Source organism: Oncorhynchus nerka, linkage group LG25, assembly GCF_034236695.1.
Source record: "Oncorhynchus nerka isolate Pitt River linkage group LG25, Oner_Uvic_2.0, whole genome shotgun sequence".
Classification (NCBI taxonomy): Eukaryota; Metazoa; Chordata; class Actinopteri; order Salmoniformes; family Salmonidae; genus Oncorhynchus; species Oncorhynchus nerka.
The window spans coordinates 25,813,148-25,957,326 of NC_088420.1; the positions used below are offsets into that span (position 1 = coordinate 25,813,148).

The 144,179-nt window shown below is 42.3% G+C and overlaps 1 protein-coding gene and 1 long non-coding RNA gene across 8 annotated transcripts; both read right to left on the minus strand.

Annotated features, from left to right (window-relative positions):
• Positions 1 to 21,746: 21,746 nt before the first annotated feature.
• LOC115109278 (kelch-like protein 25) lies at positions 21,747 to 66,687 on the minus strand. Of its 7 annotated transcripts, XR_003860493.2 has the most exons (5): positions 66,417 to 66,687; positions 60,099 to 61,953; positions 28,870 to 28,948; positions 28,430 to 28,528; positions 21,747 to 23,219 (listed from the first exon to the last, which is right to left on the minus strand). XR_003860493.2 is itself a non-coding variant. In XM_029634020.2 (3 exons), the coding sequence occupies exon 2, from the start codon at positions 61,904 to 61,906 to the stop codon at positions 60,137 to 60,139; it is 1,770 nt and encodes a 589-aa protein (XP_029489880.2). In that variant the 5' UTR covers positions 61,907 to 61,953; positions 66,417 to 66,687; the 3' UTR covers positions 21,747 to 23,219; positions 60,099 to 60,136. The 7 variants fall into 7 exon arrangements, 3 of the variants coding, with proteins under 3 accessions (XP_029489880.2, XP_029489879.2, XP_029489881.2); XR_010461100.1 differs by having other exon boundaries at positions 21,747 to 28,528; positions 66,421 to 66,687; XR_003860494.2 differs by having other exon boundaries at positions 21,747 to 28,528; positions 60,099 to 61,950.
• LOC135564515 (uncharacterized) lies at positions 37,196 to 46,038 on the minus strand. The gene is made up of 2 exons (XR_010461099.1): positions 38,088 to 46,038; positions 37,196 to 37,980 (listed from the first exon to the last, which is right to left on the minus strand). It is a non-coding gene; the product is annotated as an uncharacterized LOC135564515 (long non-coding RNA).
• Positions 66,688 to 144,179: the final 77,492 nt, after the last annotated feature.

The following is a 144,179-nucleotide window of genomic DNA, read 5'->3' on the forward strand; positions in this document are numbered from 1 at the left end:
CAAATACACAGCTACTAGGACTGGACAGACTGACGCCCTGAGCCCATCCCCCCCCCCCCCGGCCCCAGCAGTTGGCTCGGTCTGGCCATATAACCTACTGCTGGAGGGAGAGGGATGGAGAGGAGGAGGGAGGGAGCAGCAGCTGTATTTACCCTGAACACCGCAGTAGACAATGTGACAGGGTGGTTACATGAGCCACAGTAATGTGTTCCACTGAATTACAGTCAGGGGAAACCAGGGAGAGAGGAGAGGTCACTCAGAGAAGAAGGGGAGAGGAGACTAAAGAATAACAGCAGTATGGCTGCTCTGATGCCCGTGTTTTCAGGATACTGTTCTCCGGCTATTATGGCAAATAGATTACTGTGCACCAACAGTGACCTCTTGACGATTATTGTCACAACACCTGTACACCATACTTTATACATTACTTTATTAATGACCCTATAATTTGCTAGTGTCCTTTGCACTGTGTCCTTTGCAGTGACATGCTATATATGACACATTTACCGTAAAGAGCTTATATTATGCTATGATGTATTATGACAGCATTCCTACAGTATTCTTGAAAGGCACCGTGCCCTTTAATCATCTGTATAGCGTAGTGATTCAGCATATAGCAGGGTTGGGTTCTAAAATGCAGAGTAATCTGATAAAGGACAGGAATGCCAGGTAAGGTCCATTAGGGTGGATGTGTTATGCTGCATATCCTGTCTTTGACACACTGGCTCTGCTCTACTCTACTCTGGCACCAAGGCTGGCTGCTGTTGGTTTCCAGAGGTAGAACAACTCCTCTCAGAGAGTGAGAGAGAGCCAGCAGCTTCTCAACTCTTCTCCTCTTTCCTTTCCTCTCGTCTCCTCTTCACTGCTCCGTACCCCAGAGATCTCCCTCCAACAGGCCCGGGTATCCCACCTCTTCAAAGGCTGTTAATTGCATTGTTAAAAATGTGTGGGATGACTCATCTGTCCAGGGGACCACACCTCTCTTGTCTCCTGTCATGTCCTGACCAGGCCTGTCCATCGGGCCCCTGGGAGCCGCGGTGCTCTGGCTGGTGCATGGCCCTTTCCATGGCCGAGCAGCAATGCCAAGCGCAATGCCAAGAGGCTGGAGTGGTGTAAAGCTTCCCGCCGTTGGACTCTGGAGCAGTGGAAATGCGTTCTCTGGAGTGATGAATCACACTTAACCATCTGGTAGAATCTGGGTTTGGTGGATGCCAGGAGAACGCTACCTGCCCCAATGAATGGTGCCAACTGTCAAGTTTGGTGGAGGAGGAATAATGGTCTGGGGCAATTTTTTATGGTTCGGGCTAGGCCACTTAGTTCCAGTGAAGGGAAATCTTAACATTACAGCATACAATGACATTATCAACGATTCTTTGTGGCAACAAAGTTTGGGGAAGGCCCTTTCCTGTTTCAGCATGACAATGCCCCCATGCACAAAGCGAGGTCCATACAGAAATGGTTTGTCGAGATCGGTGTGGTAGAACTTGACTGGCCTGCACAGAGCCCTGACCTCAGCCCCATCGAACCTTTGGGATGAATTGGAACTCCGACTGCGAGCCAGGCCTAATCTCTCAACATCAGTGCCTGACCTCAATATAAACTATTGTGGCTTAATGGAAGCAAGTCCCCGCACCAATGTTCTAACATCTAGTGTAATGTCTTCCCAGAAGAGTGGAGGCTGTTATAGCAGCAAAGGGGGGACCAACTCCATATTAATGCCCATGATTTTGGAATGAAATGTTTTGGTCAAGTGGTGCATTTGGTTGAGACTTTGATCAATAAGACTACAACCTATATTCACCCACTCAAAAATACAGCCAAAAGTTAGTTGAATTTCCAATGTGGTATCACTATGCTTCCAACCATCTAAAAGTACAACCAAAATTAAATGGAAAAACAATTTTTTTGACAGATTGCTTGTTTAGTTTTCACACAAATGTCTATCACTGCACTTTCAACCCTTTAAAAGCACAGCTAAATTCAAATGGGAATACAACATCAGATATTGTGTTTATTCATCTAATAGAAGAACCAAATGACTTGGATGGATTGCAGTTGAGATTACATTGTAAGTGCAATGTGCAGGTGATTAATGCTGTTGGAGATTCTGCACAGATTATTACAGGAATTGTGAAGATCTCCACAGACATGTAACCACCTAGGCATGCTCTCTTGAACATGCACACTTTATATGGTGGCCATGGATGTGTTACTAATTTTAAAATAGAATGTTACATTAGTTTGTAAAATAGCCTTAACTTTAGGATTTTTACTGTATTTCAAAAGTGATATTGAATTATGTTTGTTTTCAATGCAACCAAATATCATCATTTGAAGGAGATGTATCTTCTGCTTGGATACTTCCATCCGTGTCTTAAATTCCAGTTTTTATATAAATGAATAATTGATGTTGGATTCAGGTCTCCATCTCAACCAAAAAAAATAGAATTGAATGAACAGGGCTAAATCAAATCAAAGTTTAAATGCACTTGAAATAAAGTTTGATTTCATTAAGTGCTATTCTTCAACTTTGATTTTTGGTTAAAATGACGATGTGAATCCAACACATCAATTATTAAGTTGAAGATAAGCTGTAATTAAAGCCAGTAGCATAGATGGAACTATCCAAGCAGAAGATTCATCTCCTTCAAATGTTGATATTTGGTTGCGTTGACAACCAAACACAATTCAATATTACTAAATATCATTACATTGGAAATCAACCAGAGCTTAAAACCCAAGGCCTACACTCTTAAAAACAAAAAAAGTTGCTATCTAGAACCTTAAAGGGTTCTTCGGCTGTCCCCATAGGAGAACCCTTTAATGAACCATTTTTGGTTCCAGGTAGAACCCTTTTGGTTTCCACAAAGAAGCCTTTCCACAGAGGGTTCTACATGGAACAAAAAAGGGTTCAAGCTGGAACCAAAAAGGGTTTTCCTATAGGGACAGCCAAAGAACCCTTTTGCTAAGTGTTTTTTTGTATTGTCTATTGTTAGTTGATTTCTGAGTTAAATTGAAACTATAGCTGTTGATGACTTTGCAAATTATATATGAGTGATAAAGTATGGCCACATTTCATTCGCTCTGATAAACCTACCCTTAGGAATGACTTCACTAGAAACAGGGAATCTATTTAGTTTTTAAGTGGAGATCTCTCAATAATCATTCTCACTGTAGCACATTGGTAATAGTCGGTGACAAATATCATATCTAAGCTGGGCTTGGTTAAATCCCTGGATGGAAGACCAAATGGATAGCTGTAGATAGATCAATTCTCCAGTAGGAGGTGCTGCCCGGTCTATCATTTTTGTCTGGTAATGGATATAACGTTGAAAATCTGACATTGTTCTAAAGGTACAAATTTGACTTATTTTATTCAAGATTTGTCTATGTTGAAATTTGGTTACCATGATGACATAATCCTGTGGTTGAAATTTCACCCTCAAAAAAACTATTTTCAAATCCAATGTTTTTTCCACGTAGATTCCATAATACATTTACAAATTACATTGGTGATAACTGATGACTTCCATGCTCTTTGTACAGTATTCCTCTCGGGGTAGAACATCAGGCTACACTTCTTCAGGTTGTGCTTTCTATAAGAGGACGCATCAAACCCCCACTGGGCCCTGTTCACACGCTGAGTCTGTGGCTGACATGACTGCCTCCAAAATATCTTTCTTCCATGTGGTGTGAGGCTTGAAACAACTCCTCCCTCCTCCCTTCTGCCCACTTCACATCTCCCCTCTCCCGCTCTTTCACCAGTGAACATGGTTTACATAACATGATTCTCACTCACGAGAAAATGGAAACAGCAATGCAAACAATGACAACAAACAAAGTGTCCTACTTTGAAACGCAGTGCAGTAAAGAGTGACTAAACCCTGTGCTCAGATTCATTCTTCTGTGTGCTGTTGACGTGTGAACACTGTTCTCCCCTGGCATGCTGTTCCTCTACTCAGCTGCAGGAGATGTGTACTTGAAGATAATCTCTCAAGGATTAGCAAAAATGAAAGAGTTTTATATTGTTCTTTGTTGTGTGTGAGTGTGCGTGCATGGGATTGTGAGCATGCGAGTGTGTGCATGCATGTGTGTGAGAGAGAGCGTGTATATGCATGTTTGTGAGAGAGAGCGTGTGTAAGACAGAGTGTGAACTTTGTTGTTTCAGCACTGCTCTGGGAGGTCACCTCTGATTTTACAGCTTCATTTCTCGCATAGTTCCTTCCCACACTTGGCACATTTACTGCCAGACAGACAGACAGATGACATTACCCCAGAGTAATGCACAGACAGAGATCCTGGGCTGTCGAGCCCTGGGCTTACCTATACCCGGCAGCTCCAGACTCCTGTTATGTAAATTTGACAATCTTAAGGAGCCAGGCTTCCCATTGAACCTGGGTGGAGCGTGTCACAGCATGTTTCTGTGGAAATGCTATGTTCGCTCCTACATTCCCCTCTCTCAAGCTGTCATTACACAGTAGGCTATACAGTAAGTAATGCTGAGAATTTTCTCAGCAGGTTTACATAAAATGATTCACTTAACCATAACAAATTATGAAAGAAAATATAAAATATGAAATGATCCACTGAACATGTAGCAATGTAACTATACTGTTATATGGGATTAGATTAGGAGAGAGCAAAGAAATACATCACTTTTTGAAGATCACAGTAGTATCGGAGATAAGTAAAGTTCAGGCAAGGGAGACGCTGATGGCTCTCCAGTTTCTCTTTAACTCATTTGGATATGACCACTGACTTAGGTAAGTTCCAACAGAAACCCTCCCATGTAAACAGTCCTGGTGTGTCCTGAGGTCAGGTTGCCTGTATTGTAGTGGGGTAGAGGGGGAGGGTCCTGTAGAAAGGAGTGAGCTCAGTCCCAGCAGCAGCAGCGATCAGGTCTTATTTATTACACTGGCCTCTGAGTTATAGTGGAACAATTGCTGAATAAGGAAGTGCTGCCACCATCAATCTGTGTATTTGTGTAAACACAGAGACTCCGTGTACAGCTTCTGCTTCTGCAACTAGAGCACTGTCTATGAATTTGAAGGGGTTCTATTTCAAGTCTTTAGGTGACAAGACACATTCTTCAGTCTCCTGAGGTTGAAGAGGCGCTGTTGCGCCTTTTTCACCACACTGTTTGTGTGAGGTGAACCATTTCAGTTTGTCCGAGATGTGCCGAGGAACTTATAACTTTCCACCTTCTTCACTGCTGTCCAGTCAATGTGGATAGGAGAGTGCTGTTTTCTGAAGTCCACAATCATCTCCTTTGATTTGTTGATGTTAAGTGAGAGATTGTTTTCCTGACACCACATTCCGAGAACCCTCACCTCCTCCCTGTAGGCTGTCTTGTCGTTGTTGGTACTCACGTCAGCCATGGAGAAGGAGAGGGAGGAAACACAGCCCTTAGTAGCGGGCCATGTTGGTGGCACTGTATTATCCTCAAAGCGGGCAAAGAAGATGTTTTTGTTTATCTGGAAGTAAGATGTCAGTGTCTGTGACGTGGCTGGTTTTCCCTTTGTAATCCGTGATTGCATGTAGACCCTGCTACATACGTCTTGTGTCTGAGTCGTTGAATTGCGACTCCACTTTCCCTATACCGACATTTCGCCCTGTTTGATTGCCTTGTGGACTGAAAAACTACACTTTTTGTATTCAGCCATATTCTCAGTCATCTTTCCATGGTTAAATGCGATGGTTCGCGCTTTCAGTTTTGCGCGAATGCTGCCATCTATCCTGTCACGTCCTGACCTTAGTTCCTTTTTTATGTCTCTATTTTAGTTTGGTCAGGGCGTGAGTTGGGGTGGGCATTCTATGTTTTTGTTCTATGTGTTATAGTTCTATGTGTTTGGCCTGGTATGGTTCCCAATCAGAGGCAGCTGTCAATCGTTGTCTCTGATTGAGAACCATACTTAGGCAGCCTGTTTTCCCACTATGGTTTGTGGGTAGTTGTTTTCTGTATCTGTGTTTTCACCATACAGAACTGTTTAGATTTTCGTTGTTTCACGTTTGTTATTTTGTGTTCAGTTGTAATACATTTAACATTGACACGTACCACAATGCATATTGGTCTGATCCTTCCTATTCCTGTTCCTCAGATGAAGAAGATTGTTACAGAACTACCCACCAAAAAAGGACCAAGCAGCGTGGTAACAAGGAGCAGAGGGTTCTGGACTCCTGGACTTGGGAGGAGATACTAGACGGTAAGGGACCCTGGGCACAGGCTGGGGAATATCACCGCCCTAAGGAAGAACTGGAGGCAGCGAAAGCTGAGCAGCAGCGATATGAGGTAAGACAGCGCAACAGGCACGAGAGGCAGCCCCCCAATTTTTTGAGGGAAGGGACACGGGGAGATTGGCGGAGTCAGGCAATAGACCTGAGCCAACTCCCGTGCTTACCAGGAGAGGCGTAGTACTGGTCAGGCACCGTGTTATGCGGTAAAGTGCACAATGTCGCCAGTGCGTGCTCATAGCCCGGAGCGCTATAGGCCAGCCCCCCGCAAGTGGGAGTGGGCATCCAGCCAGGGCGTTTTGTGCCAGCTCAGCATGTTTGGTGTCCGGTACGCCGTTTCGGCCCAGGGTATCATGCACCGGCGCTGCGTGCTGTGTCTCCGGGGCGCTGGGAGGGTGCCGTTCACCCTATGCCTGCGCTCCGCCCGAGCCGGGCGAATGTGGACATTGAGAGGTGCGAGTGGTATGCACCAGATCTCCAGTGCTCCCTCACAGCCCGGTTCAACCTGTACCTGCACTCTGGAGGGTCCGGGCTAAAGTGGTCATCCAGCATGGAGGAGTGGTGCCAAGGCTGCGCACCAGAGCTCCAGTGCTCCCCCACAGCCCGGTCCATCCGGTGCCTCCTCCACGCACCAGGCCTCCTGTAGGTCTCCCCAGCCTGGTGGGTCCTGTGGCAGCCCCACGCACCAGGCTGTCTCCCCATCTCCTCCCTCCAGGTTCTCCCGCCTGTCCGGCGCTTCCAGAGTCTCCCTCCTGTCCAGAGCCGCCCGTCAGTCAGGAGCCGCCCGTCAGTCAGGAGCCGCCCGTCAGTCAGGAGCCGCCCGTCAGTCAGGAGCTGCCAGAGCCGCCCGTCAGTCAGGAGCTGCCAGAGCCGCCCGCCTATTCGGGGCCCGATGTAAGAGTCTCCAGTCCGGGGTCGCCGGCGGGGATCGCCGCTCTAAGTAGGCCAAGACTAAGGTGGAGTGGGGTCCACGTCCCGTGCCGGAGCCACCACCGCGGACAGATGCCCACCCAGACCCTCCCCTATGAGTTTAGGTTTGGCGGCCGGAGTCCGCACATTTGGGGAGGGTACTGTCACGTCCTGACCTTAGTTCCTTTTTTTAAGTCTCTATTTTAGTTTGGTCAGGGAGTGAGTTGGGGTGGGCATTCTATGTTTTTGTTCTATATGTTATAGTTCTATGTGTTTGGCCTGGTATGGTTCCCAATCAGAGGCAGCTGTCAATCGTTGTCTCTGATTGAGAACAATACTTAGGCAGCCTGTTTTCCCACTATGGTTTGTGGGTAGTTGTTTTCTGTGTCTGTGTTTTCACCATACAGAACTGTTTTGATTTTCGTTGTTTCACGTTTGTTATTTTGTGTTCAGTTGTAATACATTTAACATGGACACGTACCACGTTGCATATTGGTCTGATCCTTCCTATTCCTGTTCCTCAGATGAAGAAGATAGTTACATATACACGGTTTCTGGTTAGGGTAGGTCACTAAGGGTAGGCACATTTTGGAGTGGCCTTTTACTGTTCCCAGCACAAGGTGCATCTGTCTAATGATCATGCTGTTTAATCAGATTCCTGATATGCCACACCTGTCAGGTGATTAATTATCGTGGCAAAGGAGAAATTCTCACTAACATTTGAGAGAAATCAGCTTTTTGTGTGTTTGGAACATTTCTGGGATCTTTTATTTCAGCTCATGAAACATGGGACCAACACTTTACATTTGTTGTTCAGTAAATATATAGATTGTAAACATTAGTGGGGCATACTGGGCCGAGTATCAAACATTGGGGAACCCCTTTATGTAACTAAAGGAACTCAGATTTGACCCCATCTACCTTGATGGCCTGAGTTCTGTCATTGAGATAATTATGAAACCATTGGCAAGCATCAGTACCCAACCCTATTGAGGATAGCTTATTCAACAGAAAAACATGGACTACAGTATCAAAAGATTTTAACAAGCTACAAATTTGGCAGCACAATTCTTTCTATCATCTAAGGCATTTGCAATTTAATTTGCAACAACAATGGTAGCCATAGTTGTGCTTAACTGGCTGGCCAAGACCGGTATGACTACCATTTCTTTCCAATAGGAAACCAGGAATAGGAAATATGAAGCCAAACAGGAAGCCAGAGATAAAATTCTGATTAAAAGCATCACAGATCTGAACTTTTTCAGTAATGATGGAGTCTAAAACTACTTGCTTAGGCAGGGAAGTAGAGGAATTACCAAGCTTCAGTGAATTAACAGTTTTCTGAACCTCGGCAAGACGGAGCTGCTCTTCCTCCCGGGGAAGGACTGCCCGTTCCATGATCTCGCCATCACGGTTGACAACTCCATTGTGTCCTCGTCCCAGAGCGCTAAGAACCTTGGCGTGATCCTGGACAACACCCTGTCGTTCTCAAATAACATCAAGGCGGTGGCCCGTTCCTGTAGGTTCATGCTCTACAACATCCGCAGAGTACGACCCTGCCTCACACAGGAAGCGGCGCAGGTCCTAATCCAGGCACTTGTCATCTCCCGTCTGGATTACTGCAACTCGCTGTTGGCTGGGCTCCCTGCCTGTGCCATTAAACCCTACAACTCATCCAGAACGCCGCAGCCCGTCTGGTGTTCAACCTTCCCAAGTTCTCTCACGTCACCCCGCTCCTCCGCTCTCTCCACTGGCTTCCAGTTGAAGCTCGCATCCGCTACAAGACCATGGTGCTTGCCTACGGAGCTGTGAGGGGAGGGAACGGCACCTCAGTACCTCCAGGCTCTGATCAGGCCCTACACCCAAACAAGGGCACTGCGTTCATCCACCTCTGGCCTGCTCGCCTCCCTACCACTGAGGAAGTACAGTTCCCGCTCAGCCCAGTCAAAACTGTTCGCTGCTCTGGCCCCCCAATGGTGGAACAAACTCCCTCACGACGCCAGGACAGCGGAGTCAATCACCACCTTCCGGAGACACCTGAAACCCCACCTCTTTAAGGAATACCTAGGATAGGATAAAGTAATCCTTCTCACCCCCTCCCTTAAAAGACCTAGATGCACTATTGTAAAGTGGCTGTTCCACTGGATGTCATAAGGTGAAAGCACCAATTTGTAAGTCGCTCTGGATAAGAGCGTCTGCTAAATGACTTAAATGTAAATGTTTTCCAGAATTTAGAGGGATCACTAACAGAGTATTTTTTGGGGGGGTTCTGTGGTTCGTATTGACCAGCAGGGATGTTCCTGTCCCACCGCGCACTAGTGACTTCTGTGGCGGGCCTGGCACAATACACGCTGACATGGTTGCCAGGTGTACAGTGTTTCCTTCGACCCATTGGTGCGGCTGGCTTCCAAGTTAAGAGGGCATTGTGTCAAGAAGCAGCGCAGCTTGGCTGGGTTGTGTTTCGGAGGATGCATAGCTCTTGACCTGTAACTACCAATTGGATAACACGAAATTGGGGAGAAAAAGGGATAACAAAAATAATAAAACCTCTCGAGCCAGCTAAGGCATCCCTGGTTTCTTCGGCAGTGGCACACGGACCCGACTTCACCAACCAAAACAAAAAACAACAAAAAACTCCCTGATGCTTCCAATATTGGTGTCAGCATTCTGTGAGGACAGACACTGGGAGAGGGGAAGCAAGTACAGGGACTGAATATTTTATAAATAACAGACATGAAACAAAACACGGGCGCCTGGACAAGGGAAACATAACGACATTAATGCTGACATGGGGATCAAATTGAGAAATAGGCAGATATAAAGGAGGCAATCAACAAAGTGATGGAGTCCAGGTGAGTTCAATGAAGTGCTGATGTGCGTAACGATGGTGACAGGTGACAGGTGTGCGTAATGATGGGCAGCCTGGCACCCTCGAGTGCCAGAGAGGGGGAGCGGGAACAGGCGTGACAGATACGGCATTTCTACCCTATTTGCAGCTCAAATGGTCAGGATTTGCCCAGGATTGTTCAGGTTTTGGTCACTAGATGCTTTTTTGACCCTTTTGTTTTTCCCTTGTTCTAGTTATTAGTTGCACCCGTGCCTCATTTCCCTTGAATGTATTTAAACCCTTAGTGTTCCTCAGTTCTTTGCTCTGTGTTTGTATGTTAGCACCCAGCCATGCTGTGAACTTTTGTTTCTCTAGTTGGATTTTCTTGAGGTACTCTGGTTTTGTTCTTGTTTATTTTTGATTATTCTTTTGAGGTTTGTTTTTTCCCTGCTGTTCTTACCACTTTGTGGATTTTCCTTGTGTCTTGGAGGATATACATTTTTTCTCTTGGAATTACTTTTGACGTTGTGGATTTATGTTTTTGCCTGAAGATTTTCTCTTTATTAAATCACCGTCTCTAGGACTGCTGTGTCTGCCTCATCTTCTGGGTTCTGCTGACTATTAGTGGCTCAGTTTACTAAGTGACTGTTTCTCACATCGGAGGCCTGAGTTCGTAACCAGGTCCCGACACAAATCAATAATAAAATGTAAATCCTCAAACGGTATTGATGTGGGATCTAAAAGTGTGATAGACAACAAACTGAGGGGTGTTGCTTATGGGGAAAAAAACGTTTTCCGCCTTATACAAGCTGGTTGGCATCTCCTCCTCAAACAACAACATCCCTGCTCAGTTATGTTGGGAACAGGACTTGGGTGTATCTCTCACTGCAGTACAATGGGATGCAACATGGAAAAGCACAGAATCGAGGTTGGTACACTAATGCATCTGTTATGGAAATGTCCAGCCGTCTAAAGACTTTGGACTGAGGTAGGTGATATGTTGAATTTTGAATGTACAGTATGTTAGTATGTAGGGTGGACAATATCTAACCTAGAACCACGCAACATACAGTATCATTGCATTGGCTTTCCATTCAGTCAAAACAACAAATGGAAAAACGTAAGCCTGTAACAAATAGGAACATCCATTAAGTCATCCAGAAGCATCCTACTAATTCAATTTCCCAGGGAAGGGGGAGACCCTTTCGTGGAGGGATCCCTGCAGAACACTGGCCAGTCGTTTATGGAGAGACGACATGGCGGCAACACACCCATCAGGTCAGAGCGGTGTCCAGCTACTGGAGTAGAAGAGAAAGTAGGTGGATGTGGATGTTTTATTTTGTTATATTTAACTTTTATTTACCTAGGCAAGTCAGGTGATGTGGATTCCCCAGTTTGCTAAGAGTAGCCACTTCACCTCTGTAGTCCTCTGCGAGCAAACAGTCGCTACATTGAAAGTCCAGGGGGACAACGTTATCTGGGAATAAAACAAAATATCACAGCTCCTGCAGAATTGTTAGCGACCTCCATTTCAAACTTTAGGCTAACTGTGCTTCTGAGTCTCTCTTCTTGGCAGGAATTTACAAAAAAACAACAACATGCATGTCAATCTCTCATGACTCAAAGTGGAGGAGAGATTGACTGCATCACTACTTGTCTTTGTCAGAGGTATTGATGTATTGAAAGTACCAAACTGTCTGTTTCAATCAGTTAAAACACAGCACAGACACCCATACATACCCCACTGAAACAAGACATGCTACCAGTGGTCTCTTCACAGTCCCCAAGTCCAGAACAGAGGCTAAGAAACGCACCATACTATATATAGCAATGACTACATGGAACTCTCTCCCACCTCAGGTAACTCAAGCTAGCAATACAATCGGATTAAAAAAAACCAGATAAATCAACAACTCACAGCACAATGTGAAAGGGAGAGAGAGAGAGACACATACACATTATTCTTAGTAATGTAATAATGGAGCAATGTACATATGATGCACAATGTTTTGTGTGATGTAATGTTTTTATTTCTGACCCTGGGAAGAGTAGCTGCTGCCTTGGCAACAGCTAATGGGGATCTTAATAAAATACTAAATGTTATTATATTTATAAAATGTATTACATGAATTAACCAGTGTTACTACATACACCATTATTACAGGGACTAATTAATACATTCAGCTTAAATTGAATAAATTCAACTAGAGACCTGGCTCAGCTCACATGTTGTTCATTCTCATGGCTGCTATACATGATTTATAATAGGGGAGGGCAACATGCAACAGTTGTGTCCTGGATGGAATATTTGATTGTCTTTATGATGTTTGGTTCTGAATTCCAGCTCAAGCTTAAAGTCCATGGATTGTTGAAAGAGATTCAGTGTTGGGGAAGCTATTCTGAAAATATAGTTTTCCAAGGTACCAATTACTTCACACTGGAAGAATTAAGCTACACTAGAGCTACCCTTCAGAAAAATATAGTTGATTAACTAAAGATACATTGAAAAAGTAGTTATCTACATCCAAACTACTTTGTGAAAAATGATCATATGCAAATCTAAGATGTCATATAATACAAATAGCAAAAGCAGATCGCTCTTGAGTCCCTTGTTAACAGGATGTGTTGTTGAGTCTATTAAATACAAACCTATGTTTCAAGTGAAAATGAGGCAGTTATTATGCTAACAAAGAAAGGAAATTCTTGCCTACAATTTTAGAAGAAAAACAAAAAACCTAAAAGGGTTCTTTGGCTGTCCCCATAGGAGAACCGTGAAGAACCCTTTCGGAACCCTTTTTTCGAAGAATGTAGACCCATCTTTACTTTTTGCAAAAAAGTCATTTATTAGTAATTCCAGTTGTTTTCTACACCGCTACATGGCAAAATAGTAATTAACTACTGAAAACACTAACTATATTTGAATTTAGTTCAACTACCACCAAGCTACTGTAAAATGGAGTATAGTTACTAGTGGAGCTAAATGTACAGTAGCTCACTACTCCCGATCACTAGAAAGACTACACAATGGTATTTCCAAGTGGCTTTACAGCCTTACACAGCTTGCTTCTCTCTCTCAACCCCCCTTAATTTTACTTCTTATACTTGCCCCAGAATTTGTGAGTCATTGTGAATGCGGTAGCTAGCAAATTTACAACACAACACTATCCATGTTGTAGCCTACTGTTCAGTGTAGGGTTTGTTGTAATTGTAGTTTTGTCCTCAACTGTTCCTGTTTGTATGCTCTATCCCAGTGGTGCAGTCAGGCCAGTCCTAGTCTGCAGCTCTCTGCTCCACAATGACAACACCAACCACCCCTTACACACAATATTGCTGCAGCCAATCCTCAGCTTGACGTTTAACCTCTCAACTCCCAGGAGTCTGTGTATCCAAGGCACTCACTGAGAGAAGGTCAATAGACTTTCTGCAGAACATGTCTGCATACTAAGCAGTGAGTGCAGCAGACCACTATCAATCCCATCGCTGGGGAGTGAGATTCGCTGTTCAAAGTGTTTATTTAGTTTTACACAGACTTATAGGGCTAATGGAATTCATTGATTTCACATGTCTCTCTTAATCAGTGGTAAATCAAATATGAGATTGTGGAGTATCTGACAAGCCCTGATCTATGTTTGGCATTAGAGGGAGGAGTGAGTGTGTGAAAGGCTCTCGGTCTTAATGTACACTGACCAAAAATATAAACGCAACATGGAACAAAGATTTTACTGAGTTACATTTCATCTAAGGAAATCAGTTAATTGAAATAAATAAATAAAACCCTAATCTATAGATTTCGCATGCCTGGGAATACAGATACGCATCTGTTGGTCACAGATACCTTAAAAAATAAAGTTTGCATCATGCAGTGCATCTTTCGCATAGAGTTGATCAGGCTGTTGATTGTGGAATGTTGTCCAATTCCTCTTCAATGACTGTTCGAAGTTGCTGAATATTGACGGAAACTGTGAAATGCTGTCGTACACGTTGATCCAGAGCATCCCAAACGTGCTCAATGGGTGACATTTCTGGTGAGTACGCAGACCATGAAGGAACTCTGACATTTTCCGCTTCCAGGAATTGTGTATATATTTGTATTCAGCTTAAATTATTATCTCACCGGCATGCATTGTTTCTCCACTCAATTGTGTATGTTCATGACATTTCTGGGAAGCTGCCAAACTAGGTTATTAGCCTGACTGTACGTACAGTATAGCCCACAGTATGGTGGTCATCAACAGTGTGGCTCACAGTATATGTCAGATCCTTGTACTTGTACATTTACAGTAGGGCAATTGAGAGATACTGCCTGAAAAATCGTGTAAACGTTCTTTACGAGCCATAATGTTGAACAAAATGTCAACTTTCTCTAACGGTTGCCTGTGCGGTTTGTCTTTCAGTTGCTCTAAATTTTGGACAAAATATCCACAGGAAAGTATTGCTTAACCAACTTTTTAGGGAGCTGGTAGGTATGGTTTGTTTTATATTGGTTTTCTCTCATCTATAGCTATTGAACCAAGCATTCCATGAACAATGGGTTGGCAGGTAGCCTAGTGGTTAGAGCGTTGGACTTGTAACTGAAAGGTTACAAGATCAAATCCCCAAGCTGACAAAGTAAAAAATATGTTGTTCTGAAGAAGGCAGTTTACCCATTGTTCCTAGGCTGTCATTTAAAAAAAATAACTGTTCTAAACTGACTTGCCCAGTTAAATAAAGGTAAAAATCAGGAGAGGATGGAGAACAACACAAAAAAAAGTGAATTTTTTTATTTGTTGGTATATTTAAATCCTAATAAACATTTAAAAAAGGTGTTGCTTGTTCTCAATCCTACTCTGATATGCCTACCAGCTCTCTAAAAAGTCAGGTAAACAATACTTACCTGTGGATATTTTGTAAAAAATGTAGAGCAGCTGAAGGACAAACCGCACAGACAAAAGGTATGTGCGGTTTGTAATTTTATTCAACATTCTGGCTTGTAAGGAACATTTACATAATTTTGCAGGCAGTATATACAGTTGAACTCAGAAGTTTACATAAACCTAAGCCAACTACATTTAAACTCAGTTTTTCACAATTCCTGACATTTAATCCTAGTAGAAATTCCCTGTTTTAGGTCAGTTATGATCACCACTTTATTTTTAGAATGTGAAATGTTAGAATAATAGTAGAGAATTATTTATTTCAGCTTTTATTTATTTCATCACATTCCCAGTGGGTCAGAAGATTACATACACTCAGTTAGTATTTGGTAGCATTGCCTTGAAAATGGTTTAACTTGGGTCAAACGTTTTAGGTAGCCTTCCACAAGCTTCCCACAATAAGTTGGGTGAATTTTGGCCCATTCCTCTTGACAGAGCTGGTGGAACGGAGTCAGGTTTGTAGGCCTCCTTGCTCGCAAACGCTTTTTCAGTTCTGCCCACACATTTTCTATTGGATTGAGGTCAGGGCTATGTGATGGCCACTCCAATACCTTGACTTTGTTGTCCTTAAGCCATTTTGCCACAACTTTGGAAGTATGCTTGGGGTCATTGTTCATTTGGAAGACCCATTTGCGACCAAGCTTTAACTTCCCTGACTGATGTCTTGATGTTGCTTCAATATATCCACATAAATTTCCATCCTCATGATGCCATCTATTTTGTGAAGTGCACCAGCCCCTCCTGCAGCAAAGCACCCCCACAACATGATGCTGCCACCCCATTGCTGGATGGATGGTGTTCTTCTACTTGCAAGACTTTCCCCCTTTCCTCCAAACATAACGATGGTCCTTATTGCCAAACAGTTCTATTTTTTGTTTCATCAGACCAGAGGACATTTCTCCAAAAAGTACGATCTTTGTCTCCATGTGCAGTTGCGAACTGTAGTCTGGCTTTTGATGGCAGTTTTGGAGCAGTGGCTTCTTCCTTGCTGAGTGGCCTTTCAGGTTATGTTGACATATGACTCGTTTTACTGTAGATATAGATACTTCTGTACCTGTTTCCTCCAGCATCTTCACAAGGTCCTTTGCTGTTGTTCTGGGATTGATTTGCACTTTTCGCATCAAAGTACGTTCATCTCTAGGAGACAGAACGCATCTCCTTCCTGAGCGGTATGACGGCTGCGTGGTCCCATGGTGTTTAAACCTGCGTACTATTGTTTGTACAGATGAACGTTGTACCTTCAGGCGTTTGGAAACTGCTCCCAAGGATGAACCAGACCTGTGGAGGTCTACAATTTCTTCTCTGAGGTCTTGGCTGATTTATTTTTATTTTCCCATGATGTCAAGCAAAGAGGGACTGTGTTTGAAGGTAGGCCTTGAAATACATCCACAGGTACACCTCCAATTGACTCAAATGATGTCAATTAGCCTATCAGAAGCTTCTAAAACCATGACATTGTTTTCTGGAATTTTCCAAGCTGTTTAAAGGCACAGTCAACTTAGTGTATGTAATCTTCTGACCCACTGGAATTGTGATACAGTGAATTATAAGTGAAATAATCTGTCTGTAAACAATTGTTGGAGAAATGACTTGTGTCGTGTACAAAGTACATGTCCTAACCGACCTGCCAAAACCATAGTTTGTTAACAAGAAATTTGTGGAGTGGTTGAAAAACGAATTTTGATGACTCCAACCTAAGTGTATGTATACTTCCGACTTCAACTGTACCAATGAATTGGTATTACAGGCTGATTAATCAGACTAGGTGACACCCAGAGTTCTAAAGCTGGGATTGTTCATGTTCAAGTCTTATGAACAGAATCATTTCAGAAGAGATTTACTAGCTGTCAAACAAAGTTCTCCTATGCCAATTATCTAAAATGGATTCATGGTAACACTAAAGGACAGGATTGACATGAATGAATGTACCCAGATAATTGCACCTTGAGGGATAATACATATTTATTGTTAGCAGTAGCTCAACTCAAATCAAAGTGTATTGGTCAAATACACATGGTTAGTGGATGTTAATGTGAGTGTAGCGAAATGTTTGTGCTTCTAGTTCCGACAGTGCAATAATATCTAACAAGTAATCTAACAATTCCCCAACAACTACCTAATACACACAAATCTAAAGAGATGAGTATGTACATATAAATATATGGATGAGTGATGGCCGAGTGGCATGGAAAAGGTGCAATAGATGGTATAATGGTATACTGTATGTACAGTAGATGTTATACATTATGTACATATGATATGAGCAATGTAAGAAAGGCAAACATTATGAAAGTGGCATTATTTAAAGAGGCATTAGTTAAAGTGACAAGTGATCCATTCATTAAAGTGGCCAGTGGTTGGGTCTCAATGTAGGCAGCAGCCTCTGAGTTAGTGATGGCTGTTTAGCAGTCTGATGGCCTTGAGATAGAAGCTGTTTTTCAGTCTCTCGGTCCCAGCTTTGATGCACCTGTACTGACCTCGCCTTCTGGATGGTAGAGGTGTGAACAGGCAGTGGCTCGTGTGGTAGTTGTCCTTTTTGGCCTTCCTGTGACATCGGGTGCTGTAGGTGTCATGGAGGGCAGGTAGTGTGCAGTCTGCACCACCCTCTAGAGAGCCTTGCGGTTGAGGGCGGTGCAGTTTCCGTACCAGGCTGTGATACGACAGGATGCTCTTGATTGTGCATCTGTAAAAGTTTGTCAGGGTTTTGGGTGACAAGCCAAATTTCTTCAGCCTCCTGAGGTTGAAGAGGCACTGTTGCGCCTTCTTCACCACACTGTCTGTGTGTGTGGACCATTTCAGTTTGTCTGTGATGTGTACGCCGAGGAATTTAAAACTTTTGTCCTTCTCCACTGCTGTCTCTTCGATGTGGATAGGGGAGTGCTCCCTCTCTACTATTTCCTGAAGTTCACAAGCATCCCTTTTATTTTGTTGACATTGACTGAGAGGTTGTTTTCCTGACACCAAACACAGAGTGCCCTCACCTCCTCCCTGTAGGCTGTTTCTTGTTGTTGGTAATCAAGCCCACTGCTGTTGTGTTGTGTTGTCTGCAAACTTGATGATTGACTTAGAGGCGTGCATAGCCACGCAGTCGTGAGTGAACAGGGAGTACAGGAGGGGGCTAAGCACGCACCCTTGTAGGGCCCCAGTGTTGAGGGTCAGTGAAGTGGAGATGTTGTTTCCTACCTTCACCACCTGGGGGCGGCCCATCAAAGTCCAGGCCCCATTTGCACAAGGCGGGTTGAGAGGATACTATGGTCTTGAACGCTGAGCTGTAGTCAATGAACAGCAGTCTTACATAGGTTGTCCAGATGGGATAGGGCAGTGTGATGGCGATTGCTTTGTCTGTGGACCTGTTGGGGCAGTAATGAAACTGAAGTGGGTCTAGGGTGGCTGATAAGGTGGAGGTGATATGATCCTTGACTAGTCTCTCAAAGCACTTCTTGATGACAGAAGTGAGTGCTACGGGGCAGTAGACATTTAGTTCAGTTATCTTTGCCTTCTTGGGTACAGGAACAATGGTGGCCATCTTGAAGCATGTGGGGACAGTAGACTGGGATAGGGAGAGATTGAATATGTCCGTAAACATACCAGCCACCAGGACGCGGTAAGGGATGCTGTCTGGGCTGGCAGCCTTGTGAGGGTTAACACGTTTAAATGTCTTACTCGCGTTGGCCACGGAGAAGGAGAGCCCACAGTCCTTGATAGCCAGTTGGTCTGCGCATGCTCTGAGGACGTGGCTAGGGATGCCGTCTGGGCCAGCAATCTTGCGAGGGTTAACACGTTTAAATGTTTTACTCACATCGGCCACGTAGAAGGGGGGTGAAGTCCTTGTTAGCGGTCTGCGACAATGGCACTGTATTATCCTCAAAGCGGGCAAAGAGGGTGTTTAGTTTGTCTGGAAGTGTGTCATCGGTGTCCGTGACGTGGCTGGTTTTATTTTTGTAGTGATTTCCTGTAGACCCTGCCATATACCTCTGGCTGTATTATCGGTGGGGATGTACTGTAGCATGTAGTCATTGAGCAAATGCAATGCCAAAGCATAAGTATTCTGTTAGAAAACATGAAAGGACACTGAAACAAGGCATTTGTGTTCCCTTCTCTGAACAGTGAGAAAGGTTGTTGATATTTATTTATTCAAAACAGTAGGCATTCATTGCATTTTGAAATCCTGTGAAGTTTGGCAAGACTTAAGTGTTGCTTGAGGGTTTTCTGAACTGGGAAGAGAGGGGTGGATATGCTAAAATATACATAAGTGAAGATCCAGGATTGCTCAATTATGAAGCAGCTTATGAAAACACCTGTAACAACTCTGATGCTGCATTTCAATTAGAGAGCAACCTCCTTGTGAATGCTAACATGCTATTAGGGCCATACACAGACCATTTCATGTAGCAGTTTGGAAGTACGCAGCCTGAAAGTAGTTAGGTATAGTACTTTATTATATGGTAACACCTGTAGTCAGGAGTAAATTTGTGTGGGGGTTACAAGGGATGTCCTGGTGCAGAGTGCCACCATCTCAGGATGGAAAACAGCATATAGTGGGAATTGATTACATGGAAAATCAACTAGTTTTATGAACAGTGCCATCCCAATCTAACATGCAGGACAAGCCCACATCCTTGTAGACATACATTAATAAATGAAAAAGGAATGTGATATTTGCAGTCTCTTGTAAAACCCTAAGGAAATTAAAGTATGTGTTGGAGGGAGGGTGATCTTGGATGATATTGGATATCAGCGATGATGAAGGGCAGCAGGTGGTCTGTCCAGACGGCTGAGAGGCAGGTGGGATCGTCTCCTGGCAGAAGACTCACCTTCCACCTGCCCAGAGGACTTGCTACGCTGCCTGGCGATGCCTGCCTGTGCCCTTCATTGGCTGCCTTTTGGAACTCCTCCTAAAGCTTTCTGGGCTGACAGCCACACAGGCAGATTAGAGGTGAGGGTAAATGTGTCTGTAATGAGCTAAAAACAGAGTTGCAACAACCTTGTGGACATACTGTCACTCTGAGTGTCAGGTTGAGAGATTAGTGAGTGGATTGGTGTTATTATTTGGACGGGTATAAGGATGAGTGGACATCGAGATCAAATATTCCCATTTCCACTACTTAAAAAGTGGCCGGGGACAATACTTCTGTTTTTAAACTTTCCTTTCACCTATAAAAAAAATAATCTGTGAAATCTACAGTTTGCATTTATTTTCCCTAAGGGGCCAGGACTGAGCTGGAAATAGCTCTGTTGTGGTCCGCTTCCACACCTGTCACTCCCAGCCTAATGGGTCATGCTAATAGCTTCTCGCTGTAGCAGAGCAAACGTTACAGGATAAGACCCTTGTATCCCGGGAAAGAGAGGGTTGCAAAGGCAAACAGTTATAAATAGAACTCTAAATAATTGATTTAGGCAGACAACATATTCAGCAGAGCGAGGTTTATTGTTACTGTTGCCTTCACTGGGCTAGCTTTAGGGTCTTTATATTGGTGCTCATGAAGGAGGGATTCTTATATACAAGTGAAAATACAGAATGGGTCATTTGATGCAGCATACTGCAAGAGTAAGTGTTTTGAATCTTATGAAAAATATCGACCGAACTTGTGCTTCCAAAAAACCTTGCATTAAATAATGAATCTTAGCTTTCAAGAGAACATACAGTGCCTTGCGAAAGTATTCGGCCCGCTTGAACTTTGCGACCTTTTGCCACATCTCAGGCTTCAAACATAAAGATATAAAACTGTATTTTTTTGTGAAGAATCAACAACAAGTGGGACACAATCACAATAATCATATGGATATCTTTAAGAAATGGCTTTCTTCTTGCCACTCTTCCATAAAGGCCAGATTTGTGCAATATACGACTGATTGTTGTCCTATAGACAGAGTGTCCCACCTCAGCTGTAGATCTCTGCAGTTCATCCAGAGTGATCATGGGCCTCTTGGCTGCATCTCTGATCAGTCTTCTCCTTGTATGAGCTGAACGTTTAGAGGGATGGCCAGGTCTTGGTAGATTTGCAGTGGTCTGAAACTCCTTCCATTTCAATATTATCGCTTGCACAGTGCTCCTTGGGATGTTTAAAGCTTGGGAAATCTTTTTGTATCCAAATCCGGCTTTAAACTTCTTCACAACAGTATCTCGGACCTGCCTGGTGTGTTCCTTGTTCTTCATGATGCTCTCTGCGCTTTTAATGGACCTCTGAGACTATCACAGTGCAGGTGCATTTATACGGAGACTTGATTACACACAGGTGGATTGTATTTATCATCATTAGTCATTTAGGTCAACATTGGATCATTCAGAGATCCTCACTGAACTTCTGGAGAGAGTTTGCTGCACTGAAAGTAAAGGGGCTGAATAATTTTGCACGCCCAATTTTTCAGTTTTTGATTTGTTAAAAAAGTTAGAAATATCCAATAAATGTCGTTCCACTTCATGATTGTGTCCCACTTGTTGTTGATTCCTCACAAGAAAATACAGTTTTATATCTTTATGTTTGAAGCCTGAAATGTGGCAAAAGGTCGCAAAGTTCAAGGGGGCCGAATACTTTCGCAAGGCACTGTATTTCTTGCATTGTTGTTGCTACAGCCAGTGAAGTGGACACCTCCTTCGACTACTTCTACTACTTGGCTGACTTAGCTGTGCCTATTACCTCTTCTATTAACGTTCTCATCACACTAACCACATCAGGAAAAGGATGAAATTCCGGAATAAATCCCCACTGCTCTTAATCTAACTCTAATTACGATCATAAGATGATTTTGTCTACTTCAAAGCCCTCTGGAATGTCTGCATTAGAGGTGTGACAAATCAGGACGGCAGACTGAGGCCCTCAATTAATCCCCGTCCCTGTACTTATGGAACCAACCAGTAGTCAATGTAAATTAAAAAGTAATTTATTCAAACACTTTAACAGAGTGAATTTATGACAAACCTTTCTACCAGTATTAGGCACAAGGAATTCAGTTCACAAGGAGGCATTATTACAGTCCTTGAAGGCACCCCCCACATGGAAAAGTAACTGTAGTTCAAAAGTGAGTCTTTATCATTTAAAAAAAAATCCCCCCTCCTACGGGGCTTCTGAAGAAAAAGGTTGTAGCTTCTGGGCGGCTATCATTCCACAAATAAACTCCAGATATAAACCAAATTCACCCCTGGAAAAATCCCAATATCAAAGCTTAGTACCCTCATTGACATATTATCAAATGTATAGTGCCAAGGTTGTATAACTAAAACACACATCAACCACAATGTACCCAGTGGGTACAGATGCAATTTCAACATCTAGTTTTGATTTTAAATTTGGTTGAGTTGTCAACAAATGTGAATTCAACTTGAAATCAACAAGAAATGTCACCATGTCCATTGGATTTAGGTTAAAAGGTTGGTGAAAAAAAGACAATTCCCCTACGTTGATTACTTTTTACTAATCCAAATCAGTTTTCACAGTTTTTAAATGTAATCACATTTAATTTGGGGGTTGAAATGACACGGAAACAATCTTGATTAAACCAGTGAGTAATGGGTATCGTTTCATACCTTCAAGAAATGCTTCAATGATAAGAGGTCAACAATAGCAAATTGTGCTGTGGTGTTGACAGGAGTCCCAGGCTGAATTGTTTCATAGATACAAAGTAAATACAGTACAACTGCTTATACTTTAACATGTACTTCCCCTGAAAGTTAGATGATACGTGTTGTGTTTCTTTGATATACAGTATCTCATTGTTTTAAAGAGTTGACTTGCAGTGTAGTGTAGGGCTGCTTGTTGGATCTGAGTGTCTGCTGAGGCTCATTAACAGTGTGTGCTGAGAGCCTACAGCAAAGAGCTAACAAACAGCCCCACATGTTATGATGGAAGGGATAGTGTTCCTGCTTACTGTAGTTAATTAATTGTCATTTACAAAAAACAATCACCCCTTAAGACTACATCGCCTGGGTTCAAAGCTGGAATGATCTAATAGGGGATCCCTCAAATAATAAGACATTTAAAAATGGCCTCAGTTAGAAATACTGAGCAATAATACCCAAATCGGTTGTCTGTCTATAAAGGGTCTGTTTCTCTCCATGGTCATGAATAAGACTGTTAGGAATGGTATGGATGTCTCCTTGTGATGTGAGGGAGAAGATCCAGCAAATGGCATCCCTCTTGGAGGACCTTGTGTTCTGCCGTTGGACCCCTCAGATAATCTGGAACAGTCTTTACCTCCGATGGGGTGTTTGGCGTAACAGCTATAGCTGGGCGACCCTGGCGGAACCAAACCCTTCACTCGCTTGACACATCTCGTTGGTCTACAGGCAGGCAAGCCCCAGCAAGCCTCTGCTAGTCACTATGGCCGGAAATATGTGACATCTGTGAACAGAGAGGCGGATGGATACACAGTGAAACCAAAGTCTCATGTCTCAGAGGCAAAACACTGAAATAGACAAAACAGCGCCAATGAGGAATACAGACTCAAGACATCAACACAACTTATTGGTTTATTCAGATCCCCATTAGAAGCAGCAGCTATTCTTCCACAGATACACTGATAGACAAGAACGGTCACACAAATGTAAAATACAACGATATACAAACAATACAACTAAATACAACTAAATAATGTGTAGAGTGTTAGTGTGTGCATAATTTCAGTCCCTATTGTGCCATGAGATGTTTTATACATTTTTAATGGTCATTTTGCTTGAGTAATTGGAGATGGAAGGGAGTTCCATGCGATCATGGCTCTGTATAGTAAATACTGTGTGTTGGCATGAATTCGTTTTGGACTTGGACTGTGAAGAGACCCCTGGTGGCATTTTTTGTGTCTATATGGGTGTCTGAGCTGTATGTTATTTGATTATGCAGACAATCTGGAATTTTCATCACAGTAATATTTCTCATAAAAACTAGGAGAAGCAGTTCATCTCTCGTCAACCCTCAGGGCTCCTGAGTGGCGCAGCGGTCTAAGGCACTGCATCTCAGTGAAAGCGATGTCATTACAGTCCCTGGTTTGAATTCAGACTGAATCACATCTGGCCGTGATAGGGAGTCCCATAGGGCGGGGCACAATTGACCCAGCGTCGTCCAGGTTTGGCCAGGGTACGCCGTGATTGTAAATAAGATACATGTAAATAAGAATTTGTTCTTAACTGACTTGCCTAGTTAAATAAAGGTCAAATAAAGCAGGAATGTCTGGCATGCATATTGTTAATGTTAGTTCTGTATGTGCAATTAAACCCCCTGTAGGTTTAAGTCCTTAGATCACAATATCTACTAAGCTAACGTATGGAATTGTTATAAGTTGTTCATAAAATGTATCATTTAGCTTATTTGATTTAGAATTTTTTAGGACCTATGTAGGTATCAAAAAAACATTTAACATTGAATATAGCCTTAAAAAAAACTGTAATATCCTATGCTTCACGGAATTGTGGCTGAATGACGACATGGATATTCAGTTAGAAGGATACACTCTGCACCGGCAGGATAGAACAGCACACTCCGGTAAGACGAGGGGGGGGCGGTCTGTGCATATTTGTAAACAGCTGGTGCATGAAATCTAAGGAAGTCTCTAGATTTTGCTCGCCAGAAGTTGAGTATATTGTGATAAACTGCAGGCCACACTACTTGCCTAGAGAGTTCTCCGCTATACTTTTCGTGGCTGTTTATTTACCACCACAGACAGATGCTGGCACTAAGACCGCACTCAGTCAGCTGTATAAGGAAATAAGCAAACAGGAAACCACTCACCCAGAGGCGGCGCTCCTAGTGGCCGCAGACTTTAATGCAGGGAAACTTAAATCAGTTCTACCAAATCTCTATCAACATGTTAAATGTGCAACCAGAGGGAAAAAATTCTAGATCACCTGTACTCCACACACAGAGACGCGTACAAAGCTCTCCCTCGCCCTCCAGTTGGTAAATCCGACCACAACTTTATCCTCCTGATTCCCGCTTACAAGCAAAAATGAAAGCAGGATGCATCAGTAACTCGGTCTATAAAAAATGGTCAGATGAAGCAGATGCTAAACTACAGGACTGCTTTGCTATCACAGACTAGAACATGTTCCGGGATTCTTCCAATGACATTGAGGAATACACCACATCAGTCACTGGCTTTATCAAAAAGTGCATTGAGAACATTGTCCCCACAGTGACTGTACGTACATACCCCAAACAGAAGCCATGGATAACAGGCAACATTCGCACTGAGCTAAAGGGTAGAGCTGCCGCTTTCAAGGTGCGGGACTCTAATCCGGAAGCTTACAAGAAATCCCGCTATGCCCTGCGACGAACCATCAAACAGGCAAAGCGTCAATACAGGGCTAAGATTGAATTATACTTCACCGGCTCTGACGCACGTCGGATGTGGCAGGGCTTGCAAACTATTACAGACTACAAAGGGAAGCACAGCCGCGAGCTGCCCAGTGACACGAGCCTACCAGACGAGCTAAATCACTTCTATGCTTGCTTCGAGGCAAGCAACGTTGAGGCATGCATGAGAGCATCAGCTGTTCAGGACGACTGTGCGATCACGCTCTCCGTAGCCGATGTGAGTAAGACCTTTAAACAGGTCAACATACACAAGGCTGCGGGGCATGACGGATTACCAGGACGTGTGCTCCGGGCATGTGCTGACCAACTAGCAGGTTTCTTCACTGACATTTTCAACATGTCCCTGATTGAGTCTGTAACATGCTTCAAGCAGACCACCATAGTCCCTATGCCCAAGAACACAAAGGCAACCTGCCTAAATGACTACAGACCCATAGCACTCACCTCCGTAGCCATGAAGTGCTTTGAAATGCTGGTAATGGCTCACATCAACACCATTATCCTAGCTCAGCGTTCAACACCATAGTACCCTCAAAGCTCATCACTAAGCTAAGGATCCTGGGACTAAACACCTCCCTCTGCAACTGGATCCTGAACTTCATGACAGGCCGCCCCCAGGTGGTGAGGGTAGGTAGCAACACATCTGCCACGCTGATCCTCAACACTGGAGCTCCCCAGGGGTGCGTACTCAGTCGCCTCCTGTACTCCCTGTTCACCCACGACTGCATGGCCAGGCACGATTCCAACACCATCATTAAGTTTGCTGACGACACAACAGTGGTAGGCCTGATCACCGACAACGACGAGACTATAGGGAGGAGGTCCGAGACCTGGCCGGGTGGTGCCAGAATAACAACCTATCCCTCAATGTAACCAAGACTAAGGAGATGATTGTGGACTACAGGAAAACGAGCACAGAGCACATCCCCATTCTAATCGACGGGGCTGTAGTGGAGCAGGTTGAGAGATTCAAATTCCTTGGTGTCCACATCAACAACAAACTAGATTGGTCCAAACACACCAAGACAGTCGTGAAGAGGGCACGACAAAGCCTATTCCCCCTCAGGAAACTAAAAAGATTTGTCATGGGTCCTGAGATCCTCAAAAGGTTCTACAGCTGCAACATCGAGAGCATCACTGCCTGGTACGGCAATTGCTCGGCCTGCGAGCGCAAGGCACTTCAGAGGGTAGTGCGTACTGCCCAGTACATCACTGGGGCAAAGCTGCCTGCCATCCAGGACCTCTACACCAGGCGGTGTCAGAGGAAGGCCCTAAAAAGCGACAGACTGTTCTCTCTACTACCGCATGGCAAGCGGTACCGGAGTGACAAATCTAGGACAAAAAGGCTTCTCAACAGTTTTTAACCCAAGCCATAAGACTCCTGAACAGGTAACCAATGGTTACCCGGACTATTTGCATTGTGTGTGTGTCCCCAACCCCTCTTTTCCTCTGCTACTACTCTCTGTTAATCTTATATGCATAGTCACTTTAACTATACATTCATGTACATACTACCTCAATTGGCCCGACCAATCATTGCTCTAACTGGGCTATCTACATTGTGTCCCACCACCCGCCAACCCCTTTTTATGCTTCTGCTACTCTGTGTTCATCATATATGCAGTCACTTTAACAATACCTACATGTACATTCTACCTCAATAAGCCGGACTAACAGGTGTCTGTATTTAGCCTTGCTACTCTTTTTTCAAATGTCTTTCTACTGTTGTTTTATTTCTTTACTTACCCACACACACACACAAACACACACCTTTTTTTGGCACCATTGGTTAGAGCCTGTAAGTAAGCATTTCACTGTAAGGTTTACACCTGTTGTAAACGTGACAAATAAACTTTGATTTGATTTAATAATTCATAAATAGCAAAACACAGTAAAATAAATAAATAATACGGAACAAGATTTTGAAGTGTCTGTCCTATATCCGAGAGATATAATAAAACTCAGGTTTGGTCACATTATTTTTGGCTCATTTTACCCCATATGCACTTTTCGCAATTTTTACAGCCAGGTCCTGGGTTACCTTCAGATGAATCCCCTGAAGCTTGTGTGCGTCGTAGAGCAGATCAACCAACATCTTCATGCATCTTTTGCCTGCTTACCTCGGTTTATTTAAATAAAATAAATAAAAAACCTTGCCAATGACAAGCATACCCATAACATGATGAAGCCACCACCATGCTTGGAAATATGAAAAGTTGTACTGTGATTTTACCCAAACATAAGGTTTTGTATTCAGAACATAAAATGAATTTCTTTGCCACATGTTTTGCATTTTTACTTTAGTGCCCTATTGCAAACAAGATGCATGCAGGCTTCCTTTTCACGCTGTAATTTTGGTTAGTATAGTTTAGAAATTACAATGTTGTTAATCCTTTCTCCATTTTGTCATATCCCAGCCAATTTTACTCTAACTGTTTCCTTCCTCTTGGTTTCCTTCCTCTTCGGTAACTGAGTTAGGAAGGACAACTGCATCTTTGTAGTGACTGGGTGTATTGATGCACCGTCCAAAGTGTAATTCATAACTTCATGCTCAAAAGGGATATTCAATGTCTGCATTAATTTTTAGCTGCCCTTTGTGAGGCATTGGAAGACCTCCCTGGTCTTTGTGTTTGATACTCACTGCTCGACTGAGGAACCCTACAGATAATTGTATGTGTGGGGTACATACAGTTGAAGTCGGAAGTTTACATACACTTAGGTTGGAGTCATTAAAACTCGTTTTTCAACAACTCCACAAATTTATTGTTAACAAACTAGAGTTTTGGCAAGTCGGTTCAGACATCTACTTCGTGCATGACACAAGTAATTTTACCAACAATTGTTAACAGACTATTATTTCACTTACAATTCACTGTATCACAATTCCAGTGGGTCAGACGTTTACATGCACTAGGTTGACTGTGCCTTTAAATAGCTTGGAGTTTACAGGTTTTTGTTCCAGCCCTTTACCAACACCTCATTCAACTAATTGTGGTCTAAATGTAAGACTTTCACACAGTGCAATCCCCCAGAAGTCACATCTGTATTTTAGAATGAGTGTCATAAATTACAATGACCTGAACAATCTGCATGACAAACAATAACCTGGATGAATCTATTTCTATATCAAATAAAAGTTTATTGGTCACGTCACAGATTAGCAGATGTTATAGCTGGTGCAGCGAAATGCTTATGCTTCTAGCTCCAGCAGTGCAGTAAGTATCTAACATTGTGATGTTGCACACCCCTGAAACAAATCCTGGGATATGGTGATTGTCCTGGTGGCTGGGGGGTTCTCAAGTTCTTTACATCTGCCCAGGTGTCAGGGTGGGATATCCTTCAACCTGGAACAAGCACAGATAAGAGGGGAGATATTAACCTCACTGCTCAAATTCCAGTGCTGGTTCAAGTTTCTGAAGCCACAACAACCTCTTAAATGTGCAATTGTTTTGTTAAGTTTTGCATATTTATAGACTTAATCAAGTTGTTTACATTAAGAGTAGTAAAATAACTTATCCTCTAATTTTAACTAGTAAAGACAAACCCAACGGTACAACACAATATCGTAAGAGAAGGTCAGCAAACGTTAGGTAAACGGACTCAACAGAATGCACAAATAACTTAGATTTGTTTGAACACAATTGGCTGCATTTACATTTTTCCATCAGATGTTGAAATGTCTTACCTCCAAATGAGTTAAGCATAACTGTTTCCTCCTGCTAAGCCAATTGCGTGAAATGCCAATCAGGTGCCCTCTTTAGTCCCTGAAAACAAATGGGAAAACTAATTTGCCACATGTCTTTAGCTGGCTAGCAAATTAGCCAATTCATGATAAAAAAAAAAAATCTGTCTGGGTCTTAACAATTAACACTACTGAATCTACGATTAGTGTTTAATTTCCGGTCACAACTTGTAGAGTTGTTTACGTGCTGCTGTGCGGTTTGTTGCTCACGTTACTTTGCTACCTGCCAACTTCACTGTTTCAATTTTTTAATTACCGTTTATATTTGAATTTTTGCTCCTTGCTCGACTTTTTTCATTCAATTTTTTTACACCCCGGACTCTTTATCTGGACGTGGTTCATCAGGACCTTCACCAGCCGAAGCGAAGTAATAACATTAACATGATGCTTTCTAATTGCAGTCGCTGTACTCATAATATACAGGAGAACGATCACCTTATGGCGAAGATAGCTGTGCTGCAAGCCCAGCTTCAGACGCAATCGTTAGGCAAGGGCAATTTCAGTGTAGGAAAGGATGAAACAGCGTCTGTGCCACCAGTAAGTACAGATAGTAGTATAAATCCCCTCACACAGTCCCCACAGCCGGACAATGTTCTCATGGCTTCTGGAAGGAAATGCTGTAGGAACGCTCAACCGGTGTCGCTCATTCAGCCAACAGAAACTTTCAACAGGTTCTCCCCATTAAGCAGCGGGTCGGAGTCAGAGGCCAAGCCTTCTCTTGTCTCTATTTCTCCCATTACGGGGTCTGAGACGCCGAAGCCACCCACCATTAGCTCTGACAAATTGTAAACCCTAGTCATTGGCGACTCCATTACCCGCAGTATTAGACATAAAATGAATCATCCAGCGATCATAAACTGTTTACCAGGGGGCAGGGCTGCCGACATTAAGGCTAATCTGAAGATGGTGCTGGCTAAAGCTAAAACTGGCGAGTGTAGAGTGTATAGGGTTTAGAGGTTGACCGATTAACCGGAATGGCTGATTAATTAGGGCCGATTTCAAGTTTTCATAACAATCGGAAATTATATTTTTGGGCGATGATTTGACTTTTTGAAAAAAAAATTACACCTTTATTTAATCTATTTAACTAGGCAAGTCAGTTAAGAACACATTCTTACTTTCAATGACGGCCTAGGAACAGTGGGTTAACTGCCTCGTTCAGGGGCAGAAAGACAGATTTTCACCTCGTTTTTCATTTTTATTTTACCTTTATTTAACTAGGCAAGTCAGTTAAGAACAAATTCTTATTTTCAATGACGGCCTAGGAACAGTGGGTTAACTGCCTGTTCAGGGGCAGAACGACAGACCTTGTCAGCTCGGGGATTTGAACTTGCAACCTTTTGGTTACTAGTCCAACTCCCTAACCACTAGGCTACCCTGCCGCCCCAGGGGAGCTAGGGGAACCAATCTTGCAACCTTATAGTTAACTAGTCCAACGCAATAACGACCTGCCTCTCTCTCGTTGCACTCCACAAGGAGACTGCCTGTTACGCAAATGCAGTAAGCCAAGGTAAGTTGCTAGCTAGCATTAAACATATCTTATAAAAAACCATCAATCATAATCACTATTTAACTACACATGGTTGATGATATTACTAGATATTATCTAGCGTGTCCTGTGTTGCATATAATCTTACTGAGCATACAAGCATACAAGTATCTAAGTGACTAAGCGGTGCTAGGCAGAAGCAGGCGCGTAAACATTCATTCAAACAGCACTTCCATGCGTTTTGCCAGCAGCTCTTCGTTGTGCGTCAAGCATTGCGCTGTTTATGACTTCAAACCTATCAAATCCCGAGATGTGGCTGGGGTGACCGAAGTGAAATGGCTGGCTAGTTAGCGCGCGCTAATAGCGTTTCAAACTTCACTAGCTCTGAGCGGGTGGTTGTTTCCCTTGCTCTGCATGGGTAACGCTGCTTCGAAGTGGTGGCTGTTGTCGTTGTGTTGCTGGTTCGAGCCCATGGAGGAGCGAGGAGAGGGACGGAAGCTATACTGTTACACTGGCAATACTAAAGTGCCTATAAGAACAGAATAGTCAAAGGTTAATGAAATACAAATGGTATAGAGGGAAATAGTCCTAAAATAACTACAACCTAAAACTTCTTACCTGGGAATATTGAAGACTCATGTTAAAAGGAACCACCAGCTTTCATATATATGTTCTCATGTTCTGAGCAAGGAACTGAAACGTTAGCTTTCTTACATAGCACATATTGCACTTTTACGTTCTTCTCCAACACTTTGTTTTTGCATTATTTTAACCAAATTGAACATGTTTCATTATCTACTTGAGGCTAAATAGATTTTATTGATGTATTATATTAAGTTAAAATAAGTGTTAATTCAGTATTGTTGTAATTGTCATTATTACAAATACTTTCCACCCCCTCCAATAATCGGTATCGGTGTTGAAAAATCGCAATCGGTCGACCTCTAACAGGGTTATTGTTATCCAAGTCGGCACCAACGATGTTAGGATGAAACCGTCAGGTCATCAAGCGCAACATAGCTTCAGCATGTAAATCAGCTAGAAAGATGTGTCGGCATCGAGTAATTGTCTCTGGCCCCCTCCCAGTTAGGGGGAGTGATAAGCTCTACAGCAGAGTTTCACAACTCAATCGCTGGTTGAGAACTGTTTTCTGCCCCTCCCAAAAGATGGAATTTGTAGATAATTGGTCCTCTTTCTGGGACTCACCCACAAACAGGACCAAGCCTGGCCTGTTGAGGAGTGAAGGACTCCATCATAGCTGGAGGGGTGTTTTCATCTTATCTACGAACATAGACAGGGCTCTAACTCCCCTAGCTCTACAATGATATAGGGTGCAGGCCAGGCAGCAGGCTGTTAGCCAGCCTGCCAGCTTAGTGGAGTCTGCCACTAGCACACTCAGCGTAGTCAGCTCAGCTATCCCCATTGAGACTGTCTGTGCCTCGACCTAGGTTGGGCAAAACTAAACACGGCGGTGTTCGCCTTAGCAATCTTTACTGGAATAAAGACCTTCTCCATTCCTGCCATAATTGAAAGAGATTGTGATACCTCACATCTCAAAATAGGGCTACTTAATGTTAGATCCCTCACTTCCAAGGCAGTTATAGTCAATGAACTAATGGCTGATCATAATCTTGATGTGATTGGCCTGACTGAAACATGGCTTAAGCCTGATGAATATACTGTGTTAAATGAGGCCTCACCTCCTGGTTACAGTAGTGACCATATCCCCCACACATCCCGCAAAGGCAGAGGTGTTGCTAACATTTACAAAAAAAACTGAAATGTTCATCTTTTGTGCTTCTAGTCATGAAATCTATGCAGCCTACTCAATCACTTTTTATAGCTACTGTTTACACGCCTCCTGGGCCATATACAGCGTTCCTCACTGAGTTCCCTGAATTCCTATCGGACCTTGTAGTCATAACAGATAATATTCTAATCTTTGGTGACTTTAATATTCACATGGAAAAGTCCACAGACCCACTCCAAAAGGCTTTCGGAGCCATCATCGACTCAGTGGGTTTTGTCCAACATGTCTCCGGACCTACTCACTGCCACAGTCATACTTTGGACCTAGTTTTGTTAACTGGAATAAATGTTATGGATCTGAATGTTTTTCCTCATAATCCTGGACTATCGGACCACCATTTTATTACGTTTGCAATCGCAACAAATAATCTGCTCAGATCCCAACCAAGGATCATCAAAATTCGTACTATAAATTCTCGGACAACCCAAAGATTCCTAGATGCCCTTCCAGACTCCCTCCACCTACTCAAGGACGTCAAAGTACAAAAATCAGTTAACCACCTGAGGAACTCAATTGAACCTTGCACAATACCCTAGATGCAGTCGCACCCATAAAAACATGTGTCATAAGAAACTAGCTTCCTGATATACAGAAAATACCCGAGCTCTGAAGAAAGCTTCCAGAAAATTGGAACGGAAATGGCTCTACACCAAATTGGAAGTCTTCCAACAAGTTTGGAAAGACAGGACCGTGCAGTACCAACTTAATCGAGGAAAATAAGAACAATCCAAAATGTATTTTTGATACTGTCGCAAAGCTAACTAAAAAGCAGCATTCCCCAAGAGAGGATGGCTTTCACTTCAACAGTGATTAATTCATGAACTTCTTTGATGAAAAGATCATGATCATTAGAATGCAAATTACGGACTCCTCTTTAAATCTGGATATACCTCCAAAGCTCAGTTGTCCTGAGTCTGCACAACTCTGCCAGGATCTAGGATCAAGGGAGACACTCAATTTTTTAGTATTATATATCTTGACACATTGATGAAAATAATCATGGCCTCTAAACCTTCAAGCTGCATACTGGACCCTATTTCAACTAAACTACTGAAAGAGCTGCTTCCTGTGCTTGGCCCTCCTATGATGAACATAATAAACGGCTCTCAATCCACCGGATGTGTACCAAACTCACTAAAAGTGGCAGTAATAAACCCTCTCTTGAAAAAGCCAAACCTTGACTCAGAAAATATTTTAAAAACTATCGGCCTATATCGAATCTTCCATTCCTCTCAAAACATTTTGAAAAAGCTGTTGCGCAGCAACTCATTTCCTTCCTGAAGACTAACAATGTATTCTTAATGCTTCAGTCTTGTTTTAGACCCCATTATAGCACTGAGACTGCACTTCTGAAGGTGGTAAATGACATTTTAATGGCGTCAGACTGAGGCTCTGCATCTGTCCTCGTGCTCCTAGACCTTAGTGCTGCTTTTGATACCATCGATCACCACATTCTTTTGGAAAGATTGGAAACGGAAAATGGTCTACACAGACAAGTTCTGGCCTGGTTTAAATCTTATCTGTTGGAAAGGTATCAGTTTGTCTCTGTGGATGGTTTGTCTTCTGACAAATCAACTGTCAATTTCGGTGTTCCTCAAGGCTCCGTTTTAGGACTACTATTGTTTTCACTATATATTTTACCTCTTGGTGATGTAATTTGAAAACATAAAGTTAATTTTCACTGCTATTCGGATGTCACACAGCTGTACATTTTGATGAAACATGGTGAAGCCCCAAAATTGCCCTCCCTGGAAGCCTCTGTTTCAGACATAAGGAAGTGGATGGCGGCAAATGTTCTACTTTTAAACTCAGACAAAACATATATGCTTGTTCTAGGTCCCAAGAAACAAAGATCTTCTGTTGAATCTGACAATTAATCTTGATGGTTGTACAGTCGTCTCAAATAAAACTGTGAAGGACCTCTGCATTACACTGAACCCTGAACTTTCTTTTGAAGAACATATCAAGACTGTTTCAAGGACAGCTTTTGTCCAACTACGTAACATTGCAAAAATCTGAAACTTTCTGTCCAGAAATGACGCAGAAAAACGTATCCATGCTTTTGTCACTTCTAGGTTAGACTACTGAAATGCTCTACTCTCCGGCTACCCGGAAAAAGCACAAAATAAACTCCAGTTAGTGCTTAACACGGCTGCTAGAATCTTGACTAGAACCCACAAATTTGATCATATTACTCCAGTGCTAGGCTCTCTACACTGGCTTCCTGTTAAGGCAAGGGCTGATTTCAAGATTTTACTGCTAACCTACAAAGCATTACATGGGCTTGCTCCTACCTATCTTTCCGATTTGGTCCTGCCGTACATACCTACCCGTGCACTACGCTACGGTCACAAGACACAGGCCTCCTTACTGTCCCTAGAATTTCTAAGCAAACAGCTGAAGGCAGGGCTACCCATGTGAGAGACGCAGACTCGTTCTCAACCTTTAAGTCTTTATTGAAGACTCATCTCTTCAGTAGGTCCTGTGATTGAGTGTAGTCTTGCCCAGAAGTGTGAAGGTGAACGGAAAGGCACTGGAGCAAGGAACCACCCTTGCTGTCCCACCTGGCCGGTCCCCCTTTCTCCACCCCTATTACAGGGCCTGAGTCACTGGCTTACTGGTGATCTTCCTGTCCGGGTTGGTGCCCCCCCTTTGGGTTGTGCCGTGGCGGAGATCTTTGTGGGCTATACTCGGCCTTGTCTCAGGATGGTAAGTTGGTGGTTGAAGATATCCCTCTAGTGGTGTGGGGGCTGTGCTTTGGCAAAGTGGGTGGGGTTATATCCTTCCTGTTTGGCCCTGTCCGGTGGTATCATCGGATGGGGCCACAGTGTCTCCTGACCCCTCCTGTCTCAGCCTCCAGTATTTATGCTGCAGTAGTTTATGTGTTGGGGGGCTAGGGTCATTCTGTTATATCTGGAGTATTTCTCCTGTATTATCCAGTGTCCTGTGTGAATTTAAGTATGTTCACTCTTTTTCTCTCTTTCTTTCTCTCTCGGAGGAACTGAGCCCTAGGACAATGCCTCAGACCGACCTGGCCTGATGACTCCTTGCTGTCCCCAGTCCACCTGGCAGTGCTGCTGCTCCAGTTTAAACTGTTCTGCCTGCGGCTATGGAACCCTGACCGGACGTGCTACCTGTCCCAGACCTGCTGTTTTCAAATCTCTACAGACAGCAGGAACGGTAGAGATACTCTGAATGATCGGCTATGAAAAGCCAACTGACATTTACTCCTGAGGTGCTGATCTGTTGCACCCTCGACAGCCACTGTGATTATTATTATTTGACCCTGCTGGTCATTTATGAACATTTGAACATCTTGGCCATGTTCTGTTATAATCTCCACCCGGCACAGCCAGAAGAGGACTGGCCACCCCTCATAGCCTGGTTCCTCTCTAGGTTTCTTCCTAGCTACTGTGCTTCTACACCTGCATTGCTTCTACATTGCTTGCTGTTTGGGGTTTTAGGCTGGGTTTCTGTACAGCACTTTGTGACATCAGCTGATGTAAGAAGGGCTATATAAATAAATTGGATTCAATTTGATTGATTAGTTAGTTTAGTTGTTCATCATAGCTTTCACGTCTGACATGTCCGAGATTCTTTTTAACGCGTAAATTCAGATGGCGACACTTGCTTCGCCCTCATGTTGGTGCTAGCAAGCAGGCTAGGTATAAGCCAATCCAGTAGGATCTGGAAATTATATTGAGCTTCGATTGGTTAATAGCAAAAGGATGTCGGAGTATTTGCATAAATTTCAGCTTTCCCCCAACTATGGCCCCGCCCTGTTTATGTCCCTCTCCCACTTCGCTTCAGTCATTAAAAATGGGCTTCTGTTATTTCATCGTCCCCAACGCGGATCTTGTGTTAGCTAGCTTGACAACAGGCTGATAAACATCAGTGACTCAACATTGGAAATAATATGAAATAATTTTAACATTAACATCATTTGGTGAATAAATGTTTTACAGTTGGAAGTGTTATTACTTATCCTTTTGGAATTCTCTCCAACGAGGAGACTTATGTCCGCCAGCAAGCAGGAGGATGAATACAAACTCGACAACCCAACCTTCATCAAATATACAAGCCCTTAAGATAAGGGGTGAGGGTAGTCACTAGTTACAGCCACAAAGTATGAGTTTCAGCTGAACCCCACCTCGTTCTACAATATATTTACATGTTCAATGCACTCACTGTTCCAAAATGTGACTGACCAGTTCAAATCAGTCTTATGTAGCAACATTTGAAATTGAATAAAAGTAGACTCAGAGATACAAAATAGTACAGCATACACTGCAATTAGGAACAATGGGCAAGTAATTCTGCTTTGAAAGTTGATCAACTTGTAAACTCACTTTTGAGAAAAGGACCAACTGGGAGTTCTCGCTTGTCTACACCCATTCAGCATTGTTCACACCCTCTTAAACCAGCCACACCCATCTCTTTAAGGATTCGCATGAGGTCATGTGTTAAAACAGTGAGTAGTGCAGTAAAGACTAAGACTAAAAAGGTAATAGTAGCCTACAATAAGGAACAAATCCAGGTAAACAGTGTCCAGATAAATATTATAGACACTTACCCAGACACAATTGTATAAATTGATGGGTTATGTGAAATAAATGCTATAACCCCCAGCCACATTCAGTGGTAAAAAAAAAACAACTGTCAGAGTAAAATCATAAATCACTTCAAATTCCTCATATTAAACCAGACGGCACAATTCCATTTATTGGAGTGTGCCCCTGGCTCTCGTCAACACTCAAGACAATTTACAAAAAAAAGCATGTGTTTAGTGAGTTGGCCAGATCAGAGGCAGTAGGGATGTTCTCTTGATAAGTGTGAATTGGACAATTTCTATCAAAATGTAACAAGTAGTTTGGGTGTCAAGGAAAATGTATTGAGTAAAAATAATTTTCTTTATGAATGTAGTGAAGTAAAAGTAGCCCCAAAAAATATAGAAAAAAAGTAAAGTAGTGTACAGGTACCACAAAAAAGTACTTTAATAAAAATACTTCACACCACTGCCCAAATTCTTTCACACCAGTACATTTACATACTTTATAAACTGTTGCACATGCACTTTTCACAGTATTCCATACATAAGTTAAGGCCATGCAACCTGAGTGAGTTACTCATGTACAGTACATAAAGATGCATGCGCCAAATATTTCTGTAAATGACACTTGATACGGTCACACAATATTGTTGTGGTATGTTACGACCACACATACCAATATTTTGCTAAGTGGGTGGTCTCTACAGACGGTGTAAACTGTGCAGCCAAATGGTTACTTGCATAGTAGCAATATCAGAAATAGACATTTATATTAACACTATCTATCAGTGATTGATGAGGTAGTTATATGTATACAATCAGGGGTAAAGTGGGTGAGCAGCAGGATAAAAACATTTAATATTAGCAGCAACGTATGTGTTAGGAGAGAGTCATGTGAATAGAGGCACTGCAGATAGTGCTGATGACTGGTCCGTCCAAACCATGCATGAACAAGAGAATGTATATTTTGGAGAGCCTGTTTCGGTCTTGCCCTTGACTTTGGTGCAGGGCATGTGATGTCCATGGCTTCTTCGTCGCAAAACTCCCTGATCTTGTTAAAAATATACATTTGTCTAGCTGTGTCCAGTCCAGGTGGTGATTTTATAGGCAGACTATCTATGTGAGGAAGGATGCGCAGAAGCTGAACCATGTTCCCGACCTCCCGAAAACTCCTTGGTGACAACACCAGGCACCAGAGCATCGAAGCTGTAAAACAGGGAATAACAAAAATCAGAAGACATTACAACCCTGCACAAGATCAATTCACCTCCCAAGTATTGATAAGAATAACCTTAATGAAAATATTTTTTTACCTGATGTGCTGGAACTGCTTGCTCTGTGGCAGCAGCCTGAAGTACGGAGCCAGGTGTTGTTGCCAGCCATAGCTTTCCACCAGCACCGTACCATCCTCCAGTCCAACCAGCTGTGAGATGTTGACCCGTCACAGTGCTGTCCTTCACAACACTAGAAATATCAGACAGTGTTCACTCTGGTCTTTCTGAAGCGCCGCTTGATAAGGCCGAAGCACCAGTCGGGGGGAAAACTTGGTGAGTTTTGGTAACTGTATGACTGGTGGATTAGAGTCAGGCGTATTCTACTGATTGATGATGAAAGACAAATTCCAGATAAATATTTTAGCCTTATTATATAGATGTGAAATGGCATTCTGAGATATCACTACACAGTTCATACAGGGAATGTTAGCTACTGTAACTAGCCAGACATCTAACATCAGCTGGCTAGCTAACGGCAAGCAATAAACAGATTGTCATAGCTAGCTAAAGTTAACCCAATAGGTTCAATGTTAGCTAGCTAACATTAGGCTATAACTAGCAATGCGGAATGGCATTCTGAGAACTACACTAACGTTACACACACACGTTAATGTTAGCTAGCCACTTAACCTCAGCTGACATTAGCTAGCTAACAGCAAGCTTTAACTCTTTTGTTTAGTCACATTAACTAGCTAAAATATGAAATATAATCCCAATCCAATGAGTAACGTTACTAGCAATACAAACAAATTGTCATAGCAAGCTAAAGTTAACAATGAAACTAACGTTATTTGGTTAGCAAGCCAGCCATCGAACTCCAGCTGGCTAGCTAACAGCAAGCTGAAGCCTGCAATGAAAATGTTAACAAAATTAGAAACATATAATGTCTGAATCTGTAGCTAGATTCTTACCTGTATACATGGATGAAATCTTCATGGCAGACTACAACCCCTGTGTTTCTGTTTAGTTTACACAGCTTGTTTGGCCGGTTGTGTTCCACCGATTTCAAAATGTGTTATTTTTAGAGACAGCATTGCATGGCACGATCGTCATCCAGACATTTTTCCACACTGGCCTTTGTCGATAGCATCTGATAAATTCAGGGCAGCAATGTTGAGAGCAGCAGCAAAATATTTGCAATTCTCCGTGGTTAAAGTTATATCTTTCGAAAACTGCATTACGAGCAGCTCATTATATAGACAAGATGCAACACTGCAGACCAATCCACACTCATCACTCAGCATGTCCAGCCCACTTGTTATCTCAGCTAATGATGGTGCATATCAAAGTGCATGCCTTATTTTCTGTATATCGTGTTGTTTCTACTGTAGCATAACCAAATGTATGCATATATGGAGCATAATATATTTAGTTTTAAGTACTGGTGAAAAATGATGCGTTCCAATTCTTGCATAGATTGTAATGGATGTGTGTAAAATACTTTGACAGTTGTACTAACCCAAAGCTGTTCGCCAGCTACGTGTGGCACCTTGTTTGTTGACATTATACCATGCATTCTGGGTGTCACGTAAACATCTCAGACCAAAGATATTATAACAAATTCATGTGAAGGGACGGTTCACTCATCTTTGAATGAAGGGAAAGGAATGATCGTAGACACACCCTCTTCAACATGAATACTGCAAACAGACAAAACTCATGTCTTATCTTAAGTTGACACGGGGAAGGAAAAAAAAAGTGACATTTTAGATTTTTTAAATGATTTTGATCAATGTTGAGCTCACCCGTGATGTGATTCATTGTAAATAGTCATTGCCATTAGCCAATTCATATTATGGTTTGTCAGCCGAAAGTTACCCAAATATGACCGTTGTGTTAAGTAAATCTTTCCTCAGATAACGCTAAGAATAATGTAGCATACATTTTCCGGTTTGGATGATTGTGTTATGCGGACACCGCTTCTGAGGATGTCTGAACATTGCATGCATCCAAAAATAAACTGGTCACATTTAGGACATTACGTTTCAAAACAATGTTCTAAATAAGCGTTCTAATCACACAAGTTTGAGAGTATGCTGCAGGGACCACTGTATAATGAACACACCCGTGTTAACGACATTGCTAACCTTAAATTAAGCCCAAAAAGCAAATTGTTTTATGAATGTTTACGATATAGCCAATTCTGACTGTGGCAACCAGGGGAGAGAGAGCTGAATGTTGCGAGGCTTTCTGGTAAATGTAGGAAACTGCAAAGGCAGAGGAAGCTTGGGGAGAGGATTGCACAATCTTGGAGGGTAAAGGAAAATGCTGTTTTATAAAATAAACGGTAAGATATTAAGTGATTTAGCGGGTGTATTTTCACTACAGTACATGTAACGATGCTTGTAATGTATTAAATAAAATAAAAATATTTTCCTATAAATATCAGCAATCAAACAATTTCAGCGCACACCGGTGTACTGGCTATCCAGATATCTAGGAGAAGGATAAATCTACAGAAAGTATGGAGGGCTGTTATTTTCATGTCATTCAAATCTGTTCGCACACAAGAATAAAGCCATAAGGTTTCCCTCACATTGGCATATTTATTGGAAAACAGCAGCATGTTACGGATCTGACTTTTCTGCTGCAATTCTAATGACCGCAACGCGTCCAGCTCTGTCCGAATGTATGTTGTTATGTTGTAATTTAAAACAGAGTAAAATTAAAATATCCTGAAAAAAATAAATGGATGTTATAATAGATGTTTTCAAATGATAAATTATTAACCGAATATTCATGTATAAAAATTAAAAAATGGTGGAAAAAGTGTCCATGACTGATGTTCTCATCCTACGCAACATTTGGACTGTTTACACAGAGAATTTTAAATAACGTTTGATTTTGAATGAAGCAACAAATCTGCCAGTACCTTCAAGATGGCTACCAGGTAAGCAGATCTTTATATTTCTCCAGTTAAAAGTTAAACAAGCTCGTCAGACTGCATACACGACAGTATTGATTGTCATTACCGATACAGGTAGTTTCCCACATTTAGAAAAACGTTACGTTTTTAAATCTATGAAAATATAATTCATTAATGTCTAATTATGTACATTGAGTGATAAAAATGTGCTTAGTCATCATGTCTTCTCCATTGTTAGCAAAACATGCTACGGTTCCTTATCCTTCGCAACACCATTCTCACTTACCACTACAATTTAAGGCTAGTTGTGGTAGAGAGAACTTCTGTTTCGGTAATGAGAATTGAATCATACTGACTATTTAATATATATAATGAACTATTAATTTAAATATTATTTACTAACTGTTGAGATTTTTCTTTATGTCCTGTTTAATTGGAGACAATCAGCAAGTGACAAAAAGAAAGCTTTACTGTAGGCTGACAAAATTCAGAGAAAGCTTACACCAACCCAGAACTGCTGGAAGAGTACAGAAAGAAGACAAGAGAGGTTAGGGGTTGGAGAAGTTACAGCAAGAGTAATTAGCATATAGGTCTACAGGAAGCCTATGCCCTCACAGTGTCTATAAGAAGTCAATACCCTACAGTGTTTAGAAGTCTACACATGCACGCGCACACATCCACCACACACAGAATTAGTAAGCCATTTAGATACTATGGATGTCCACACAGTCTGTAAGCCATTCAGTCACTACTATAGGATGTACACACACGTCAGTAAGCCATTCAGTCTTTACTATAAGATGACGTGTCCATAACAGTACGATTTCCCCCATGTTTTGAGACATGCTCCTTTCATGCTTCCTTTCCATTTCTAGATAGCAAAAACAAAAGCAAAATTGTAAAATCAAGAAAACTCCAGATCTGACAAAGCAGCAACAAACGAAGCACAGTGGCGGGAAAACTCAAGAGGTATTACAGAAAAAATAAACATCTAAAAGCTGTGATGGACATAATACCATGAAGCGAAGAAGACAATACACTTCAACATGTTCAAGAGGCAAAATTAAGTTATTCAAAGTCTTCAAGAAGACAGCCTCCTCAAGAGAACTGCCATTCTCACCTCAGCAGGTAAATGTCCCTGCCATCAACTCAACTCCTAAAAGAAGAGACACAAGCACCAAGAAACTCACCCAGAAAGAAGAACCGAAGAAAGAAAACATTCCAAATTGAGGTCAAAGTTGCGCTACACAGAAAAGCTGCTGGAGAAGACCAAAGAGATTGTCAACCTAAAGAAAATAATTGAGATGATGGCCAAGAGGAAGCAGGTCATTGACAACATGGAAGGCAGATAGGTCCAGAAGAAAACTACAAAGAGAGGTCATCAGAGAACATTATTCAATAACAGCCAGAGAAGACTAATGCGCAAACTCATTAGCCATTTCCTTCATCAAGATGAAGTCTCCACTGTAATAAACGGGAATCCGGAGAAATTCGGAAAAGAGCCAGATATTCCGTAAGAGAGCCCTGACAGACACTATGGCAAATCTTCATAGAAGTCTGAGAATCCAAGGCACAACCTTTCCAAGGCTCTACTTGCACATCATCATCTGCACATCTATCACTCCAGTGTAAATGGTAAATTGTAATTATTTCACCTCTATGGCCTATTTATTGCCTTACCTCCCTAATCTTCTACATTTGCACACACTGTACATAGATTTTTCTATTGTGTTATTGACTGTACGTTTGTTTGTGTAACTCTTGTTTTTGTCGCATTGCGTTGCTTTATCTTGGCCAGGTTGCAGTTGTAAATGAGAACTTGTTAACTTAAGCCACTTTGGATTGGCCAGCAAAGAGTCAGACAGAAACATGTGCTTGCAAAACGCATGAAAATTTTGGCTTAAAGATAAAGAAGCTGCACCAGAGCTTGGGGTCATAGAAACGTCATCCCAAGGGACACTGTACAGGCCAGTGTGTGTAGTGATATGTGCTCTAATGTTTTTGTATGTGTTTATGTGTTTTGTTTTTAGCCTGTTATGTACTTTTGAAGCACTGCAAAATGAAATTGATTGAACTTAAATCCATGGTTGTGCCAATATGATCTAATTTTCTAAAAATGTCATGTTTTTAACTATACCACAGTCTTAGTATCATTACCAAAATCAACCTCATTTCCGAACCTGTGTCCATTTAATGTTAATTTAATGAATGGAAAAGTTTGCTTTTAAATGCATATGCAGAATCTATACGTTACGTTCTTTCAGGCTTGCCACATTTTAAAAATATGTCAGGTGTCAATGAAATGTCAAAAATTTTAGGTTGAAGATTGAGGAAGGTGTTGCGGTAATGAGAGAAGTCAGTTAAAATCAAATAAACATTTTAATTAAAAAATATATATTATTTCAGAGTTTCAAGTAACAAATCTGTTTTTATTTTTATGTGAAAATGTATTAGCTTTCCTAATGGTCTTGACGTTTTCAGACCATTCATGTAATGAGATTAAGGACTTGTTTTGGAAAATATGTTCAAAAAAGGTGTTAAATTGTCAGTAAATGTTTTAAAAATGTATGCTCAAACACTTCAGACCTTGATATTAATGCCTAAAAAGGACATTTGTTGATGCATGTCTTTAAAGATTTCATGTTTGAAATCTTTGAAACTAAGATTGTGAGAATCACCCTAGCATACTCATTTTTGCCAACTTAATTCTGTAATTATAATAAAATGTTGCATTGCTTACAAATCTCCCACGTCGCATGCTCAAAATGGAGCCTCTGACAGAGCTGCTTTGACCAAGTGACAATTAGATGTCGACCGATTTAAATCGGCTTGGCAGATTAATTAGGGCTGATTTCAAGTTCTCTTAAATCGGAAATCAGCATTTTTGGACGCCGATTACGAGGAGACTGCGTGGCAGGCTGACCACCTGTTATGAGAGTGCAGCAAGGAGCAAAGGTAAGTTGCTAGCTAGCATTATACTTATAAAAAACAATCTTAACATAATCACTAGTTAACTAAAGATGGTTGATTATATTACTAGTTTAACTAGCTTGTCCTGTGTTGCAAATAATCAATGTGGTGCCTGTTAATTTTATCATCGAATCACAGCCTACTTCCATCTTCACCAAACAGATGATGATTTAACAAAAGCGCATTCGTGAAAAAAGTGCAATCATTGCACCAATGTACCTAAGCATAAATGCCTTTCTTAAAATCAATACACAAGTATATATTTTTAAACCTGCATATTTGTAAAAGACTCATGTTAGCAGGCAATATTAACTAGGGAAATTGTGTCACTTCTCTTGTGTTCAGTGTAAGCAGAGTCAGGGTATATGCAGCAGTTTGGGCTGCCTGGCTCGTTGAACTGTCTGAAGACCATTTCTTCCTAACAAAAGACCATAACTAATTTACCAGAATTTTACATAATTATGACATAACATTGAAGGTTGTGCAATGTAACAGCAATATTTAGACTTCTGGATGCCACCCGGTCGATAAAATACAGAACGTATCCGTATTTCACTGAAAAAAATAAACGTTTTGTTTTCTAGATGAGTTTCCGGATTTGACCATATTAATGACCTAAGGCTCGTATGTGTGTTTATTATATTATAATTAAGTCTATGATTTGATATAGCAGTCTGAGCGGTGGTAGGCAGCAGCAGGCTCGTAAGCATTCATTCAAACAGCACTTTCCTGCGTTTCCCAGCATCTATTCGCAATGCTTGAAGTGCAACTCTGATTATGACTTCAAGCCTATCAACTCCCGAGATTAGGCTGGCAATACTATAGTGCCTATAAGAATATCCAGTAGTCAAAGGTATATGAAATACAAAATGGTATATATAAATAGTCCTATAATAACTACAACCTAAAACTTAACTGGAAATATTGAAGACTCATGTTAAAAAGGAACCATCAGCTTTCATATGTTCTCATGTTCTGAGCAAGGAACTTAAACGTTTGCTGGCACATTGTACATTTACTTTCTTCTCCAACATTGTTTTTGCCTTATTTAAACCAAATTGAACATGATTTATTATTTGAGACTAAGTTGATTTTATTAATGTATTAAAATAAGTGTTCATTCAGTATTGTTGTAATTGTCATGAAAAGAAGGGAAAAAAATAAAGTTATATTTATAAAACGGCCGATTAATCGGAACCGGCTTTTTTTGGTTCCTCCAATAATTCGGTATCGACGTTGAAAAATCATAATCGGTCGACCTCTAGTGACAATAACAAGCTATTTAGAAATGCATAGTCTTTCATTGTATGTAGCAATGTCACAGAATTTAATACAATTTTAGACAAAGCCTTTTAATTAAAATAGGCATTTATGTACTCAAATTAGTCTCGCAAGTAAATCAAATACTAACGTCCGTTTGGGTATGCGAATAACTGCCCATCCCTACTTAAACAGCGTCGAACAAGAGACTACGATGAGTTTAGCTTTTTCTGTTGATGAAATAGGTTAAAGCACTTTAGAGGATAATATTTATGAATACTCCTGCAGATTTAACATTCAAAGTTAGTAGATTCAGACGCTGGACTGCATTCCTTTACATTCAAAATGAGTAAAAGGCGGAGGACAGGCAATTACCTTTTAACTTGTTCTGTATCAGCCTACTATTGTGTAAGGCTCTCAGACAATATGGAACATGCCCTGGAAGTTGGTACCAATAAGGTTTGCTTAACAAGTCTCAATGCTTTGTATTTTTAACATCTCTGCACATCCTGCTTTCACACCCCACAGTGTGGAAGATAGGCAATTTTCTTTAAAGAAGAAACAATAGCGGATTTGGCATATCACCGGTTCATGGTAATTGTATGATGAAGGATCTCAGCCTCCTATTACAGTGTAATGGCTCATGATATCCTTATCTGGACACCGGTCTAGACTGGAGCAGAATGAACATAGCTCTGCTGCATAATGCGATAAGGTTTGAAATTTCAGGGCGGGTAGGGATAGCAAAGAACCAGTGGATTTCAGGAAAGGGAAGTTCAGTGCAATGCCATGTCAGCCTGTTCAGACTACTGCCAATATACACTGCTCAAAAAAATAAAGGGAACACTAAAATAACACATCCTAGATCTGAATGAAAGAAATATTCTTATTAAATACTTTTTTCTTTACATAGTTGAATGTGCTGACAACAAAATCACACAAAAATCAAATTTATCAACCCATGGAAGTCTCGATTTGGAGTCACACTCAAAATTAAAGTGGAAAACCACACTACAGGCTGATCCAACTTTGATGTAATGTCCTTAAAACAAGTCAAAATGAGGCTCAGTAGTGTGTGTGGCCTCCACTTGCCTGTATGACCTCCCTACAACGCCTGGGCATGCTCCTGATGAGGTGGCGGATGGTCTCCTGAGGGATCTCCTCCCAGACCTGGACTAAAGCATCCGCCAACTCCTGGACAGTCTGTGGTGCAACGTGGCGTTGGTGGATGGAGCGAGACATGATGTCCCAGGTGTGCTCAATTGGATTCAGGTTTGGGGAACGGGCGGGCCAGTCCATAGCATCAATGCCTTCCTCTTGCAGGAACTGCTGACACACTCCAGACACATGAGATCTAGCATTGTCTTGCATTAGGAGGAACCCAGGGCCAACCGCACCAGAATATGGTCTCAAAAGGGGTCCGAGGATCTCATCTCGGTACCTAATGGCAGCCAGGCTACCTCTGGCGAGCACATGGAGGGCTGTGCGGCCCCCAAAGAAATGCACCCCATACCATGACTGACCCACCGCCAAACCGGTCATGCTGGAGGATGTTGCAAGCAGCAGAACGTTCTCCACAGCGTCTCCAGACTCTGTCACGTGCTCAGTATGAACCTGCTTTCATCTGTGAAGAGCACAGGGCTGTAAGCACAACCCACCTGTGGACGTCGGGCCCTCATACCACTCTCATGGAGTCTGTTTCTGACCGTTTGAGCAGACACATGCACATTTGTGGCCTGCTGGAGGTCATTTTGCAGGGCTCTGGCAGTGCTCCTCCTGCTTCTCCTTGCACAAAGGCGGAGGTAGCGGTCCTGCTGCTGGGTTGTTGCCCTCCTACGGCCTCCTCCACGTCTCCTGATGTATTGGCCTGTCTCCTGGTAGCGCCTCCATGCTCTTGACACTACGCTGACAGACACAGCAAACCTTGCCACAGCTCGCATTGATGGTCCATCCTGGATGAGCTGCACTACCTGAGCCACTTGTGTGGGTTGTAGACTCCGTCTCATGCTACCACTAGAGTGAAAGCACCGCCACCATTCAAAAGTGCCCAAAACATCAGCCAGGAAGCATAGGAACTGAGAAGTGGTCTGTGGTCACCACCTGCAGAACCACTCCTTTATTGGGGGTGTCTTGCTAATTGCCTATAATTTCCACCAGCATGTGAAATGTATTGTCAATCAGTGTTCCTAAGTGGACAGTTTGATTTCACAGAAGTGTGATTGACTTAGAGTTACATTGTGTTGTTTAAGTGTTCCCTTTATTTTTTTGAGCAGTGTACTTAGGGCAGGCTGAACAAGCAAAGCCCCCCCCCCCTATTCTGGGGAGAGGAAGCTGTGTTTAATGTATGTAGATTTGTGAGGGAGAGTCTAGTACTCTCTATGTTCCCTGTGTCTAGCTACCAGCTGCATGGCGTTACAGTTGGAGCACCAGTACATTGGGCCAAAACACCATGTTTCCTGCGACAGTAACATGTGCCACAGAGAGATAAGATTAATATCCACAAAATCTGATGTAGTGCCTCTGCAACAGCCACACAATTAGCTGGTTTAGTCTTTCTGGAAGCAGGGGGTACTGGTTGGCATGGTGTCACGACTGCTTGTTCTGGCAAATTAACTGGATTACTGATCTAGGCACAGTCACAATGCAGCTACCCAATACAATCCCTCTGGACTGGAGGTAAGAGAAGCAGTAACATAAGTGTACCATGCTTTCAGACACAATGTCACATGGTGGGACTGGGACACACATGGAGCTGCAATTTTGCTTTAAAAGCAGCAATATGCTAATTTTTGGGCATCCCGACCAAATTCACATAGAATTGTTATAGATCTTTAATTCTCATTGAAAGCAACATAAGCACAATATCTATTGCCATTTCTATGCTTCCCGTTAAGTCTAGTTTGAGTCTTAATCTGGTTTAAAAAACAAAGTAAAAACAGCTGGAAAATATATTTCACAGCGGTTTACATGGTGCATATCAAATGTCACATACACATGGTTAGCAGATGATAATGCGAGTGTAGCGAAATGCTTGTGCTTCTAGTTCCGACAATGCAGTGATAACCAACGAGTAATCTAACCTAACAATTTCACAACAACTACCTTATACACACACACACACACACACACACACAAGTGTAAGGGATGAAGAATATGTACATAAAAATACATGAATGAGTGATGGTACAGAACGGCATAGGCAAGATGCAGTAGATGGTATCGAGTACATTATATACATATGAGTAATGTAGGGTATGTAAACATATTAAGTGGCATTGTTTAAAGTGGCTAGTGATACATTTTTTACATCAATTTCTCCATTATTAAAGTGGCTGGAGTTTAGTCTGAGTGGCTGCTGCCAACATACTATGTTAGTGGTGGCTGTTTAACAGTCTGATGGCCTTGTACCTATGTTGGGCATAAAAATGTCTAAATGAATTATTCTGTCATGGTTAAGAACAAATTGTCATCCAACCCGGTTCCTGGAGAACTACCTTCCTGTTGGTTTTTGGTCCAACCACAGTAACTAACCAGGTTCAGCTTATCAACCAGCTAATTATTAGAATCAGGTGTGCTAGAGTCGGGTTGGAGTGAAAACCTACAGGAACGCAGCTCTCCAGGAACCGGGCTGGAGAGCCCTGCTCTACACGATGCTTGCTTTTTTAATCAAACTGAAATTAGGTGAACTATTAGAATTTTAGCAACCAGGAAATGGCAGAGCAATTTCTACATAGTGCATCTAACTAGCAAAGCTCCGCCAGTGCCATGTAAAGTTTTGGTCCCATGTTTCTTGAACTGAAATAAACGATCCCAGAAATGTTCCATATGCCCCGAAATCTTACTCTTCTCAAATTTTGTGCACAAATTTGTCAAGATAATCCATCCCCCTGGCAGGTGTGGCATATCAAGAAGTTGATTAAAACAGCATGATCATTACACAGGTGCCCCTTGTGCTGGGGACAAGAGGCCACTTAAAAAATGTGCAGTTGTAACATAATGCCACAGATGTCAAGATTTGAGGGAGCATGCAATTGGCATGCTGACAGCAGCGAAGTCCACCAGAGCTGTTGACAGAATTTCTCTACCAGAAGCCTCCAATGTCATTTTAGAAAATTAGGCAGTACGTCCAACCAGCCTCACAACCACAGACCATGTGTAACCACACCAGCCCATGACCTCCACATCCAGCTTCTTGATCTGCGGGATTTCTGAGACCAGCCACCTGGACAGCTGATGAAACTGAAGAAGGTTTGTCTGTAATAAAGCCCTTGTGTGGGCAAAGAAAAATAATAATTGATTGGCTGGGCCTTGCTCCCCAGTGCGTAAGCCAGTCTCCCAATTTCAATTGACTGATATCCTTGCGATCAGCCATAACACAGCAAAGCTGAAAGTAATACCTTTCGAAAAAAGGCAGAGACACTATTACATTTTTATTCAAATGGAATGGAGTAGAACAGCAAACACACACATGGCCACTGCGCCTGCTACTCCTCCCCATTTCCATATGAAATAGCCATTGGGTGCTGTTCAGGGGAGGGCAGGCCCACAACAATGGCCGGAGTTGAATGGAACAGCACTTCACCTTAGTGACTGTTCCCTCTGCTCTATACAATACATATCTGTTTATTTTATGTGATGATAAAAGGCTCATACAAATATTTGTTTTAATGTTTTCTTTCAGTGATAGCGACTCCGACTGGGAGCCCCCGGTGCCAAGCTGCCCGCTCTACCTCTGCCCCCAGTGGTGTTCATATGCCACAGTTCATTACTGCAGGCATGACTGTGCCTCAGGGCACAGCATTGAGGCGTTGTTGTGTTCTGTGTCGCATGAACTGCACCACTTGTTCAGTTTGCCCCTGCTTTACATCAGAAAGAGACTGCTCTGGGATATGGCACAGGCAGCAAAATATTGTGTCGAGGACTTCCAAAGAGTGTACGGTTTAAAAAAAAAAAAAAAAAAAAAAAAATTTAAACATTTTTTTGTGTGTGTGTGTGTGTGTTAGAATTGCTTTTTGATATGTTGTATATAGTTATTTGCACTGTTGTATATAGTTATGTAATTTCACCAATTCGGCCACTTGGGTACATTTGGGCAACTTGTGTGGGACACCTGGGTGACTTCATGCTAAATGTCATGTAGCTCACCCATTCCTGAAGTTATCAGTCTGAAACTTTGCACACCTACAGTTGCCCTCTTGTGTTATCCATCAAAATGATCTCCAGCATCCTGACTGTGTGGCTATTCTAGTACATGTGAAAGATGCTACAACAATAAAAAACAGAAAACGTATGCTCTTTCTTTCTCTTTTCTTCCACCAGATCTACTGTGTTATATTCTCCTACATTCAATTAATATTTCCACAAACTTCAGAATGTTTCCATTCAAATTATACCAACAATATGCATATCCTTGCCTCTGGGGCTGAGCTACAGGCAGTTAGATTAGGGTATGTCTTCAGGCGGAAATTGAGAACAAAAGGGATGCAGCCATAACAGGTTAAACACTGTTTCCCATGCTTGTTCAATGAACCATAAACAATTAATGAACATGCACCTATGGAACGTTCGTTAAGACACTAACCGCTTAAAGACAATAGGCAATTAAGGTCACAGTTATGAAAACCTAGGATACTAAGAGGCCTTTTTTGCAGACTGAAAAAGAAAGATGCCCAGGGTCCCTGCTCATCTGCGTGAATGTGCCTTAGGCATGCTGCAAGGAAGCATGAGGATTCCCGATTATCGTCTAAGGAATGAGCGTTACACCGGGGCCTGTACTCTGGAGTGGGATCGATTTGGAGGTGGAGAGTCCGTCATGGTGTGGGGCGGTGTGTCACAGCATCATCGGACTGAGCTTGTCATTGCAGGCAATCTCAACACTGTGCGTAACAGGGAAGACATCCTTTTCCCGCATGTGGTACCCTTCCTGCAGGCTCATCCTGACATGACCCTCCAGCATGACAATGCCACCAGCCATACTGCTCGTTCTGTGTGTGATTTCCTGCAAGACAGGAACGTCAGTGTTCAGCCATGGCCATGGCCAGCGCCGAGCCCAGATCTCAATCCCATTGAGCACGTTTGGGACCTGTTGGATCGAAGGGTGAGGGCTAAGGCCACATTCCATTTCTGTTAGTCACGTCTGTGGAACTTGTTCAGTTTACGTCTCAGTTGTTGAATCTTATGTTCATACAAATATTTACACGTTAAGTTTGCTGATAGATCTCAGCTCTGTAGACTTTGCTCAGAAGAGACGAGCACTAGATATTTTATTCTGATATTGCCCCTACGTAGCATGTTCCTGGTCACAGGTTCAGGACTGGTAAAATAAAACCGCAGGCCTACTCAGATGTGGCGGTAATTAATGCCCATGCAGCGTTCAAGGTAGAATTGTTCATCAATTTAGAAAATTCCAAGGAATGGGCATAAACTAAACTGAATGTATGTATATCGAAAAGAGATTTGTTTGTAACCCTCAACTTGCCAAATTAAGCCCAGTTTCAAATTATCACCGAAAATAACTGCTTGAGACATGAGATGTCGACGCACTATTCTGTTATGTTTTTTTTACTATAAAATAGGAGTCTTGACCATAGGAGTCCAGGAAACAAGTGTTTTGTCTGCCAAATTAAAAGGGACACACTGCTGAGGATATTACCTTTTTGAAGATTGTGTGCCACGACATACCCAGTTGATATTACGGTTTCAATAATTTAATCATAAAAAAATGGCATGCAGAAACGTGTTTCTTTTTCTTCACCCTTCCCAGAGTACTTGCACTCGAACAGTCAAAAGGTCAAAAGCCTATCCCGATCAGACAGGAAATCTAGAGATGAGATGAAATAATGAAGTCATGAAACAAATCTAATATAGACACGGAGGCATTTTGGTAAAGTAATGTGAATTAATTATGGTTAATAAGTGATAAGCGGTCACTACCATCATGGGACTATTAATTGTTTTATTCTGCGTTACACTATTCAGCCCACATAAGAGCGCATGTAACGTTTTAAATTTATCTTTGAAACCAAAGTGTTATAAAATATAGAACAGAAACCGAACCAATCTCAAAAAGCATTAACAGTAAAACTAAAGCAGAGGAAATGGCCATGTGTTTAACGTTGCCCATTTAGTACAGCCATTAAGTATTCTCTACAGTGTGGCTGCTTGCGGTGGAAAATTCTGGTGAAAGAACAGGCAGACTGTAGCCTGAGGTGTGTCGCAGCCTGGCAGGCTCCCCCCGAGGATCATTTACTGTAGTGGAGCTCAGATGTCTGATATGACTGACTGGGTGCTGGGCATCTGTCCTACATTTCTGCAACTTTGTCAAATTGCCCAGGGTATCAGTGGTAAACTCAGATTGGTTCATTAAAGAAAGACACCATTACTGTATATCTGTTCAGAATTATGGTCAACCATCATTATATAGTTGCCTCTGGGTCTGAGGTTCATAAAAACATACTTTAAAATATAATAGCAGAAGACCTACAGTACCTACAGTATTATTTTTATAATTTAACCAAGCAAGTCAGTTAATGACAAATTCTTATTTACAATGACGGCCTAAACCGGCCAAACCCAGATGACGCTGGGCCAATTGTGCGCCGCCCTATGGGACTCACCGCCGGTTGTGATACAACCTGGATTCGAACCAGGATGTCTGTAGCGACACCTCTAGCACTGAGATGCAGTGCCTTAGACTGCTGAAGCCACTCGGGAGTACTGTAAATAGGTTACTTTAGTTTGCTGAGAGTGAAAGCGATCACGATGTTATAGTATCCCCTTATTTTCTGCTCGGGCGTAATTAAATTAAATCTGAACTCACTGTGGAGCCTAACCACTGAGCTGGAAAACCCCCATCTCCAAGCCAAGCAAGACAGAGACACCTCTTCATAGCTTTAACACCATTTTTTTCCTCTTCCTCCCACAACCAACCACTATCACGCTATACAGGAAGGAGTCAGCTGTAAGCCACACTCAGGCCAATAAAAACCATAAGCTCAAGGCCCTGTGGGTGACTTTCACAAACAAATGTCAGGAATGAGAAGAGGATACAGGCCTTTGTACAGTCACCATGTTGAACTGAGGAGAATCCACCCCTAGGACACAGCAAAGCCAAGAGAGGTATCATCCCTGTGCCAAGAGAGTATTCTAACAGGTCTACACCTCCCTATGGACATTCATTAGATTCAAAACGACGATGCGCTTTGGGAGGGCAAAGCCTGTGAGACCAACATGGGAGAAACACTATGTAAAATGTATCTTGCGTACTGATTTGCTTCATTTGTCCAGCTAGCGTGAATGCGTCGGTGTGGAGAGCAATTTACAGAACTCTTCACAGTAGAGGTCGACCGATTATGATTTTAACACCGATACAGATTATTGGAGGACCAAAAAAGCCGTTTCCGATTTAAATCGGCCGATTTTAAAAATATATTGATGACAATTACAACAATACTGAATGAACACTTATTTTAACTTAATATAATACATCAATAAAAATCTATTTAGCCTCAAATAAATAATGAAACATGTTCAATTTGGTTTAAATAATGCAAAAACAAAGTGTTGGAGAAGAAAGTGCAATATGTACCATGATAAAAAGCTAACGTTTAAGTTCCTTGCTCAGAACATGAAAGTTTGTGGTTCCCTTTAACATGAGACTTCAATATTCCAAGGTAAGAGGTTTTAGGTTGTAGTTAATATAGTATTTATAGGACTATTTCTCTATACCATTTGTATTTCATATACCTTTGACTATTGGATGTTCTTATAGGCACTATAGTATTGCCAGTGTAACAGTATAGCTTCCGTCCCTCTCCCCGCCCCTACCTGGGCTCGAACCAGGAACACATCGACAACAGCCACACTCGTGGAGCGATGGGTAACGCTGCTTCAAAAGCCGCGGCCCTTGCAGAGCAAGGGGAATAACTACTCCAAGTCTCAGAGCGAGTGACGTTTGAAACGCTATTAGCGCACACCCAGCTAACTAGCTAGCCATTTCACATCGGTTACACCAGCCATTAGGCTGATAGGCTTGAAGTCATAAACAGCGCTGTGCTTGCGAAGAGCTGCTGGCAAGACACACGAAAGTGCTGTTTGAATGAATGCTTACGAGCCTGCTGCTGCCCACCATCGCTCAGTCGGACTGCTCAAATCATAGACTTAATTATAACACACAGAAATACGAGCCGTTGGTCATTAATATGGTCGAATCCGGAAACTATCATTTCGAAAACAAAACGTTTATTATTTCAGTGAAATATGGAACCATTCCGTATTTTATCTAACGGGCGGCATCCCCAAGTCTAAATATTGTTTTTACATTGCACAACCTTCAATCTATGTCATAATTACGTAAAATTCTGGCAAATTAGTTCGCACTGAGCCAGGCTGTTGCATATACCCTGACTCTGCGTGCAATGAACGCAAGAGAAATGACAATTTCCCCTGGTTAATATTGCCTGCTAACCTGGATTTCTTTTAGCTAAATATGCAGGTTCACAAATATATACCTGTGTATTGATTTAAAAGGCATTGTTGTTTATGGTTAGGAACAGTCGTCCAACGATTGTGCTTTTTCCCCCGCAAATGTGCTTTTGTTTAATCATCCCCCAGCGTTGCATCGATTATATGCAAAGCAGGACAAGCTAGATAGTTGTGTAGTTATAACTAGTGATTTTGATCGATTGTTTTTTTTATAAGTTAAGTTTAATGCTAGCTAGCAACTTACCTTGGCTTCTACTGCATTCTCGTAACAGGCAGGCTCCTCGTGGAGTGCAATGAGAGGCAGGTGGTTAGAGCGTTGGACGAGTTAACTGTAAGGTTACAAGATTGGAACCCCTGAGCTGACAAGGTGAAAATCTGTCATTCTGCCCCTGAACAAGGCAGTTAACCCACCGTTCCTAGGCCGTTATTGAAAATAAGAATGTGTTAACTGACTTGCCTAGTTCTTTTATTTTTTTAAAGGGTAAAAATTTCTGATTGTTATGAAAACGGCCCTAATTAAAATCGGCCATTCCGATCAATCTCTACTTCAGACACACAGGCAGGGCAAATTAAACACATCAGTACTCCAGATACATTTTCCATACAGTGTTTCTACCATGTTGGTATTGAAAAGGGTTCACCTAGGGGTCATGATACGGGCTATACCAAATGTTTGATATATTATAATAATTGATTATGCTTATGTTGTATTAATAGAAGAGGGGTTATAAGACCCCACCCTCCTTACATTTATAGGGTCCTAGACTACAGATTAACAATATATATTCATTATAGAGGTTTAGTATTGTTCCACATGTGTTTTCTAGGCTCTCTGCCTCTTACGAAACTTTCTGAGAAATGTGTGAATGAAGACAGAACTCTGCAGGGGAGTGTAAGAGATTAGTCAAACATTCCACTATAAAATCAACTTGGACATTTACTGCTAAGCTTTTATATAGCTATATTAAAACAAGAGTGTGTTGAGTAGGCATGGTTTTGGTCTCAGGAGTAGAAGATAATGACGTATGCAGTGACATCACTAGGGCTGGACTACGGGTTTAATAAAATAACTTGGGACCTTTTACATTTTGCAGAACTTACTCAGAAACATGCGCTGTGTTCCTGTTGTCAACTTGTCTGCAATTGCATTAAAGGTTTTAATGATTTAATTAAAGATAGTCATGATGCTAATTTCACTAATGATTGACAAGGAAACGAACCAACAGTATCAAAGGCTTAATATTATGGACCAATGATTCAAATTTCCTAAATTATATTTCATAGAATCATTCCTCATATTGGATTGGATTAATAATCATGCCTATTCGACCACCCAAAACCATCCAGTGTAACCCTAGTCCTCACAGGCTGGCTTCTAAAATAAAAAGTCCTCATTAAAATGTGAGCGCTTCAAGCCCTGACATCTGATTAAGTGTAAGAGGGTACCAAAATGTCTGACAAGAGGCTCCAGTCGAATCGAAAATGTTTAGGATACGCACTTCTGGCATAAAAGGTGCCTACTGAGTAATGACATACTTTTTTGTTCACTGGTTTGGTCCAACACTATGGCTCAACCATATTGCTGGGGAGTCGAGACTGTAAAGTTCAGGGGCAGTACCAGAGAGATACTTGAATAGCAGGTGGAGTGTGGCTAGATGCGGGCAGGTAGTCTACTCTCCCCTTTAACCTGCTGTAGTTGTAAATATAAATATTTTAAAAATAAAGTAAATAACTGAAACAGGATTCACAGGCCTGCTCACAGACCAAAGCATGTGGGTGTCTGTACTGTGACCACCTCACCTGACTCCTTTACAGGGGAAGTTGGTTGCAGTCATTCAACAAATTGTGTTTAGGGAGAAATGGATGTGTGGAGAGGGTGAGGATGTAACAGCAGCTGTAAGTTCAAATCAAAATCAAATTTTATTTGTCACATACACATGGTTAGCAGATGTTAATGCGAGTGTAGCAAAACGCTTGTGCTTCTAGTTCCGACCATGCAGTAATATCTAACCTAACAATTTCACAACAACCAGAGAGTCACCCAGCTACAGTCTCCCAGGCAGCCCAGCCGCCACATTCATCAGTCAGGGAGAGAGGAAGGGCAGCCACCCTGGGGATCCAGCCTCTCTAGCCTGGCCCCCAGGGGCTAATTATGAAGCTGGGCCATCTGCTCCTTTGAAATGGAGCCCTGTGATGTTTGCTGTAAGGTGAGTGTTAATGATTACACACAGGAGACTAAACCTCAGCTCACAGCACAGGGGTAATGTGAACTAAGTTAGTTGCTTCTGTTCTCACTAGCCTGGTAGATGACTGGACCGACTTGAGCCTCCCTGTCCCCTGTAGCAACATCATCCATTAAGACTACAGGGGTTATTGGGTTTGAAGGTCTTTTCAGCAATACTCCAATCCCACTACAGTAGCTCAGCATCAGCAAACATACTCACCTACCTTTCAGATAAGGCACAATTCAGGCATATGCATAACTGTAAATAACTGCGATGGTCTCATTTATTCATGATAAAAACAGGACATCATGTCAGTTTAGGAAACTACAGGGCTGTACTTTAGACTATATTTAATGAGGTTAAGGTACATTTGGGATCTACTGGCTTTCACAACTGAACAGCACCCACCCCCATTAGAGTATCTCTTGGTTGCTCTCTGGTCATGCCATGTAAAACCGATTGAGCCCCAGCATGTTCTCCAATAGGCTAATAGCCAATTGACTGGAAAACCTCTAATGCAGCTCACAAATAAATGTCTGAGTGGCTTACTGCTCTGCTGATCCTGACAGAGGCACAGCGATTTCCCCCTGATAAACCTTCCAGCCTTTACTGCTACTATAGTACTAGCTACCACTCCCAAAAGCCATCATCATCCAGGTACTGCAGAGTTTGTACTTTTCCAAATCATTGCTAAGAATAATGAGAATGACTGCAGGTTGTACTCGTCATTGTTTTCAGTCTGGTTGTATTGGTGCTATCTAGGTACCAAGCTAATGCTAGCTACCCCAGAAGTTGCGGTCGAACAAAATGCTTTATTACCAACGCGGTATTGTAAACACATCGTTGGTGGCCGGTGTTTGCAGTCTGTACAGCTTTGACAGTGCTACTGTATCTTTTTTGACACGCAAAGACAAACGGTGTTCTATAGTATGTATGTCGTGAAGCTAATAGCAGTGACATCATTACTGTGTAACTCCGGATGTGCAACATCTGAAAAATACCGCACCTGGTAGTGTGTACCAGTGCTCAACAAGTCGGTGAAAGCCAACATCACCCACGACAGAGAACGGTTGGTTGTCAAGAGCAATGAATTCCATCATCTTGGCTTAGGATTTTGCCCGAGTGGTCTCGCTGAAATTATTACTCTTTCAAATGACTGCTCAATTCACACAGCAGACATTGTTGGCTAGTTTAGGACTACTGTGTTGCACTTAGAGCAAACTTTTACGTGGAATCATTAAATCATGTACCTATGTTATATAGGTATGCACAGCAGCTTTGACATTGGTTTTGCACATTCCAATACGTTCACCGATATATTGTGCATCCCTACCCCTTTCATTGAGTAGCCACACCTCTCCTCAGCACACAAAATAACTAGAGGTCGACCGATTAATCGGAATGGCCGATTTCAAGTTTTCATAACAATCGGAATTTTCAGGAGCCGATTTGCCGATTATACCTTTATTTAACTAGGCAAGTCAGTTAAGAACACATTCTTATTTTCAATGACTGCCTTGTTCAGGCGCAGAACGAAAGATTTTCACCTTGTCAGCTCGGGTGATCCAATCTTGCAAACTTACAGTTAACTAGTCCAACACAATAACAACTTGCCTCTCGTTGCACAACAGGAGACTGCCTGTTACGCGAATGCAGTAAGCCAAAGTAAGTTGCTAGCTAGCATTAAACTTATCTTATAAAAAACAATCAATCATAATCACTAGTTAACTACACATGGTTGATGATATTACCTAGCGTGTTCTGTGTTGCATATAATCTGACTGAGCATACAAGCATCTGACTGAGCGGTGGTAGGCAGAAGCAGGCGCGTAAACATTCATTCAAACAGCACTTCCGTGTGTTTTGCGAGCAGCTCTTTGTTGTGCGTCAAGCATTGCGTTGTTTATGACTTCAAGCCTATCAACTCCCGAGATGAGGCTGGTGTAACCGAAGTGAAATGGCTAGCTAGTTAGCGCGCGCTAACTAGAGGGACGGAAGCTATACTGTTACACTGGCAATACTAAAGTGCCTATAAGAACATCCAATAGTCAAAGGTTAATGAAATACAAATGGTATCGAGGGAAATAGTCCTATAAATCCTACAACCTTAAAACTTGTTACCTGGGAATATTGAAGACTCATGTTAAAGGAACCATCAGCTTTCATATGTTCTCATGTTCTGAGCAAGGAACTGAAAAGTTAGTACATATTGCACTTTTACTTTCTTCTCCAACACTTGGTTTTGCATTATTTAAACCAAATATAACACGTTTCATTATTTACTTGAGGCTACATTGATTTTATTGATGTATTATATTAAGTTAAGTGTTCATTCAGTATTGTTGTAATTGTCATTATTTATATATATATTTTAATCGACCGATTAAATCGGTATCGGCCTTTTTGGTCCTCCAATAATCGGTATCGGCGTTGAAAAATTATAAATCGGTCGACCTCTACTTTAAAAAGCAGAACTTAGACAAGCTTAGCAGTCTGGCGTTCACTTATCCTGAGATCAGTCTGCCAAGTGTACATATCAACAGCTAGCAGACTTGAGTCGCTTTCACTTGAAAGCCTTTAAAATCAGAATTTGGGGAAATATAGTACACATCTTATGGAAAGTGCTCCATGAATATGTTCAAAGGATTACAACGTATACATTTATCTAGAACTACTTGAATTCTACCCTGTTTTATTATATCTGATTAATAATGTTAGTTCATAAGAAAAAAGGTTGTTTGGCATGGACAAGGGGTAATTGGAAATGATAACCATTGTGGAAGAAGGAATGCATGTGTCTAAAGTAAGCAAAGAGAATCCTTAACCTGTTTGAACCGACCCGGCTATAACCCTGTGGAGATAAAATAAGACAGCGAGAGTTTTCCATATCTGAGGGGGGACTGGAACTGTCAAGTGGTAATATACTGTGGTGAGACTTCAGGAGATAATCCAGATATAGTGTGTAATGTATGTGCGCTAGTGGGTTGGAATGGACTTTAGAAGCAGCTTTGTCCTTGTCGGAGAGAAGGAGGGGCATTCAAGACGCTATGACAAAATGTGAGGTATTTAAACCAATGTACATGGTATTATGACCAGTGCTCTCGAGAATAAACGCTATTGGCCAATTTCGGTTGACGGGCCTCTGTCCATTTTATGCAAATAAGGATCTTACAAATTCTTAGAAACGGACAGATTATTTTAAATTGGTTAATGAACACATAAGAAATAAATTCATCTAACACTTACCCAGTTCTGGAGACCACTCCTTGTTCATGTCAAGGTTGCTAGGCAGGTAGATGTTTCCAGGTGCTTACAAACGCAGTGGGAATTAGTGAGTAAGGCACTGTGGTTATACTGTTCCAGCTATCAGACGTAGGGTCATAACAGTCTAGCGTCTTGCAGCGCTGCGTCCCAAAGTAGCCCCCCACCACGTACAGTTTGTTCCCAGAGGCCACCGCATGGCAGCTCATTCTTTTAGAAGTCATGTCCCCAACACGAGACCACTGGTTGGTCTCACAGTCAAAGCGATAGGCGGAGGCGGCAGTGAACTCAGTGTCTCCGCCCATTATGAAGATCTGGCTGCCCAGAACAGCAGCGGCTGTGTATCTCCACGGTTGCGGACATTCTGCTGCGATGGCCCAGCGGTTCTCTAGAGGGTCGTAGCACTGCACCTTTGAGGCCTTGTCTCGGTGTATGGTGGTACCACCAAACACAAACAGCTTTAGCTTGGCGCTGACCACAGCTGCATTGCTAACACCATCTCTGAGCGGCGCCTTCATGGTCCATTTGTTGGTGAGTGGGTGATACCGCTCTACCTGTTTGAGGGAGACTGAGGGGGAGGCTGGGAAGATGCCTGCTATGGCAGTGTGGCCACCCACCACATACAGCCAGTTCTCCAGTTCAGCTGAACCATGGCCAAACCGTGCTATCAACATGGGAGCTCCTTTAGACCACTCCTCATGGACCGTGTCATAGATCCAAACATCCTTGGACACCCCGTTCTCAGAACCCCTCCCCCCAGTCACGTAGACCTTACAGCCAATTGCACAGGCGCTGAACTCTTTCCTGGGACTGGGCAAGACCGACTTGGGAATGATCTCCTTGGCTTTGTGGTCCACTTGGTAGATCTTATCACACATGAAGGTATGTCCTCCCAAGATGAGCAACGTGTGGCCTGCCTTGCGGGGCCGGGCACATGGGCTGGTGACCACCCCATCGTTTTGCAGGATCTTCTTCTTGCACTGCATGGCCTCCTCCACTATCTGCCGGCTCCTCTTGTCTGACATCACCAGCTCCTCGCAGGCCACCGCCTCAATCAGACACTCCGAGGGCAGCAGGGCCAGGCGGATTCCACCCAGCAGCTCAGGGAGGTAGTCTCTGCGGCCGTCCAGGTCGTAGCGCACCCAGCGCATCACAGCATTGAACACGATATGCTCGTCCTCGATCTCCAGCTCATCGCTGAGGATCAGGTTCAGCAGCTTGTCTTTGTTGAGGCCGTAGAAGTCCTCTGTGTCCCGCAACGCCTCAAAGTGCACCAGGCACATCCTCCAGGAGAGCTCATACAGCTGTTTGCATTGGTGGGCATCAGACAGTAGCATCATACCCAGGCAGTTGGACAAGTGCAGGTTCTTCTCCAGGAACTCCGCAGCAGCGTCTCTGATGTCGTGGAACTGCAGCATGTCTCCCGCCTCCAGCAACGACTCCGCGTTCTCCTCGTTGATGATGACACGTGACGAGTAGGCAAAGTCCAGCAGCAGCTCCAACACCTCTGGATGCACACTGTCTCTGAAGTTCACCTCGTTGTCCAGGCTCTCACGGAGCCCGCCGCTGAACATCGCCTCAAAGTAGCGGCTGCATGCGGCCAGTACCGCCCGATGGCAGGGGAAGGAGCGGTCCCCCGCCCACAGCATCACGTCAGTGAACATGCACTGCTTGCGGAGGGTGTTGAGGTGGGTGAGCACGCTGTCTGGATGCGAGGGCTTATGGAACAGTGAGATGTTCATGGAGCCCGTGCTGGTCCGGGACTTACGGTTTTCATGGACGCTGACTGACATGGTTTCAGAGAACTCCAGGGAGTCGCTTGTCCTAATTTCTCCAACTACTGAAAAACAAAAACAGAAAATGAGATGCAAAACAAACTGGTGGATATTTTTCCCAACATACAATTTTCTTCTAAAGTTGAGCTCAAATGGGGATTTATTGTTAAATCAAATAAACTTAACAGATTCTTTACATCTACTCATTGGCCCAAAGTTAAGGGCAGACTTAAAATATAATTTGAAAAAAAGTATTATTTATCCAACTGATCATAGACAACCAAATGGGGGAAATGTATTCAATTACTAGGCAACATCTAGATCATGTGATAACGTGCTGCTTATTTGAATGCCATTCCTACATTGGAATAATGCCTATTACAACACCTCTAAGCCTAATTGCAGAGAATTGATCATCCTAAGGTGGATATGCCTATTTAATCAAACAAGTTAGGCCTATGATTTTGGTTAGGCTATTTAAAGTGCTTTTTTTTATTTTTTATTCTTCAAAGTCACTCATGTAAATGAACCGTGCTTAGTAGGTACAACATTATGACATCAGTTGATGTCTGAAATTATTCAGCAGTCTCAACATTTTTTATTAATAGAGCTCACACACACACACACAGCAGAGAAGGCCCACAGAGTAATGCGGCCAGAATGCGCCCCTCAGCTAAATTGCACATTCAAGCCACTTAATGAATCTCCTGAGTAAAGCATAGCCTAATTGTTAAGAGTTTGTGGGAAAGCCTTTCAAAATCAACCTTTCAAAGTAACCAAATCCTATTTATTAAAATTGTAGTAGATACAGTTCCTAGCCTATGTTATGTCTTATCGATGGCCTATATGCATATTAAATCATTAAGCAGACTTCCTGGCACGTTTCATAGCATATCAGCAGATCTACAGTTGAGCCGGTTTATTAAATAATGGTCAGTCAACACAGGGCATCCCTTTTTAAAACGGTCTCTCCCACTTGTCATCAAAGTCCACAAAACACTAACAGTAATTAATAAACCAATTCAGAGCTTTCAAACCATTATATACCACAGAGCATTCGATTAGTGAAGTCATTCCAATCTCAGACAAGGAGACATTGCACTCAATATTCATTAGAATGCTTTTCTTTTTCAACAGAGGGGAAATATCATGGGGTGCACACTGCTGCTCAATCACTGTTAGTACTTCTACCGCATAGCAACACTCCAATCCCAAAAGGATCAAGTCTTCTTTTAACTATATGGCATGGAAACAGACGAGTATACAAAAGCCCTGTTTCAGGAACTTAATTTTAATAGTACCAGCCCAAGTACGTGTGTGCTGACATGCAGTTTGAGTCCATAGCAGACAGGTTTGGGTTCAGTTGTGGCAGGTTGGAGGGCACAGACAGGCATACACACATCAGCAGGGCATTTAAAAATGTCAATGTCAGGTTGACAGGGAACACAATGCAGCAGGTCAGTCACAAAAAAGATGGGGCACACAGCAAACCATGAAATTTAGTAAATGCAAAGCAGTGCGATTGTCCTGTACCAATTACACCAGCAAATACCGCTGATCCAGGCACAGACTGTAGAGGGTTTTTGGGGGGCAGCATCAGATCCCCCAAAAAATGCTTCCTCAAGAGGCCGGTCTGATTAGGGCTGGGTGATATTTCATGTAGTCAGGAAAAATGCTATGCAGCTTGTGAGCTGGTACATTACTTAGGCCGGGGAACCACAAAATGGCCAAAGGAGTTCTGATGGTGGTTTATGTTACTCAAATAAAAGTTTATTGGTCGGGCTAACAGTTTTGAAGATGTGATCACAGGTGCAGAAAAACGCTTGGGTTTCTAGGTCCTATAGTGCAGTAATGAAGAAATACAATAAACAAAAGTTCAACTTTAAAAATTAAGACATATCAGAACGAGCAATATCAGAGGCCGCAATATAAATGTGTGTGTGTGTGTGTATATAGACAGTATGACTAGAAAAGGTGTGTACAGCAGTAGTCATATAGAATGAGCAGTAAGAATACAGTAAATAAATAAAGTAGGTAAAACAGTACGTAAACATTTAAGTGAGCAGTGTTGACTATGTACATAGGACAGCAGTCCAAGGTGCAGGATAGAGTACCGAGTGGTAGCCGGTTAGTGACAGTGTAAGGTTCAGGCCAAGGTACTGGACGGAGGCCAGCTAATGATGACTGTTTAGCAGTCCGATGGCCTGGAGATAGAACCTGTTAATCAGCTATTACTGCCAATAATAACTGCCAGTCATGCCCAGCATGATCAGGACGATGCTGAATCATTCTCTGTGAGACTAAATACCAAACTTCCAGGACATTCACACATGAATGGGGCCTCTTAGATTGCCAATAGGAAACTTAGAAAAAAAAAATACCCCATTTTCCCCATCTTGTTTCTTCCCTCCGTAAACATCTCAGCCCTTCTGACTAAAAGCCTTTCCAGGATCTTTTCACATGGTGTTTGTATTCCAGTGCTACTCCTTTTTATTAGACACAGGGAGGATGGAGGAGAACCGGGGGTTCAGGAGTCTGAAGCAGGGAACTTCTCTGCATTTGTGATGCTGAATGGATCACCAGCTGGTTTGCAGTCCTAATAACCAAGAGCTTCTATCAATCCGTAGGGACTCTACATGGCCCATTGGGAAATGGCTGGTGTCTGTGCAACTGAGGGCATGTGGGTTCAAACCCTCACGCTACTTTGACAAGCCAGTGAGTGAGTCTAATGAAAAAGTGTTTGAAAGAACAGCTCCAGGGAGTCAGGGACCTTCAAGCCAGAAGCTTTCAAAGATGAAAATTCTTCTCTTAGTAGAAGAGTTAATCCTTTATGGCTGAGAAACAATTGTTTTGGAGGCCACTTTGCCATCCTGTTCCAGATGGACCAGAGAGAAAAGCCAAAGAGTTACATTTTGGACTGAATCTGCCATCTAACGTGGGATGAATTTATTAATGTGTCTGGTCTGGTGTGACTTGGAAAACGAAGATTTTAATTGTAAAAGTTGTCATTGTAAATGAACTTGTTTTCCACAACTAAGTCTAATAAAGCCATTTTGTTTTACTGCCTAACTTTTAAATTATTTTAGTCACCAAGGTCCCAGTTTACTCCTAGCCTATTAATGTTATAGCCCTGGAATTATGCATTTTGCTTTCAACGTCTCAGTAGGGTGCCAAATAACATGTATTTTTTCTAACGTATTTATGAATGGAAATCAACCCTGTTTAGTGTGTTATGATTATTATTAAACAGAGACATCAAAATACACCCCTATGTGCCAGCCAGCAAGATATAACTACGCTGATAAATCATTCTGAAATCCTGGGTGGTGGGCGGCTGGCTACTTTCAAACAAATAACTTAAATAATTATCACGTTAACGAAGTATCACCTAGGCTACAACAGCTGTTGAGTGAATCAATTTAAAAATGGTAAAACTCCTATAAAAGTACAAAAAGTTGACATTCAAGACATCAAAAGGTGGCGTGGTAAGATAGCTTCGATTTCCTTCAGACAATTGAACACAAGCCACATGTGGAATCAATTCAATTCAAGGGCTTTATTGGCATGGGAAACATGTGTTAACATTGCCAAAGCAAGTGAGGTAGACAACATACAAAGTGAATATATAAGGTGAAAAACAACAAAAATGAACAGTAAACATTACACATACAGAAGTTTCAAAACAGTAAAGACATTACAAATGTCATATTATATATATATATATATATACATACAACGTACAAATAGTTAAAGGACACAAGATAAAATAAATAAGCATAAATATGGGTTGTATTTACAATGGTGTTTGTTCTTCACTGGTTGCCCTTTTCTCGTGGCAACAGGTCACAAATCTTGCTGCTGTGATGGCACACTGTGGAATTTCACCCAGTAGATATGAGAGTTTTTCCAAATTGGATTTGTTTTCGAATTCTTTGTGGACCTGTGTGATCTGGGGGAAATATGTATCTCTAGCTAATGAAGTCCGATTATGACGATAACGAAATTAATTGAAACGCTCACATTGTTAAGGCAAGCTAACCTGACAGTCTTAGCCCCCCAAAATATCTTCAGAATGATCTGGTCAGGCCTTGCACGTTAACGCTAGCTAGCTAATTATCGATGGTTTCGCCAAAGGACTAGATAACCAGTTAGCAAACTAGCTAACCAGTTAGCAAACTAGCTAACCAGTTAGCAAACTAGCTAACCAGTTAGCAAACTAGCTAACTCGTTAACGTTACGTTGTTTTTTTTCTTCTATTTCTAGAGTACCACCAATTTGTATCAAAGAAACCTGTTTAACCCTATGTTCTGTCAAGCTAACTAGCTAGTTATATATATATATATATATATATATGTGAAAAGTTTAACAGCTAATTTACCTAGCCAGCCAACTAACTAGCAAACAAACTTTATCTGAAGTAACGACGTCCACCTAGTTACTCCTTCTGTCAAGACTTCAGATGACAAGCTAGCCAACATCCAGATAAACACTTGCAAAGTAGCCTAATAACAATTGACTGCATACTCACATACATATGGTTGTTAAACGGGAATCCAAGAAGTATATAGTTTCTGGTTGATTGATTAAACCATGATTTTACTCTAAGTAGTTGAGGTCCTTTCACGCCACTTTGTCTGCAACTGGGTTCGGTCTGAGGTGGGAAATCAGGAAAAAATGCATATCCAGTGGTGTGTTTCTTTACCCAATTCCGGCAACCTATTTTATGCAATTCAGCACAACAACCAATAAAAGTAGATCTTTGGGTGCGATTTTGACAACTAATAGACCAATCGGATTAAACGACAGAATGGGATCCGCCCTCTTCCTCTTGGTGGTAACAGCAAAACAATAGCATGCCCACTGACAATTAATGAATTAGAGTACATAGATAATTTGTATGGGAAAGTGGATATCTAGTCAGTTGCACAATGAATGTGTCTAATGCATTTAACCCAATCCCTCTTGCCTCAACCTCTTTCAAGTCTCCCACAAAGATGAGGACACTCCCTCTCTCCCTAGCAATGATATTACTCTAAAGACAAGTCTTGTAAAATTTTCCAGAAAAACTCAACAATGAAAATGAACATGAAGTTCAACTATTGAACAAGAAAAAATACATGTTACTCATTCGGTTCATGTTTTGCACTACATTGACTTAAAAAAAAAAAACTTGGTGTGGCTTCGTGTCTATAATTTTGCCTTTGTCTAGTGTAGAGTTCCCTCTAGTGGAAGTAGGCCTACAACTGTACACCACTGCAGATACTGTGGCATATAGTGTAGAGTAAATACAACTTATCTGTTCACAGAAAAGCCATCTCCAAGGGAATGAATAAGGCACTTCAGAAGGAGGTAAGCAAGCAAGGTGCATTATGCAGTCCAATACTCCAATATAGAGTATAGAACTGCAATGATATCCCTTAAATGAGAGAACGCAGCAAAGAAACATCTCTAATACTGGTACTTGCTAATTAGGGACACTTGAGATCAAGTAGTCAATGTAAGCTGTTGTTTTGAAGGTAACATGTTTTCAACACAAACAAACTTTGTATAAAATATGTTTCATTTTGACCTTTGAAACAAGGTCAGATCTTCAATGTTATATCCACTATCAGAAAAAAAGAGAATAAGATGAGCAGCACCTCCTACTGGATAGTTAATCTATCTGCAGCTATCCATTTGGTGTCCCATCCAGGGTTTTAACTAAGGCCAGCTCTGCTTAGCTTTGATATTTGTCACTGACTACTACCTATGTGCTATCGTGAGAATGATTACTGAGAGATCCCTTAATAAATAAATAGATTTACTGCTATCAAAGTCATTTCAAAGGGTAGGTTTAACAGAGCAAATTAAATGTAACTTAAACTGGATTGTTTGAGCTCTGAATGCTGATTGGCTGAAAACTGTTATAGGGGACCGTATACCACGGGTATAACAAAACACTTATTTTACATTGGTAACCACTTTATAAAACAATAAGGCACCTCGGGAGTTTGTGGTATATGGCCACTATACCACGGCTAAGGTCTGTTTCCAGGCACTCTGAGTTGTGCATAAGAACAGCCCTTAGCCGTGGTAAATTGGCCATATACCCGCCCTTGTGCCTTATATTTTAGTGATACAAGGTCTATATATATATCTTTTGCGAAGTAATTAACAGCTATTGTTTCAATTAAATCCAAACTTCAACTAAAAATAGACAATTCATATAGGCCTAGGGTTTCAAGATTTGGTTGATTTGAAATGTAATATTTACGTTAATAATGAATATGTTGGATTTATGTTGCCATCTCAACCAAAAATCTAAGTTAAAGAATAGGATTAACTTTATTTAAAGTGCCTTTAAAGTTTGATTTCATTTGGTTCCATCCTTTAACTTAGATTTTTGGTTGAGATAAAGATGTGAATCCAACATATTCATTTGTAAACAAACAGTGCAACCAAATGTCAACATTTGAAGGAGATGTATCTACAGTGTGTTTGGAAAGTATTCAGACCCCCTGACTTTTGCACATTTTGTTTCATTAGTCCTTTTCCCCTCATCAATCTACACACAATATACTATAATTATTAAGCAAAAACAGGTTTAGAAATCGTTGCAAATTTACTAAAAATAAAAAACTGAAATATCACATTTACATTAGTATTCAGACCCTTTACTCAATACTTTGTTGAAGCACCTTTGGCAGTGATTACAGCCTCAAGTCTTCTTGAGTATGACGCTACAAGCTTGGTACTCCTGTATTTGGGGAGTTTCTCACATTCTTCTCTGCAGATCCTCTCAAGCTCTGTCAGGTTGGATGGGGAGTGTCGCTGCACAGCTATTTTCAGGTCTCTCCAGAGATGTTCGATCAGGTTCAAGTCCGGGCTCTGGCTGGGCCACTCAAGGACATTCAGAGACTTGTGCTAAAGCCACTCCTGCATTGTTTTGGCTGTGTGCTTAGGGTCATTGTCCTGTTGGAAGGTGAACATTCACCACAGTTTGAGGTCCTGAGCGCTCTGCAGCAGGTTTTCATCAAGGATCTCTCTGTATTTTGCTCTGTTCATCTTTGCCTCGATCATGACAAGTCTCCCTATCCCTGTCGCTGAAAAACATCCCCACAGCATGATGCTGCCACCACCATGCTTCACCGTAGTGATGGTGCCAGGTCTCCTCCAGATGTGACAGTTGGCATTCAGGCCAAAGAGTTCAATCTTGGTTTCATCAGACCAGAGAATCTTGTTTCTCATGGTCTGAGAGTCTTTAGGTGCCTTTTGGCAAACTCCAAGCGGGCAGTCATGTGCCTTTTAATGATGAGTGGCTTTCGTCTGTCCACTCTACCATGAAGGCCAGATTGGTAGAATGCTCCAGAGATGGTTGTCCTTCTGTAAGCTTCTCAATTCTCAGAGGAACTCTGGTGCTCTGTCAGAGTGACCATCAGGTTCTTGGTCACCTCGCTGACCAAGACCCTAGTCCCCCGATTGCTCAGTTTGGCCGTGCGGACAGCTCTAGAAAGAGTCTTGGTGGTTCAAAACTTCTTCCATTTAAGAATGATGGAGGCCACTGTGTTCTTGGGGACCTTCAATGCTGCAGGCATTTTTTGGTATCCTTTCCCCAGATCTGTGTCTTGACACAATCCTGTCTCGGAGCTCTACAGACAATTCCTTCGACCTCATGGCTTGGTTTTTGCTCTGACATGCACTGTAAACTGTGGGACCTGAAGAACATCGATCATTCAGCTAAACGGCAAAAGCAGGGAGCATATACGATTCAAGCTTCTGGGAAAAAGCTGCGTCGATCATGACGAAGGTTTGCATATTCAAAATGCGCAACACAACGAGGAAGTAAGAAGAAACAGGGATGTTCTCAAGCAGTTTATCAACACCACTGAGTTTTTGGGCATGCAATAATTGGCTTTAAGAGGACACGACGTAGGAAAGTTCTGCTAACAAGTGCAACCACAATGAGCTTGTAGCGGTAATTGCACATTACGATACTTTACTTGCTGAACATATGGAACTTTCTACTGTCTTTTCTGGGATGTCGAAATCAATTCAGAATGATTTGATAGTTTCATTGCATCATCCATTAAAAGTTATATTAAAAGAGAGAGGTTGACGCAGCACATTTTCTTTCATTGCTCGCTCAAGTATGCTTTCCACTTTCCTCCAGTATTTATTTAGCAAAGATGATAACACATGATCACTCCAGACAGACACAAGCAAAAACACATTAAATAAATGTTGCAGTAGCCTAGGCTACACCTAAACATTTGAGATTTGGCTTGCTATATGGGATGAAAACGAGACAATGTTTTTGTCTGATCAACTGTAGGCTACTAATAGCAGTAATTCAACAAATGTCTGGCTGTCTTTTTGAGTGGGTGAATAAAGGTTGAAATCTCATTGATAAACGTCTCAACGAAGTATTACCCAAATTTCCATGTTGAAATGATGTGGTGTGTCCAGTGGGACACAACCAAGCCCTTTTCAAACCTCAATGGTTGGCCATTATAGCATGAAGAAACATAGAAGGGGGAGGGCGATGACTGAGGATACATATGAGGACATGGAGACACCAACCTTTCTCCTTGGACCCCTATCTCTTCATTGTTGGCAGACTGGATGGAACTGCTAATGGGAGCTGAGGAACTGTAACAGAGTTAAGAACATAACTGCATTACTCCACAGCTAGCTTGAAGTGCCGCTGATGCAGCCAAGCACAAGTTACTTTTTGTTTACATGTTGTCAAGGAGGGCGGTCACATGTGTTGCAAAGCAGAAGATCAGTGGTTCGAGCCCAGTATGGGGCAGTCGGACAGTGGAGTAAGCTAAGCTTTTAGCAGCACACTGACCCCCGCAACATAACCATGCTTGATATGTGCTGTAATATCAGACCGAGGTGTGCTCCCAAATAGTACAGTAAGTTGTTGGTCTTTATATGGCCCCAGCAGTTTCCTAAGAGCCATACTGGTTCAGGTTAGGTTCAGGGTGCTGAGTGGGGTGTTTCTCACAGCTGAAAGTAGAACATTTCAGGTAATTGAGCTTGTGGTTTGGCAGCAGTCTTTTATTTAGATGTATGATACCTATCAGTGAAACTGAATAATGTGTTGAGAACAGCCTGTGATCTGGCACCAGATGGATTATCAAAATACATCTATGGAAGTAGGCAAGATTTGAACAGCTGGGAGGGGTATTTGCACCGTTGATTGCCATATTATACAGCCGATTTGGCACCAATGGTCCTTTTTTTCAGAAAACAATGTTTATTGCGTAGTAGTTTCATGGCGTGGCTCATAGTTTGTGAGCAGATTCTCATATTTGTGATTGACAATGGTGTTCTGGGTTTCCATGAGAATTCTGTACATGGAGGCAGAAAAAATGCCAGTGCATCCCGAATGAAGGCAGCAAACAATGTACCAGACCAGCTGTGGTTTACAACCTGATAGCAATATTTGTTGGACTACCAAGAAATGTATTGGTTAATTATATTAATCATGCATTGAATTGCATCCATCTATTCTGCCAACATTGCCTTAGTGTTCGTCATGCAACATTGAGTCAAATATGACCTATTTTTAAAACCTTGTATGAAGTTGGTTTTGTAGCATGACCTGGATATTTTTATATTTTTTACTGATATTATGATTGTCTGATATTAGGATCTGTCAAGTAGTTAAAACGCTGTCAGTTCCACTTTAAACTTTAGGTCACCGGTTACTTTGTGTGCTAAACATGAAATGCTTTTTGCAATTTTTTTATTTAACCAGGTAGGCCAGATGAGAACAAATTCTCATTTACAACTGCGACCTGGCCAAGATAAAGCAAAGCAGTGCGACAAAAACAACAACACAGAGTTACACATGAACAAAAGTACAGTCAATAACACAATAGAAAAATCTATGTATAGTGTGTGCAAATGTAGAAGATTAGGGAAGAAAGACAATAAATAGGCCATAGAGGTGAAATAATTACAATTTAGCATTAACACTGGAGTGATAGATGTGCAGATGATGATGTGCAAGTAGAGAGTCTGGGGTGCAAAAGAGCAAAACGATAAATAACAATATGGGGATGAGGTAGTTGGGTGTGCTATTTACAGATTGGCTGTGTACAGGTACAGTGATCGGTAAGCTCTGACAGTTTATGCTTAAAGTTAGAGAGGGAGATATACGTCTCCAGGTTCAGTGATTTTTGCAATTCGTTCCAGTCATTGGCAGCAGAGAACTGGAAGGAAAGGTGGCCAAAGGAGTGGTTGGCTTTGGGGATGACCAGTGACATATACCTGCTGGAGCATGTACTACGGGTGGGTTTTGCTATGGTGACCAGTGAGCTGAGATAAGGTGGGTCTTTACCTAGCAAATACTTATAGATGACCTGGATCCAGTGGGTTTGGCAACAAATTTATAGCGAGGGCCAGCCAACGAGAGCATACAGGTCGTAGTGGTGGGTAGTACATGAGGCTTTGGTGACAAAATGGATGGCACTGTGATAGACTACATCCAGTTTGCTGAGTAGATTGTTGAATGCTATTTTGTAAATGACATCGCCGAAGTCAAGGATCAGTAGGATAGTCAGTTTTACGAGGGTATGTTTGGCAGCATGACTGAATGAGGCTTTGTTGCAAAATAGGAAGCCGATTCTAGATTTAATTTTGGATTGGAGATGCTTAATGTCAGTCTGGAAGGAGAGTTTACAGTCTAACCAGACACCTAGGTATTTGTAGTTGTCCACATACTCTAAGTCAGAACCATCCAGAGTAGTGATGCTAGTCGGGCGGGCGGATGCGGGCAGCAATCGGTTGAAGAGCCTGCATTTAGTTTTACCAGCATTTAAAAGCAGTTGGAGGCCACAAAGGAGTGTTGTATGCATTGAAGCTCATTTTGAGGTTTGTTAACACAGTGTCCAAAGAAGGGTCAGATGTATACAGAGTTGTGTCGTCTGCGTAGAGGTGGATCAGAGAATAACCAGCAGCAAGAGAGACATTGATATATAAGGAGAAAAGAGTGGGCCTGAGAATTTAACCCTTTGGCACCCCCATAGAGACTGCCAGAGGTCCGGAAAACAGGCCCCCGATTTGACACACTGAACTCTATCTGAGAAGTAGTTGGTGAACCAGGCAAGGCAGTCATTTGAGAAACCAAGGCTGTTGAGTCTGCCGATAAGAATGCGGTGATTGACAGATTTGAAAGCCTTGGCCAGGTCGATGAAGACGGCTGCACAGTACTGTCTTTTATCGATGGTGGTTATAATATCATTTAGGACCTTAAGCGTGGCTGAGGTGCACCCGTGACCGGCTATGAAACCGGATTGCACAGTGGAGAAGTTACTGTGGGATTCAAAATGGTCGGTGATCTGTTTGTTAACTTGGCTTTCGAAAACTTCAGAAAGGCAGGGTAGGATGGATATAGGTCTGTAATAGAGTCTCTCCCCCTTTGATGAGGGGGATGACCGCGGCAGCTTTCCAATATTTCGGAATCTTGGATGATACGAAAGAGAGGTTGAATAGACTGGTAATAGGGGTTGCAACAATGGCGTTGAATAAGTGTAGAAAGAGAGGGCCCTGATTGTCTAGCCCAGCTGATTTGTATGGGTCCAGGTTTTGCAGCTTTTTCAGGACATCTGCTATCTTGTTTGGGTGAAAGAAGCTGGGGAGGCTTGGGCAAGTAGCTGCGGGGAGTATGGAGAGGTTGGCCGGGGTTGAGGTAGCCAGGAGGAAAGCATGGCCAGCCGTAGAGAAATGCTTATTGAAATTCTCGATTTCTGTGGATTTAATTGGTGGTGACAGTGTTTCCTAGCCTCAGTGCAGTGGGCAGCTGGGAGGAGAGCCCTTATTCTCCATGGACTTTAGTGACCAAGGGCTATTTCTGTTCTTAGTTCTACATTAAAGAACGACCAAGCATCCTTTACTGACGGGATGAGATCAATATCCTTCCAGGATACCCGGGCCAGGTCGATTAGAAAGGCCTGCTTGCAGAAGTGTTTTCCGGAGCGTTTGACAGTGATGAGGGGTGGTCGTTTGACTGCGGACCCATAGTGGATGCAGGCAATAAGGCAGTGATCGCTGAGATCCTAATTGAAAACAGCAGAGGTGTATTTGGAGGGCAAGTTGGTCAGGATAATATCTTTGAGGGTGCTCATGTTTACGGATTTAGGGTTGTACCTGGTGGGTTCCTTGATTATTTGTGTGAGATTGACGGTATCTAGCTTAGATTGTAGGACTGCCGGGGTTTTAAGCATATCCCAGTTTAGACCACCTAACAGAATGAACTCTGAAGATAGATGGGGGGCAATCAATTCCCGTATGGTGTCCAGGGCACAGCTGGGAGCTGAAGGGGGTCTATAACAGGCGGAAACTTGTTTCTGGAGGGAAATTAAATTAGATGCTTGAACTGTTCGGGCATAGACCTGGAAAGTATGACCGAACTTTGCAGGCTTCCTCCCCCTTTGGCAGTTCTATCTTGACGGAAAATGTTGTAGTTGGGGATGGAAATCTCAGAATTTTTGGTGGCCTTCCTAAGCCAGGATTCAGACATGGCAAGGACCTCAGGGTTGGGGAGGTGTGCTAAAGCAGTGAGTAAAACAAACTTAGTGAGGAGGCTTCTGATGTTAACATGCATGAAACCAAGGCTTTTACGGTTACAGAAGTAAACAAATGAGAGCACCTGGGGACACACATGGCCTGGGTTAACCTCTACATCACCCGAGGAACAGAGGAGGAGTAGGATGAGGGTACGGCTAAAGGCTATCAAAACTGGTCGTCTAGTGCGTTGGGGACAGAGAATAAGAGGAGTAGATTTCTGGGCATGGTAGGATAGATTCAAGGCATAATGTACAGGCAGGGGTATGGTAGGGTGCTGGTACAGTGGAGGTAAACCTAGGCATTGAGTGACGATAAGAGGTTGCATCTCTGGACGCGCTAGTTGTGCTGGGTGAAGTCACTGCATGTGTGGGAGATGGGACAAAATAGGTATCTGAGGCATGTTGAGTGGGAATAGGGGCTCCACAGTAAACGCAGCATACTGTAGCTAAGAAAGGAATTCTAAGCGTATGTTGTGTAGTAAGCTGTTAGTAGCCCATGTGCCTCACCCTAATAATTTGGTCCCGTTTCCCCATCCTAATTTTGCTTACTGTTCTGACTTGGTGGTGCACATGTAGCCTATAACCTGTTTAAGAGAAGTGTAATCATCGAATATTGTAAGAGCTTTCATTGTCTGCTTATAAGCCCCTTTTTTATCCTATGGTTCTGACTTGGTGTACAGGTAGAATACTGTAAGAACGGCCCATGTTCTGAATTCTGTTGGTGTACATTTAAAAAGTGCTGAACAAATAGTTATTTTGATTACGTCCATCCTAGCTCGCTCATTGTCTTTATCAAAATTACGGATTGCCTCTTATCCGCTAGGCGTCTCCCTATGCCATAGTTTCTACATCTCAATTGTCATTAGAAACCACATTTGTTTCAGCAAGTTATCCATATCAGCTATGTTTTTTTAAAGGCAGTAAATAAGGCTGAATTAACTGTTTCGCTGCCAGACAAGGCTCAGCTGATAGTCAGGTGTAGCCGTGGTAAGATGTTTGGACTATGCTGTTGGGACAGCTTTATGTAGGCCCTAACAGTGTGTGGGCACCGTTTGTCACCATTATAGTGCAATTAATGTATTATTTAGTATTGTGTAGTGGGTTTGCTGCCATGCATCTGAATTGTTTATTTTTTGGTTTAGCCCCACCAAGATATACATGGTAAAATTACATCTGAGAATAGGCATTGGTATGAAGCTGAAAAAGGAAATTAACATGAGCAACATGAGCAACATTATATTGCCCTGGCTGTGTGTTTCGGGTCGTTATCATGCTGGAAGACCCAACCACGACCCATCTTCAATGCTCTTAGTGAGGGAAGGAGGTTGTTGGCCAAGATCTCACGATACATGGCCCCATCCATCCTCCCCTCAATACGGTGCAGTCGTCCTGTCCCCTTTGCAGAAAAGCATCCCCAAAGAATGATGTTTCCACCTCCATACTTCACGGTTGGGATGGCGTTCTTGGGGTTGTACTCATCCTTCTTCTTCCTCCAAACACGGCGAGTGGAGTTTAGACCAAAAAGCTCTATTTTTGTCTCATCAGATCACATGACCTTCTCCCATTCCTCCTCTGGATCTTCCAGATGGTCATTGGCAAACTTTAGACGGGCCTGGACATGCGCTGGCTTGAGCAGGGGGACCTTGCGTGCGCTGCAGGATTTTAATCCATGACGGCGTGGTGTGTTACTAATGGTTTTCTTTGAGACTGTGGTCCCAGCTCTCTTCGGGTCATTGACCAGGTCCTGCGATGTAGTTCTGGGCTGATCCCTCACCTTCCTCATGATCATTGATGCCCCACGAGGTGAGATCTTGCATGGAGCCCCAGACCGAGGGTGATTGACCTTCATCTTGAACTTCTTCCATTTTCTAATAATTGCGCCAACAGTTGTTGCCTTCTCACCAAGCTGCTTGCCTATTATCCTGTAGCCCATCCCAGCCTTGTGCAGGTCTACAATTTTAGCCCTGATGTCCTTACACAGCTCTCTGTTCTTGGCCATTGTGGAGAGGTTGGAGTCTGTTTGATTGAGTGTGTGGACAGGTGTCTTTTATACAGGTAACGAGTTCAAACAGGTGCAGTTAATACAGGTAATATGAGTGGAGAACAGGAGGGCTTCTTAAGGTCTGTGAGAGCTGGAATTCTTACTGGTTGGTAGGTGATCAAATTCTTATGTCATGCAATAAAATGCAAATTAATTACTTAAAAATCATACAATGTGATTTTCTGGATTTCTGTTTTAGATTCTGTCTCTCACAGTTGAAGTGTACCTATGATAAAAATAATTTTCTCATATTTATTTTCTCATATATTTTAGAGTGGAGAACTTTGGTGGCTGACAAAATACTTTTTTGCCCCACTGTACATGCTTTGTAAGTAGGAAAACCTGCAAAATCGGCAGTGTATCAAATACTTGTTCTCCCCACTGTATCTGTATCAAATTGTGACTTTTAAAGGTTTTCGTAAAAGGAATTGCAAAATGTTGATATTGTACTGGGAACTTTGTGTAATACATCATTCATTTTGAGTGCCATTACAGCTATATTTTGTAGTTTCTCTTTTCAAGTGTATAAAAATAACTGGTGTTTCTTTCACTCTCTCTAGAGGTCAACATGTTTAATAAAGACCATAAACTTGAACACTACAAAATACCAAAACAACAAATGTGAAAAACCGAAACAGTCCTATCTGGTGCATAGACACAAAGACAGAAGACAGGAAACAACCACCCACAAAACCCACCACAAAACAGGCTACCTAAATATGGTTCCCAATCAGAGACAATGACTAACACCTGCCTCTGATTGAGAACCATATCAGGCCAAACATAGACAAACTAGACATACAACATAGAATGCCCACTCAGATCACATCCTGACCATATAAACATACAAAGCAAATTATGGTCAGGGCATGACAGTAGCTTGTAAATTCAGGGATATCAAATGATGATCAGAAAAGCGAGCCAACTGATGTTCTACATCTATAACAAATTGTAACAAAAAGGGGTAAATTAGGAATAAATCTATTCTACATTTTCGTGACATAGTTTTGTTGGTCCTGGTATAAATCCAGTTAGGGCTAGGCAGAATACTGCCCCCTTTGGATGAATTGTGTGCCCATAGTAAACTGAAAAATAAATCTGTCCAAAATTGCTAATATATGCATATAATAATAATTATTGGATAGAAAACACTCTAAAGCTTCTAAAACCGTTTGAATTATGTCTAAGTATAGCAGAACCCACAGGGCAGGCAATCTCCCAAACTATTTTTGGGAGCCGGAAACTTGGGGCAACTTTGACGCCATCGCCCCCACCCTTCCCAACCAGCTATGGATCTGGAGACACTTTCTATGTCTTCCACTAGATGTCCTCATTCAGTACAGCGTTTAATTGTGCAAATCCGCGAGTTTTGACCCTTTGGGAGGCGAAAGAGTGGATGTCGCAAGAAAATACCTGGTGACTAGAGCGCGCTTTTAGAACAGACCTTCCTTTGTTCCAGAATGCCTGAGAAGAAGCATGATTGTCCGATAGATTTGAGAATTGTTTTGTACGTTTAGAACATCCTAAAGCTTGATTCTGCACTTAGTTTGACCAGTTTAGTCGACATATAATATGTAATTTTGAAGTTTTGATGCGCAACTGTTCGAGACCAGAAGTAATTTTGGATGCATTTCAGCTGGAACTCATAGCATATGCTACTATAAAGGTACATGAACTGAAACCAAACGTTATATTAGGTAAGTATGACTCCTTCCACTACATTCTGATCGAAGACCATCAAAGGTAAGGGAATATTTATGTTGTAATTTTGTATTTCTGTTGACTCCAACATAGCGGAGAAATATTGCTTACGTCTGAGCGCCGTCTCATTATTACATAGTGAACTAATTCTGTAACGTTAAAAATAAATGTAACACAGCGGTTGCATTAAGAAGAAGTGTATCTTTCTAACTATATGTAGAACATGTATATTTAGTCAAAGTTTATGATGTTTATTTCTGTTATCTGGCGGAGGTATCTATAATTTCTCCGGACATTGTTGTGCATTTTCTGAACATGGTGTCAATGTAAACGGAGATTTATGGATATAAATTGCATATTATTGAAAAAAACATAAATGTACTGTGTAACATGTCCTATTACTGTCATCTGATGAAGATTTTCAAAAGGTTAGGGAATTATTTTTCTTTTAATCCTGCGTTTGTGATTGCATCTTTTGTTCGACAAAATGTCTGTATATCGTCTGTGTCTTTGTGGTGGTTTGATATAAATATGTGCCATGTTTTCGCCGTAAAACATTTTATAAATCTGACACGCTGGGTGAACAAGGTGTTTATCTTTCATTTGAGCTATTGGACTTGTTAATGTGTGGAGGTTAAATATTTCTAAGAATATTTTTGCATTCTGTGCGCCACTGTTTCAGTTGAGCTGGGGGGGCTGGTACCCCTTCAAATCAAATCAAATTTTATTTGTCACATACACATGGTTAGCAGATGTTAATGCGAGTGTAGCGAAATGCTTGTGCTTCTAGTTCCGACAATGCAGTAATAACCAACAAGTAATCTAACTAACAATTCCAAAACTACTGTCTTATACACAGTGTAAGGGGATAAAGAATGTGTACATAAAGATATATGAATGAGTGATGGTACAGAGCAGCATAGGCAAGATACAGTAGATGGTATCGAGTACAGTATATACATATGAGATGAGTATGTAAACAAAGTGCCATAGTTAAAGTGGCTAGTGATACATGTATTACATAAGGATGCAGTAGATGATATAGAGTACAGTATATACGTATGCATATGAGATGAATAATGTAGGGTATGTAACATTATATTAGGTAGCATTGTTTAAAGTGGCTAGTGATATATTTTACATCATTTCCCATCAATTCCCCTTATTAAAGTGGCTGGAGTTGAGTCAGTGTCAGTGTCAGTGTGTTGGCAGCAGCCACTCAATGTTAGTGGTGGCTGTTTAACAGTCTGATGGCCTTGAGATAGAAGCTGTACCGTTAACACGATAACCCTTTGCATCAATTTTGAAGTCATTTCCAGGCATCATCAACAGAGAAATCCCTGCGCAATATTGTTATGATATTGCCATTTGGAGAGCTTTGATTCAGTCTAGGAGGAAAACGATCAGCAGAGTCATCAGGTGTTTCGTTAAAATCCAAGTATTTGTTGCGTAAATCCTGTAATTTTATGGTAAATTGGGCAAAAAGGTCTCATTTGGAGCATGTGCGTTATGTCCATACGCATTACAAATGATGAAAATAGCATTATCAAGTTACTATGACAGAGTGGCTCAGTGGTCTAAGGCATCTCAGTGCAAGAGGTGTCACTACAGACATGAGATAAGACAGTCCGGGTTAGTGGTAATGAATCCAATTCAGTGATGCCTAGAAAGCCGGTAAAGTAGACCTCCAGAACTGGTGCACGGAATGAGCAGCAGGACCGGGGGAATGCGTGACAGTACCCCCCCCGACGGTAAAAAATACCTGGTCACGAAGCGTCCAGGATGTCCACCGCAGAAACCCAGCACGGCTTCTCTGTGCCATATCCCTCCCAGTCGATGATGTACTGGAGACACCCCACCCGACGCCTCGAATCCAGAACTTCATCGACCGAGTATGCCAGACCTCCCTCAATATCCAGAGGAGGCGAGGCGTCCTCTGGCCTGAGGAAAGACACATGAAAAGTCGGGTTAATGCGGTAATCAGCAGGGAATTGCAAACGGTACGTTACCTCATTAACCCTTGTCAGGACTTTAAGACAGCCACACAAACCTCGTGCTCAGCTTCCAGCAGGGCAGGCGGGGGGGCAGGTTCTGGGTGGAGAGCCAGACCTGGTTGCCTGGAAAGAAAACAGGCGCCTTACTGCAGTGGCGGTTGGCCTGTTCCTTGTGCCGACTCACAGCCCGCTGTAGACGAGTGTGCGCAGCAGTATCCTGCGCGCGCCGAAACCACTCCTCCACTGCAGGGACCTCGGTCTGGCTCGGATGCCAAGGTGTCAGGGCCAGCTGAAACCCCAACATGCACTAGAAAGGAGTGAGGTTAGTGGAGGAGTAGCAGGGGAAATTCTGTTCCTGATTGACCCTCTCCACCTGCCCATTAGCTTGAGGATGGTACCCGGAGTTAAGACTGACCGTAACCCCCAGGCGTTCCATTCACGCCTTCCTTAGGCGTGAGGTGAACTGAGGACCACGATCTGACACAATGTCCTCCGGGATCCCGTAGTGACGGAAGACATGCGTAAAAAGAGCCTCCACTGTTTGCATGGCCGATGGGAGCCGAGGCAGAGGAAGGAGGCGACAAGCTTTGGAAAACAGGTCCACAACGACGAGAACGGTGGTGTTCCCCTGGGAAGGGGGAAGGTCAGTGACAAAGTCCACTGTGAGGTGAGACCAGAGTCATTGTGGAACCGGCTGGGGAAGGAGCTTTCCTAAGGAAGGTGTGTGGGTGTCTTTGACTGAGCACAGATGGAGCAGGAGGAGACTTCAATCCTGGTGTCCCTAGCCAAGGTGTGCCACCAGTACTTCTCAGACAGGCAGGTGATGGTATGGCTTATCCCAGGATGACCCGACGCAGGCGCCGTGTACGCCCAGATAAGGAGGCGGTCCCGCACACCTGTGTGCACATAGGCATGGTTCTCCGGGCACTGTGCAGGGTTCGGGTTCCTTGAACAGGGCCTGCTGTATGTCAGCGTCCACATCCCACACCACTGGCGTGATGATACGGAATGGAGGGATGATGGGTGTCTCCTCTCCCTGTCTCTGCATCATAGAAGCGAGACAGGGCCTCAGGCCTTCACATTCTTCGAGCCTGGCATATAGGAATGCGTGAATTGGAACCTGGTGAAGAGTAGAACCCACCTTTAGCCTCTTTGCTGCCCTGATGTACTCCAGGGTGCGGTGGTCCGTCCACACCAGGAAATGGTGTTTGGACCCATCCAGCCAGTGCCTCCACGCCTTCAGAGCCTTCATGACCGCCAAGAGTTCCCGGTCCCCTACGCCATAGTTTCTCTGGGTGGGGCTCAGCTGCTTGGAGTAGAAGGTGCAGGGCCGTAGCTTTGGAGTGGTTCCAGTGCACTGGGACAGCACTGCCCCGACTCGATGAAGGGGAGTGAGGGGTCGGAATGTACCAGTACGAGAGTAGTGGTGAAGCGTGCCTTCAGTGTCTCCAACGTCCTCGCCGCCTCTGCCGTCCAACAAAGGTGCTGGGGACCTCTTAGCAGGGAGGTAAGAGGTGCGACCACTGTGCTGAAGCCCCGGTTGAACATCTGGAAATAGTTGTCGAACCCAAGGAATTCGCTGGACTGCTTTCACGGAGTTGGAGACGGGCCATGACCTGACTGCGCAGATGTGTTGCTCCTCCATCTCCACTCCCTCCGTGGATATGAGGTAGCCCAAAAAGAACATGGAAACACTGTAAAAACAAACATTTATCTTGTTTGACAAAAAGATCATGCTCCAGCAGTTTTCCCAGCACAGTCCTGACTGACGAGACATGCTGGGTGCGGTCAGCAGAATAGACCAAAATGTTGTCTACATAAACCACTATGCCCCGTCCCAGCATGTCCCGAAACAATTAGTTAATAATGGCCTGGAAGACTGAAGGAGCATAAGACAGGCCAAAAGGCATTAGGAGATACTCGTAATCGCGGAAAAGACCGTTTTCCATTTGTCTCCTGCACAAATGTGCACCAGATTGTAGGCGATCCTCAATTCCAGTTTCGTGAAGTACTGCGCCCTGTGCATTTGTTTGATGATGGTTGGGATAAGGGGTAAAGGTTTACTGAACTTGACAATGGCATTATTCAGTTTGATAATCAATGCAGGGAGGCAGTCCCCCATCTTTCTTTTTAACAGAAAATAAGCTTGAGGAGGCTGGTGATGTAGAGGGGTGGATAAAACCCTGCTGGGGGCTCTCCTGTACGTAGATCCATGGCCTCGGTCTCAGCATAGGAGAGGGGATGTACGTGTTCTCTCGGGGGTGCTGCTTCAGACAGCAGGTCAATGGCACAGTCCCAGGGGTGATGAGGCAGGCGTGTAGCCTGGGTCTTAGAGAACCCGGTGCAGATCCTGGTATTCCTCTTGTAAATCCACTTGAGGGGCGTGGTCCAGACTTTCCAACGTGGTGGTGTTGACAGACACCGCTAGCCACCTCCCTTGACACTCCTGGGTGGGAGCAGGAGAATTCCCTGGCTTGTCACCTCCTCGCCTATTTGTGGATAGAGGGCAGGTCGGGGAGAAATGACCCCTCTCTCCACAATAGGAGCAGAGGCCCAGATTCCTCCTTCTCCTACACTCTGCCTCGGGCAAACGTGCAGAGCCCACCTCCATCGGCTCTGGCCACGGAGCAGGTGTAGCCTTGTGCTCCAGATTCCGCACAGGTCCTTGTCGACCCACAGGAGGTTGTCCAACCGGATTGCCATGCTGATGAGCTGATCGAGTGACAGGTTGTCATCACGACAGGCTAACTCCAGCTGAACCTCCTCTCGCAGTCCGCTGTAGAACACTGTGACCAGTGCCAACTCGTTCCATGCGGTAGAGGCTGCGATGGTCCGGAACTCCAGGGCGAGCTCCGAGGAGGTCCTAGATCCATGGCATAGTCAGAGTAGACACTCACCCCCCTCTTGGCGCTCCACAGGATGATACAACACCTAGCAGAAGAGGAGAGTGAAGGGCTCGTAGGACTCGACCTTGGTTCCACCCGTTTCCCAGACTGGCATCACGAGGACTATCTCTCCAGACTCGGCAGCGCCATTGACAGTGTGCTGGCAACCATCCTGCATTTGGAGAGGAATGTGCAGTCCCTCCAGTCTCCAGCACAGGTTCCTCTCCAAATGCAGGATGGTCGCCAGCATGCTGTCCATGGTGTTGCCGAGTCTGGAGAGACAGTCCTCATGATGCCAGCTCTGCCTTTCCCGCTGTCTCCATTTTGCAGATCGGTTATTCTGTCACATTGTATAAGAATCGGAGACAGTTGCAGCAATACGTAATAGGGGGTTTTATTACTACACCCAAAATTCAACATTTCATAAAAAAGGCACAGGGACGACACCCAAAACAAACAATTATATAAAATACACAGGGATGTAACCCAAACAAAAGAACAATTTCTAAACCTCTAACAATTACACGGGACGAGACCCGAAATAACAAGTGCACAATACACGTAGCACGAAAGCCGAAACAACAAAGCACAGGTACTCACAAGACCAACGGACATGGGAACAATAACCGACAAGGACAATGTGGAACAGAGGGCACATATATAACATACTAATCAGGGGGAATGGGACCCAGGTGTGCGTAATGAGACAAGTGTCACGTTCTGACCTTAGTTCCTTTGTTTTTGTCTTTGTTTTAGTATGGTCAGGGCGTGAATAGACATGTTTGTTTTTCTATGTTGGGTTTTGAGTTCCACCTAGTATGGTTCTCAATCAGAGGCAGCTGTCAATTGTTGTCCCTAATTGAGAATCATACTTAAGTAGCCTTTTTCACCTGGGTTTCGTGGGTGTTTATTTCCTGTTTCGTGTTTTGTCATTCAACTTACGGGACTGTTCGTTCATCGTTTGTTGTTTTGTTCCAGTGTTCAGTTTGTTTATTAAAAACGACATGAACACTTACCACACTGCACCTTGGTCCTCCTCTCTATCTCCAGATGACATCATACATTTCATAGCGATTTTGATGGTACAATGATTCCCTACACTATTGTTTTCTCACATAAACTGAAATTGAGCAAATAGTGTAGAATTTCATCAACCAGGAAATCATTGGCCACTGCCACTTGACCTGATTTCCACTATATAACACAGCCACAAGGTCAAAACAGCTTTCCCATTTTGACAACAAATGCCGCTCCGGCGGGAGAAATCAATAGATTTATACTGTTAGCACTAAGCCAGTGTGCCCTAGGAGGAAGTCCACTGTGAGCAGCTCACCCTGTACTAACGTAAATAACATGAGCACATCTACTAAGCTTCCCAGTAAAGCAATGAAAGCAAGTAAGCATCCCAGAAGAAAAGTGCTCAAAATATCCCACGTTAATATATGTAGCTTAAGAAACAAGATTCATGAAATCAATAATTTGCTAGTAACATATTTTATACCTTTATTTATTTAGGTAAAATAAAATATGTTACTAGCTAATTATTAACAGATGACATTCATATCTCTGAAACTCACTTAGAAAATACCTTTGACGATACAGTGGTAGCAATATAAGGTTATAACATTTATAGAAAATATAGAAATGCCAACGGTGGAGATGTTGCTGTTTATATTCAGAACCACATTCCTGTAAAGATTAGAGACGATCTCTTGTCAAATACTGTTGAAGAAATATGGCTACAGGTTCATCTGCTTCACCTAAAGCCCAATCTGGTGGGAAGCTGCTGTAGACTACCAAGTGCTAACAGTCAGTATCTGGATAACATGTGTGAAGTGCTTGATAATATGTGTAATATCAAAAGAGAGGTGTATATTCTGGGTGATTGAAATATTGACTGGCTTTCATCAAGCTGCCCACTCAAGGAAAAGCTTCAAACTGTAATCAGTGCCTGCAACCTGGTTCAGGTTATGAGTCAACCTACCAGGGTAGTTAAAAACAGCACAGACATGAAATCATCAACATGTATTGATCATATATTTACTAATGCTGCAGAAATTAGCTTGAAAGCAGTATCCAGATCCATTGGATGTAGTGATCAGAATATAAGTAGCCATATCTAGGAAAACCAAAGTTCCAAAGGCTGGGCCTAATATAGTGTATAAGAGGTCATGCAATACATTTTGTAGTGATTCCTGTTATTGATGTTAAGAATATGTTGGTCCGTGGTGTGTAATGAGGAGCAAACAGACACTGCACTTGACACATTTATGAAATTGCTTATTCCAGTTGCTAATAAGCATGCACCCATTAAGATAGCTAATGACTCTAAAAACTGTTAAATCCAGGTGGATTGATGAGGAATTGAAAAATTGTATGGTTGAGAGGGATGAGGCAAAAGGAATGACAAATAAGTCTGGCTGCACAACCGATTGGCAAACTTATTGCAAATTGAGAAATCGTGACTGAACTGAATAAAAAGAAGAAACTACACTAAACCAAGATTAATTGAATAAAGAATGATAGTAAAAAGCTTTGGAGCAACTTAAATTAAATTCTGGGAAAAAGATTAACACATTGAAACAAATGTCTCATTCATCACAAAACCAACTGATATTGCCAACTACTTTTAATGATTTTTTCATTGGCAAGATTAGCAAATTTAGGCATAACATGCCAGCAACAAATACTGACACTACACATCCAAGAATATCTGACCAAATTTTGAAAGACAAGCAATTGTCATTTTAAATTCCGTAAAGTTAGAGTGGAAGAGGTGAAAAAATGATTGTTGTCTATCAACAATGACAAGCCACCGGGGTCTGACAACTTTGATGGAAAATTACTAAGGATAATAGCGGACGATATTGTCACTCCTATTTGCCACATCTTCAATTTAAGCCTATTAGAATGTGTGTGCCCTCAGGCTTGGAGGGAAGCAAAAGTAATTCCGCTACCTAATTGTAAAGCCCCCTTTAATTGCTCAAATAGCGTACCAATCAGCCTAATAATAACCCTTAGTAAACATTTGGAACAAAATGTGTTTGACCAGATACAATGCTTTTTTACAGTAAACAAACTGACAACAAATTTTCAGCATGCTTATAGAGATGGACATTCAACAAGCAAAGCACTTACTCAAATGACTGATGATTTGATATTATCGATCATATTCTGCTGCTGGATAAACTTATGTGTTATGGCTTTACACCCCCTGCTATATTGTGGATAAAGTGTTACCTGTCTAACAGAACACAGAGGGTGTTCATTAATGGAAGCCTCTCCAACATATTCCAGGTAGAATCAGGAATTCCCGATGGCAGTTGTCTAGGCCCATTATTTTTTCAATCTTTCCTAATGAATTTCCACTGGCTTTGAGGAAAACCAGAGTGTCTATGTATGCGGATGACTCAACACTAAACATGTCAGCTACTACAGAGACTGAAATGACTAACACTTAACAAAAGAGTTGCAGTTCGTTTCAGAGTGGGTGGCAAGGAACAAGTTAGTCCTAAATATTTCTTAAACTTAAAGCATTGCATTTGGGACAAATCATTCACTAAACCCTAAACCTCAACTAAATCTTGTAATAAATAATGTGGACATTTGTAATGCCCGGGGTGTAGTGGAGGAAGGAGTCAGACGCAGGAGACACAGAGTTCAGAGTAGCGCTACTTCTTTATACACCGACCAGGTGAAAACAGACACCACTCAAAACAAATGCCCCAAAAACACAGGGGAACTAAACAGTCCCAAAAACAACTCATGTACACAAACAACCGTGACTTACAAGCGTGTATAATGAGTACACATAAAACAATCCCGCACACCCAGCAGGCGGGCCGGCTGGCTAATAAAGCCCAACTAATACAACTAATTAACAACAGGTGTAACTAATAAACAGACAAGGAGGGGGAGGAAAAGATCAGTGGCAGCTAGTAGGCCGGTGACGACGACCGCCGAGTGCCACCCGAACAGGAAGGGGAGCCACCTTCGGTAGGAGTCGTGACAACATTGAGCAAGTTGAGGTGACTAAACTGCTTGGAGTTACCCTGGATTGTAAACTGTCATGGTCAAAACATATTGATACAATAGTAGCTAAGCTGGGGAGAAATATGTATATGATAAGGCGCTGCTCTACCTTCTTGACAGCACTGTCAACAAGGCAGGTCCTACAGGCCCAAGTTTTGTCAGACCTGGACTACTGTTCAGTCGTGTGGTCAGCTGCCACAAAAAAGGACTTAGGAAAATTGCAATTGGTTCAGAACAGGGCAGCATGGCTGGCCCTTGGATGTACACAGAGCTAATATTAATAATATGCATGTCAATCTCTCCTAGCTGAAAGTGGAGGAGACATTGACTTCATCACTGCTTGTATTTATGAGAAGTATTGACATGTTGTATGCACCGAGCTGTCTGTTTGAACTACTGGCACACAGCTCGGACCCCCATGCATACCCCACAAGACATGCCACAAAATGTCTCTTCACAGTCCCCAAGTCCAGTACAGACTATGGAAGGTCGCACAGTACTAAATAGAGCCATAACTACATGGAACTCTATTCCACATCAAGTAACACATGCAAGCAGTAAAATTAGAATACTAAACACCTTATGGAACAGCGGGGACTGTGAAGCAACACAAACATAGGCGCATACACACACATACACATGGATTTTGTACTGTATATATATGTGGTAGTGGTGGAGTAGGGGCCTGAGGGCACACTGTCTGAATATATTGTGATGTTTTTAAAATGGTATAAACTGCCTTAATTTTTCTGGACCCCAGGAGGAGTAGCTGCTGCCTTAGCTTATGGGGATCCATAATAAATACAAATACAAATAGGCAAATATCACCGGCAACCATAACACTGGCGGGTAAGTAATACCGTGAAACACAATAGACATTTTTGGTTATTAAAGTGCAAAAATTCTAAAGAATCCTGAAACCTGTAGGAAATGTTATGCTGAAGTACTGTTACTCCAACAGAAGAATGTCAAACCATTTGAAGAACATTACTAGAACATTACCAAAATTGAAATTATATTTACTGGATGACTGTTTTTTTTGTTGCTCTGGTTCCTGACACCTAGTCTGACAGTAATAAAGGTTTGTGGTGTGGCAGTGAGTTATGTCTGTTTAGTTACTGAGGCAGCATTGCTTTAAACATTGTTCATTCGTACTGAGGGTTTGTATTCAACAACTGAGACAAACTGAACAAGTTCTACAGACGTGACAGAAATTGAATAATGTGTCACTAAACAAAGGGGGGGGGGGGGTTCAAAATCAAAAGTAACAGTCGGTATCTGGTGTGGCCACCAGCTGCATTAAGTCCTGCAGTGCATCTCCTTCTCATGAACTGCCCCAGATTTGTCAGTTCTTGCTGTCAGTTACCCCACTCTTCCACCAATGCACCTGCAAGTTCCCAGATATTTCTGGGGGGAATGGCCCTAGCCCTCACCCTCCGATCCAACAGGTTCCAGATGTGCTCAATTGGATTGAGATCCGGGCTCTTCACTGGGCATGGCAGATCACTGACATTCCTGTTTTGCAGAAAATCACGTACAGAACGAGCAGTATGGCTGGTGGCATTGTCATGCTGGGGGTCATGTCAGGATGATCCTGCAGGAAGGGTACCACATGAGGGAGGAGGATGTCTTCCCTGTAATGCACCGTGTGCACATGTGACACACCGCCCCAGACCATGACGGACCCTCCACCTCCAAATCAATCCCGCTCCAGAGTACAGGCCTCGGTGTAACGCTAATTCCTTCCACGATAAAGGCAAATCCGATCGTCACCCCTTGTGAGACAAAACCACGACTCGTCAGTGAAGAGCACTTTTTGCCAGTCCTGTCTGGTCCAGCGATGGTGGGTTTGTGCCCATCGGCAATGTTGTTTCTGGTGATGTCCTGCCTGACAACAGGCCAACAAGCCCTCAGTCCAGCCCCTCTCAGCCTATTGCGGACAGTCTGAGCACTGATGGAGGAATTGTGCGTTCCTGGTGTAACTCGGGCAGTTGTTGTTGCCATCCTGTACCTGTCCCGCAGGTGTGATGTTCGGATGTACTGATCCTGTGCAGGTGTTGTTACACGTGGTCTGCCACTGTGAGGACGATCAACTGTCCGTCCTGTCATCCTGTAGAGCTGTCTTAGACGTCTCACAGTACGGACATTGACTCATGCCTTCTTGCAGCATGCCTAAGGCACGTTCACGCAGATGAGCAGGGACACTGGGCAGCTTTCTTTTGGTGTTTTTCAGAGTCAGTAGAAAGGCCTCTTTTAGTGTCCTAAGTTTTCATAATTGTGACCTTAATTGCCTACCTTCTGCAAGCTGTTAGTGTCTTAACGACCATTCCACACGTGCATGTTAATTAATTGTTTATGGTCCATTGAACAAGCATGGGAAACAGCTTTTAAACCTTTTCGAATGAAGATCTGTGAAGTTATTTGGATTTTTATGAATTATCTTTGAAAGACAGGGTCCTGATAAAGGGACTTTTCTTTTTTAGCTGAGTTTACTATGGGTTATATATGCCCGCAGGCCTCTTGCCTAAACCCCCCCCCGGGAACAAATGAAACAGAATAATTTATCAATAATTTACATGAACACTTTCAATTAACCAAAAACACAAAGTCCTATTGGCGTACACATACCTCTGAAGGAGTGGCTACAAAATAATATCAACAACTTTCCCTGACCATCAACCACCTGACATAAAAATAAGCTTTCCTCCATGAGGGAGGAACACTGGCTTTTATCAAGCTGGAGAAGGAGTTGGTAATTGAAGAGACAGCTGTTTCCCCTGACAAGAGGGAGGGATCAGATCTCCAATCAGCAATGGGGCCGACCAATCAGCTGCTTTAGGATTCCAGAAAGCCATTTCCTGAAATACACACACATACATGCATATAATTGTTTTATGTCACAGACATTATTCTTTTTGTATCAGTGCAAGCATGGACCCCAGCATAGATTTGAATTTCACATTGTTAGCTTACATGCTACTTAGATATGTGATTCTAATTCATTGATGGGTTCAGTTTAATTAGTCTGCATGCCATTGCCTCTCCCAACTTTGGTCTCCACAATAAACTCTGCAACCACCTATGCGCTTGCAAGATTTTTAGCTTACTGATATCTAGCCTAGTAGTTTCAATGTAAATCTTCCCAATTACAGTTGATTCCTTACTTAATGAGGTGTATAGGAAAGTTCGTATTTTCTATAAAAAGCAGTTGCTCTGAACTTGTTCTCAACTGGCCTACCTGGTTAAATAAAGGTGAAATAAAAAAATAAAAGGTGTCACTACAGTCCCTGGTTCAAATCCAGGCTGAATCACATCCGGCCGTGATTGGGAGTCCCATAGGGCGGCGCACAATTGGCCCAGCGTCGTCCGGGTTTGGCCGGGTAGGCCGTCCATTGTGAATAAGTATTTGTTCTTTACTGACTTGCCTGGTTAAATTAAAAAAAGATCTGCTACTTAATTAACTTCCTGTTGGAACCCAAGATGTTGCACAACAGCAGTATCATTTATTTGGAGATACACTTGGGACTATATACAGAATGTCCCTCTAGCACGTTGAAGTATATTGGATATGTATAGAAATGTGTATTATCTTGTCCAGTATCTTTACAGACCCATGCATTATAAGAAATATCCACTCAAAAACTATGTTTTGGTCTCAAAATGTTTTGCATGTCAGAAGTAACATTTACGATATTGGATTTTCAAGAAGCACTTGCTACAGTTTTCCTTTCAGGAGGCTTCTGTGAATTCATTTCTCTGGGAACTCAGTTCTCAGATGCACCTCACTAGCAAGCTATCGTTTCAGGCTTTGCAATACAAATGCCCTTCTCCTCTTCACCCAATTTCTTCTATGGCGCTATCCCTGTGATCTGTTTCCATATTGTAAAGTCACAATAGGTTATACTGTATGAGTCAAGTGTTTAACACAGTGTTGTGACTTTACTTTCATTAATCTGATGACTGTTATTTATCTAGTCAACTAACTATGTTTAATTGTTAAGCATTGGGGCACCACAATAGCGTTTTTTAAAGAGTTACCATCTCCCGAATTAATCTCTCCCGAATTAATCTATCACATCCATAAACAGTCAACGTATTAATCACAATCTCATATCATATCATCATTCTGAACAGTCGTAACCGCCTGCATCTGCAAAAACCACAGCCTTATGATTCAGTACTACACACACTGGTTTCATTATTTATTTACTAGCTAACTAAATGGTAACACAGGATAAACATACACACAATACATTAGAACTAGTGGACTGACACAATATTGTGTCTTGTTACAAAAGAGAGGGGGCAGAGAGGGAGGGGGCAGAGAGGGACAGAGACGTAATACTTTGGGACATTTAGAAACTACTCTCACAGTAATCATATACTTTGCACCCGAACCACCGTCTGCTTGGAGTAAGAAATCATGAATGTATTTATGTGTAAATGCCTTGGTTTGCCATATTATCTCTGTTGGAACACGCCTTCTTGGAAGATTGTTGGGCCTTTCCGCAGCATGCTTGTAAGGTTCTGATTGTCCAAAAGGGGTCCCCACCCGTCTCCTACTATTGCTCTCCTCTGCTGGTATCTATTGACCAATTGTGTAGTCCTGAACAGAACCACAGAGCTCACTCTACTTCCACTTGCTATGGAAGATAATTCTTTGAAGATAGGCTAGCCAGCCGTGTCGATGGTTCGCAGTGTGGTGATGAGAGTAGCATATTATGGTGAGAATGGATCCCCTTAAATGAGCTTTTCTAGATAATTTACTTAGGACAGCTAATCAGCCATACCAGTGATTGTCCGGGAGGTTACGTTAAATCCTCTCTGGTTGGATATGTTAATTCTTAACCCATTGTTTTATACAGTTCATTCAAAAGGGGTGGTTCGTGAGGCTTACTCGCTCTCTGACCTCACTCAAGGGGCGGTGACTACCCACTTGTACAAAGTTATAGAAAGAATTTCCTCTTATATTTTCTAAGATCACATCCCTCTCTTAACAAAAACACTAATTTTTCATACAACGTTGAGGATGGAGACTTCCTACATGTAGTGTATATACTTTTCAAGTTACTGTATTTCCTTTAACATTTTTAATAACATCACAAAATAACAATCAAAATGCCATTTTATTCTTTAGATCACCTCTGACCATTCCCCATGTTCTATGTGAGAAATATTCTTACAGTATTCACTTTTGAACATGTTAGACTTTTGGTAGGAAAACTGAAACAAAGGCACATTCCTGTGTGAATTTGGAGAGGGAGATAGCTGCAAGTTCTAATCCTTGATTTACATCAGGGTGTGAACTGTCAACGGGTGAGAGGGAGTCTGTCGTCACAGGACAGTCATGTCAACAGTGTCTAGGAGCAGAAAGAGAGCGCTACAGGTGTAGGTCATAACTCATAGACCATGTGTGGATTAGGGAGGGAAATTAGTTCTGTTGTGACAGGCAGTCAGTCACCTAGCTTCATTTGCTGACCTGTAGGGATGAGAGTTTAATGAAATGGTAGCAACTCCTCCTTAAGAAGAAGTAATTGGGTTGTGTGTGTCTTTGTCATTGAAAAAACCTGACTTGTGTGTCACCAACACTAGACACTTGTGCCGGGGTAATTCAACTCTAGGGACAGATTGTTTCTCATTAATAGCAACTTATTCGAAGGCCAAAAGTTCTCTCTGTGTCGTTCGAGAGGAAGCAGTTTGATGAAAGATGGCTCCCATCATATCCCACTGCTAACGAGCCGGTTAAGTCCTGGTTTAGCTTTTATGTGCTAATTTGCTAGGATTTACGTTACCTGTTATACATGCACCAACCAGATGAATGATAGGGCATCATGAGATGGCCATAAACATTAACTGGTCATGTTGCATAGTTTTAGGAAGGTCTGGAAGTCACCTTTCAGGTTAAAATAGTTATAAATTGCTGAGGTGTACTCACATTTGAGGACACAAGCTCAAGTACATAGTACAAATATTATGAAAATGATTTTTTTTCTTTCCAATTCAATAAAAGTGGGCCAATAGGGCTTGCAATACTTGAAATGCTTTCTAAATATAATAACAATCAAATTATAGACAAATAAATATGATCATAAACAGGGAATTGACTCCTAAACATCCACATCCTCTGTGACCAGGAGAAAGTGGTTTTGTTTAAATTCTATGAAATGATTTAGTATTTTTCATGTTGAGAGCTCTAAATCCAGCAGAGAATATCACAGCGTGATGAAACCACAACGGTTGAATTCGCTAGACTGGTTGTGCTGTCATTCAGAGAAAGAGAAAATCGATTATTTGTCTGGATAGGCCAGAAAATGTGACACGTCACTCCTTATGCAAATGTGGGGTCTGAAACCTGACATTTCAAGTCAGCTCCGCTGAGAGAGTGGAAGCGGAGAGCAGACAGATGGGGCTTTCTAGCACTATAAGACACGGGACCCTACGGTGTTCAGAGAGATTTGTACACCAAAATGTCTGTCTGAACCTGGCCAGAACCACTCAAATTCTCCCATATACAGTTGAAGTCAGAAGTTAACATACACCTTAGCCAAATGCATTTAAACTCAGTTTTTCACAATTCCTGGCATTTAATCCAAGTAAAATATTCCCTGTTTTAGGTCAGTTAGGATCACCACTTGGGTCAAATGTTTTGGCTAGCCTTCCACAAGCTTCCCACAATAAGTTGGGTGAATTTTGACCTATTCCTCCTGACAGAGCTGGTGTAAGTAAGGTGTGTAGGCCTCCTTGCTCGCACATGCTTTTTCAGTAATGCCCACAATTATTTTTTTCTATAGGATTGAGGTCAGGGCTTTGTGATGGCCACTCCAATACCTTGACTTTGTTGTCCTTAAGCCATTTTGCCACAACTTTGGAAGTATGCTTGGGGTCATTGTCCTTTTGGAAGACCATTTGCGACCAAGCCTTAACTTCCTGACTGATGTCTTGAGATGTTGCTTCAATATATCCACATTTCTTCCTCCCTATTTTGTGAAGAACACCAGTCCCTCCTGCAGTAAAGGACCCCCACAACATGATGCTGCCACCCCTGTGCTTCACGGTTGTGATGGTGTTCTTCGATTTGCAAGCCTCCCCCTTTTTCCTCCAAATATAACAATGGTCATAAGGGCCAATAAGTTATATTTTTGTTTCATCAGACCAGAGGACATTTCTCCAAAAAGTATGATCTTTGTCCCCATGTGCAGTTGCAAACTGTAGTCTGGCTTTTTTTAAAGGTGGTTTTGGAGCAGTGGCTTCTTCCTTGCTGAGCCGCATTTCAGGTTATGTCAATATAGTACTCGTTTTACTGTGGATTTTGATACTTTTGTACCTGTTTCCCACAGCATCTTCACAAGGTAATTTGCTGTTTTTCTGGGATTGATTTGCACTTTTCGCACCAAAGTACGTTCATCTCTTGGAGACAGAACGTGTCTCCTTCCTGAGCTTTTTGACAGCTGTGTGGTCCCATGGTGTTTATACCTGCGTACTATTGTTTGAACAGATGAAGGTGGTACCTTCAGGCATTTGGAAATTGCTCCCAATGATGAACCAGACTTGTGGATGTCCAACAATTTATTTTCTGAGGTCTTGGCTGATTTCTTTTGAATTTCCTATGATGTCAAGCAAAGAGGCACTGAGTTTGAAGGTAGGCCTTGAAACACATTCACAGGTACACCTCCAATAGACTCAAACAATGCCATTTAGGCTATCAGAAGCTTCTAAAGCCGTGACATTATCTTCTGGAATTTTCCAAGCTGTTTAAAGGCACAGTAAACATAGTGTATGCAAACATCAGACCCACTGGAATTGTGATAAAGTGAATTATAAGTGAAATAATCTGTCAGTAAACAATTGTTGGAAAAATGACTTGTCATGCACAAACTAGATGTCCTAACCAACTTGCCAGAACTATAGTTTGTTAACAAGAAATTTGTGGAGTGGTTGAAAAACGACTTTTAATGACTCCAATCTTAGTGTACAGTTGAAGTCAGATGTTTACATACACTTAGGTTGGAGTCATTGAAACTCGTTTTTCAACTACTCCACAAATTTCTTGTTAACAAACTATGGTTTTGACAAGTCGGTTAGGACATCTGCTTTGTGCAATCATTTTTCACCTTTGTTTTAAGACAGATACTAGGTTTCAATCTGACAAAAAAATATAACTGCTGGAGCCAAAACAGGAATTTACTATCTGATCAGCTTGTCATCAGTTTTGACCTGAGGAACTGTTTAACCTACTAAACGTACATGATATGCTTCAGCGATTTCTGAACCAGTAAGCAGTAATTTGACGTTTACAGCCTCAATCTCTGAGCAAAGCCTTACTCATTCTCAGCCACAGGTTGTAGGCTAGATTTAGGAGTGGACATCCTTTATGATTTGACACCTGTCTCTCTTAGTGTGTTAGGTGCATGGATAGGAAACATTGATGTGATGTAAGCTGTTTTAGTAAAAGTAGAGTGCTTACCAATGATGGTTGGGGGCCTCTGGGTGTAATGACTAGCAAGATGTGGTAGCCCAGGAGATGGTGTAACTTTTCAGATGACGAGACAACCTGATCACCTGTGTTATTTTCCAGGCCGTTTTATTGGGTGCTCCTGGTCACGGAGAGCAATGAGAGCAGAGGCACTGTCTGGATGCTAGTATCACTACAACTAGGCCTATAGCTATTACATGGCTCAGAAATTATGTGAAATATTTGGATTCTCACTTTAGCTGGATTACAATATTTTATGAGGCATGCATGTAGCTTTATAGGAACAATGTCTTTTTCATCCATTACATTTCAGAATTATACAACTCATACTGCCATTAATATTTTATTGCCTGCATATACTTGATGACTGTATTCAATGCCCTTTTTGGTGTTGGGGGGGTGAAGATTATTTTCACTGCACACATTTCACAGGCCAAACTAATTGGAGAACATTGTTGATGTTTAATAACATGTGAGTGGTCTGTCTACATATGAAGTTATACAATTTTGTTAAAATGATAGGGTCAGCCATTTGGTGCATGATCACATATTGGCAAATAATAGTTTAATATCAATCCCCTCCCTCACTATAATTATATGTTACAACATACGCACCCCTCGGGTTCATCGTAGGTTCATACAAGTTTCCTTGACTTGAGAAAAAGTGCAGCTGGCCTCTTTTTTTCCTTGATGTGTGGAAGAGCGTGTACCTGGTCCATGCTCTAAAGGCTGCTTACGGTGTAATAAAGTTATCAGATCCTAGCAGCTGGCTGCTCTCCTCTCTGGTCCCTCCTCGTCACAGCCAGTTTCATCTCCCTGCCAGTGGGCTGCTGTCCTGTCTTGTGTCATCAACAGGGGTGACAGGGAGAAAAAGACATGGCTGACTTCTCAACCTCACTGGCGTCTATAGCACCCATTCTCTCCATTTTGATGCCACCAACACGTACAGTACAGGAAGCCTATACATCAACCACATAAGCTATACGCTTAAAAAAATACCTGCTCTCACACAGGCATATAGCACCCATTCTCTATCCCCCTCAGATCCACACACGTTAGATCCTCAGATCGATTCAGTTATTTCTGATTTATTGCTGCATTTGCAAGTCAATGGCTGGCGAGGTTACATCCATGCACCTACCTTCCATTGAAGAAATTAATATTAGCTCTTTATTTCATCTGATTAGCGGTTGCATGTCACGCACATGTTTAGAAACGGCTTACAGCAAGATAATATTTCACAACAGCTGATGTGGTTTTTGAATATGTTAAAATATGGTCTATATGTATATAGGCCTAGCTATACACTGAGTGTACAAAACAGAGACACTGTTGGGAGTGAAAATCCCAGCAGAGCTGCAATTCTTGACACACTCAAACCAGTGCGCCTGGCACCTACTACCATACCCCATTCAAAAGCACTTAAGTCTTGCCCATTCACCCTCTGAATGGCACACATACACAATTGTTATGTCTTTACTATCAATAAATGAAGACTTTTAGTTTTTATCAAAGATTCTCTGTAATTAGTGTTACGCGATTAAACTGATTAATCATGTAACTGTAATTGACTAGGAAGTCGGGGCACCAAGGAAAATATTCAGATTACAAAGTTATAATTTTCCTAATAACTTTTCAGATATTTTATTTCTGATCAATTAGTCTTCTGATTAATTAATTATTTATTTTACTATGAGTCATCGATACATCAATTGTTTTAAAATCATTTATTTACTAACTAAGTAATTCACAGAAATGCATAAACAAACAGTAGATAGTTACAAGGAAATGATAACGGAGTTTCCCTAGTGGGATAAACCGGCATCGCGGCTTGGTGTACAAAAGGGAAGTGGGGTTCGACTGAGATAAGACAACACACAGTTGATAACTATAACAATTGAAATGCTAATCCTTTGCACATGAACGCTCACTCATTCGGGAACAATTGCAATCAATATGTATATTTACGCTCAGTGTGTCGTCGGGGTCTCTGTTGAAAAGTTTGTTTCTGTTGGAGAGTGTTCTCTCTCTCTCTCTCTCTCTCGTCTCAAAACTTTGTCCTCTCGTAATGGAGAGAAACATGGTCTGTTGATAAATTCTCAAAGTGGGGTTTTTATTCGGGAGTTTCAGAAAAGGGCCTGACCCAGGATGCCCGACCCTAACTGGGCTCATGGGCGGTCCCCTGATTTAGTTAAACTCAAAAGGGAATTGGAGTTTCCTTCATTTAGCAGTCCAAAATCACATTACACAATTTTACAAACAGTATCATCCTCACTCATTCATCTTATACATCAATTAGATGTAAACCTCATATCTGAGGCTATTATATAAACAGCGTTATGGTAATGTGGTCGTATTGTCTCCCATGAGTTTCACCAAATTGTACCAAACGGACCAGTTCGTAGCTGGATTCTTCACCGATATTTTATACCTTCTCCAGAACATAAATGTTGTTCGGACCTCAAGTTCTGTGAGGTGGAAGAAATTCCTTTGTTCTCTATGAAAATTCACTCTGTCTCTATACTGTGGCCATGAGGAGATAAATTCCTGGAGGAGATTACGACCTCTCTGACCACAGCAGCCTGTGTGTAGGAGACAGGGAGAGGGGGATGGGGCTTGCTGTACTGAAAGAGGGCAACGTCATGACACAATCCATGTCTCAGCGGTGTCAAGGCTTAAAAATCATTCTTTAACCTGTCTCTTCCCCTTCATTTACACTGATTTGAAGTGGATTTAACAAGTGAAATCAGTATGGGATCATAGTGTTCACCTGGATTCACTTGGTCAGTCTGTCATGAAAAGAGCAGATGGTCCTACTGTTTTGTACACTCAGTGTGTGTTGTATGTACAGTAGAGTTTTATCTACCCTATTTCTTATTCATTCTTATTCAAGCCCTGTGTCCTACCCTTCAGTCTGACCCCCTGAGATCTTTGAAGCCTTAGCTCTCTCCCCTTTCCCACCTTAGTTGTTTGCTGTCACCCACCCAGCTTACTGCCAACTCTTTAGCCCATGAACTTCACAATGCCCTTTGCTTCACCGTTAAAAGTTCACAGCATTAATCCCAACCTGACATCATTCAAGCCATTCTGTCCAAGGAATCCTGTCTGTCAGCGTTTCCCCGCTATGGGTCCTGCTACACGTCCAACAGACAGTTGTGATTGATCTCTGAAGATAGCAAAAACATGGCCGTGGCTTAGCATAGCGGAGAGAGTATTACATAACATTTTGTGTCTCCTTATGTTACGGGGTGAAAACAGTTTTCATGGGCACACAAATCCGTAGTACTACTTCAAAAAAGATGCAAAACACACACAAACACTGCACATTGTTATAAAACTTCTACAAAACACACAAAATGTGTCATTATTGAGCAACCTCACATGAAGCCTAGAGTGAAAGAAACTAAAAAAAATACACAATACTCACCGAGACATAGAACTGTAATTGCTGCTCAGGGTCAGCTGGCTGGCTTTAAGTCATGGGAGTGCACCTTCTAAAAAACAATGGTTGAACACCTCTCCAAACATAGAACGTTATAAGGGCACAGGAGGCAGATGGTTCGAGTTTCTGATATTTAATATAATCCATGAGGCAGGCAAGAGAATGGTCGTGGACAGGCAAAAGATCATAACAAGGTCAGAGTCCAGGAGGTACAGAGTGGCAGGCAGGCTCGAGGTCAGGGCGGACAGTATGGTCAGGCAGGTGGGTTAAGAGTCAAGGCAGGCAAGGGTCAAAACTGGGAGGACTAGAAAAAGAGAGATAAGAAAACCACGTTGGTTGACTTGACAAGACAAAATGGTAACAGACAAACAGGAAACACTGGAAAAAAATACCCAGGGACTAAAGGGGAAAACGGGTAACACCTGGAGACAGGTGAAAGAGACCAGGGCGTGACCAACAACCTGTAAGAGAGCAGCACAAGCCATCATGAGTCATGATTCATCTACATCACCTGAAGACGGGAGTAAAAAAAAGAGATGCTATAATATCCACAATACTCACTGAAACATAGAACTGTCTAACTGCTGATCAGGGTCAGCTGCCTGGCTCCACTCTGTCAAAGTATTGGATAGCAATATTACAGACAGGAAAAAGAGACATTAGAAATGTATGAGTAAAATAATGGTAAGTAAGCAAGTTATAGGAAATATGTCGCAACTACCTTATTGGAGGGGCAATTTTCTCAACAGCTTACTTTTCTCTGCAACTCATCATGTCAGTATCCAGGGCCATTAGGATGTCCTTCTCGGTGGCCATCAGCATGAAGGTCTCTAGGTGTTCTTGTGAGATAGTGCTCCTGAGTCTGCTCTATATATACTTTAAAGTAGAGAAACTTTGCTCACAAGCTACCTGTGTAACTGAGAAGGTGAGTAAGAACTTGTATCCAAGGCCAATGATATGGTATGCATCAGTCAGCAGGTTGTACCTTGTCAAAATCTGGTAACAACACAGTGGACATTCTTTGCAGGATGAGCAACATTTATTCTTCATTTCCACCTCATCTTCCTTTCCATCAGGGCCTTCCTCCACTGTCCTGGTCATGTATTCCTCCAATCCTGAACTTTTCAGTCTTTCACACTGCAAATTGTTAACAGTTGCTCGGCTATCAAATCGAAGCAAACATTTGCTGAGCTCTTGAAGGCCTGTCTCTGGAAGACCATTGTATGTTATTGAGGGAGAAGTTTCTTGGGTCCAGAAGGGCTAGGTCAGCATATACATGTAGAGTGCCATGAGACAGTATCCATAGGCGCATTCTATTTGTGACTGTATCCATAATTTGGTTATGGACTTTATAGGCACTCTCTGCCTCTGTCAAAGCTTCATCTTGAGACATCTCTCCAGACATGATTTTCTTCTTTCTTGCCCTTTTCTGTGGCAGAGTGGCTTCCACCTCCTCCAGCTCTGTGTCCTCATCCTGTTCATTAATCTTCTTATTTGCAAACTGAACAAATGTGTCTATAGCTGCCTTAATGGTGTCAGTCTCTTGACATGCCTTTCAGGGTTTCCTGTGTAGCCACAATCACTTGATCGGCAGACAGGATGTCCATCCCACTTGTCTGCAGGTATTTGGACAGTGGTGACGTGTTCTCAAATATCCCAAAGAAATATTTGAGCTGTCAGTTTTGTCTCATACCAGAGAAGAGCCTCAGTAAATCCTCTTGCCTTCACCCAAACAGTTGTCTTCATGTTGGCCTGTCCTTGTATGGATGATAGTGTGAGGAGTACTTCAACATAGAGACCCTGGTCTGGTTTTCCAAAGGATCAAAATACCTTTTTCAAAGCACTATCCTTAGTCCACCAGCATGTTTCTCAGATTGGAGATAGGTGTCTTGTGTCACGTGTCCTGGCTCTTCTTCTCTCTTCTTCTTCCAAACATCCATCCTTTGGTAGGATTCACACAGCAATGTCTTTCAAGCAGACGTCATACTTTCCCAGCAGTATTATCATCTCCAAGAAATTACCGTGATCAATACTGGTGTCCTCTAATGTATACACAGCCTCAGACGGCATCCCCCTGTAACTGCCAATGACTTTCACGATGTCTACAACACGTTCCAGCACCTGCCTTCTCCTGCATACCTGCTCTCTGTGGGAAGACACCTGACTGCCACTGAGCAGACTTTGAATGTCTGCTCTGGAGGACCTTAAACACCTTAACCTCTTATGGCTGCATCCCTTGTTCTCAATTTCCGCCTGAAGACATACCCTAATCTAACTGCCTGTAGCTCAGCCCCAGAGGCAAGGATATGCATATTCTTGGTATCATTTGAATGGAAACATTCTAAAGGTTGTGGAAATGTTAATTGAATGTAGGAGAATATAACACAGTAGATCTGGTGGAAGAAAAGAGAAAGAAAGAGCATACGTTTTTTATTTTTTTTATTGTTGTAGCATCATCTTTCATATGTACTAGAATAGCCACAGAGTCAGATAAGACGCTGGAGATAATTTTGATGGATATCACAAGTGGGCAACTGGAGGTGTGCAAAGTTTCAGACTGATAACTTCAGAAATGGGTGAGCTACATGAAATTTAGCATGAAGTCACCAGGTGTCCCACACAAGTTGCCGAATTGGTGAAATGACCTGTAACTATATACAACAGTGCAAATAACTATATACCACATATTAAAAAGCCATTCTAACACACAATATTTTTTAATAAAAATGTTTAAAAAATATTAGATAAAAAAATAAAAAAATAAAATACCAGTATGTATCAATATCTTCTATATCTGTATACTTAGACTTGGATTTAGGCTATAAAAATTGATTTTATCAAAGAAAACGGCACTTCATTTGATCACTGGGACCCTCAGGAAGAGACATAAGAGCAAGATATCAGAATGTAAGTCATAATTTTACCTTCAGATGTGAATGTGTAAAAACTGTCATGGTGGAAAAAAGTTTTGCGTGTTTTTTTGTCTTATTTTGTTTCTAGTTTTTCATTGTGACTTTGTATTCGTGCAAGAAGGTGTCAATTTGATGTGGTTATTAGGCAGGGTTTCATGTATAAGTACTATGTGACATCTGTGGATGTAAAAAGGGCTGCTTTATAAATAAATGTGATAGACTTATTGACATAATTTGAGTCAATAGGTGTACCTGTGGATGTATTTCAAGGCCTAACTTCAAACTCAGTGCCTCTTTGCTTAACATCATGGGAAAATCATAAGAAATCAGCCAAGACCAAAAAATTGTAGACCTCCACAAGTCTGGATCATCCTTGGGAGCAATTTCCAAATGCCTGAAGGTACCACATTCACCTGTACAAACAATAGTACACAAGTATAAACACCATGGGACCACGCAGACGTCATACCGCTCAGGAAGGAGACACGTGCTGTCTCCTAGAGACGAACGTACTTTGGTGTGAAAAGTGCAAATCAATCCCAGGCCCTTTACCACGATACATGGTTATAGGTTTGGTTGATCACGCCTCTAATACGGGCAGCTTAAATAAAAACCCATTTAATTTTCAACACTTCAATGCAGAGTATGTAGCTCTCTGTCAGGACGGACGTCAGGTCCCTGCTAAGGCTTTCCAACCACAATTTAATAACAACATATCTGTGCGAGAATGTTATAATCTATTCCTGGCTACCGGGAGGCATCTAAAAGATCTCTCTTTACCTATTGACAGAAATGATTTTGCAGAGGATTACACATTGTATGCTTTCAATTTATCACCTGATGATGACACCTCAGGAAATCTTTCGGTGGTGTCCCAAGGCAACCTCAGGCTGGAAATGCGTTTCTGTGCACCTTTAGCCTTTACCGTTAACATGATTGTTTATGCATGCTCTGATTCAATCTTGGAAGTGAATACCCGAAGACAGGTCAAGATTATTATTAAGGATCGTTGAGCAAAGACATGAATACCCAAGAGTTGGAAGGGCTCATGAGCCGACTGATTGGACATTTTTTGGGGGGAGTGTTGGCTTGTGATGAATTACCTATTGAGAAATGGCCGGAGCGGCTGCCGGGTGTTATGTCTTTGTTTTAGTATGGTCAGGGCGTGAGTTGGGTGGGTTGTCTATGTTCCTTTTTCTATGTTTTGGGATTTCTGTGTTTGGCCTGGTATGGTTCTCAATCAGAGGCAGCTGTCAATCGTTGTCCCTGATTGAGAACCATACTTAGGGACCCTGGTTTCACTTTTGAGTTGTGGGTGATTGTTTCCTGTGTCTGTACCACATGGGACTGTTTCGATTTTCGTTTTTTCATTCACGTTGTTATTTAGTATTTTTATAGTGTTCAGTTTTATATATTAAAATGGACACTTACCACGCTGCGCATTGGTCCGACCTCTCTTACTCCTCGTCAGAAGAAGAGGACAATCGTTACAGACAGGCTCTCTTGCAAGCTCCATCAAAGCTCTGTAAGTTTTCACTCCAGCGAAAGATCTGCCGTCGGGCATGTGGGTCCTGCGTATGTCTTAAGGATAGACGTGGCCAGCGCCGTAATTGTCCAGCTTATTCATAAGGGTTATGAATATGGGATAATCAATCAATTTAAAGCTAAACACCGGCATAAAAAAGTTTACATCCTTGCATGCTTTGGAAAATACATATGAACTGACAGATTTCACCGCATTTGCGCTATCAAATTGTTCACATGCTAAAATTGACTAGTTCTTCAATATATGCATAAATTAACACCCTCTAAAGCGTGAGAACAGGAACATGATGCCCATATATGGGCATAAGCACGTGATAAGTTCCCGCCAGGATGTCCTGACCGGATGCCCAAATATGGGCATGCACATGGCATCCTGACATAGGGTCATAAATCAAACGTTTGACGTGTGCCGTCTACTTTATTCTCTCCATCGATATTTTGGGTCCATGGCCAGGAAATTCCCCAGACCTTAATCCCATTGAGAACTTGTGGTCAATCCTCAAGAAGCGGGTGGACAAACAAAAAAAACAAAATTCTGACAAACTCCAAGCATTGATTATGCAAGAATGGGATGCCATCAGTCAGGATGTGGCCCAGAAGTTAATTGACAGCATGCTAGGGCGGATTGCAGAGGTGTTGAAAAAGAAGGGTCAACAATATAAATATTGCCTCTTTGCATCAACTTCATGTAATTGTCAATAATAGTCTTTGACACTTATGAAATGCTTGCAATTATACTTCAGTATTCCATAGTATCATCTGACAAAAATATCTAAAGACACTGAGGCAGCAGACTCTGTAAAAATTAATATTTGTGTCATTCTCAAAACTTTTGGCCACGAGTGTACAGCTGCAAGTCTCTTGGGGTATGTCTCTGTAAGCTTGGCACATCTAGCCACTGGGATGTTTGTCCATTCTTCAAGGCAAAACTGCTCCAGCTCCTTCAAGTTGGATGGCTTCCGCTGGTGTACAGCAATCTTTAAATCATACCACAGATTTTCAATTGGATTGAGGTCTGGGCTTTGACTAGGCCATTCCAAGTTATTTAAATGTTTCCCCTGAAACCACTTGAGTGTTGCTTTAGAAGTATGCTTAGGGTCATTGTCCGTAGGTGAACCTCCGTCCCAGTCTCAAATCTCTGGAAGACTGAAACAGGTTTCCCTCAAGAATTTCCCTGTATTTAGCTCCATCCATCATTCCTTCAATTATGACCAGTTTCCCAGTCCCTGCCGATGAAAAACATTCCCACAGCATGATGCTGCCACCACCATGTCCTCACTGTGGGGATGGTGCTCTCAGGGTGATGAGAGGTGTTGGGTTTGCGCCAGACGTATAGTTTTTCTTGATGGACAAAAATCACAATTTTAGTCTCATCTGATCAGAGTACCTTCTTTCATATGTTTGGGGAGTCTCCCAGATGCCTTTTGGCAAACACCAAACTTTTTTTTGTTGCTTTTAAGAAATTGCTTTTTTTCTGGACATTCTTTTCTAAAGCCCAGCTCTGTGGAGTGTTCGACTTAAAGTTGTCCTATGGACAGATACTCCAATCTCTGCTGTGGAGCTTTTCAGCTCCTTCAGGGTTATCTTTGGTATCTTTGTTGACTCTCTGATTAATTCCCTCTTTGCATGGTCTGTGAGTTTTGGTGGGCGGCCCTCTCTTGGCAGGTTTGTTGTGGTGCCATAATCTTTCCATTTTTTAATAATGGATTTAATGGTGCTCTGTGGAATGTTCAAAGTTTCGGATATTTTTTATAACCCGACCCTGATCTGTACTTCTCCACAACTTTGTCCCTGACTTGTTTGTAGAGCTGCTTGGTCTTCATAGTGCCGCTTGCTTGGTGGTGCCCCTTGCTTAGTGATGTTGCAGACTCTGGGGCCTTTCAGAATAGGTGTATATATACTGAGATCATGTGACAGATCATGTGACACTTATATTGCACACAGGTGGACTTTATTTAACTAATTATGTGACTTCTGAAGGTAATTGGTTGCACCAGATCTTATTTAGGGGCTTCACAGCAAAGGGGGTGAATGCATATGCATGCACCATTTTTCCATTTTTTTATATTTTTAACCTCTTCAGTCGACCCTCTACTTTTTTGAACATTTTGTTAAAAATCGCGCAACATTTCAGCGCCCTGCTACTCATGCCAGGAATATAGTACGTTCATATGGTTAGAATGTGTGGATAGGAAACCCTCGGACGTTTTTAAAACTGGTTAAATCACGACTGTGGCTATTACATAACGTGCATTACATCGGAAAGCGCAGGAAAACCTGATCACAGAAAATGGAAATAAATATCCTTGCGCCACTTCCAGCAATTGTTAACAGTGAGCCGAATTAGATAAGACCGAGCATTCAACTCCCACAGCATCCCCATGTTGTCTAGTGTTACGGATACAGTTATCCTGTGTGTGTGTATCCTGTGTGTGTGTTTCTTTTCTCTCCTTCTCCCCTCACAGGTGAAAATCATCACTCCCCAATCAGTCAACAATCAATCATCAATCAGAAGACACACCTCCTCCTATTTCCTACCCTATCACAGTTCCTTCCCCATGGTTTAAAAACCCCATCATTTGTTTGTTCTAAAGCAATCTCTAGCTCAATCTCTAGCTTAATCTCTCTGTAAATGCCATGTCTGTAGGTCTCTGTGTTTCACTCTCGCTTTGTGTCTTAACCTCTCTTTTGTTTAAAGCACCTCCATAGCACTTTGTCATCACCTGTGAGTATTGTTTTTGGTTATGGTGTTTGTTTGTTTGCTGGTGGGAAAAGGGGAAACCAAGACAAGTCGCCCATGGGCATACACTACCCGTAGGTGAACTTTGTTAAATACACTAGTTAGAACTGGGCGGACCACCAACTGTATTTTTGGTTAGTTAGCTGTTGTTAAAGTAGGCTAGTCTAGCTTAGGGGTGTTTTTGAATACTTATTGTTTCTTTCCTTGGGTCCAGCTCAGCCCCTTTTCCTGCTCCCCCCATTACCGTGTGTTTATAAATAAACCTAGAGTTTGACGGTAGATTTCTGTTGTCGTGGTTATTTCGTGCACACTTTTACTTTGTCACCATAATAATTTGCATGAGTTATGTTACGGGTCTCATTACCATCCACCCTAGACTGTCGGGCCAAAAGGGATTCGTAACATAAGTGGGGGCTCGTCCGGGATCTGTCATAACTGACACCCATGCCGCTCATGTAGATTGTTGTAGTGGTATAGTTCAGTGTTGAGCGTCATAGCTGAAGTAGCATTAGTGTTTGCTATTTGCTTTGGCACTTGTGAAGTAGTGTGAAATGACTACTTTTGATTTGAGATCCTTTTTGGATAACCCTTCGTGGGAGGTTTTTGACAAATGTCGTAGAGTTGATTTAATGACCTTGGCTGACCATTATTCAGTATCGATTCCGCAGAGTTTAGTTAAGGCGGAGGTTAAACAGCTAGTATTAAATGTATTGTTGGAAGAGCAGGTGCTTGTGTTACCGCTGCCTGAGCCTACTACCCCTGTAGGGGATGTTGCTGCTCCTGTGAGCCCATTGGTGTCTGATAATGAGGGAGAGGCTAAAACACCAGCCACATTGTCCCGTTTTGATCCACTCTCCCCACTGTCAAATGGTGATGCCAGGAGGGATGTCCGTTTAGCACAGTTCCAACTGGAGGTGGAAGAGAGAGCCCAAATTAGGCGAGAGACTCTCCAGTTGGAGATATGTAAAATAGAGGCAGAAAAAGAATGAGAACAACGACATTTGGAGATGTGTAAAATTGAGGCAGACAGAGAACAAAGGCAGTTGGAGTTCAAAATGCGCCAGATGGAACTGGAGGCAGAGACAGCGAGGCTAGCCTCCGGTCCTACCGTGCCTGTTTGTGAGCCGTCCTCACCTGCTGTGTCCTCAAACACGTTTGACATTAGTAGGCAGATTGCCTTAGTACCTTTGTTCAGAGAGTCAGAGGTTGACTCCTATTTTTGTGTATTTGAGCGTATAGCCGTAGCATTGAAATGGCCTGAAGAGGTATGGTGCCTATTACTTCAGTGTAAATTAACTGGTAAAGCCCAAGAGGTTTTGTCAGCGCTACCTCTGGAGGACAGTTTGAATTATGAAGTGGTCAAAGCTACTGTTCTTCGTGCCTATGAGCTTGTGCCTGAGGCATACCGACAGAGATTTAGGTCTCATAGAAAGTCTTCTAGTAAGACTTATGTGGAATTTGCTAGAGACAAGGGAAATCTGTTTGATAAATGGCATGCTGCTAGTAAGGTAACTGATTTCAACTCTCTCCGGGAGTTAATCTTGTTGGAAGAGTTTAAAAATTGCTTACCCGAACGCATTGTAGTTTACCTAAACGAACAGAAAGTATCCTCCCTGGCAGAAGCGTCTGTGTTGGCAGACGAGTTTGTGTTGACGCACAAGAGTGTGTTTTCGGCTCAAACTGAGAGTAGAGCCACTGAGTTTCCTACCTTTAGCCCTAGTCGGCCAGCAGTAGTATATCAAGCACGCCAGAAGAATGAGCGTCCCTGTTTCTATTGTCATAAAGTAGGACATATGATTAATGATTGCTTCCTGCTTAAACGCAAACAAGGGATGCCTCTTCGTGCCAAGCCACCAACAGGTGTTGCTCTAATTCGTACGGTTGTGAGGTCTGCAACAAAACAGGTGCCTCAGGGTAACTAGTTTGAAAGTCTCAGTCCCCGACCGCAGTTATGAACCATTCATTTTCGAGGGGTTTGTGTCCCTAACGAATGACGAAGCGTCTCAGCGACCGGTTAAAATCCTTAGAGATACTGGTGCGGCGCAGTCGTTTATATTGTCTGATGTGTTGCCCTTATCTGACGATACATACTGTGGTTCCAGTGTGTTAGTGCAGGGTATTGAAATGGGTTTTGTCCCAGTGCCATTGCACTTTGTGAAAGTACACTGAGTTAATCAGTGGAATATTCAGAGTGGGGGTACGCCCTATGTTGCCAGTGAAAGGTGTGACCTTTATAATGGGTAACGATATTGGCGGAGGAAAGGTAGTACCCGTATTGGATAAAAGTGACCACTCTCTCTCGAATGAGCTGGCACAGAGTTATCCACATGTGTTCCCCGCGTGTGCTGTCACTCGTGCTCAGGCACTACAAGAGGGTGACGAGATAGATTTGTCGAACACTGTACTGTTCAAAGAGGCTGATCACCTCTGACAAACAGCCCAGGAAAGAATCAAAGAACGTTGAACTCATTGCTGATGCAATACAGTTACCAGTCACTCGTGAGCAGCTGATTGCTAACCAAAAGGTTGACAACAAGCTTGCTAAATGTTTTTCTAGTGTTGTCTCATTGGAAGATGTGAAGAAGAAGAACGTGGCTTACTTCATTGATGGTAATCTCCTCATGCGTAAATGGAAATCCCATGTTGACGCGGATGGAGATTGGAATGCTGTTTACCAAATAGTGATTCCTACAGCCTTTCGACAAAATGTGTTATCCCTTGCTCATGATCACCAGTGGTCTGGTCATTTAGGAATCACAAAAACTTATGATCGGATCCTTCGACATTTCTTTTGGCCGGGTTTAAAACAAGATGTGGCTCAGTTCTGTCGGACATGCCACACATGTCAGATAACAGGAAAACCAAATCAGGTTATTCCTCCCGCTCCTCTTTGTCCCATACCTGTCATAGATGAACCATTCGAGCATGTGGTGGTTGATTGTGTCGGACCGTTACCGAAGACAAAATCGGGTAACCAGTTTTTGTTAACGATAATGTGTATGGCTACAAGATACCCCGAGGCCATTCCTCTGAGAAGGATTACAGCCCGGTAGTGAGTAAAGCCTTAATAAAATTCTTCACGACATTCGGGTTACCTAGGGTGGTACAAAGCGATCAAGGTACCAATTTCCTATCCAAGCTCTTCAGGCAGGTGTTAAAATCCTTGTCAATTACGCACCGTGTGTCAGCGCCTATCACCCAGAGTCTCAGGGTGCACTTGAAAGATGGCATCAGACACTGAAGTCTATGCTACGTAAATATTGTTTGGAATCTGAGAAAGATTGGGATGAGGGAGTTCCTCTAGTTTTGTTTGCTGCTCGTGAAACTGTGCAGGAGTCCCTAGGTTTCAGCCCGGCTGAACTGGTGTTTGGTCACACAGTGAGAGGACCAATGAAAGTCCTTAAAGAACAGTTCTTGTCCCAAGAGTTGTGTACCAGAGATGAGAATGTGTTGGACTACGTTAGTCGCTTTCGTGAGCGCCTACACCAAGCTTGTGCTCTCGCAAAGGAAGCTCTGTCTTCCTCACAGAGGAGCATGAAAAGACACTATGATAAAGAGGCTGTTTCTCGTCCACTACAGCCAGGTGACCAAGTACTGGTGTTATTACCTGTTCCAGGATCTTCACTGTCAGCTCGTTTCTCGGGTCCTTATTTAATTGAGAAGAAAATAAGTGAAACTGACTATGTGCTTCAAACTCCTGATAGACAACGCCAATCTCGTGTGTGTCACATTAACATGTTGAAAGCTTACCACACCCGACCCATCACACAGTTAGAGAGTTCAAAAACAGAGGAAGGTACTGCTGTCTCCTCTGCTACTACTGCTATGATAGTGGACTGTCATATTGATGATGTTGATGGCTTGGAGTTGCGCAATACTCAGCAGCAGTGTGTTAGATTGCCCAACTCAGAAATGTTGCTGTCTATCCAATCCGGTCTGGTTCATTTAACGGATGGACAGGCCAATGATATTGTGAGGCTACTACACAGTTTTCCATGTCTCTTTAATGACGTTCCTACTCGCACAAATGTGTTGGAACATGACATTAATGTTGGAAATGCTACACCTATCAAGCAACACCCATATCGTATCAACGCTTCCAAGAGGAAGATAATGAGGAATGAGGTGAAATATTTGTTGGAGAATGACCTGGCTAAGCCAAGTTCAAGCCCTTGGAGTTCTCCTTGCATTTTGGTTCCTAAACCTGATGGTACGTCCAGGTTATGTACGGATTATCGAAAGGTAAATTCTGTCACAATGCCAGATTCGTTCCCGTTACCCCGACTGGACGACTGTATCGACACTATTGGTGCTGCTAAGTATGTAACCAAGTTAGACCTCTTAAAAGGTTACTGGCAGGTTCCGTTAACTTCACGTGCTTCTGAGATTTCTGCCTTTGTGACCCCAGACAACTTCCTACAGTACTCAGTCATGGCTTTTGGGATGCGAAATGCACCAGCCACTTTCCAACGACTGGTTAACTCCGTATTAGCTGGCGTTCCTAATTGTAGTGCATACCTTGATGACCTAGTGATTTATTCGTCTGAGTGGACAGATCATGTTGACTCGCTAAGGGTAGTATGTGAACGGTTGGCAGCTGCTTCTCTAACCCTGAACTTGGCAAAGTGCGAGTTTGGGAAGGCTACTGTTACCTATCTCGGCAAAGAGGTTGGCCATGGACAGGTGCGCCCTGTTGATGCCAAGGTCTTGGCTATAACTGCATTCCCTGCACCTACCACCAGACGAGAGCTACGCCGCTTTCTAGGGATGGTTGGCTACTACCGTAGCTTCTGTAAAAATTTCTCTGCGGTAGTTGCTCCATTGACCGATTTGCTTAGTCCAGCTAGATCATTTGTGTGGTCCCCTGATTGTAAGAGAGCTTTTGAATCAGCGAAAGCACTCTTATGTAGTACACCTGTACTTGCTGCTCCAGATTTTGAACAACCATTCAAACTTGAGGTAGATGCTAGTGCCAGAGGTGCTGGTGCTGTTCTACTGCAGCAGGACAAGAGTGGAGTGGATCATCCCGTTTGTTATTTTTCACGTAAATTTAATAAATGTCAAACAAACTATGCGACAATAGAACAAGAAGCTCTTGCTTTGTTGTTGGCTCTGCAATACTTTGAAGTATATATTGGTTCCAGTGCCCTACCCGTGATTGTATATACTGACCATAACCCCTTAGTTTTTCTCCACCGAATGTACAACCAGAACCAGCGCCTTATGCGTTGGGCGCTGATTGTACAAAATTATTATTTGGAGATCTGCCACAAAAAGGGTTCTGATAATGTGTTGGCAGATGCTTTGTCTCGTGTGTGAAAATTATTTCTGTATGTTTTGCAAGGTTGTTGCTTTGTGATGAGTATTCATTGACATACTGTAGTCGCAGCCCCTAGGGTTGCTCTTTTAAGGGTGGGAGTGTTACGGATACAGTTATCCTGTGTGTGTGTATCCTGTGTGTGTTTCTTTTCTCTCCTTCTCCCCTCACAGGTGAAAATCATCACTCCCCAATCAGTCAACAATCAATCATCAATCAGAAGACACACCTCCTCCTATTTCCTACACTATCACAGTTCCTTCCCCATGGTTTAAAAACCCCATCATTTGTTTGTTCTAAAGCAATCTCTAGCTCAATCTCTAGCTCAATCTCTCTGTAAATGCCATGTCTGTAGGTCTCTGTGTTTCACTCTCGCTTTGTGTCTTAACCTCTCTTTTGTTTAAAGCACCTCCATAGCACTTTGTCATCACCTGTGAGTATTGTTTTTGGTTATGGTGTTTGTTTGTTTGCTGGTGGGAAAAGGGGAAACCAAGACAAGTCACCCATGGGCATACACTACCCGTAGGTGAACTTTGTTAAATACACTAGTTAGAACTGGGCGGACCACCAACTGTATTTTTGGTTAGTTAGCTGTTGTTAAAGTAGGCTAGTCTAGCTTAGGGGTGTTTTTGAATACTTATTGTTTCTTTCCTTGGGTCCAGCTCAGCCCCTTTTCCTGCTCCTCCCCCATTACCGTGTGTTTATAAATAAACCTAGAGTTTGACGGTAGATTTCTGTTGTCGTGGTTATTTCGTGCACACTTTTACTTTGTCACCATAATAATTTGCATGAGTTATGTTACGGGTCTCATTACCATCCCCCCCTAGACTGTCGGGCCAAAAGGGATTCGTAACATCTAGAGTCTTGTGAATTGAATCATCTTTGATTCTTGGTTGAACCGAAAGAGGGGCACGACTTACCTCCGGTCTCCGCCCAGATCATTCCGGAAGAGCTCTCTCCTGAAATTTTTTCCAAGACGACAGCTAATGATATCTACATCGCCTACGGATGATTTTTATCGCTTATTAACGTTTACTAATACCTAAAGTAGCATTACAAACGTATTTCGAAGTGTTTTGTGAAAGGTTATCGTCTACTTTTTGAATTTTAAAAAATGACGTTACGTTGTGAAATCGCTGTTTTTTTCGTTTATCACACAGTCTACATATAACGATATCTTGGCTTTATATGGCCCGATTTAATCGAAATAAAGACCCAATAGTGTTTATGGGACATCTAGGAGTGCCAACAAAGAAGATGGTGAAAGGTAATGACTGTTTTCTATTTTATTGTGCGGTTTGTGTAACGCCGAAATGCTAATTATTTTGTTTACGTCCCCTGCTGTGCTTTTCTGTTGTAGTGTATTGGTGCATGCTATCAGATAATAGCTTCTCATGCTGTCGCCGAAAAGCATTTTAAAAATCTGACTTGTTGCCTGGATTCACAACGAGTGTAGCTTTAATTTGATACCCTGCATGTGTATTTTAATGAACTTTTGAGTTTTAACTAATACTATTAGCATTTAGCGTAGCGCATTTGCATTTCCAGAGCTCTAGTTGGGACGCAAGCGTCCCAAGTAGAGGCAAGAGGTTAAATAAGTTATTTTTTTCATTTCACTTCACTAATTTTTATTTTTTTGTGTACGTCCATTACATGAAATCCAAATAAAAATCCATTTAAATTACATGTTGTTATGAAACAAAACAGGAAAAACACCAAGCGGGTGATTACTTTTGCAATGCACTGTAGCTGCAGCTCATCCCGTTTGCTCAAAAATGTATGAATGGTTAAAAACAGTAATGCCCGCGTCCATTGAGACACATACCCGCTCTACTGGTAGTACTGCTACTACCAGAATTACTACACCTCCACCTGTCAATGACACAAGTTGTTCTGCTTCCATGAGCACATCCAATACTAGCATCAGTAATTCTACATTTGTTGTTAGCCCAGTGTCACGAGAATTTTTATCCCAATGGTTGAACTCAACTATCACTATAGCGTTGACCAATTCCCAGAAGTTTGTAAGACCCTGGTTAATGAAGAATTAGACAAAGCCCCCAGTCTGCAATAGATCAATCCTTTATTCAGAGAGTACTCTGAAGTCAAAAATGAGAACACAGTCATTTTATAATTCCCACAGGCACATCAGTAGAAACTTCACCTCTCTTTAGGTGAGCTGTATTGTTCCACAATACTAACACATAATTTCTCATTAGCTTGTACAAGCCTAGCCATTCCTAACAGTTACTCCCCCTACCTAAGTTGGGGAGTCCTCTTTCTTGTTATTTTGTTTCAGAGTTGTCACAAGTTGACAGTTCAGTTGGCCTTGAATGTCTCAACTCTAACCAGCTCACATTGCGAAATAGCAACACAATGGTCTAGTCAGACACATTATTAAATGATGACTGGTTAGAGTGACTGACACATTTCATACAATTACATGATTTCAGGGAGGAATACTTTAATCATTACTTTAAACATATAAATTAATTTATCACCCAGCTAAACTCAGCAAAAAGTCCTGCTCACCTGCGTGAATGTGCCTTAGGCATGCTGCAAGGAGGCATGAGGACTGCAGATGTGTCCAGGGAAATAAATTGCATTGTCCGTACTGTGAGACGCCTAAGACAACGCTACAGGGAGACAGGACGGACAGCTGATCATTCTCGCAATGGCAAACCACGTACAACAACACCTGCACTTGATCGGTACATCTGAACATCACAGCTGCGGGACAGGTACAGGAAGACAACAACAACTGCCAAGTTACACCAGGAATGCAGAATCCCTCCATCAGTGTTCAGCCTGTCCGCAATAGGCTGAGAGAGGCTGGACTGAGGGCTTGTAGACCTGTTGTAAGGCAGGTCCTCACCAGACGCCATCACCGGCAACAACGTCGCCTATGGGCACAAACCCACCGTCACTGGACCAGACAGGACTGGCAAAAAGTGCTCTTCACTGACGAGTCTGGGTTTTGTCTCACCAGGGGTTATGGTCGGATTCGTGTTTATCGTCGAAGGAATGTGCCTTACACCGAGGCCTGTACACTGGAGCGGGATTGATTTGGAGGTGGAGAGTCCGTCATGGTCTGGGGCGGTGTGTCACAGCATCATCGGACTGAGCTTGTTGTCATTGCAGGCAATCTCGATGCTGTGCGTTACAGGGAAGACATCCTCCTCCCTCATGTGGTATCCTTGCTGCAGGCTCATCCTGACATGACTCTGCAGCATGACAATGCCACCAGCCATACTGCTCATTCTGTGCGTGATTTCCTGCAAGACAGGAATGTCAGTGTTCTGCCATGGCCAGCGAAGAGCCCAGATCTCAATCCTATTGAGCACTTCTGGGACCTGTTGGATCGGAGTGTGAAGGCTAGGTTCATTCCCTCCAGAAATGTCCGGGATCTCGCAGGTGCTTTGGTGGAAGAGTGGGGTAACATCTCACAGCAAGAACTGGCAAATCTGGTGCAGTCCATGAGGAGGAGACTCACTGCAGTACTTTACTTTTTATGGCTGCAGGGGCAGTATTGTGTAGCTTGGATATCAAACGGCCTGCTCCTCAGTCATAGTTGCTAATATTTGCATATTATTATTTGTATTGGATAGAAACCACTGAAGTTTCTAAAACTGTTTGAATTATGTCTGTGAGTATAACAGAACTCATATAGCAGGCAAAAACTGGAGAAATTCCACTTCCTGTTTTTTTTCTGGGAGGTGGCAGATTTTCAACCAAGGTCTCATTGAAATTACAGCGAGATATGGATGAGTTTTCACTTCCTACACCTTCCACTAGACATCAGCAGTCAATAGAACTTTGTCTGATGACTCTAATGTGAAGGGGGGTCGATTGACACAGGAAATAGTCACCACAGCCATGAGTGGACCATGCTTTCACCAGGCGCTTTCACATGGGAAGGACTTGCGTTCCACCGCTCATCTGAAGTAATTATCATTCTCTGGTTGGAACGTTATTCAAGATATTTGTAAACATTCTAAAGACTGATTCAGTACATCGTTTGACATGTTTCTACTGACTGTTACGGAACTTTTGGACATTATAGTTGACGCGCTTTGTGACTTTGGAATTGTTTATCAAACGCTCTAACCAAAGTAGCTAATTGGACATAAATAACCTACATTTTCGAACAAATCAAGCATTTATTGTGGACCTGGGATTTCTAGGACTGCATTCTGATGAAGTTAATCAAAGGTAAGGAAACATTTATCATGTATTTTCTGGTTTCTGTTGACTCCAACATGGAGGCTAATTTGGCTACTGTTCTGAGTGTCGTCTCAGATTATTGCATGGGTTGCTTTTTCCGTAAACTTTTTTTGAAATCTGACACAGCGGTTGCATTAAGGAGAGGTATATCTATAATTCCATGTGTATAACTTGTATTATCATCTACATTTATGATGAGTATTTCTGTTGAAACGATGTGGCTATGCAAAATCACTTGATGTTTTTGGAACTAGTGAATCTAAATAGCCAATTGGCCAAATAAATATTAACTTTATCAAACAAAACATGCATGTATTGTGTAACATGAAGTCCTATGAGTGTCATCTGATGAAGATAATTCAAGGTTAGTGATTAATTTTATCTTTATTTATGCTTTTTGTGCATGATATATTTTGCAGGAAAATGGCTGTGCTTATTGTGATTTGGTGGAGACCTAACATAATCGTTTGTAGTGCTTTCGCTGAAAAGCCTATTTGAAATCGGACAATTTGGTGGGATTAACAATGAGAATAGCTTTAAAATGATATAAGACAAATGTATGTTTTAGGAATTGTAATTATGAGATTTCTGTGGTTTGAATTTGGCGCCCTCTATTTTCACTGGTAGTTGTCATATCTATCCCGATATCGGGATTGCAGCAATAACAGGTTAATGCAGCTGGTGGCCACACCAGATACTGACTGTTAATTCTGATTTTGAACCCCCCCCTTTGATCAAGGAACAAACACATTATTCCATTTCTGTTAGTCACATGTCTGTGGAACTTGTTCAGTTTATGACTCAGTTTTTGAATCGTATTATGTTCATACAAATATTTGCACATGTTAAGTTTGCTGAAAATAAATGCAGTTGACAGTGAAAGGACATTTATTTTTTTGCTGAGTTTAGTATGGACACTGATAGTTGTGAATCTGATGCAGCCGAAGATCTACAGCCCCCTTACCCGGGAATGCACCGAAGAACAGACAGGGACGTTGGACCATCGAAGAGGCGCAAATATAATGAGAACTACATTGATTTGGGGTTCACTTATATTGGGAGTAGTGCCTTTCCTCAGCCACAGTGCGTTATATGTGCAAAAGTACTATCTCACGATTCTATGAAACCTTCAGTCTTGCACAGACATTTAGAAACAGAACATGCCAATTTGAAATTTTCGCTAGCGGAACTCCTCGCCAACAGCCAATGAAATTGCAGGGCGCCAAATACAAATCAACAGAAATCTCATAAATCTAATTTCTCAAACATACAAGTTTTAAGCACCATTTTAAAGATAAAATTCTCGTTAATCTAGCCACAGTGTCTGATTTCCAAAATGCTTTACAGCGAAAGCTCCACAAACGATTATGTTAGGTCACCACCAACTCAACACCAACCCAGCCATTTTTCCAGCCAAAGAGAGGAGTCACAAAAAGCACAAATAGAGATAAAATTAATCAGTAACCTTTGATCTTCATCAGATGACACTCATAGGACTTTATGTTACACAATACATGTATGTTTTGTTCGGTAAAGTTCATATTTATGTCCAAAAATCTTATTTTACATTGGCGTGTTACTTTCAGTCATTCCAAAACATGCAGTGATATTGCAGAGAGCCACATGAATTCACAAAAATACTAATTAAAAATGTTGATGAAAATTCAAGTGTTATGCATTGAACTTTAGATACACTTCTCCTTATTGTAACTGCTGTGTCAGATTTCAAAAAAACTTTACGGAAAAAGCATAATCTGAGAACGGCGCTCAGAGCCCAAACCAGCCAGAGAAATATCCGCCATGTTGGGTAGTCAACATTATTCATAAATAGCATTATAATTATTCACTTACCTTTGATGATCTTCATCAGAATGCACTCCCAGGAATCGCAGTTCCATAATAAATGCTTGTTTTGTTCGATAATTTCCATAATTTATGTCCAATAGCTTCTTTTGTTAGGGCGTTTGGTAAACAAATCCAAAAGCGCGATCTGGTCCAGTCCGACGAAACGTTCAAAATGTTATATTACAGGTCGAAGAAACTTGTCAAACTAAGTCTAGAATCAATCGTTAGGATGTTTCTATCATAAATGTTCAATAATGTTCCAACCGGAGAATTCCATTGTCTGTAGAAAAGCCATGGAACACAGGTCGCTCTCATGTGAAAGTGCGTGACTGAGTTCGAGGCTGCGGGCAGACCCCTTAGTCAAACAGCTCCTATCCAGCCCCCCTTTACATGAGAAGCCTGAAACAAAGTTCTGAAGACGGTTGACATCTAGTGGAAGCCCGAGGAAGTCCAAAATAACCCATATCCCACTGTGTATTCAATAGGGGTGAGTTCAAAAACGACAAACCTCAGATTTCGCACTTACTGTTTGGATTTTATCTCAGGTTTTTGCCTGCCATATGAGTTCTGTTATACTCACAGACATCATTCAAACAGTTTTAGAAACTTCAGAGTGTTTTCTTTCCAATACTAATATTACTATGCATATATTAGCATCTGGGACTGAGTAGGAGGCAGTTCACTCTGGGCACGCTATTCATACAAAAGTGAAAATTCTGCCACCTATCCCAAATAAGTTTTTAAGAAAGATATCCTCTTCTGCAAACCACTGGAAACCAGGACAATGTGAGAGGATATTTTTAAAGTACAGGACAGCTTTGTGACATCAAATGGACTTTGATGTTCAAGATGTGTTGGTATCTGTATTGATGGCGCAAAAGCCATGACAGGGAAACATAGTGGAGTGGTAATGCGTGTGAAAGCAGTTGCACACGCAACTTGGGTACACTGCAGCATCCACCGAGAGGCTCTTGCTGCCAAGGGAATGCCTGACAGCTTGAAAGACGTTTTGGACACTACAGTGAAAATGGTTAACTTTGTTAAAGCAAGGCCCCTGAACTCACATGTATTTTCTGCACTAGACAATGATATGGGCAGCGACCATGTAACGTTTTTACAACATACATAAGTGCGTTGGTTATCAAGGTGCAAAGTATTGACAGGTTTTTTTAATTGAGAGACAACCTTAACGTTTTCTTTACTGACCATAATTTTCACTTGTCTGACCGCTTGCATGATGACCTATCACACGATTGACCTATCTGGGTGATGATTTTTCTCACCTGAATGATCTGAATCTAGGGTGACAGGGACTCTCCGCAACTATATTCAATGTGTGGGACAAAATTGAGGCTATGATGAAGAAGTTGGAGCTCCTCTCTGTCTGCATTAACAAGGACAACACACTGGTCTTTCCATCATTGTATGATTTTTTTTTTGTGTGCAAATGAGCTCAAGCTTACGGACAATGTCAAATCTGGTGTAGCGAAACACCTGAGTGAGGTGAATGCACAATTACGCAGGTACTTTCCCAAAACAAACAACTAGATGTGTTACCCCTTTCATGCCCTTCCTCCAGTTCACCTACCAATATCTGAACAAGAGAGCCTCATCAAAATTGCAACAAGCAGTTCTGTGAAAATGTAATTTAATCAGAAACCACTGCCAGATTTCTGGATCAGGCTGCGCCCAGAGTATCCTGCCTTGGCAAATCGCGCTGTTAAGACACTGATGCCCTTTAAAACCGCGTACCTATGTGAGAGTGGATTCTCGGCCCTCACTAGCATGAAACTAAATACAGGCACAGACTGTGTGGAAAATGATTTAAAGCTGAGACTCTCTCCAATACAACCCAACATTGCAGAGTTATGTGCATCCTTTCAAGCATACCCTTCTCATTAACCAGTTGTTCACCATTTTCGTTGAACAAATAAGCTTTTATATGTAAGATGGTTAAATAAAGAGCAAAATGATTGATTATTATTATTATTATTTGTGCCCTGGTCCTATATGAGCTCTTTGTCACTTCCCAAGAGCCGGGTTGTGACAAACTCACACTCATTCTTATGTTTAATATATGTATCGTATAATGTGTGTGTGTGGCAGGCTTACAATGATGGCAAAAAAACTCAAATTGAGAGTGTGCTGACCCTGGTGCTAGAGGGGGTCTGCAGCTGGAAGTTGAATATTTGAAGGGGTAGGGGACTATAAAAGTTTGGGAACCACTGGTGTAGGTGATCCATTCACACTTCACCACCATGACTGTTTAGGTGCTGTCTTTCTACAAAGTGCCGCCAAGTGAGACAGAGGGTAGAAGCTCCACCAAACCCCTGCTGGGCTGGGTATTTGGGACCCACACATCGCTGGGTTTTTGTGACCTAAGGGATCTCGCCACCTAACTCATCAGCAAAATTAGATGTCTGAATTATAGGTCCTTGGCTGGATTTTGGGAAATGAATTTGTGTTGCAACTCGATAGCAAGGTCACATAGTAAAAATAGGTATGGAAATGTAACAACAATGTCAATGTCAGTTCTCTCTTTCAAGTTTCCACTGTACAGCCAACATTACAGACAGCAACAGCAGCAGCCTGGCTGAGGTTTTGATGCAGTGTTAATCTTTTCTCCTCACAGAATGCAGGGGACATTGAGAGCTACCTCAATATCGTCAACATGCTGGATGAGCTGCTTTCAGCCGGTGAGTCTTCGTTGTTGATTCAGATTCATAGTACAGATTCATAGTCATTCCATTCAGCTATATAACGCTACAGTACCTCTACTCTCCTTTGAGATCTACAGTCAATTACCCTTCTTTGGTTTAGTTGCCTTTAACCACTGTGTTGTGTGACAACTTAACTGACATGGATGCAACCCTCATATCTTCATTAGTGACATGTGGCCACTAGTTGTTGTAACCCTGTTGTTGTCATGTTGTGTTCCTGCCATGCTATGTTGTTGTCTTAGGTCTCTCTTTATGTAATGTTGTGTAGTGTCTCTTGTCGTGATGTGTGTTTTGTCCTATGTTGTTTTTTAATTTAGTTTTAGTTTTTAGCCCAGCCCACGTTCCCGCAGGAGGCATTTTGCCTTTTGGTAGGCCGCCATTGTAAATAATAATTTTTAACTGACTTGCCTAGGGGTGATGCTGGGTGTTAGGCTTTCTCCATTCATATTCAGATGTTTATTCTTACTCAACCCAAACTAATGAAGCGTTTATGGTAACTGGTGTCAGCAGCATAAGCTGGTCTCTAAAAACATTTTGGTCCCAAGCTATTTCGACAAGAATGAGAAGCAAGGGTCAATTTTAAGCGCTCAGTTGTTGTGATCTTTCCACCTAATTCACCAGCAAATTTAGACGTCCGTGTCAAAGGTCCCCAGCTAGCTTTTGGGAAATGCATTTGCGTTTCCACTCGAGAGCAAGGTCACATAGAAGCAACAGTCGATTTTATATGGTGCTGTACGATACAATTTATTTGAGCTTGCATTACTATTTGCATTAGATCCCAAATCACTTTATTTGATTGCTTTCATTATGTCATTGCTAAACAGTACATAGTGTATTTATTGGTCTCATCTACTTCATGATGAAAGGAAAGCTTTGCTCCTCATGTCAAGGCCTGATGAGCCTGTTGTGTCTGCGCTCCAAAACATACAGTACAGTCATCTAATGAATTCCTTTGACGGGACACTTCACATTTAATGGGTGTCCTCCAATCATAAAAAATTCCAGCTATGAATATTTATGCACAAGGCAGTATCCAATAATGCCATTGAAGCTTTTTCCACAGTAATTGCTGTGATATTTGTTCATAAACTAGGATTGCTGTGCCTGGTTAAGCAATCTATTCCACTCCTCGGACCAACAGGCAATTCATATGTGTAAAAGCACCATGAAATCATTCAAGCAAATTGACAATTTATGATCATTTGCATTGCATATCATTCAGTGCAAATGTTGCCCTCATGCTACCAAGCAGCATTTATTAATGCATTCATGTTATTATGGTGATTCTCACTGAGAAGTGTTTTCTTGTTATTTTAAGTGATAGATGAAATAATCAAAACATACAGTATACACAAACTGTTTTAATTCCACTAATCAAATATTTATTTGATCAGTTATCACTGCCGGGGCGGCAAGGTAGCCTAGTGGTTAGAGCGTTGGACTTCCTTTGACGGGACACTTCACATTTAATGGGTGTCCTCCAATCATAAAAAATTCCAGCTATGACTGGAAGGTTGCAAGTTCAAACCCCCGAGCCGCCCCGGCAGAGCTGACAAGGTACCAATCTGTTGTTCTGCCCCTGAACAGGCAGTTAACCCACTGTTCCTAGGCCGTCATTAAAAATAAGAATTTGTTCTTAACTGACTTGCCTAGTTAAATAAAGGTAAAATAAAACATTTATTTGCTTTTTCTACCTCATAGAATGTGAATATTTGCATCGGTGTAAACAGTGTCTGTGGGTGGTCAGTCAGTTTTCAGTAGATCTGTGGGTTACTCATAGCTGTGTGTCTGTGGTGTTTTGTGTGTCTCGGTCAGACCGTCGTATTGGGATGAAGGCAGAGAAGGCCGAGGCTGTGCTGCTGACACTGACTCTGCTGAAACAGAATATCAAATATACCAGGAGGACGGCAGCCTGCCTTTGGGTACTCCAGGTCTTCTTCTCTGGTAGATAAATGGTCAAAGTCCTTAAAGCTTCAATCACATTTTACTGCTTTGTCCATCTGATTTATTCTCAATGTCAACAGTATCCAGAAGTAATACAAAGGTTATGTATGTGTAACTTTGGGAGTTCAGAGAAAATGAAGGAGGTCTACATTCTGAAGTGGCGACAAAACATTTGGCTTAGGTATAGACATATGCTGGTGCCCTTCATTTAGGATAGTAATGAGGATTTGTTAAAAACATACTCTATCTAAATATTGACCAGTGAAATTGTCAAATAACATGTCTGAGGTCACATGGTCAAAGCTGGAGCAGCTTTAATGTTGGGGCAAGGAGTTCCCCTCAGGGAACGTTCAGCAGAAAAGGTGGTGCAGGGAATTCAAAAATATTCTTTAGAAATATTTAACTTTCACACATTAACTAGTTGCTCCTACCCTCTACTTTTTTGAACATTTTGTTAAAAATCGCGCAACATTTCAGCGCCCTGCTACTCATGCCAGGAATATAGTACGTTCATATGGTTAGAATGTGTGTATAGGAAACCCTCGGACGTTTTTAAAACTGGTTAAATCACGACTGTGGCTATTACATAACGTGCGTTACATCGGAAAGCGCAGGAAAACCTGATCACAGAAAATGGAAATAAATATCCTTGCGCCACTTCCAGCAATTGTTAACAGTGAGCCGAATTAGATAAGACCGAGCATTCAACTCCCACAGCATCCCCATGCAGTCGGGTATCTTGTGAATTTAATCCTCTTTGATTCTTGGTTGAACCGAAAGAGGGGCACGACGTACCTCCGGTCTCCGCCCAGATCATTCCGGAAGAGCTCTCTCCTGAAATTTTTTCCAAGACGACAGCTAATGATATGTACATCGCCTACGGATGTTTTTTATCGCTTATTAACGTTTACTAATACCTAAAGTAGCATTACAAACGTATTTCGAAGTGTTTTGTGAAAGTTTATCGTCTACTTTTTGAATTTTAAAAAATGACGTTACGTTGTGAAATCGCTGTTTTTTTTCGTTTATCACACAGTCTACATATAACGATATCTTGGCTTTATATGGCCCGATTTAATCGAAATAAAGACCCAATAGTGTTTATGGGACATCTAGGAGTGCCAACAAAGAAGATGGTGAAAGGTAATGACTGTTTTCTATTTTATTGTGCGGTTTGTGTAACGCCGAAATGCTAATTATTTTGTTTACGTCCCCTGCTGTGCTTTTCTGTTGTAGTGTATTGGTGCATGCTATCAGATAATAGCTTCTCATGCTGTCGCCGAAAAGCATTTTAAAAATCTGACTTGTTGCCTGGATTCACAACGAGTGTAGCTTTAATTTGATACCCTGCATGTGTATTTTAATGAACTTTTGAGTTTTAACTAATACTATTAGCATTTAGCGTAGCGCATTTGCATTTCCAGAGCTCTAGTTGGGACGCAAGCGTCCCAGGTAGAGGTAAGAGGTTAACAAGTCCAATACCTCAAATGAAAGATAAACATCTTGTTCATCTACCCATCATGTCAGATTTTTTAAATGTTTTACAGCGAAAACACAACATATATTTATGTTAGACCAGCACCAAACCCCCCAAAAAACGCAGCCATTTTTTCCAGCCAAATATAAAATCACAAAAGCAGGATTAGAAATCAAATGAATCACTAACCTCTTGAAAATCTTCATCAGATGACAGTCATATGACATATGACAGTACATTTATGTTTTGTTCGATAATATGCATTTTTATATCCACAAATCTCGGTTTACATTGATGCCATGTTCAGAAATTCCTCCAAAATATCCGGAGGAATTATAGAAAGCTACGCCAGATAACAGAAATACTCATCATAAACTTTGACTAAAGATACTTGTTCTACATATAATTAAAGATACACTGGTTCTTAATGCAACCGCTGTGTCAGATTTTTTTAAACGTTACGGAAAAAGCCTCACATTGCAATAATCTGAGACGGCGCTCAGACGTAACCGCCATGTTGGAGTCAACAGAAATACGAAATTACAACATAAATATTCCCTTACCTTTGATCTTTCATCAGAATGTAGTGCAAGGAGTCCTAGTTCCACAATAAATCGTTGTTTTGTTCCATAATGTCCAATACTAGTGTCCAAGTAGCTGCATTTGCTATCACTTTCAGCTCACGTGCCCAAAAACTGACTGCTGGTCCAAGAAACTCGCACGAAAACTTCCAAAAGATATATTCCAGGTTGAATAAACTGGTCAAACTAAGTAGAGAATCAATCTTCAGGATGTTATTATCATATATATCCAATAACGTTCCAACCGGATCATATGTTTTCATCTGGGGCCGAATGGAACAGCCGTAGCACCCACAGAGAAATGCGCCTCAACAAAATGGCATTCTGTCGGGACATTGACTATTTTCCCTCCCATTAGGTCAAAGTTCACAGCAAATGCTCCATTACACGTTCTATTGAATGAGGACATCTAGTGGAAGGCGTAGGAAGTGCTTCCAGATCCATATCTTGTTGGGAAAGGAGGGGGCGATGACGTCAAAGTTGCCCCAACTTTCAGATTTTCACTTCTTGTTTGGACGATTGCCTGCCCTATGAGTTCTGTTATACTCACAGACATAATTGAAACAGTTTTAGAAATTTCAGAGTGTTTTCTATCCAATAGTAATAATAATATGCATATATTAGCAATCTAGGACAGAGTTTGATGCAGTTCACTATGGGCATGCAATTCATCCAAAGTGAAAATACTGTCCCCTATCCTCAACAAGTTTTAATTACTTTCTTTCTCTGGGACTGTTTGTTGCCCCTCCCTGTCTGGATCTGTTTGTTGTCCCTCCCTGTCTGGTTGTCCCTCCCTGTCTGGTTGTCCCTCCCTGTCTGGATCTGTTTGTTGTCCCTCCCTGTCTGGATCTGTTTGTTGTCCCTCCCTGTCTGGATCTGTTTGTTGTACCTCCCTGTCTGGATCTGTTTGTTGTCCCTCTCTCTCTAGATCTGTTTGTTGTCCCTCCCTGTCTAGATTGGTTGTGGCCCTCTCTCTCTGGATCTGTTTGTTGTCCCTCCCTGTCTGGATCTGTTTGCTGTCCCTCTCTCTCTTTGGATCTGTTTGTTGTCCCTCCCTGTCTAGATTGGTTTGTTGTCCCTCCCTGTCTAGATCTGGTTGTTGTCCCCCTCTCTCTGGATCTGTTTGTTGCCCCTCCCTGTCTGGATCTGTTTGTTGTCCCTCCCTCTGTGGAACTGTTTGTTGTCCCTCCCTCTGTGGAACTGTTTGTTGTCCCTCCCTGTCTGGATCTGTTTGTTGTCCCTCCCTCTGTGGAACTGTTTGTTGTCCCTCCCTGTCTGGATCTGTTTGTTGTCCCTCCCTGTCTGGATCTGTTTGTTGTCCCTCCCTGTCTGGATCTGTTTGTTGTCCCTCCCTGTCTGGATCTGTTTGTTGTCCCTCTCTCTGGATCTGTTTGTTGTCCCTCCCTGTCTGGATCTGTTTGTTGTCCCTCTCTCTGGATCTGTTTGTTGTCCCTCCCTGTCTGGATCTGTTTGTTGTCCCTCTCTCTGGATCTGTTTGTTGTCCCTCTCTCTGGATCTGTTTGTTGTCCCTCCCTGTCTGGATCTGTTTGTTGTCCCTCCCTGTCTGGATCTGTTTGTTGTCTGGATCTGTTTGTTGTCCCTCCCTGTCTGGATCTGTTTGTTGTCCCTCCCTGTCTGGATCTGTTTGTTGTCCCTCCTTGTCTGGATCTGTTTGTTGTCCTTCTCTTTCTGGATCGGTTTGTTGTCCCTCCCTCTTTAGATCTGTTTGTTGTTCCTCTCTCTCTGGATTGGTTTGTTGTCCTTCTGTCTCTGGATCTGTTCGCTGTTCCTCTTTCTCTGGGGATGCTTTCACTCTCTCACGTATACAGCTCGCATGTTGGTCTCTGCCTTGCATATAAGCCTCTCTTTCTGCTTGAACATCATTTATTTTTTCCGAACAAAAGTAAGACATGTGCTGTCTTATGCTGTACACATTGAACTGAAAGCTTAAACATCTACTTGCTTTTTATATCACTGATGAACCAGTTTAAGTTCATTTTCTCTCGTTACTCTATGTAGAGCCAATCACATACACAATCACATTATTACACATCAATGATTTTACTCCTTGCTCGAACTAAGTCATTCTTAGCTCTTTTGTCTAACTGTGTAGTGTGTTGTGTTATTGTTTTTTATCTTCCCAGTCAAGTCCTGTCCTGCACTGAAGTCAAGCCTCTGAACACCTCAACTCATGCCTCATACCCTCATTCAATCACTGCTGTGATCCCTTCCTTAAACGGTATAGGTTGCCCTCTCATTCCCTATAATATTGTGCTATAAATGTCTTTATTAAATGCTTTATGTTAAAATAATTACTCTTTGAAGATTTTTGAAATACACTTTGACATCTCCGTGCGTTCTGTGCCTATACCGTGGGTCTCCCATCCTCCTCAGTTTTTCAAGTCAGCACACTCCCCTGAAACGAATGTAAATAATGTAAATGTAAATGAAACATTCCAGTTAAATTAAACACTCCAATTAAATAATCCAGTGTTTAATTGCTAAATTGTAATTATTTCGCCACTATAGCCTATTTATTGCCTTACCTCTTTTATCTTACCTCATTTGCACACACTGTATATAGACTTTTTTCTATTGTGGTATTGACTGCATGTTTGTTTGTTCCATGTGTAACTCTGTGTTGTTGTTCGTGTCGCACTGATTTGCTTTATCTCGGCCAGGTCGCAGTTCTAAATGAGAACTGGTTCTCAACTAGCCTACCTGGTTAAATAAAGGTGAAATAAAAAAATTAAAAAATGCTATTCTGTTCTTTGAAAAAAATTGTCTTCGTATTCTGTTACTCAAGATCTTTGTAAACACAACCAAAGGGTTATTTTTCGATAGCATACACTGAGTGTTCAAAACATTAAGAACACTTTCCTAACCTCCCCTTTTGCCTTCAGAATAGCCTCAATTCGTTGGGGCATAGACTCTACAAGGTGTCGAACGTGTTCCACAGGGATGCTGGCCCATGTTGACTCCAATGCATCCCACAGTTGTGTCAAATTTGCTGGATGTAATTTGTGTGGTAGACCATTCTTGATACACACGGGAAACTGAGTGTGAAGAACCCAGCAGCATTTCAGTTCTTGACACAAATTGGTGTTCCTGGCACCTATTACCATACCCCGTTCAAAGGCACTTAAATATTTTGTCTCGCCCATTATTCTACATACACAATCCATCTCAATTGTCTCAAGGCTTAGAAATCCTTATTTTACCTGTCCTCCCCTTCATCTACACTGATTGAAGTGGATTTAACTAATTACATTATTAAGGGATCATAGCTTTCACCTGGATTCACCTGGTCAGTCTGTCATGGAAAGATCAGGTGTTCCTAATGTTTTGTACTCTCAGCATATATGAAATGTAATTATTAGACTGTTAGAATGTTGCAGTCAAAATGGCTGCCCATTGGTGTAGTTAAGGGGGTAGCGAGGCCCAGCAGTTTAACTTCTTGACGCTACCCATCCCTGTCGCGGGATCATTTTCGTCAGCAACCGCTGAATAACATAGCGCCACAGTCAAATAATATTACAAAAAAATATTCATATTCATGAAATCACAAGTGCAATATTGCAAAACACAGTTTAGCCTTTTGTTAATCCACCTGTCGTCTCAGATTTTGAAATGATGCTTTACAGCGAAAGCAATCCAAGCGTTTGTGTAAATTTATCGATAGCCTAGCATAGCATTATGTACACTTGGTCACGAAAATCAGAAAAGCAATCAAATGAACCTTTTACCTTTGATCTTCGGATGTTTTCACTCACGAGACTCCCAGTTACACAACAAATGTTCATTTTGTTCCATAAAGATTATTTTATACCCAAAATACCTCCGTTTGTTTGTCGCGTTATGTTCAGAAATCCACAGGAAAGAGCGGTCACGACAACACAGATGGAAATTCCAAATAGTCTCCATAAAGTCCACAGAAACATGTCAAATGTTTTTTATAATCATTCCTCAGGTTGTTTTTAAAATATAAATTCGATAATATATCAACCGAGTGTGTAGGTTTTTCAATAACAGCTGGTGGAACAATGTCTGCTTTACTCTGTAGTGCAAAAACTCACTCTGAGAGCCCCCACCTATCCACTTATGCAATGTGATCTTTCACGCTCATTTTTTAAAATAAAAGCCTGAAACTATGTCTAAAGACTGTTGACACCTTAGGGAAGCCATAGAAAAATGAATCTGGTTGATATCCCTTGAAATGGAGGATAGGCATGCATAGGAACAGAAGGGTTTCAAAATAAGAGGCACTTCCTGATTGGATTTCCTCAGGGTTTCGCCTGCAATATCAGTTCTGTTATACCCACAGACAATATTTTGACAGTTTTGGAAACTAGAGCGTTTTCTATCCCAATCTATCAATTATATGCATATTCTAGCCTCTGGTCCTGGGAAATAGGCTGTTTACTTTGGGAACGTTATTTTTCCAAACATAAAAATAGTGCCCCCTAGCTTCAAGAGGTTAAGTGTTAACTAAGCTGATTGTGTCTCATGAGTTAGCAAAGTGTAGCCTAACTCGGGAGAGGCAGAAGTGACTTCCTAGTACAGGAGATTGATGGCATCTTAATTGGGGAGGACTGGCTTGATGACTGGAGCCAAATTAGTTGAATGGCATCAAATACAAATATGTTCCGTTCTGGCCATTATCATGAGCCGTTTATTTCCTGCCTTCACTTCTAGCACTTTAATCAATTACTTAATGTCCTGCACTAATGTGTTATCATTTACACACTTTGTCACGTTTCCTTTGTCTTAATATGCCTCTATTTAAAAAATATAACGAATTTTTGGCAGGTCTTATCTTGCCACTGTAGGGTGATCAGCCTATTTCTATGGTTCTGTACTCCTGAAGTTGTTGACTGTTTTTGTGCTTGCCAGTCAGCTAGCAGCTGTTAGCATCCAATGGCTAGCAGTTTCTTACTGGTGATAAAAACAGATGATTGCCATAATTATTTCAAATTATTACTGAATTATTTAATGTAACAAATCAAGCATTAAACCTTGTAAACAATTAATTGTAATTCATGTTAACCTCGTAAACAATTCATTTAGACCCTGCGTTTATTTGAAACAGGCATTCATTTGCTGAAATATGTGCCGTTACCCTGTTATTACAAGGGACAGGTGGCTATTTGAGACTGTATTTCATTTACATTTTACTGTAGCTAAGAAATACCTATTTTTCCCCTCAATGAGCAAGAGAGGTTTTCCATTTTCTAAAACTGAATCTCTTATGAAACTGAACTTTTTCGGGTCGACACAAATTCAACAATTTGCATAAGTTTGCATGGCTCAGATTTGTAATTAAATGTGTGCCTTAAAACGAGAGTCCGCCGGGCAGAGAGTGAAGGAACATGCTGAACCTACATTCATCAGAACTTTCCCCAGCAGCTCATTTAGAAGGAAGTAGCTAGGTTACTCATGTTTAATGGAGTTGGATCACGGCAGGGGGCATATGTATTGGCACTGTCTTACTGTGCAAATGAAAAGTAATTATTACTGCCTTTGGCAGCATGGGGGAGTTTGAGCACCTGACGTTCTCACTCAATTTTACCAGCCTGAAGTCCTTAATAGATTTTGTTGTGTGAAAGACAGTTTAACTAATCATAATATACAAAAACATGTTTTTTATAATACTTTAATACTTTTCCCAAATGAGGACAGCATGTGTGTTTGTGCGTGCACGCGGACCTGCGTGTGTGCTTCATTTAGTAACAGTTTAGAAGTGCTTATATCAACAATCTCAGCACTAGCCAGTCAGTGCTCTTCTTACTGACTGGAATTTATTGTCCATCCATTGCTAAACAGAGTCTGACACTGGTGGCATTTCCGATCAGTCGTTCCCAGCCCACATTCTGGATTGCTGGCATCAGCTCTGAGCTGTGAGCTTTGTGGTCCGGGCTGAGTGTCTGTGTGTCTCCTGATGAAGGACAGTCTACTGCCCTGAGCCGGCTCTCAGACTCTGGAACCCTGGTGGTTTAACTGTCTTGCTCCTCTTCCCCTCCCATTCTGCTAGCGTCCAGTTCCACTGTTCTCCTCCCTGTGCAGTCCTCCATTCCCCACATGGGCTATAGTAATGCAAATAGCTTGGGATAGTATTTCCTGTATCTGTCTATGCAGAACAGATGCAAACCAAGGCATGTTTACTTACCCATTTCTTATGAGGTTTAAAGAAAAGGGCCTAAACCTTCTTATTCCTCCGTATTACATTAATCTCTCTGTTGTTCGGCAAACAACTGTGAGATAATGAGATGACATGAGCTCCATAGAGAGAGACTGCTGGGAAATTGGACAGGTTCCATATCAACCTGCTGATAGCTACACATCCATGCAGGGTGAAGCACCACACTGTCAATTACAGAGCTCCCTGCTCCCAGCATGGATTCTGATTAAGAATTCTGAAACATGCAGTTATTTGATCACATGCGAAGTAAAACATATGGGGAATAGGAAGAGGCTTATCAGCAATGTACAGTATGTAGTGAACTGTGCCCTCAAAGCCTTTCCCCAGCATGGTATCGAAAACGCAATACTGCCAGATTTCCCTTTTTGCTGCCTTTAGTGTTCAGACTGTACACTATAGGCTGTTTTTGCCCATAGGGAGATCTACAGGGGGCTAACAATGACACACACAGCTGGGTTTCAGAACAACAAGCTAGTTGATAAGAGGGGCTCCACAGGGCTAACCTGTGGTTATGAGCCGAGTCTCACAAAGGGCCTTAATATGACCAAGAAGCTTTTCTCAGAAGATAATTAACATGACTCTCTGTACCTCTGATGAGCTCCTCTGTGTGAGTGTGATCATTGATCTGTCCAGATATCTTCATATCCCACAGCAAAAACAGCCACAGCAGAGAGGAACAACTTCATAACCCCTGTTCAAATGTGCTGAAATAAATCACATTTTTCATGTGAAATCGGCAAGATAATTTATTTTTCACCACTTAGATCAGTTAGCACCATGGGCTCTTTTGCATACAGCACTGCAAGGTGCCTGTGTTTAACTGTTTAAGTTGCACTGTTTCAGTTTGAGTCTGAGATGGGAAGGTGTGTTGGTAAAACAGAGCATGTTAACTGAATCATTTGTTAGGCTACATGATACTCTGTGTGAGTGGTATTGATGTGGAAGCATCAGAGGGGAAGCACACACTGCTTATCCTTCGTAATGGAGCATGTCACAGTAGCTGTGTCCTCTAAATGTGGATCAAAGACAAATCAACAGACAACACTGGCATCATCCTAATTCCCAAGACCGAACTAGGATTCATGGGGATGTAGCTAACATCATTCATAATTAATCTAAGTTCACACTGTTGTGGCAGAATATACTGTATGTCTGAAACCCTGAATCAGCAGTTATGTTGCTGGTAATACATGTTTGTGATTGTATTGACAGTGATTTTGACTTTACTATTGAAGGGGCCTCTGCTTATGTAACCTACATTGCCTTCAGAAAGTATTCATACAGTACCCCTTGACTTAACACATTTTGTTGTTACAGTCCATTTATTTTTCTAAATTTACCCATCTACACACAATACCCCATAATGACAAGTAAAAACATCAATTTAAAAAGAAAAATACAGATATCTAATTCACATAAAATTTCACACCCATGAGTCAATACTTTGTTGAAGCACTTTTGGCAGTGTTTGCAGTTGTGAGTTTTTTGTGTAAGTCTCTAAGAGCCAATTTTACGTCAAAACTGTAACTAGGCCATTCAGGAACATTCAATTTCGTCTTGGTAAATAGGTCCAGTGTATATTTGGCCTTGGGTTTTAGGTTATTGTCCTGCTGAAAGGTGAATTTGTCTCCCAGTGTCTGTTGAAAAGCACACCAGGTTTTCCTCTAGGATTTTAACCTGTGCTTATAGCTGTATTCTGTTTCTATTTATCCTAAAAAAATACTCCTTAGTCCTTCCCAATGACAAGCATACCCATAACATGATGCAGCCACTACCATGCTTGAAAACATGAAGAGTGGGACTCAGTGATGTGTTGTGTTTGATTTGCTCCATGCATGTTTTGGAATATTTGTATTCTGTACAGGCTTCCTTCTTTTCACTCTGTCATTAAAGTTAGTATTGTCGAGTAGCTACAATGTTGTTGTTCCATCCTCAGTTCTCTCATATCACAATCATTACAGTTTTTCTCAATTGCTAAAACACTAAAACCCATTGGCTGAACAAAGTTCTCAGTTGCCTGGACTCATTTAGCTAATTATGCAGTCTGTTGTTGTAACGGTTTTCTTTAGGTGAAGTAGAGGCGGACCAAAATGCAGCGTGGTTGTTATTCATTGTACTTTAATAAAGAAACTGTAGACGAATAAACTAACAAAACAACAAACGTGCGAAAACCTAAAACAGTCCTATCTGGTGCAAAACACAGAGACAGGAACAATCACCCACAAACACACAGTGAAACCCAGGCTACCTAAATATGGTTCCCAATCAGAGACAATGACTTAACACCTGCCTCTGATTGAGAACCATATCAGGCCAGACATAGAAATAGACAAACAAGACATCCAACATAGAATGCCCACTCAGATCACACCCTGACCAACCAAAACATAGAAACATACAAAGCAAACTATGGTCAGGGTGTGACAGTTGTCAATACCTTAAACCATTTCACATGGTAAAACACAATTTGCAGATCTCACTTAGACTTTTCAGCAAAACTCTAAACACATTCTCATTCTGAAAACACATTCTGCACTCTAATGCACACGGTAAACACAAGTGGCAACAATCAAATACAAATAGAGAAGACATGTCATTGATTGGACACAACCACTCAAAATGGATTTAACCTGTTTCAAATGATGCGACACAACCAATATAAGTCAGTTCAGAGAGCAAACAGGCTGTTGAAGGTGGGAAGGAGAAAGTCTGAGAATGGATAGAATAAACAATGTGAGAGGAGTGCGTATGCGAGGTGGGCGACGAGGAGGAAGAGGGGGAGGAGGGAAAGAAAGAGGAAGAGGATGATGAAGAGGAAGACAAAGAGTGTAAATATCTGATGAAATCAGAGCAACAGTTATAGACCATGTTCTTGTCCATGGACTGACAATGAGGGAAGCAGGACTTAGAGTGCAACCCAATTTGAGCCGATTTTCTGTGTTCACCATAGTAAGGACATTAAGAGAAGAGAACAGGTACAGGATACTACTGTATTTTTGTAATTGCAAATATACTGTACTACACTATATGCAGCTGTTTCAATAGACATTTGTAAAGTTAATCACTGTATGTATTGTACTGCATGAATATGTTTTGTAACTGCACAACTACTTTTTGTAGAATTGCAAGGCTGCCACATGCAGGTGGAAGGACAGCTATATTCACTCGGGAGCAAGAGGCCGTTATAGTTGGCATGGTCCTTCAAGATAATGCAATACGACTCAGAGAAATCCAGGAACGAGTGATACAAGACAACACACACTTCCAGGGAATCACCAAGGGTGAAAGAACTGTGAGCTCAGTATGTGCAAGTAAGTGTACATTCAGGAACATTTACTGTAATCCAGATTGTCTACAGTACTAACACATACTATGTGAATGACATTACTCTTCAGTACATACAATGTATGTGAATCAGAAGCCTAATTGTACTCTACAGTATAGCACTGTCTCTGTACGACTTACAAAATCCTACATACAGTATGTTGTATTTCTACACAGACAATATTTGACTTGGAATCCTTGGACAGACCCCATGAGTTCATCTTTGTCGATGAAGCAGGCTTCAATCTAACAAAGAGGAGAAGGAGAGGCCGAAACATGATTGGACAGCGGGCCATTGTTGAAGTCCCTGGTCAACAAGGTGGCAATGTCACAATCTGTGCTCTTATCAGCAACCATGGTGTTCTACATCCCCATGTTACACTCGGGCCATATAACACCCAGCACCTTCTAAGATTTATTGCCAATCTAAGATATACTTTATTTGAGCAGCAGGTTCAAGAGCAGCAGGGTCAAGAGCTAAATGAGAATCCCATTCCCACCTATGTGATAGTGTGGGACAATGTCAGTTTCCACCGAGCTGCTCAGGTAAGGGAATGGTTTAACATCAATGGGCAGTTTATGAACTTGTACCTCCTTCCATACTCACCTTTCCTGAATCCGATTGAGGAGTTTTTCTCCTCTTGGAGATGGAAAGTGTATGATAGACAACCCTACATCAGAGTAAATCTGCTGCAAGCCATGGATTTAGCCTGTGGTAATATAGGTGAGGAATCATGTCAGGGCTGTATACGGCACTTAAGAGGCTTCTTCCCCCGTTGCCTCAGGAGGGACAATATTGCTTGTGATGTCGACGAAGTAATCTGGCCTGACCCAGCCCAAAGACAAGAAGAATCACATTGATCACATGTTTACTCCTTTGATTTTTGTCCCTTTTAGTATTTTATACTGTAGTACAGTGCATTGTAGGCTATATACGGTACAATGGACAAATTGTATGGCCTGAACATTGTGCTTTCCATTTATTAACAGTACTGACTGCTCAATAGATTTTGACTGGTTGCAGGTTCATATCAATAAAGAACAATAATTATAGTATCACAGAGACAAAGGACAAGTTTGTGAGATGCAGGGTACAGAACTGTCAAAATAGGGGTACAAGGAGGAGGAAGAACAAAATTGCAAAGAGCAAAGCAGAGTAGTAATTTCTGATCAATTTTGAGCTACTATGATAGAACACGTTTTCATTCATCAAAAGACAATGACGGAAAAATATGATTTAATTTTTTTTTAAATATCAAAGTATCAAATACTTGTTATCCCCACTGTATATACAGTATATCACAAAAGTGAGTACACCCCTCACATTTTTGTAAATATGGGTGTGAATGGGGAGCAGGTGTGTTAAATTTGGTGTCATCTCTCTCACACTCCCTCATACTAACTGGTCACTGGAAGTTCAACATGGCACCTCATGGCAAAGAACTCTCTGAGGTTCTGAAAAAAATAATTATTGCTCTACATAAAGGTGGCCTGGGCTATAAGACCCTGAAACTGAGCTGCAACACGGTGGCCAAGACCATACAGAGGTTTAACTGGACAGGTTCCACTCAGAACAGGCCTCGCCATTGTCGGCCAAAGAGGTTGAGTGCACGTGCTCAGCATCACATCCAGAGGTGGTCTTTGGGAAATAGACGTATGAGTGCTACCAGCATTGCTGCAGAGTTTGAAGGGGTGAGGGGTCAGCCTGCCAGTGCTCAGACCATACGCCGTACACTGCATCAAATTGGTCTGCATGGCTGTCGTCCCAGAAGGAAACCTCTTCTAAAAATGATGCACAAGAAAGACCACAAACAGTTTGCTGAAGACAAGCAGACTAAGGACATGGATTACTGGAACCATGTCCAGTGGTCTGATGAGACCAAGATAAACTTATTTGGTTCAGATGGTGTCAAGCATGTGTGGCGGCAACCAGGTCAGGAGTACAAAGACAAGTGTGTCTTGCCTACAGTCAAGCATGGTGGTGGGAGTGTCATGGTCTGGGGCAGCATGAGTGCTGCCGGCACTGGGGAGCTACAGTTCATTGAGGGAACCATGAATGCCAACATGTACTGTGACATACTGAAGCAGAGCATGATCCCCTCCCTTCGGAGACTGGGCCTCAGGGAGTATTCCAACATGATAACGACCCCAAACACACCTCCAAGACGACCACTGCCTTGCTAAAGAAGCTGAGGGTAAAGGTGATGGACTGGCCAAGCATGTCTCCAGACCTAAACCCTATTGAGCATCTGTGGGGCATCCTCAAACGGAAGGTGGAGGTGTGCAAGGTCTCTAACATCCACCAGCTCTGTTATATCGTCATGGATGAGGACTCCAGTGGCAACCTGTGAAGCTCTGGTGAACTCCATGCCCAAGAGGGTGAAGGCAGTGCTGGAAAATGATGGTGGCCACACAAAATATTGACACTTTGGGCCCAATTTGGACATTTTCACAAAGGGGTGTACTCACTTTTGTTGCCAGCGGTTTAGACATTAATGGCTGTGTGTTGAGTTATTTTAAGGGGACAGCAAATTTACACTGTTATACAAGCTGTACACTCACTACTTTACATTGTAGCAAAGTGTCATTTTGTCAGTGTTGTCACATGAAAATATATATTCAAATATTTACAAAAATGTGAGGGGTGTACTCACTTTTGTGATATACTGTATATATAATAAATAAATACAGTATATCACAAAAGTGAGTACACCCCTCACATTTTTGTAAATATTTGAATATATATTTTATATATAGATATATTTGTATTCTATTACAGCATATTGGATGACTGTCATTCATATTCCATCCACACAGTTCAATGTAACATCGATAGATTTAGGCTATTATGACACTAGAATTTTCCCTATACCCATCATGAGGTTGCTACAATCTAGCCTTGAATGAAAGTATATAACACAGGTCGAGAGACAAATTGTATTAATCTTGGTTACACATTCAATACCGCCTTGCACACTCTTGCCTGCATCTGGCTGACTAGGGGGTAATCATTAGTCCAAAATGAGTTTCTATTGGACAAATTCAGGTAGGTAGGTCTTTCTCCGTTTCGTTTGCTTCCATTTAAGAAACGTTTTACAACAGAATCGTCTGAATGAATATACTGCTGATCACCCGCACACACAGTTCACTTTCATAGCAGCCACATTCAAACAACAATCACTTTGCTTTATAATTCCTTCTCGCATCTATGCGCTCTCCTCCTCTCACATTTTCCCTTTGCTTTTGGACTTCAGTGCACAACACAACAGCTGTCTGTGACCAGGCGAAAAAACCTCTCCAAGCCAAACCTTCACATCATAACCGCTACACATAGCCTACATCGTTGTCACAATATTAGCTAACGTCATTGTCAACATAGTTCTAGTAGCTAACGCGTTAGTAAACCCACTACTGTCACCCAGTACAGAGTACAGCAAGCTGTTGAGCAATTACACTGGTGGGCCCCGGTGGCAATAAATTAATAAAACCAAAAGCTTACCTTAACTTGAAAGAGTTCCAGTGTTGGATAGCCTTAGCCAGCCACAGTAGCTAACATAAATAGCATTCCTCTCTGTTTGAGCTAGGTGTTTGAGTAGGCTAAATTAGATAACTTCATTAGTAAGTGAAAGTTATTTTTTTTAAACAAAAAATAGCTAGCTCTCGCTGATTCTTGTCCTTAATTTTAGAAGATGTCAATTTGTTCAAAATGGTTCAACTCTTTTGTTTCTCTCTTTGAGTCAACTACTCAACACATATTATGATTTGCGGTGCTAGCTAGCTGTAGCTTATGCTTTCAATACTAGATTTATTCTTTTATCCTTTGATTGGGTGGACAACACCCGACAATGTCCGTTCATGCCTCAGGAGCTCTGATAGGTTGGAGGACATCCTCCAGAAGTCATCATAATTACTGTGTAAGTTTATGGAAAGGGGTGAGAAACATGAGCCTCCTAGGTTTTGTATTGAAGTCAATGTACCCAGAGGAGGATGGAAAATAGCTGTCCTCCGGCTACACCATGGTGCTACCCTAGAGAGTGCTGTTGAGGTTACTGTAGATTTTCATTGCAAAACAATGTGTTTTAATCCGATTTTTGGTGACGTGAAGATATTTATTATAGTTTTATTTCAAAATGGGAACTCCTGAGGTGCTGACCTGTTGCATCCTCTACAACCACTGTGATTATTATTTGACCCTGCTGGTCATCTATAAACAGTTGAACAGCTTGAAGAATAATCTGGCCTTAATGGCCATGTACTCTTATAATCTCCACTTGGCACAACCAGAAGAGGACTGGCCACCACTCAGAGCCTGGTTCCTCTCTAGGTTTCTTTCTAGGTTCCTGCCTTTCTAAGGAGTTTTTCCTAGCCACCGCGCTTCTACCTCTGCATTGGTTGCTGTTTGGGGTTTTCAGATGGGTTTCTATATAAGCACTTTGTGACATCTGCTGATGTAAAAAGGGCTTGATAAATAAATTAGTTTAGATTTTTAAAGTTTCACTATTTTTATTTTCATGAAATTCAGTGAGCAGGAGAGTTCTCCCTTTCCTCCTTTGAGGAGCCTCCTCTGGTTGGGTAGCCTGGACTGCAGGCCTTATTATGTGTTGGATAGCCTCAACTCCAGCCCTTATTAAAGAAGCTGATTGTGGACTATATGAAAAAGAGGGCCAAACACAACCCCATTAACATCGACAGGACTGAAGTCGAGAGTTTCAAGTTCCTTGGTGTCCACATCACCAACAAACAATCATGGTTCCAACACACCAAGAGAGTTGTGAAGAGGGCACGACAACACCTTTTCCCCCTCAGGAGACTGAAAAGATTTGGCATGGGTCCCCAGATCCACAAAAGGTTCTATAGCTGCACCATGGAGAGCATCCATGGTTGCATCACTGCCTGGTATGGCAACTGCTCGGGATCTGACCGTAAGGTGCAACAGAGAGTAGTGCGTACTGCCCAGTACATCACTGGGGCCAAGCTTCCTGACATCCAGGATCTCTATACCAGGCGGTATCAGAGGAAGGCCCTGAAAACTATCAAGACTCTTCTGAAATGCCAAGTCTAGGACCAAAAGGCTACTTTTGGTCCTTTTTACAAAAGGTCACAACTTGCAGGCTTGTTTTCGAGTTGCTGTGCGTTTTGTTGCCAACCTATTTTGCTACCTGACAACTTTACGGTTTTCACTTTTTAATTACCGTTCATATATTTATTTATTTTTTCCTCAACTTTTTCACTCCGGACGCTTTATCTGGACACGATTCGTCAGGACCTCCAACAGCCGAAGCTAAGTAGTAACATTAACATGATGCCTTCTAATTGCAGCCGCTGTGCTCGCCTTACGGAGAGGATAGCTGTGCTGCAAGCCCAGCTTCAGACGCAATCGTTAGGCAAGGGTAATTTCAGTGTAGGAAAGGATGAAACAGCGTCTGTGCCACCAGTAAGTACAGATAGTAGTATAAATCCCCTGGCACAGTCCCCGCAGCCGGACAACTTTCTCACGGTTTCTGGAAGGAAATGCTGTAGGAACGCTCAACCGGTGTCGCTCATTCAGCCGACAGAAACTTTCAACCGGTTTTCCCCATTAAGCAGCGGGTCGGTGTCAGAGGCCGAGTCTTCTCTGGTCTCTACTCCTCCCGTTACGGGGTCTGAGACGCCGAAGCTTCCCACCATTAGCTCTGACAAATTGAAAACTCTAGTCATTGGCGACTCCATTACCCGCAGTATTAGACTTAAAGCGAATCATCCAGCGATCATACACTGTTTACCCGGGGGCAGGGCTACCGACGTTAAGGCTAATCTGAAGATGGTGCTGGCTAAAGCTAAAACTGGCGAGTGTAGAGAGTATAGAGATATTGTTATCCACGTCGGCACCAACGATGTTAGGATGAAACAGTCAGAGATCACCAAGCGCAACATAGCTTCTGCGTGCATATCAGCTAGAAAGATGTGTCGGCATCGAGTAATTGTCTCTGGCCCCCTCCCAGTTAGGGGGAGTGATGAGCTCTACAGCAGAGTCAATCGCTGGTTGAAAACTGTTTTCTGCCCCTCCCAAAAGATAGAATTTGTAGATAATTGGCCCTCTTTCTGGGACTCACCCACAAACAGGACCAAGCCTGACCTGCTGAGGAGTGACGGACTCCATCCTAGCTGGAGGGGTGCTCTCATCTTATCTACCAACATAGACAGGGCTCTAACTCCTCTAGCTCCACAATGAAATAGGGTGCAGGCCAGGCAGCAGGCTGTTAGCCAGCCTGCCAGCATAGTGGAGTCTGCCACTAGCATAGTCAGTGTAGTCAGCTCAGCTATCACCATTGAGACCGTGTCTGTGCCTCGACCTAGGTTGGGCAAAACTAAACATGGCGGTGTTCGCCTTAGCAATCTCACTAGGATAAAGACCACCTCCATTCCTGTCATTACTGAAAGAGATCATGATACCTCACATCTCAAAATAGGGCTACTTAATGTTAGATCCCTTACTTCAAAGGCAATTATAGTCAACGAACTAATCACTGATCATAATCTTGATGTGATTGGCCTGACTGAAACATGGCTTAAGCCTGATGAATTTACTGTGTTAAATGAGGCCTCACCTCCTGGCTACACTAGTGACCATATCCCCCGTGCATCCCGCAAAGGCGGAGGTGTTGCTAACATTTACGATAGCAAATTTCAATTTACAAAAAAAAAAATGACGTTTTCGTCTTTTGAGCTTCTAGTCATGAAATCTATGCAGCCTACTCAATCACTTTTGTATAGCTACTGTCTACTGTCAGACCCCAACCAAGGAACATCAAAAGTTGTGCTATAAATTCACAGACAACACAAAGATTCCTTGATGCCCTTCCAGACTCCCTCTGCCTACCCAAGGACGCCAGAGGACAAAAATCCGTTAACCACCTAACTGAGGATCTCAATTTAACCTTGCGCAATACCCTAGATGCAGTTGCACCCCTAAAAACTAAAAAAATGTCTCATAAGAAACTAGCTCCCAGGTACACAGAAAATACCCGAGCTCTGAAGCAAGCTTCCAGATAATTGGAACGGAAATAGCGCCACACCAAACTGGAAGTCTTCCGACTAGCTTGGAAGGACGGTACCGTGCAGTACCGAAGTGCCCTTACTGCTGCTCGATCATCCTATTTTTCTAACTTAATTGAGGAAAATAAGAACAATCCGAAATTCATTTTTGATACTGTCGCAAAGCTAACTAAAAAGCAGCATTCCCCAAGAGAGGATGACTTTCACTTTAGCAGTGATAAATTCATGAACTTCTTTGAGGAAAAGATTATGATTATTAGAAAGCAAATTACGGACTCCTCTTTAAACCTGCGTATTCCTCCAAACCTCAGTTGTCCTGAGTCTGCACAACTCTGCCAGGACCTAGGATCAAGAGAGACGCTCAAGTGTTTTAGTACTATATCTCTTGACACAATGATGAAAATAATCATGGCCTCTAAACCTTCAAGCTGCATACTGGACCCTATTCCAACTAAACTACTGAAAGAGCTGCTTCCTGTGCTTGGCCCTCCTATGTTGAACATAATAAACGGCTCTCTATCCACTGGATGTGTACAAACTCACTAAAAGTGGCAGTAATAAAGCCTCTCTTGAAAAAGCCAAACCTTGACCCAGAAAATATAAAAAACTATCGGCCTATATCGAATCTTCCATTCCTCTCAAACATTTTAGAGAAGGCTGTTGCGCAGCAACTCACTGCCTTCCTGAAGACAAACAATGTATACGAAATGCTTCAGTCTGGTTTTAGACCCCATCATAGCACTGAGACGGCACATGTGAAGGTGGTAAATGACATTTTAATGGCATCGGACCGAGGCTCTGCATCTGTCCTCGTGCTCCTAGACCTTAGTGCTGCTTTTGATACCATCGATCAACATTCTTTTGGAGAGATTGGAAACCCAAATTGGACGGACATGTTCTGGCCTGGTTTAGATCTTATCTGTCGGAAAGATATCAGTTTGTCTCTGTGAATGGTTTGTCCTCTGACAAATCAACTCGTTTTAGGACCACTATTGTTTTCACTATATATTTTACCTCTTGGGGATGTTATACGAAAACATAATGTAAACTTTCACTGCTATGATGACACACAGCTGTACATTTCAATGAAACATGGTGAAGCCCCAAAATTGCCCTCGCTAGAAGCATGTGTTTCAGACATAAGGATGTGGATGGCTGCAAACTTTCTACTATTAAACTCGGACAAAACAGAGATGCTTGTTCTAGGTCCCAAGAAACAAAGAGATCTTCTGTTGAATCTGACAATTAATCTTAATGGTTGTACAGTCGTCTCAAATAAAACTGTGAAGGACCTCGGCGTTACTCTGGACCCTGATCTCTCTTTTGAAGAACATATCAAGACCATTTCGAGGACAGCTTTTTTCCATCTACGTAACATTGCAAAAATCAGAAACTTTCTGTCCAAAAATGATGCAGAAAAATTAATCCATGCTTTTGTCACTTCTAGGTTAGACTACTGCAATGCTCTACTTTCCGGCTACCCGGATAAAGCACTAAATAAACTTCAGTTAGTGCTAAATACGGCTGCTAGAATCCTGACTAGAACCAAAAAAATTGTTCATATTACTCCAGTGCTAGCCTCTCTACACTGGCTTACATTTACATTTACATTTAAGTCATTTAGCAGACGCTCTTATCCAGAGCGACTTACAAATTGGTGCATTCACCTTATGACATCCAGTGGAACAGTAGTGCATCTAAATCTTTTAAGGGGGGTGAGAGGGATTACTTTATCCTATCCTAGGTATTCCTTAAAGAGGTGTGGTTTCAGGTGTCTCCGGAAGGTGGTGATTGACTCCGCTGTCCTGGCGTCGTGAGGGAGTTTGTTCCACCATTGGGGGGCCAGAGCAGCGAACAGTTTTGACTGGGCTGAGCGGGAACTGTACTTCCTCAGTGGTAGGGAGGCGAGCAGGCCAGAGGTGGATGAACGCAGTGCCCTTGTTTGGGTGTAGGGCCTGATCAGAGCCTGGAGGTACTGAGGTGCCGTTCCCCTCACAGCTCCGTAGGCAAGCACCATGGTCTTGTAGCGGATGCGAGCTTCAACTGGAAGCCAGTGGAGAGAGCGGAGGAGCGGGGTGACGTGAGAGAACTTGGGAAGGTTGAACACCAGACGGGCTGCGGCATTCTGGATGAGTTGTAGGGGTTTAATGGCACAGGCAGGGAGCCCAGCCAACAGCGAGTTGCAGTAATCCAGACGGGAGATGACAAGTGCCTTGATTAGGACCTGCACCGCTTCCTGTGTGAGGCAGGGTCGTACTCTGCGGATGTTGTAGAGCATGAACCTACAGGAACGGGCCACCGCCTTGATGTTAGTTGAGAACGACAGGGTGTTGTCCAGGATCACGCCAAGGTTCTTAGCGCTCTGGGAGGAGGACACAGTGGAGTTGTCAACCGTGATGGCGAGATCATGGAACGGGCAGTCCTTCCCCGGGAGGAAGAGCAGCTCCGTCTTGCCGAGGTTCAGCTTGAGGTGGTGATCCGTCATCCACACTGATATGTCTGCCAGACATACAGAGATGCGATTCGCCACCTGGTCATCAGAAGGGGGAAAGGAGAAGATTAATTGTGTGTCGTCTGCATAGCAATGATAGGAGAGACCATGTGAGGTTATGACAGAGCCAAGTGACTTGGTGTATAGCGAGAATAGGAGAGGGCCTAGAACAGAGCCCTGGGGACACCAGTGGTGAGAGCACGTGGTGTGGAGACGGATTCACGCCACGCCACCTGGTAGGAGCGACCTGTCAGGTAGGACGCAATCCAAGCGTGGGCCGCGCCGGAGATGCCCAACTCGGAGAGGGTGGAGAGGAGGATCTGATGGTTCACAGTATCGAAGGCAGCCGATAGGTCTAGAAGGATGAGAGCAGAGGAGAGAGAGTTAGCTTTAGCAGTGCGGAGCGCCTCCGTGATACAGAGAAGAGCAGTCTCAGTTGAATGACTAGTCTTGAAACCTGACTGATATGGATCAAGAAGGTCATTCTGAGCGAGATAGCGGGAGAGCTGGCCAAGGACGGCACGTTCAAGAGTTTTGGAGAGAAAAGAAAGAAGGGATACTGGTCTGTAGTTGTTGACATCGGAGGGATCGAGTGTAGGTTTTTTCAGAAGGGGTGCAACTCTCGCTCTCTTGAAGACGGAAGGGACGTAGCCAGCGGTCAGGGATGAGTTGATGAGCGAGGTGAGGTAAGGGAGAAGGTCTCCGGATATGGTCTGGAGAAGAGAGGAGGGGATAGGGTCAAGCGGGCAGGTTGTTGGGCGGCCGGCCGTCACAAGACGCGAGATTTCATCTGGAGAGAGAGGGGAGAAAGA

Bases quoted from the DNA above. Each gene is read 5' to 3' on its own strand.
- LOC115109278 (XM_029634020.2), bottom strand. From the start codon at position 61,906: ATGTCAGTCAGCGTCCATGAAAACCGTAAGTCCCGGACCAGCACGGGC.